Genomic DNA, 144,179 nt, shown 5'->3' with positions numbered 1-144,179 from the left:
CCATTCCTTAATCATTGGTTCAAAAATCAGCATATTTGGATTATTCTTAGATAATCATTATTTAAAACATGGAATTTAAAGAATTAAAACAGTAATATGCCTAATGTCCAGCAGAAATGCTGCCATTATAAGTTGAACCACTCCAGTTAGGAGCCAGCAGACTGGTAACTTTACAGAGCATAAAGTGCTTGGGGGTACTACTCCAAATGGCATCTTTACAAATGGTCCCCACTCCAACTTAAAAGTGGTTTGCTTCTATCTCCTAATGTTTGATCCAGCAAATGTTCACCATTTCACTGGGATACACTCTTCAGGAGAGAATAACCTACTTTTCAGTTTGTACAAAATGTTTTCCTCCAGATAACCACAGCAAATTAAAATTCAATTCACATCCGTTGCACTCAGAACACTATGAGCCTCGATTTGTATGTTACAGTTAAACTGGTAAAGACATGACTAAAATGACCATGTTTCCAGCATATTTCCAGGAAAGTGGTGAACCCCACTTAGTTAAACTGAGAAATGTACTTTTTGCAGCAACTGTATGTAAAACCCCTGGAGTGCTCGCTCTCAAACTTTTTGAATTGGGACTAACCAAAATTAATTTTACACCCTGTCACCTCACTCAGTGATGCATTGGAGATTTCTGAAGGCAGGCAGGCAATGAAAGCACAAGACTATTCTTGGGGAGTGGAGGTCTGACATGTGCCCATTCACTTTATTTGGTGCATTCCTTAGGGTGTTTGGAGTAGACTTATTTTGTGTTCCTGTTCTTGAGCCCTCTCTGATACTTCTCCCTAAGATGGAATGAATAAGTAGCCACCATTCTCACAGCACTGTTGAAGTTTAAACAGAAGCTTGCTTTGGAACCCACACCAGCAGCTCATCTGCCCAAGGGACCTGTTGTAAAAATTAACTGATAGGCAGAATTTTAAATTTGAACTGTTGGAGAACCAGCAGTCCATGTAGGTCAGCGAGTATATAAGTGACGGATGAGTAGATTTGCTAAGGTGAAATTAATGAAGAGTGCAGTATGGGAGGATGGCCAGAAGAGAATTAGACTAGCTGAGTCTGGATTGACAAAGACATTGACGAGGGATTTGGCAGCAGATGGGCTGAGGGAAGGGCAGAGACAGACCATACGATGGAGACAAAATGGATTTGGGGTTGGCAAATTAACTCACGGTCAAATAGATTGCTGAAGATATGAACAGTCTAGTTCCAGCTAACAGGGTGACAATGTTATAGAATTGGGGGTCTCAAGATGGTGGCTTTGGTCTTCTCAATGTTTAACTGGAGAAAACTGCAACTCATCCAGGTCTGGACGTTGGACAAACAGTCTGCCTAAGCAGAGACAGTAGTGGATTTGAGACAGATGGTCGAGGTGGTCTTCGGTGTACATGTGGAACCTGACCTCAGGTCTTCAGATAATGTTTGTGGGTGAGGACGCGGCCAAAGGTCAATCCTTAAGTGAATACAAAAGTAAGGCTAATGGTGCAAAAAAAAAATTGTTCTGGCTATGGTTGGATGGCTAAGAATCTAACCAAGCGAGGGCAGTCCCACTGTGCTGAATAAAGTAGGTGAGGATATGAGAGTGGATTGTGTGTTAGATTGCAAAGGCTGCAGAAAGGTCGAGAAGAAAAAGGTGGGATAGTGCATTGAGGTCACAGCCACAGAGGATATCATTTGTGACTTTAATTAGGGCTGTTTTAATGCTGTGGCAGAGGCAGAAACCTTATTAGAGAGATTCAAACATAAATACTAGTGATTAGGACAGAGAAGAGGAGAAAGATGGGTGGGACATGACTCCCACATGTCAGAATCACAAACTCAGCAGGACAGATGCTGAGATGAAACAGACCCCATTTTTGCTGGAGCAAGGCTTTTATCCTGCAGTGTGGGTATTACGAATCTTTAGAAAATTCATAAATGCTCTTGAAGGGTGGATAAGGTCTGTAGAGTTGTCAAGCAATTTAAATCTTCAGTTCTTTAAAAATAAAAAAAACTGCCTGCCTGTGTCACTGGGAGTTGAAAAATATCTGTTCAAGCAGTTTCAATAGCTATTTGTTGATATAACCCTAAGTACTAGCACTATTAACACTATTTTTCACAACCTATCATTATCACAGTGGGGGTGGGGTTTGTAAGTTCACATTTTGATTAACAGCTCAAAGAGGTCATTAATGACTTTGATGAAGGGACCAAATGTATGACAGCTAAATTTGCCAATGACACCAAGGTAGGTTGAAAAGTAAGTTGTCAAGAGGAGGTAGAGAGTCTGCAAAGAGATAAAGACAGATTAAGTGAGTGGACAAATATTTGGAGTATAATGGGGGTAAATGTGAACTTGTTCACTTTGGCAGGAAGAATAGAAAAGCAGTATACTATTTAAATGGAGAGAGACTGCAGAACTTGATGCTACAGAGGGATCTAGGTGTCCTGGTACATGCATCACAAAGTTATGCAGGTATGGCAAGAAGAATGGTATATAAAAGCAGGGAAGTTTTACAGCAGCTGCACAGGACCCTGATGAGACAACATCTGAAATACTATGTGCAATTTTGGTCTCCTTATTTAAAAAATATATATAATTGCTTTAGGTGCAGTTCAAAGAAGGCTCACTGGACTCATTCCTGGGTTGAAGGGCTTATCTTATGAAGAAAGGTTGTACAGATTGGGTCTATACCCATTGGAGTTTAAAAGAATGAGAGGTGGCCTTATTGAAACATAAGACCTTGAGGGGACCCGATGGGTGGATGCCTGGAGGATGTTTCCTCTTGCAGGGAAGAGTAGAACTAGGGGGCATAGTTTAAAAAGAAGAGGTCTCCCTTTTAAGTGGGAGATGAGGAGAATTTCTTTCTTCCAAAGGCTCATTGGCATAGGGATTATAAATGGTCATGAGAATGGGTGGGGGCATGGTTGGCATGTAGAGGCATTAGGAGTAGGAGGTGGGACGGTGAGGGTCAGAGGGTGTAATGTTTAAGATGTTTAAGAAAACAACTGGGATTAAGTCCCAGAGAATCAAGGCAAGCCTTTTAAAATGCTTGTCTCAGCTCTTGGCAGCCCACGTGGTCATTTCTGATTTACCTCTGGGGCAGTGATCCCAACTCCATCTTACACATACTGCCGCCCAACCACACACCCCCGCCCCCCCACCCCCCCCAACCCCTCCCCGGAACAAAGATCCTGATCCCACCATTCGGGGCACTTCTCTCCCAGCCCACCTCCACCACCACCCCCCAACCCGCCCCCCCCCACCCCGCCCCCACCACCACCCCCCACCCCTCCCCGGAACAAAGATCCTGATCCCACCATTCGGGGCACTTCTCTCCCAGCCCACCTCCACCACCACCCCCCAACCCGCCCCCACCACCACCCCCCACCCCTCCCCGGAACAAAGATCCTGATCCCACCATTCGGGGCACTTCTCTCCCAGCCCACCTCCACCACACCCCCCCGCCACCCCCACCTGCCCCCCCCACACACCCACCACCCCCAGCCCCCACCTGCCCCCCCCACCATTAAAAAGACAATTGGATACAACAATGGGGGAGGAATTGGACAACAGATACTGTCTATATGTTTGTCTTGAATGGATAAGTTGATCTTTATTTACCTGTGATCTAAAAAAATTTCTAAACAGACTGATGAACAACAGTAGATCAACATTGCTAAGGACAAGTCTACTGAAATAATTGCAAAATAAGTTATAAGCATTTAAAATAAACCCTTGAATTTTTTAACAGAGAAAATCAGTTTAGGCTTTTTCCTGTTGCATGTTAAGAAAAAAACATTTATTCTAAACGATTGATCTAATTAAGCCTTCCATTAATCATGTCCAGTTGTGATGTGCAAGCTACACATATTGTACTAAAAGAGAAATTTACTTTTGTACTGTTAATACAAATGATATTAAAAAAAAGTTAAGCTATCTCTGCCAGGAGAGATAATAATTACATTTTTAGTTATTTTATTGTCTTTATCCTGCTGATCAAACAATCCATTTGTGCCCAAGCTATAGAAATAAAACTTGGTTCCCTGACAGCAAATTTATCCAGTGAATAATTGAGCCACAGAGACGTAGAAGTTGAAAATTCCAGTGCCAGTTTACGCAGATATAGTCACCTACAGCTGGACAGCATTAATTGGCCTCAGCATTCTGGACTAAAAATTGGGAAAATCGTTGAGAACCGTGGCTTCTAATCATTGTCCAATGTTCCTGCAGATAGTCATGTGGGAACAAGACGAGACTTGGATTCAGCTGTGATGCTCCCATTTATAGTTGAATAACATGTTGAAAGTTACTCTCAAGGCTGGCATGAGTGACGGCCACTAAGGCAAGTATCCCAGAAAGCAACTGTGCAGTGGCAAAGAACCAATCTTCTCCAGAGATGAAGGGAGGAGATAAAAATTGACAAGAAAACACACTGGATCCTGTAACAGTTTAATTTTACATCTTGTTCCCACCTTCAGAGTAAAAATCAGGAATTTTATTCATTCTATCTTCCTCCCCACAGCAGTGATTTCACTGAGGAGCGCACTCCATCTCCTCTTTATCCAAGATTCCCTTGTATCTCATTAACCATAATTTCTATAAAGTAAGTGGTGTTGGTTCTTGGTTTTTTGGTAGTTCTTGATTTTCTGCTAAGTGTAGTTTTTGTCTGAATTTCTGCTAAGGATCATTTGTTAATAACATCTGGAAAATTTCATACATATAATCAACAGTTAAAAAATCTCTTACATGAGTTCCCCAAATAGCTCAGTAGGTGACTACAGTGCCCACTATAACATTAAGCCATACAGACCAGGAGATCTCCAGCTTGGTTCATGATCTCTGCTGAGTGAGCTGATTTCATGAAGCTAATGGAATTGAAGACTAATTATTAATCTGATTAGCAAATTTGCTGAGTAGAGATAATGGGCAAGTACTTGAATTGGCAGGAATGACTAGTGGTATTCCACAAGGATTTGTGTTGTGATCTCAACTATCCACTATGTTTATTAATTAGATGATTGGAAAAAAAACCTAATATCTAAATTTGCCAATGATACAAAGATGGGCAGCATTTAAGCAGTGTTTATGGAAGCATAAAATTACAAAGAGATAGTCACGGATTAAATGAAATTGGCAAAGCTGTGGAAAATGGATATCAATGTAGGAAATGTGAGGTCATCCACTTTGGACATAAAAAAGTTAGAACAGGGCATTTCCTAAATTGTGAAAAGTCCAAAGACTTAGGGGTCTAGGTACATAGATCATTAACAGATACAGAAACAATCAAAAAGATTAAATATAAAAGCCAACATTCAGTTAAAGAGATTGAATGCAGGAGAGGAGGGAGTGCTCCCTAACAGTGTTTTGGATGTACCTACACCACATGGACTGCAGGGGTTCAAGAAGACAGCTTACCACCACCTTCTCAAGGGCAACTAGGGGTGGGCAGCCGATGACATCCATATCCGTAAAATGACATCCATATCCGTAAAAAACACTGGTTAGACCACATCTGGAATATTGTGAGCAGCTCCAGGCACCACACCTTAGGAAGGATATATTGGCCTTGGAGGGAGTGCAGGGTAGCTTTACCGGAATGATACCTGGACTCCAAGGGTTAAAATTACAAGGTACGATTAAATAAACGAGGATTGTACTATAAGAAATTTATATGGTCAAGTAGCAATTTAAATGAAGTTTTCAAGATATTAAGGGGAACAGATAAGTTGGGAAGTCTAGAATTGGGGCATACTCTGAAAATTAGAGACTGGTCTTTCTGGAGTGAAATTAGGAAACACTTCTACACACAGTGTGACAGAACTTGGAGCTCTCTGCCACAGATAGTATTTGATGCTAGATCAATTGTTAATTTTAAATCTGAGATTGATAGAGTTTTGTTAACCATAGATATTAGGGGATATGGGACAAAGGCCCATGGAGATAGGTTGCAGATCAGCCACAATTTCATTGAATGGCAGAGCAGGCTTGAAGGCTAAGTGGCCTATTCTTGTTCTTATATAAAAATAAAATACTGCAGATCCTGGAAATCTGAAACAAAAACAGAAAATGCTGGGAAAACTCAGCAGGTCTGACAGCATCTGTGGAGAGAGAAACAGAGTTAACATTTCAAGTCCATATGACCTTTCTTCAAAGGTCATATGGACTTGAAATGTTAACTCTGGTTTCTCTCTCCACAGACACTGTCAGACCTGCTGAGTTTTTCCAGCGTTTTCTATCCTTGTTCTTATGTTGGTATTATAATTGATATTAACATTCCTGGATTTAGAAGGCAGAAATGCATTCCTTTAGGATTCCCATTTCTGATCACTACACAGAAATCCCTCTGGAATAGCATGTGTGTGGATATCAGTTGAGCACTGAACTGAGATTTCCTGCAATTTCCTTCATAATCAAATAGTCTCCTGATGCTCAGTGATAGATTGTGAGTGTGTGTGATCCTGTGATAGCCCCTTTCTCATCTCCCAGTTCCATTTGCATTTCCATTTGAAGTCAGCTTTCACCCAGAGAACAAGTGGGAGTCCTGGAACTTGAATGAACAACTGGCTGGTGAACAAGCTATTGCCATTGGTGTTAGGTTCCAGTTGGCTACAGATAAATATTGACAGGAATCATTTGAAAAGGATACATTGAGGTACTAAGTTCCTCCAACTATAAGATAGTCAAAAGTAAAACAAAAATTAATGCAGGTCTTTAGATCTTTAAAAACTGACAGACATTCAAGGCAATCAGTGTTTATATGATATGTGCATGTGTAATATTAATCTTTAATTTCATTGGCTGGTCAAATATATATACATATCTAGAACTTCTTTTAAAGGACTTTTTAAAGCAAACAAAGACACAAACTTTACAGAATTACACAGTGCAGAAGAGGCCCTTCAGCCCATCGAGTCTGCACCGAACATGTGTGCGGACATCAGTTGAGCACTTTTTAAAGCAAGCACGAACTTTAGATGGCTGTCACAGGTCACCTGACATGTCTGGTAAGACAAGGTCAGTTTCTGGAAGTTTTCAATGCGGATTACAATTAGGACACCCAAGGCAACCTCCTATGGAATTTCACATTTGCTGATGTCAAGAATTACTTCAAAGATGTACTGAGACTTGTAACTGGCTCTTACCACTTGCATTTCTATAAAGCTACCTTTCAGACAGAGTGAAAAATATTACCTGAACAATGGCTATATAGAAGACATTGACATGTTCTTCCTAGCTCATCACAGGAAGAATGGCCCACTCAGAAGTGATGGCTGGGGCATTAAAGAAACTAATCACCTAGGCCATAATACAATAGCCAATGTCTGTCCAGACATGAGCTAATAAATTACCTTCTGGGGAATACCCAACTCAGTTTGGGGAGAAAGGTCATATGACCAGCATAACCATTTTGAAATGTCTTTTATTACAACACCCAAGCTGCTACAGGAAGCGGAGAAGAAGTCTGCAAAATGGAGAAGTTAACACCACTCTCTTCCTGTTCTCAAGTTTGCAGCCCAATCTGTTACAGTTGGGAATGCATCACAAGATAGAGAATTTCAATTGAAAGGAACTTCAGGTGCCATAGCATCGACTTTAGGAAAAGATGGATTACAGTTTAAAAGATACCGTCTCCAGAAACTGCCTCAGCCATGAATGGCAGCAAAGGACTCAAACAGTGAACTCTCTTTTACCTTTTTTTATCATTGAAACTTAAATTGGGCCAAAAAGTTGTGTGTGTGTGTGTGTGAGAGAGAGAGAGAGAACACGGATTTACCTTTTTAAATATCTTTATATCCTTACCTGGGTGGGTTTTGGCACATTAAAAACTAACCCCTTTGCGGTTAAACTCACAAAAGCTTGTCAGAATGAGTTCTTAGCAATAAATGTACGGACCCTGAATTAATATGTTCATCCTTAAAAATTACAAAAAACCCTGTTACAGTCGATCAAGGAGTGGGAAAGAAAGGGTGAGTTCAAATATCCATCCTCACCCGCTCGTAACAAAAATCATTACTGGTGACACCCACTTAACAATGGCTTCTTCAGCTAAAATGGATGGCCAAATTCAACCCCACTTCTTTACAACTGTTGTCAATCCACTTTTAAGACTACTTGATGCGAGATGCATTTCTCCAAATTTAATTGGTCCATTCTTCATCAGTTCTTCCACTGATCACTAGGGAATAGGTTCTGGAAAAGCTCAGGGGACTAAAAACCCCTTAAAAGAAGCATTTTTTTTATTATTTGTTTGTGGGATGTGGGCACGGCTAGGCCAGCATTTATTGCCCTTCCCTAACTGCCCTAGTTCAGAGGGAAGCTAAGAGTCAACCGCATTGCTATGGGTCTGGAGTCTCATGTAGGCCAGACCAGGTAATGGCCTTAAAGGACATTAGTGAACCAAATGGGTTTTTACAACAATCAGCAATGGTTTTGTGGTCATCAGACTGTTAATTCCAGATTTTTGTAGAACCCGGGTCCCCAGAGCATTACCCTGGGTCTCTGGAACACTAAGATAAAAGCAAAAAACTGCGGACGCTGGAAATCCAAAACAAAAACAAAAATACCTAGAAAAACTCAGTAGGTCTGACAGCATCTGCGGAGAGGAACACAGTTAACGTTTCAAGTCCGAATGACTCGAACTAATCAGAACTAGGAAAAATAGAAAAGAGGTGAAACATAAGCTGGTTTAAGGGGGGGTGGGACAGGTAGAGCTGGATAGAGGGCCAGTGATAGGTGGAGATAGCCAAAAGATGTCATAGACAAAAGGACAAAGAGGTGTTGAAGGTGGTGGTATTATCTAAGCAATGTGCTAATTAAGGGTAGAAAGCAGGACAAGCAAGGCACAGATAGCCCTAGTGGGGGTGGGGTGGGGGGAAGGGATCGAAATAGGCTAAAAGGTAGAGATAAGACAATGGATGGAAATACATTTAAAAATAATGGAAATAGGTGGGAAAAGAAAAATCTATATAAATTATTGAAAAAAGGGGGATCAGAAAGGGGGTGGGGATGGAGGAGAGAGTTCATGATCTAAAATTGTTGAACTCAATATTCAGTCCGGAAGGCTGTAAAGTGCCTAGTCAGAAGATGAGGTGCTGTTCCTCCAGTTTGCGTTGAGCTTCACTGGAACAATGCAGCAGGCCAAGGACGGACATGTGGACCTGAGAGCAGGGTGGAGTGTTGAAATGGCAAGCGACAGGGAGGTCTGGGTTATGCTTGCGGACAGACCGAAGGTGTTCTGCAAAGCAGTCACCTAGTCTGCGTTTGGTCTCTCCAATGTAGAGGAAACTGCATTGGGAGCAGCGAATGCAGTAGGCTAAATTGAGGGAAGTGCAAGTGAAATGCTGCTTCACTTGAAAGGAGTGTTTGGGCCCTTGGACGGTGAGGAGGGGGGAAGTAAAGGGGCTGATGTTGCACCTTCTGCGGTTGCATGGGAAGGTGCCATGGGAGGGGGTTGAGGAGGAGTGGATCAGGGTGTCCCGGAGGGAACGATCCCTGCGGAATGCCGCCAGGGGTGGCGGGGGTGGGGGGCTGGTAGTGAAGGGAAGATGTGTTTGGTGGTGGCATCATGCTGGAGTTGGCGGAAATGGCGGAGGATGATCCTTTGAATGCGGAGGCTGGTGGGGTGATAAGTGAGGACAAGGGGGACCCTATCATGTTTCTGGGAGGGAGAGGTAGGCACAAGGGCGGATGCGCGAGAGATGGGCCGGACACGGTTGAGGGCCCTGTCAACGACCGTGGGTGAAAACCTCGGTTAAGGAAGAAGGAGGACATGTCAGAGGAACTGTTTTTGAAAGTGGCATCATCAGAGCAGATGCGAAGGAGGCGAAGGAACTGGGAGAATGGGATGGAGTCCTTACAGGAAGCGGGGTGTGAGGAGCTGTAGTCGAGGTAGCTGTGGGAGTCGGTAGGTTTGTAATGGATATTGGTGGACAGTCTATCACCTGAAATTGAGACAGAGAGGTCAGGGAAGGGAAGGGAAGTGTCAGAGATGGACCACATGAAAATGATGGAGGGGTGGAGATTGGAAGCAAAATTAATAAATTTTTCCAGGTCCAGGCGAGAGCATGAAGCAGCACCGAAGCAATCATCGATGTACCGGAGAAAGAGTTGTGGGAAGGGGCCGGAGCAGGACTGGAACAAGGAATGTTCCACATACCCCATAAAGAGACAGGCATAGCTGGGGCCCATGCGGGTACCCATAGCTACACCTTTTATTTGGAGGAAGTGAGAACGGTTTAAGGAGAAATTGTTCAGCGTGAGAACAAGTTCAGCCAGACGGAGGGGAGTAGTGGTGGATGGGGATTGTTCGGGCCTTTGTTCGAGGAAGAAGCTAAGGGCCCTCAGACCATCCCGGTGGGGGATGGAGGTGTAGAGGGATTGGACGTCCATGGTGAAGAGGAGGCGGTTGGGGCCAGGGAACTGGAAATTGTTGATATGATGTAGGGTGTCAGAGGAATCACTGATGTAGGTGGGAAGAGACTGGACAAGGGGAGAGCGAAGGGAGTCAAGATAGTGAGAAATGAGTTCCGTGGGGCAGGAACAGGCTGACACAATCGGTCTACCGGGACAGTTCTGTTTGTGGATTGTCTCTGGAATACTAGTCCAGTGACAATACCACTATGCCACTGCCTCTCCCAATAGGTAGTTAGTGCATTGGTTGTAAACTTCCAAAATTCCCTGGGTTCTGGAAAAGTTCCAGCAGATTGGAAAACTGCAAGTGTAACAACCCTATTCAAGAAAGGAGGGACACAGAAAGCAGGAAACTATAAACAAATTAGCCTAACATCTGTCATAGGGAAAATGTTTGAATCCATTATTAAAGAGGTAATAGCAGGACATTTAGAAATTCATAACATAATCGGTAGATTAGAAAATCATAATAAAACCATGTTGACTGATTGTGTGAAAGGAAAACTGTGTTTGACTAATTTATTTGTGTTTATTGAGGAAATAACAAGCAAGGTGGATAATGGAGGACTAAATAGATGTGGAGTATTTGGAATTCCAAAAGGCATTCAAAAAGGTGCCACATAAAAGATAACCATACAAGATAAGAGCTGGTGGTGTTGCTGGTAAAATATTAACACGGAGAGAGGATTGGTTAGTTAACAGGATGCAGAGGGTTGAGATAAATGGATTATTTATGGTTGGCAAAGGAAGTGTTACAGGAATCTGTGCTGGGGCCTCAACCACTTACGACTTGGATGAAGGGGTCAAGTGTGCTAAATTTGCTGATGACACAGATAGGTACAAAACAAATTGTGAAGAGGACACAACATATCCCTTTGCAGACTCTTAAGTGAGTAGACAAAAATTTGGTAAATATGTGCGAAAATATGAAGATGTCTGCTTTGGCATGAGGAATATAAAAGCAGAATATTATTCAAATGGAGAGAGACTGCAGAAATCTATGATACAGAGGGATCTGGTTGCTCTTGTATATGAATCACAAAATGAATGCAGGTACAGCAAGTGATTTGGAAGGCAAATGGAATGTTGGCCTCTATTGCAAGGAGAATGGAATATAAATGTAGGTAAGTGTTGCTACAGCTGTACAGAGCATTGGTAAGACTACATCTGGAGTAGTGTGTACAATTTTGATCTCCTTAAGGAGGGATATACTTGCACTGGAAGCAGTTCAGAGAAGGTTCACTAGGCTGAATCCTGGGCTTTCACCTTATGATGAAAGGTTAAGTAGGTTGGGCCTATACACATTGGAGTTTAGAAGAATTGAGAGGTGATCTTCTTGAAAGATATAAGATTCTGAGAGGGCTTGACAGGATGATGCTGAGAGGCTGTTTCCCATCGTGAGGGAGTCTGGAACCAGGCAGCACAGTTTAAAAATAATGGGTCACCTATTTAAGATGGAGATCAGGAGGGATCCTTTTCTCTCAGAGGGTCATGTAGACTTTGGAATTAACTTCCATGGACAGTAGTGGAGATTGGGTCATTGAATATATTCAAGACTGAATTATACATATTTTTGATCATCAAGGAAGTCAAATGTTATGAGGTGTGGGCAGGAGAGTGAAATTACGGTCACAATAAGATCAGTCATGACCTTATCGAATGGGGAGCAGCCTCAAGAGGATAAATGGCCTTCGCCTGCTCCTATTTCCTACGATCTTATGACAGCAAAAAAGATCCAAGAATGACAACATAACCTAGAATTGGCAAGATTAAGTTTAACATTAATGGAGGACAATATTCAGCAGAACACCTGGAAAACAGGCATGAGCAACAACTGAAGCAAACAATAAATTGAAATTACAGGGCCATGGAAACAGGGCAAAGTGGTAATGTTACTGGAATAGTGTGTTACTGAACTTCCAAAGCAGCCAGGCAGTGGAGGGAGAGGGGGGAGAGGGGGGGGGGGGGGGGGCCGGCGCTGAAAGGGCAGAGGGGTAGATCCAGAAAGGGGGGAGGGGCTGGCAGAGGAAGGGGGAAGGGAGAAAATTTTTCATCTCTACCCTATCTAGGCCCTTCATAATTTTGTTCTAAGGAAAACACACCCAGCCTATCCAATCTCTCCTCATAGCTGCAATTTTCAAGCCCCAGCAACATTGTTGTAAATCTCCTCGAGGTCTCTCACTTCCTCAACTCCTCTCAATAACTTCCTGGGCAGATTTTCTGCCTGTTGGGTGGGTTGCTTGGGAACAGGTGCAGGGCCAATCGCTGCACAAAGCTGCCTCAGGGAGATTAACTTCCATTTTAAAGAGTGAAAAAAAATGATTAAAATTATTCAGACATGTCCCCTCATGTCCCAGCTTATGTTAGTGAGACACGATCTTCCCCTAACATAATCATGCTGACTATCCCTGATCAACCTGGGCCTTTCTCAGTGACAGTTTATCCTGTCTCTCAGAATTTTATCCAATAATTTGTCCACCACCAAAGTCAGACTGACCGGCCTATAATTTTCTGGCCTATCCCTCACACCCTTTTTAAATATTGGTACAATGCTCGCAGACCTCCAATCCTCTGGGACCTCACCTGTATCTAGTGAGGATTGGAAAATGATCCTCAGAGCATCCACTATCTCCTCCCTGGCTTCCTTCAACAGCCTGAGGTACAGTCCATCCGGCCCTGCTGATTTATCCACCTTCAAGGATGCCAGTTCCTCCATAGAGGAACTACAGAGAGCGCGTGAGGGAAAGGAGGGGGAGGGGGAGGGGAGCACGTGCGAGAAAGGAGGGGGAGGGGGAGCATGCGAGGGCAAGGGCAAGGAGTGGGAGCGCGGGAGGGAAAGGAGGGGGAGGGGGCGCGACGGAAAGGAGGGGGAGGGGGCGCGACGGAAAGGAGGGGGAGGGGGCGCGACGGAAAGGAGGGGGAGGGGGCGCGACGGAAAGGAGGGGGAGGGGGCGCGACGGAAAGGAGGGGGAGGGGGCGCGACGGAAAGGAGGGGGAGGGGGCGCGAGGGAAAGGAGGGGGAGGGGGCGCGACGGAAAGGAGGGGGAGGGGGCACGAGGGAAAGGAGGGGGAGGGGGCGCGAGGGAAAGGAGGGGGAGGGGGCGCGAGGGAAAGGAGGGGGAGGGGGGGCGCGAGGGAAAGGAGGGGGAGGGGGGCGCGAGGGAAAGGAGGGGGAGGGGGCGCGAGGGAAAGGAGGGGGAGGGGGCGCGAGGGAAAGGAGGGGGAGGGGGCGCGAGGGAAAGGAGGGGGAGGGGGCGCGAGGGAAAGGAGGGGGAGGGGGGCGCGAGGGAAAGGAGGGGGAGGGGGGCGCGAGGGAAAGGAGGGGGAGGGGGGCGCGAGGGAAAGGAGGGGGAGGGGGGCGCGAGGGAAAGGAGGGGGAGGGGGCGCGAGGGAAAGGAGGGGGAGGGGGCGCGAGGGAAAGGAGGGGGAGGGGGCGCGAGGGAAAGGAGGGGGAGGGGGCGCGAGGGAAAGGAGGGGGAGGGGGGCGCGAGGGAAAGGAGGGGGAGGGGGGCGCGAGGGAAAGGAGGGGGAGGGGGGCGCGAGGGAAAGGAGGGGGAGGGGGGCGCGAGGGAAAGGAGGGGGAGGGGGGGCGCGAGGGAAAGGAGGGGGAGGGGGGCGCGAGGGAAAGGAGGGGGAGGGGGGCGCGAGGGAAAGGAGGGGGAGGGGGGCGCGAGGGAAAGGAGGGGGAGGGGGGCGCGAGGGAAAGGAGGGGGAGGGGGGCGCGAGGGAAAGGAGGGGGAGGGGGGCGCGAGGGAAAGGAGGGGGAGGGGGTGTGAGGGAAAGGCCTCAGTAGCAAAAATACAGCCCAATGAGTTAAAGCAGCTTCAGTTCCATTCAACAGGGAAGGAAAATGGACAGTGAATATGGACAGTGAATATGGACAGTGAAAATGGACAGTGAAAATGGACAGTGAAAATGGACAGTGAATATGGACAGTGAATATGGACAGTGAAAATGGACAGTGAATATGGACAGTGAATATGGACAGTGAAAATGGACAGTGAATATGGACAGTGAATATGGACAGTGAATATGGACAGTGAATATGGACAGTGAATATGGACAGTGAAAATGGACAGTGAAAATGGACAGTGAAAATGGACAGTGAAAATGGACAGTGAATATGGACAGTGAATATGGACAGTGAATATGGACAGTGAAAATGGACAGTGAATATGGACAGTGAATATGGACAGTGAATATGGACAGTGAATATGGACAGTGAATATGGACAGTGAATATGGACAGTGAAAATGGACAGTGAAAATGGACAGTGAATATGGACAGTGAATATGGACAGTGAATATGGACAGTGAATATGGACAGTGAAAATGGACAGTGAAAATGGACAGTGAATATGGACAGTGAATATGGACAGTGAATATGGACAGTGAATATGGACAGTGAATATGGACAGTGAAAATGGACAGTGAAAATGGACAGTGAATATGGACAGTGAATATGGACAGTGAATATGGACAGTGAAAATGGACAGTGAAAATGGACAGTGAAAATGGACAGTGAAAATGGACAGTGAAAATGGACAGTGAAAATGGACAGTGAATATGGACAGTGAAAATGGACAGTGAAAATGGACAGTGAAAATGGACAGTGAATATGGACAGTGAATATGGACAGTGAATATGGACAGTGAATATGGACAGTGAATATGGACAGTGAATATGGACAGTGAAAATGGACAGTGAAAATGGACAGTGAAAATGGACAGTGAAAATGGACAGTGAAAATGGACAGTGAAAATGGACAGTGAAAATGGACAGTGAAAATGGACAGTGAAAATGGACAGTGAAAATGGACAGTGAAAATGGACAGTGAAAATGGACAGTGAAAATGGACAGTGAAAATGGACAGTGAAAATGGAATGAAAATCTTTTGTCTGTGTTTGAGGTCTGGGATACGTTGTTTGTTCAGTGCCTACAGGAATAGAAAGTGATTAAGGAGCATACGTGGATTATATAACCATGTGGATTATATAACCATGGTAACAAAACCATTGGGCTGGCTCTAATGCAGCTCTGACTAAGTCAGAGGGTGATAGGAGCAGACAGGGAATTTCTGGCTGTTGCCGGGACATCAGTTAGACTCATTGGTGATACTCATTATCCCTGAGCCCACTCTAATTTATTGGTGGCCCATGAATTAAATGGGGGCTGCATGTTTTCCCACCTGTTTGGTTTATCAACTACTTCCCGGGCGTGTGGGGAGAGCAAGCTGTTCCTCACCATCAGACACTCTGTGCCCGATAAGAAACCCAGCATTTGGAAGGGGGAGGCCATTGAAACCCAACCCCCTGTTCCCGCCTCTGCAACCCCCAACCCGAGATCCCCACCCAGCCCATTTGGTCTGGGGTCCCACAAGGATCCTGGGCCACTGGTGGGTACAGTGCAGCCACCTTGTGGACAACAGCTTCTGATTGGCCAACGGCTCTCGGACTGAACTTATGCCACTGGGCACTTCATTCATGAAGAAGGCGACGGTGACCACTCAAGTGCCTGAAGATCCCCCATGGAGTAGGGCTGCCCACAGGTTCTCTGACCGGTTGGCAAGACCCTCGTCAGCCTGACAGAATCCCGGCCATTGAGAGAGAGAGAGAAAGATGAACATGAATGTATCTTCTTGGCTCCATGTTATCCAAAATCTACAGTGTGCATCTTTTAATGTATTCTAGTTTGGTATGAGTGTGCATGGAACGTACAGATCAAAGGTAGAATTGATATAAAAGTTATGAGGCAACCACTCTTTGCTGCAGCCCAGCTAGACTGGAAGCTGGGTACCCGAGTTCTTACAGTGAATTGTGAACTCATTAATAAAGAATCATATAATCCGATGAAATTAGATGATTTGATTGAGTACTCAAGTTGGATTTTTTTTTATTCATTCATGGGATGTGGGCTTCGCTGGCTGGGCCAGCATTTATTGCCCATCCCTAATTGCCCTTGAGAAGGTGGTGGTGAGCTGCCTTCTTGAACCGCTGCAGTCCCTGTGGTGTAGATACACCCACAGTGCTGTTAGGGAGGGAGTTCCAGGATTTTGACCCAGCGACAGTGAAGGAACGGTGATTTTTTTCCAAGTCAGGATGGTGAGCGACTTGGAGGGGAACTTCCAGGTGGTGGAGTTCACGTCTATCTGCTGTTCTTGTCCTTCTAGATGGTAGTGGTCTTGGGTTTGGAAGGTGCTGTTGAAGGAACCTTGGTGAACTCCTGCAGTGCATCTTGTAGATGGTACACACTGCTGCTACTGTGCATTGGTGGTGGAGGGAGTGAATGTTTGTGGATGTGGTGCCAATCAAGCGGGGCTGCTTTGTCCTGGACGTTGTCAAGTTTCTTGAGTGTTTTGGGAGCTGCTCTCATCCAGGCAAGTGGGAAGTATTCCATCACACTCCTGACTTGTGCCTTATAGATGGTGGACAGGCTTTGGGGAGTCAGGAGGTGAGTTACTCGTCGCAGGATTCCCAGCCTCTGACCTGCTCTAGTAGCCACAGTATTTATATGGCTAGTCCAGTTCAGTTTCTGGTCTATGGTAACCCCCAGGATGTTGACAGAGGGGGAATTCAGTGCTGGTAATGCCATTGAAATCAAGGAGCGATGGTTGGATTCTCTCTTGTTGGAGATGGTCATTGCCTGGCACTTGTGTGGTGTGAATGTTACTTCCATTTGTCAGCCCAAGCCTGGATATTGTCCAGGTCTTGCTGCACTTGGACATGGGCTGTTTCACCGATTGTGTGACTTGAGCTGGTTAAGGAGAAGGTTTTGATGCTGTAGTTGTTCCAGCTAATGTCTGTGTTTAAATTAACAAGAGCAAAGAGAAGTAAACAGTCCTAACAATAATGACCAGATAATCTGTTTATGATGTTGATTGAGGGATAAATATTAGTGAGGACACTAGGGTGAACTCCGTTACTCTTCTAAATAGAAAGCAAATTGCAGCTTTGAAAGTGCAGCTTTCCCTCACTACTGCAACACATTGGCAGCTTCCAGTTTTGTGCTCAAGTGTCCTGAACCTCCAACCTTCTGTCTTGGACATGAGAGTCCGGCTGACAGTTAGATATGTGAGTGCTACCATCCCAGTCAGGCTGACAGTTAGATATGTGAGTGTTACCATCCCAGTCAGGCTGACAGTTAGATATGTGAGTGTTACCCTCCCAGTCAGGCTGACAGTTAGATATGTGAGTGTTACCCTCCCAGTCAGGCTGACAGTTAGATATGTGAGTGTTACCCTCCCAGTCGGGCTGACAGTTAGATATGTGAGTGTTACCCTCCCAGTCGGGTTGACAGTTAGATATGTGAGTGTTACCCTCCCAGTCAGGCTGACAGTTAGATATGTGAGTGTTACCCTCCCTGTCAAGTTGACAGTTAGATATGTGAGTGTTACCCTCCCAGTCAAGTTGACAGTTAGATATGTGGGTGTTACCCTCCCAGTCAGGCTGACAGATATGTGAGTGTTACCCTCCCAGTCCAGCTGACAGTTAGATATGTGAGTGTTACCCTCCCAGTCAGGCTGACAGATATGTGAGTGTTACCCTCCCAGTCCGGCTGACAGTTAGATATGTGAGTGTTACCCTCCCAGTCAAGCTGACAGTTAGATATGTGAGTGTTACCATCCCAGTCAAGTTGACAGTTAGATATGTGAATGTTACCCTCCCATTCTGGCTGACAGATATGTGAGTGTTACCATCCCAGTCAGGCTGACAGTTAGATATGTGAGTGTTACCCTCCCATTCTGGCTGACAGATATGTGAGTGTTACCATCCCAGTCCGGCTGACAGTTAGATATGTGAGTGTTACCATCCCAGTCAAGCTGACAGTTAGATATGTGAGTGTTACCATCCCAGTCAAGCTGACAGTTAGATATGTGAGTGTTACCCTCCCATTCTGGCTGACAGATATGTGAGTGTTACCCTCCCAGTCAGGCTGACAGTTGGATATGTGAGTGTTACCATCCCGGTCAAGCTGACAGTTAAATATGTGAGTGTTACCATCCCAGTCAAGCTGACAGTTAGATATGTGAGTGTTACCCTCCCAGTCAAGCTGACAGTTAAATATGTGAGTGTTACCATCCCGGTCAAGCTGACAGTTAAATATGTGAGTGTTACCATCCCAGTCAAGCTGACAGTTAGATATGTGAGTGTTACCCTCCCAGTCAAGCTGACAGTTAGATATGTGAGTGTTACCCTCCCAGTCAGGCTGACAGTTAGATATGTGAGTGTTACCATCCCAGTCAAGCTGACAGTTAGATATGTGAGTGTTACCATCCCAGTCAAGCTGACAGTTAGATATGTGAGTGTTACCCTCCCATTCTGGCTGACAGATATGTGAGTGTTACCATCCCAGTCAGGCTGACAGTTGGATATGTGAGTGTTACCATCCCGGTCAAGCTGACAGTTAAATATGTGAGTGTTACCATCCCAGTCAAGCTGACAGTTAGATATGTGAGTGTTACCCTCCCAGTCAAGCTGACAGTTAAATATGTGAGTGTTACCATCCCAGTCAAGCTGACAGTTAGATATGTGAGTGTTACCATCCCAGTCAAGCTGACAGTTAGATATGTGAGTGTTACCCTCCCAGTCAGGCTGACAGTTAGATATGTGAGTGTTACCATCCCAGTCAAGCTGACAGTTAGATATGTGAGTGTTACCATCCCAGTCAAGCTGACAGTTAGATATGTGAGTGTTACCATCCCAGTCAAGCTGACAGTTAGATATGTGAGTGTTACCATCCCAGTCAAGCTGACAGTTAGATATGTGAGTGTTACCCTCCCAGTCAAGCTGACAGTTAGATATGTGAGTGTTACCCTCCCAGTCAAGCTGACAGTTAGATATGTGAGTGTTACCATCCCAGTCAGGCTGACAGTTGCCATGCACAAGATAGACCAATGACCAGGTTCCACATTAATAATCAAAAAAGGATGGAACTCCATTTCCTTGGAAAAGAAAAGTGTTAAAAACACCATATTGGCCCTGGGTCAGTACTTGAAGGGTTTGGAAAGTTATCGTGTCAGAGTTGAAGTTGTATTGCTCTCATCTGTGGGACCTAAAACTGAATTCATTCCAAATGACGTAATCTCAGACATGTAACTGTTCCCTTAAAATGATGCCTGGATGTTATCATTATGTAAAACACTCCAGACCAAAATAACCTCACATTCGACACCAAAAAAATACTCTAACTTACGTTTGTCAGTAGCTGTTCAAGGTTCCTGTCAGAGGCATTCCTCTTCTTATCTTCAGAAAGCTCCTCCACATGACTGTCGAGGCTGAAATGTAAACGGGCCATTTTCTCCTGCATCTCTCTCACGTGTTCCATCTGTTCAAAGGAACACTCTTTCCCTAAAGAAAATACAGCATTTTCACAATTGAAAAAAAACAATCAAGAAAAGGAAAGTGTAATTCAGTAAACTGTAGCAGCTCACGTTTCGGGCTAAGTTTATTTATAAATTGAGTCCAGTGGACCAAAGCCAACTTTGTTAAACTTAAGTTACAACCTTTAAAAAGTTAAAGTTATTTCAACTTTAAAATGTTGGCATGGCAACATAATGGTTGTGAACTGGAACACAGTTCACAGAGTCAATTGATTCATGCTAACCACAAGATTTATAACACCACTGACAAGTGACATTCATGCCACACCAGGCAATGACCATCTCCAACAAGATAGAATCTAACCATCTCCCCTTGACATTCAATGGCATTACCATCACTGAATTCCCCACTATCAACATCCTGGGGGTTACCATTGACCAGAAACTGAGCTGGACTAGCCATATAAATACTGTGGCTACAAGAGCAGGTCAGAGGCTGGGAATCCTGCAGCGAGTAACTCACCTCTTGACTCCCCAAAGCCTGTCCACCATCTACAAGGCACAGGTCAGGAGTGTGATGGAATACTCCCCACTTGCCTGGATGAGTGCAGCTCCTACAACACTCAAGAAGCTCGACACTGTCCAGGACAAAGCAGCCTCCTTGATTGGCACCACATCCACAAACATTCACTCCCTCCATCACCACTGACACACAGTAGCAGCAGTGTGTACCATCGACAAGATGCATTGCAGGAATTCACCAAGGCTCCTTTGACAACACCTTCCAAACCCACGAGCACTACCATCTAGAAGGACAATGGCAGCAGATAGATGGGAACACCAACACCTGGAAGTTCCCCTCGAAATCACTCACCATCCTGACTTGGAAATATATCGCCGTTCCTTCACAGTTGCTGGGTCAAAATCCTGGAACTCCCTCTCTAACAGCACTGTGGGTGTACCTACAGCACATGGACTGCAGCGGTTCAAGAAGGCAGCTCACCACCACCTTCTAAAGGGTAATTGGGGATGGGCAATAAATGCTGGCCCAGCCAGCGAAGTCCACATCCTGTGAATGAATAAAAAAACCATGGCCTGAATTTTTCCCGTGTCGGGATGGGTCACAGAGCTGCCGGTGATCAACTCCGCACCCCCACTTTACACAGGTGGACCAATTAAGGCCCACACAGTGTAACACACTGAGCCCCGCCTGTGCAGACAGGGGGAGGGGGCAGGTCGGGTCCAGCGCTCTTTCACCCACGCGCACAGGAGAGAGCTTCAACCTCCCTGAGGCCCGGAGCTGAGGCCCAGAGCTGAGGCACGGAGCTGAGGTACTGAGACCCGGAGCTGAGGTACTGAGGCCCGGAGGGAAGGAGCTGAGGGACGGAGGGAAGGAGCTGAGGCACGGAGCTGAGGCCCGGAGCTGAGGTACTGAGGCCCGGAGCTGAGGTACTGAGGCCCGGAGCTGAGGTACTGAGGCCCGGAGCTGAGGTACAGAGGCCCGGAGCTGAGGTACTGAGGCCCGGAAGGAAGGAGCTGAGGGATGGAGGGAAGGAGCTGAGGGATGGAGGGAAGGAGCTGAGGCACCGAGGGAAGGAGGGAAGGAGTTGAGGCACAGAGGGAAGGAGCTGAGGGACGGAGGGACAGAGCTGAGGGACGGAGGGACGGAGCTGAGGGACGGAGGGAAGGAGCTGAGGGACGGAGGGAAGGAGCTGAGGCACGGAGGGAAGGAGCTGAGGCACCGAGGGAAGGAGCTGAGGCACCGAGGGAAGGAGCTGAGGCACCGAGGGAAGGAGCTGAGGCACCGAGGGAAGGAGCTGAGGCACCGAGGGAAGGAGGGAAGGAGTTGAGGCACTGAGGGAAGGAGCTGAGGCACTGAGGGAAGGAGCTGAGGGACGGAGGGAAGGAGCTGAGGGACGGAGGGAAGGAGCTGAGGCATGGAGGGAAGGAGCTGAGGGACGGAGGGAAGGAGCTGAGGGACGGAGGGAAGGAGGGAAGGAGTTGAGGCACTGAGAGAAGGAGCTGAGGCACGGAGGGAAGGAGCTGAGGGACGGAGGGAAGGAGCTGAGGGACGGAGGGAAGGAGCTGAGGGACGGAGGGACAGAGCTGAGGGACGGAGGGACGGAGCTGAGGCACGGAGGGAAGGAGCTGAGGCACGGAGGGAAGGAGCTGAGGCACGGAGGGAAGGAGCTGAGGCACGGAGGGAAGGAGCTGAGGCACGGAGGGAAGGAGCTGAGGCATGGAGGGAAGGAGCTGAGGGACGAAGGGAAGGAGCTGAGGCACTGAGGGAAGGAGGGAAGGAGTTGAGGCACTGAGAGAAGGAGCTGAGGCACTGAGGGAAGGAGCTGAGGGACGGAGGGAAGGAGCTGAGGGACGGAGGGACGGAGCTGAGGGACGGAGGGACGGAGCTGAGGGACGGAGGGACGGAGCTGAGGGACGGAGGGACGGAGCTGAGGCACGGAGGGAAGGAGCTGAGGCACGGAGGGAAGGAGCTGAGGCACGGAGGGAAGGAGCTGAGGCACTGAGGGAAGGAGCTGAGGCACTGAGGGAAGGAGGGAAGGAGTTGAGGCACTGAGAGAAGGAGCTGAGGCACTGAGGGAAGGAGCTGAGGGACGGAGGGAAGGAGCTGAGGGACGGAGGGACAGAGCTGAGGGACGGAGGGACAGAGCTGAGGGACGGAGGGAAGGAGCTGAGGCACCGAGGGAAGGAGCTGAGGCACCGAGGGAAGGAGCTGAGGCACCGAGGGAAGGAGCTGAGGCACCGAGGGAAGGAGCTGAGGCACCGAGGGAAGGAGGGAAGGAGTTGAGGCACTGAGGGAAGGAGCTGAGGCACTGAGGGAAGGAGCTGAGGCACTGAGGGAAGGAGCTGAGGCACGGAGGGAAGGAGCTGAGGGACGGAGGGACGGAGCTGAGGGACGGAGGGAAGGAGCTGAGGCATGGAGGGAAGGAGCTGAGGCATGGAGGGAAGGAGCTGAGGCACTGAGGGAAGGAGGGAAGGAGTTGAGGCACTGAGAGAAGGAGCTGAGGCACTGAGGGAAGGAGCTGAGGGACGGAGGGAAGGAGCTGAGGCATGGAGGGAAGGAGCTGAGGGACGGAGGGAAGGAGCTGAGGCACTGAGGGAAGGAGGGAAGGAGTTGAGGCACTGAGAGAAGGAGCTGAGGCACGGAGGGAAGGAGCTGAGGGACGGAGGGAAGGAGCTGAGGGACGGAGGGAAGGATCTGAGGGACGGAGGGACGGAGCTGAGGGACGGAGGGACGGAGCTGAGGGACCGAGGGAAGGAGCTGAGGCACCGAGGGAAGGAGCTGAGGCACCGAGGGAAGGAGCTGAGGCACCGAGGGAAGGAGGGAAGGAGCTGAGGCACCGAGGGAAGGAGGGAAGGAGTTGAGGCACTGAGGGAAGGAGGGAAGGAGTTGAGGCACTGAGGGAAGGAGCTGAGGCACTGAGGGAAGGAGCTGAGGCACTGAGGGAAGGAGCTGAGGGACGGAGGGACGGAGCTGAGGGACGGAGGGACGGAGCTGAGGGACGGAGGGAAGGAGCTGAGGCATGGAGGGAAGGAGCTGAGGGACGGAGGGAAGGAGCTGAGGCACTGAGGGAAGGAGGGAAGGAGTTGAGGCACTGAGAGAAGGAGCTGAGGCACGGAGGGAAGGAGCTGAGGGACGGAGGGAAGGAGCTGAGGCACGGAGGGAAGGAGCTGAGGGACGGAGAGAAGGAGCTGAGGGACGGAGGGAAGGAGCTGAGGGACGGAGGGACGGAGCTGAGGCACGGAGGGAAGGAGCTGAGGCACGGAGGGAAGGAGCTGAGGCACGGAGGGAAGGAGCTGAGGGACGGAGGGAAGGAGCTGAGGGACGGAGGGAAGGAGCTGAGGGACGGAGGGACAGAGCTGAGGGACGGAGGGACAGAGCTGAGGCACAGAGGGAAGGAGCTGAGGCACGGAGGGAAGGAGCTGAGGCACGGAGGGAAGGAGCTGAGGCACGGAGGGAAGGAGCTGAGGGACGGAGGGAAGGAGCTGAGGGACGGAGAGAAGGAGCTGAGGGACGGAGAGAAGGAGCTGAGGGACGGAGGGAAGGAGCTGAGGGACGGAGGGAAGGAGCTGAGGGACGGAGGGAAGGAGCTGAGGCACAGAGGGAAGGAGCTGAGGCACGGAGGGAAGGAGCTGAGGCACGGAGGGAAGGAGCTGAGGGATGGAGGGAAGGAGCTGAGGGATGGAGGGAAGGAGCTGAGGGATGGAGGGGAGGAGCTGAGGCACGGAGGGAAGGAGCTGAGGCACGGAGGGAAGGAGCTGAGGCATGGAGGGAAGGAGCTGAGGCACGGAGGGAAGGAGCTGAGGCACGGAGGGAAGGAGCTGAGGCACTGAGAGAAGGAGCTGAGGGACAGAGGGAAGGAGCTGAGGCACGGAGGGAAGGAGCTGAGGCACGGAGGGAAGGAGCTGAGGCACGGAGGGAAGGAGCTGAGGCATGGAGGGAAGGAGCTGAGGGACGGAGGGAAGGAGCTGAGGGACGGAGGGAAGGAGCTGAGGGACGGAGGGAAGGAGCTGAGGCACGGAGCTGCCTCAGGGAGATTGTAGCGCTTTTTAAAAATATAAATAAAAGCAATAAAAATGTAACAAAACAAGTCTCTTCAGGTGACTGTGTCATGTGACTGTCAGATGAGGTGACTGTGTCAGGTGACTGTGTCAGGTGAGGTGACTGTGTCATGTGACTGTGTCAGGTGAGGTGACTGTCAGGTGAGGTGACTGTGTCAGGTGAGGTGACTGTCAGGTGAGGTGACTGTGTCATGTGACTGTGTCAGGTGAGGTGACTGTGTCAGGTGAGGTGACTGTCAGGTGAGGTGACTGTGTCATGTGACTGTGTCAGGTGAGGTGACTGTGTCAGGTGAGGTGGGACATGTTTTTTTCAATCAGAAAAAGTTTTCATTGAGTTGGTAAAAGCTTTAGGAAGCCTCATCCTGCTGGTGGCCAAGCTCACTTGGCCTTTTTACCTGCCCACCAATCGTTGGGTACTTACCTGTTTAATGACCTTAACAAGCCTGTCAATTACCAGCGGGCGCGCTGCCAACTCTGGCGCATGCCCTCTGAACAAAACATCACGAGTCTGTGCGATGACATTGGGACACACGCCAACATCACCCACACGTCGTTTTACTGCCCACCTCCACACGCTAGAAATAAAATCCTGGCCCATGTAATTGGCACCAACCAACCAGAAAGGCAAGAGACATTTCTACTGCTACATTCAGACATTGCCAAGGGGGCAAAGCAGATCATAGATGATTTATTTAAATGTATAGATTGCTTTCTTAAAATTGCATTTGTTTTAATAGAAATTTAACATAGAAAAATAAATTCCTCAATGACTCAAAGGGATTATCCATTGATTCACAGAAAACTTCCAGTGCAGAAATAGACCATTCAGCCCATCATGTCTGCATTGGCCAAAAAAATACCACATGACCTGTAATTCTCTTCCACTCTGCGCTGGAAACCCAAACTTCAGAATAAAACTGCTTTTTGCAGCCCAAGACTTTTCTGGCTTGACAAATGACTGATTCAAACCTGCATCTTCTTCCAGCCCAGAGCCACAGCTCCCAACTCAGCTCCTGCTCAACAGCTTAACTCCAGCTCCAACCACCACAGTTCCCTTAAGCTTGCTACGGTAACTTGAAAATATGTTTTCCCCCCTCTTTCATCTCAGGTTCCATTGCTTTCACATCACTTTGAAACTCAAATCCTTCCAAATAAAGGATCTTTCATGTTTCCATCTTGCCTTTGGTTTGGGGTAAATAAACTATAACACCCCCAATTCTATCTACCTATGGAACTCCTGCAAGATGCAAACATGTTTCTTGCTACCTCTGACTTCCCTTTGATATTCAAACAAACTCTCAACTTATGTAAAAATGCAAACGTTAAATCTAATGTCAAACCTTGTATCTCAAACCTAAGACCTCTACCCTTCTCATATTTTAACCCCCCTTCCCCAGACAACCTGTCTCCTATTAATCTCTACCCAACTTAATTCATAAATGCAAATGCACACACCCCCCCAAAAATATTAAAAGAAGATTACATCCATTTCTCACACTATCAACTGCACGGCCAATTCTTGTGTCATCTGGACATTTCCCAATCCTGCTTCTCCCATTTAATTGCAAATTATTAATATATACAACAAAAAGCAAGGGCCCCAACACTGAGCCCTGTGGACCACTGGAAACCACTTTCCATTCACAAAAACATCCACCCACCATTACCCTTTGCTTCCTGTCACTGAGACAATTTGGCTCCAACTTGCCTCCTTCCCTGTATCCCATGGGATGCCATGTGGGACCTCGTCAAATGACTTAGTAAAATCACAGAATCTTAGCGGCACAGAAGGAGGCCATTCAGCCCATGTCTGCACCAGCTCTTCAAATGTGCATTATGACCTAGCGCCATTGCCCTGCCTTTTCCTCATTCCCCTGCACTTTGTTTCTATTCAAATAATCATCTAACGCCCTCTTGAATACCTCGATTGAACCTGCCTCCACCACACTTCCAGGCCGTGCAATCCACACCTAAACCACTTGCTGTGTGGAAAAGGTTTTTCTCACATCACATTTGCTTCTTTTGCAAATCACTTTTAAATGTCCTAATTGTTTCTCATCCCTCTCATTCGTGATCCTTTTACGAGCAGGAACAATTTCTCCCTATCTACTCTGTCCAGCCCTCATGATGTTGAACACCTCTATCAAATCTCCTCTTAGCTGCCTTCTCTCCGGGGAGAACAGTCCCAACCTCTCCAATCTATCCTCACAGCTGAAGTTTCTCATCCCTGGAACCATTATTGTAAACCCCCACCCCCTCCAAAGATTTTATTTCTGACATCAACCCATTTGGCCTCATTTGATGATTCATTTAGTGAATCCTCCGTCCTCACAGCTGTAATTGATTCGTTAGCCAATAATACTACACCCCCATTGTTTTATGCCACCTCTCTATCCTGCTTGAAAAACTCTATATACTGGGATGTTGAGCTGCCATTTCTTCCCCTCCTTAAGCCAAGTTTCCATTATAGCGATGATATCATGCTGCCATGTATCTATCTGTGTCCTCAGCTCATCAGCTTTCTTTGCTATACTCTTTGCATTTACATATACACCTTTTAACACTGCCAAATTCCTGTGCTGTACACTTTTTAACCTGTGCTTCTTCTATCTTTCAGAGTCACTCACTGATTCTCCATCTCCCATTCCCTGCTCTGAATTTGCCCTCAGGTTCCCAGCCCCCTGCCAATCTACTTTAAACCCTACCCCCCACCCGCTCCAACCCACCCACCCCACAACAGTACTAGCAAATCTCCTTGCGAGGATATTCGTTCCAGTCCTGTTCAGGTGTAGACCATCCGGTTTGCACAGATCCCACCTTCCCCAGAACTGGTCCAAATTTTTCATGGAACCTCATCCACATGAGGGCAGGATGAGGTTTCACAAAGGGCTTATAAGTTAAATAGAATTTTTTATTGAAATTCAGAAACATGTTCTGGCTCACGTGACACTGTCACATGAGGGGACACGTGTGAATAGTTTTTAAAAATTCTTTTATTCCATTTTTCATGATGAAATTAATCTAGATTTCTGCACTCTTTAGGTCCAACTCTCCCTCCTCCCCCAACCTGCACAGGTAACGCTTTAACATTGAAAATGTTTCAAGGTACACTAAAAAGAAGAAAACATTAAATAGGCGCCAAACCATGGTGGGAGAAGAGGGAGGAGTGACCAAACACTCATTTAAAAACCGAGTTTTAAAGGTTAAAGAGATGTCGGGATGGAGTGGTTTCAGGGTAGAATCGCAGAAGTCCATCAATCCTGTACAAACAGAAAAGATGCGTACAACAGGCAGGGGTTGGAGGACCAGAGGGAGTGGGAGGGAGAATGCCTTAGAGAAATTTGAAGGTCATAGAAAATAGGAGCAGGAGCTGATTCAGCCAATCAGACCTGCTCCACAAATGAGGAACGAAACAATTTTTAAATTGAATGTGTTGAAGGACAGGCAGCCGGTGTAAGTCTGCAAGGGCACAGATGATTGGTGACCAGAACTTTAGTACAATAGAGGATGTGGGCACTTTGGAGTTTTTTTTTTGAGTTTTCACATTTTATTTTGCAACTACTGTACATGAAGGCACAGTACCACAAGAGACCAATGTACAAGATCTTCTCACAATCAGCATCTGAACTGCCTCTAAATTGTTGGTCTTAGAAAAAGATGAGTAAGCGTCAGAGTCCATTTGCCATGTAAGATTCAACAAAACCTGTTCAGTACTGCACCTTCAGCATTTGTTCACCTGGACCTCTGCCAGTGTCCAGTGGCATACCACAGGGATCTGTGCTGGGTCCCCTATTATTCATCATTTATATAAACGACATAGATAACTATGTGGGGGGTAGGATTAGTAAGATTGCGGATGGCACAAAGATTGGCCGAGTGGTTAACAGTGAGGTTGAGTGTCTTGGGCTACAGGAAGATATAGACAGGATGGTCAAATGGGCAGATAAGTGGCAGATGGAATTTAACCCTGAAAAGTGTGAGGTGATACACTTTGGAAGGAGTAATTTGACAAGGAAGTATTCAATGAACGGCATGACACTAGGAAATTCTGAGGAACAGAGGGACCTTGGTGTGTGTGTCCATAGTTCTCTGAAGGCAGAGGGGCATATTAGTGGGGTGGTGAAAAAGGCATTTGGGATACTTGCCTTTATCAATCAAGGCATAGATTACAAAAGTAGGGAGGTCATGTTGGAGTTGTATAGAACCTTAGTGAGGCCACAGCTGGAGTACTGTGTGCAGTTCTGGTCGCCACATTATAGGAAGGATGTGATTGCACTGGAGGGGGTGCAGAGGAGATTCACCAGGATGTTGCCTGGGATGAAACATTTAAGTTATGAAGAGAGGTTGGATAGACTTGGGTTGTTTTTGTTGGAGCAGAGAAGACTGAGGGGGACCTGATTGAGGTGTACAAGATTATGAGGGGCATGGACAGGGTGGATAGGGAGCAGCTGTTCCCCTTAGTTGAAGGGTCAGTCACGAGGGGACATAAGTTCAAGGTGAGGGGCAGGAGGTTTAGGGGGATGTGAGGAAAAACCTTTTTACCCAGAGGGTGGTGACGGTCTGGAATGCACTGCCTGGGAGGGTGGTGGAGGCGGGTTGCCTCACATCCTTTAAAAAGTACCTGGATGAGCACTTAGCACATCATAACATTCAAGGCTATGGGCCAAGTGCTGGTAAATGGGGTTAGGTAGGTAGGTCAGATGTTTCTCACGTGTTGGTGCAGACTCGATGGGCCGAAGGGCCTCTTCTGCACTGTGTGTTTCTGCATGATCTTTCGTCTTTTATGCTTCAGCCTGCGTCTACGCTTCTTCCGCCACTTAGCTCTTATGTTGACAAGGATGGAGGAGGGCAGGCAGGACATTAGAAAAACTGAGTCCAAAAGTAACAAATGCATGAACCATGGTATTGATAGTGGCAAAGATGAAATAAGGGAAGGAGGCAGGCAATGTTACAGAGGTGATGAACTTGAAGATATCAAGCCTAAAAAAATGATCCAAGAGATCTGGATTATAAGTCACTAAAAGCCAACATGGAGGTGCAGCAAGTAATTAGGAAGGCAAATTGTTTGTCGGCCCTCATTACAAGGAATGTGAGTACAGGAGCAGGGATGTCTTGCTGCAATTGTATAGAGGCCTTGGTGAGACTACACCTGGAGCAGTGCATCCAGCTTTGGTCTCCTTATCTAAGGAAGGATATACTTGCCATAGAGGGAGTGCAACACAGGTTCACCAGACTAATCCCCACGATGGCCTTGTGAGGAGCAATTGAGGAGATGGGGCCTATATTTTCCAGAGTTTCGAAGAATGAGAGGTAATCTCATTGAAACTTACAAAATACTTACAGGACATGACTGGGCAGACGCGGGAAGGATGATTCCTCTGGCTGGTGAGACAAGAACCATGGGACACAGTCTCAGAATAAGAAGCAGACCATTTAAGACTGAGATGAGGAAGGATTTCTTCACTCAGAGGGTGGTGAATCTTTGGAATTTTCTACCCAGAGGGCTGTGGAAGCTCAATCATTGAACATGTTCAAGACAAAAACAAAACGACAGATTTCTGGATACTAATGACATCAAGGGACATGGGGATAGCTCTGGGAAAATGATGTTGAGCTGGATGATTAGCCAGTATTTTACTGAATGGTGCAGCAGGCTCAATGGGCAAATGGCCTTACTCCTGCTCCTATGTTCCTATCACTGGAGTGAAACATTAGCCCAGGTGGCTTTCCATTTTAGTAATATCCAGACAACCTACTGAACAGGTTGGAACTCATGCTCCAGTAATAACATGACAAATGTGTGGAAAAATCTTGTGCAACTTGGGAATCATAGGCTCCAAGTTCATGAAAAGAAGTCCTGCTCACAGACTGGTGCAGCACCTTTCTATAACTAGGTTAAAAATGGCTGTCCGAATTTACATTAGGAAGCCTGGGCAAGATTTGAACTGTCAGGTTTCAAGACATCACACATTCATTTTATCAATGATGTAACCTCATTATTTTCAAAATGCCACATTCTGTTTAGTCAAATAACTCACCAAAAGCCTGCAGCTTCCCAGAGTGGAAATCATTCAATAAATTCAGCAGGCCACATTCCATCTCTCTCACATCAGAAACATCTGTCAGGAACGAATGCTGAATCGGAGCTGACTTTGTCAGCTTTCCAGTTGGTTGTGGGAGCTTCAATTTATCTTTATTTGCCCTGTTCAAATATCCAAAAAATTATAGATTTTTAAAAAATGGGCCAAAATAAAACCATTTTAATCTTAATATCAACTATTTCATGCGAATGAAAGGAAAAAATTGGCAGTTAAAAAATGGTACATAGTCTCCTTATACTTTAAATATTATTTAACTTTGAGAGTAATACTAAAATGCCCATAATGAACAGATTCTCTTCATATAAATCAGTTCCTATGCCAAGTTTCATTGTCTGTATATTAAAGACACATTCATGGTGACAGATCAGCAAGAAAAAGTCAGTACAGATTACACAGTGGGAGTCCCAACGGAAATTTGAGTTTACAGCAGTTAACTTGGTACCAACCTTTTCAACTTTGACCTTAGTTTTGGTGAAGGAGGCTGGGGTAAAGCAGTGGAGAAGGTGGCACTCTTACTGGGTGGCACAGATGATTTCCTGGGGTTGCCCGATGGCACCGGCTGGTTTAAAGTGACCTTTGGGCTTCTTTTCTTTCTCTTCTCTTCCATTCTCAGATGTTCCACAGTTGGAATCAGATCAAAGCTGAAGTGAACTAGGTCATCAAATTCAGCTGTTTAAAGTTTTAGCCACACAATGAGATTATTTTACAAACATTTTCATGCATTCATCAAATACATAATTAGTTTTGTAAAAAGACAGCTATTTAAAGAAATACAAATTGAAATAAAACTGGTTGTGAAAGATTAATACACTGTAACCTTTCCAGTCTGGAAATCTATTGTTCAGAAACATCAATTGTCTGAAAACTTTTTGAGCAGGACCCAAGAATTCCCTCGATGTCACTGGCATTATTTTAGGACAGTTCTTTGGGAACAGAAACATGGAAGATACAGAATTTGGATAAGTAAAACTTTTATTGCTGCTTTATAACATTTTATCACTGTTTTATGTTCCAGGTGTTACATAAAGGTGGGGGCGTTAATTTAAAGTCACTAATTTCTCCTCTCACCACCCGTCAGCAAACAGAAAGGTGTTTTTGATTTGCTCCCCCCTTTATAAGCGGTGGTGTATTTCCCAACCACTTGGTTTTGGTGTGATCCAATGTCTATTAATAACCCCACAGCAAGCTAGAGATAGGATGAACTCAAAGGGTTAGTTTATTTGCACACACACACACACACACACTCAAAACACAGGAGGCGAGTCACAGTTTTGCCTCCTGTCCATTCATACAGTAAAAGGGGATAGAGAAAAGAAAGATTTACAGTGCAGAGACCACAGAGAAAATAAATATTTCACATGGGTTCCAGAGTCCAGAGTCAAAGACCAATGAAACATTCCTTCACAGTCTGAGAGCTGAAAACTGACAGTGGTTAATTCACTTTTCCGCTGGTGTTGACTTCACACGATGAGATATACATGCAGAGATGAATCTGTCATGTAGGTGATGGTACAGAATTTCCAGTAGAAGCAGTGTAGATGGAGCCAAATGTTTGACTTGAGCCAGGGCTCTATGTCTGTGATGCTGCTAGTTAGATGGTGAAAATACAGACAGACTTTGTAGTACAGCAAGGTAGTATTATTGGTTCCACAAACTGGAGGTTTATGTCACATGACTCTTACCACTTCATACTGCCTTTGACAAAGGGTGTGTATCCCTCATCCAGGTCCCCAAGATTGTGGAATGTCTCAACCATTAAGAATTGAAAGGAAGGTTGCGGGGCCCTTAGTCTTAACAGATGAGTCGATTCCTGTTGGCCAGCCTGAGTTATGAAATGCAGATGGCCTTTGTATAGCTCTCTGAATTCGGTCTGTGAAGCCCACAATGTGTTCTTAAGTAGCTCTTCAGAGATAACAAGGTGCAGCTTTCTCCAATGTTGCCAGGTAGCTCCTTTTGTTCGAGGGTCACAGACATACATAGATTCAGCCATTTTAGGTCTTTTCTATCTCTAAAAATTTAAAACTGGACAATGAGCATATCTCTATATATTTCATAAGAAGAATATACACAGGGTGAGGTCTTAGTCCCTCATGCAGGTAATTTTTAAAAATTAATTTACAGGATGTGGGCTTCGCTGGCTGGGCCAGCATTTACTGCCCATCCCTAATTGCCCTTGAGAAGGTGGTGGTGAGCTGCCTTCCTGAACTGCTGCAGTCCATGTGGTGTAGGTACACCCACAGTGCTGTTAGGAAGGGAGCTCCAGGATATTGACCCGGTGACAGTGATATATTTCCAAGTCAGGATGATGAGTGACTTGGAGGGGAACTTCAAATATTTATATCTATGGTGTTTTCTGGTTCACACTCATGTATCTTAACATCATTCTCTGATCCAGAAAACTCCGAAATCCACTAATGACTTGGTCCCAAGCTTTCTGGACTGGAGAGGTTACAGTGTGATCTAATTATAAAAATACTATTGTCACTTGCATCATTAATGAATTCCCTTTCCTTATGAAGTTCATGTGTTTTAAATTAAAACATTTCAGATTTATAACTCAAAATTTTAAAATGCGCTTCCCATCATGTCTTAAATGGCTGAATAAAACACCATAATAAAATTCGAGGTGCCTTGCAGCAACCTGTCACTTCAATCATTACATGATCTACACTAGGATGGAGGAGAGAGAAAAAATGACGAGCACCAGTATAAAGCCAGTTTATATTTGATCTACAAACAGTGTAGAAAGTAAATCTCGTCCCATTTCAAGCAGCTAAAATTTCAAAGGAGGAATCAATGAGTCAAATACAGACAGATATTCAAATCATTTACCTTTGTCTCATGATTAGGATGAAGGTACAAAACTCCTAGATGGTCCAGCGAGTAAAGGCACCAGCCACTAACAGACCTGAAGGTTTCACTCTTAGTCTCTGCTGAGTTGGCTTATCCTAATTTAGCAGTAGCTTGGGCACTACAATTACCCTCAGTACTTGGAGCTGAATGAAAGAAAAGCTCAACCAGGTTCCTGTACCCTGTCAGGTTCCCGTACCCTGTCAGGTTCCCGTACCCTGTCATTTTCAATGGTCTCTGCTGAAAGGAGTGTTTGTGATTACCAAGAAGAAAGGCTTGGCTAGACTATGATCCCCTTCACAGTCTAATAACCTGCCAGCACTCACTGCTGGAACTCATGCCTGCTGGGGTGGATTGGTTCAAGTGAGGGGAGATTTAGGAAGATAAAGGTCAAGGCAATGGTGCAGGATGCTGACATCTAATGATGACCAGAGTTTGACAGGAAGGGATAGGGAGTACAAATGAGGTCACAGTAGGGAAACATAGTCTAAAGACAAAATCAAAGGCTCCTTATTTGAATGCATTAACATTTGTAACAAGTTAGATAAATTGATGGCACAGACAGAAATAAATGGGCATGAACTGATAGCCATTAGAGACATGTTTGCAAGGTGACCAAGGCTAGGAGCTTGACATTTTGGAAGGATAGGCAGAACAACAACTTATATTTATATAGTGTCTTTACTGTTATGAAACATTCCAAGGCACTTCACAGGAACATTATAAAACAAAGTATCACACCCAGCCACATAAGGAGATATTAGATAAGGTGACCGAAAGCTTTGTCAAAGAGATAGGTTTTAAGGAGGAAAGGGAGATAGAGACGAGATATCAGGTTATTTCAGAGGTTGGGGCACAGCCACCAATGTTGGAGCAATTAAAATTGGGGATGAATGAGAGGCCAGAATTAGAGGAGTGCAGATATCTTGGAAGGGCTGGAGGAGATTACAGAGATAAGGAGGGGCAAGGCGATGGGGGGATTTGAAAACAAGGATAAGAATTTTTAAATTGAGACATTGTTTGACTGGGAGCCAATGTAGGTCATCAGGCACAGGGGTGACACGGGTAATAAATCTTTGGAGAGGGTAGAATGTGGGAGACCAGCCAGGAATAGGAGCTGATGTAGCTCTATTAATGAAGGATGAGATCAGTACAGTAGCGAGAAATGGCCTTAGTTATAGAGGTTTACAGCACAGAAAAAGGCCCTTCGGCCCATCGAGTCTGCACCAGGGAAACAAGTACCTAACTATTCTAATCCCATTTTCCAGCACTAGGCCCATAGCCTTGTATGCCTTGGCATCGCAAGTGCACATCTAAATACTTCTTAAATGTTATGAGGGTATCTGCCTCTACACCCTTTCAGGCAGTGAGTTCCAGATTCCCACCACCCTCTGGGTGAAAAAATTCTTCCTCACATCCCCTCTAAACCTCCTGCCCCTTACCTTAAATCTATGCCCCCTGGTTACTGATCCCTCCACCAAGGGGAAAAGTTCCTTCCTGTCTACCCTATCTATGCCCCTCATAATTTTATACACCTCAATCATGTTCCCCCTCAATCTCCTCTGCTCCAGGGAAAATAACCCCAGTCTATCCAATCTCTCCTCATAACTAAAACTCTCCAGTCCAGGCAACATCCTGGTAAATCTCCTCTGCACGTCCTTCCTAGAATGCGGATCCAGAACTGCATGCAATACTCCAGCTGTAGCCTAACCAGCGTTTTATACAGTTCCAGCATAACCTCCCTGCTCTTATATTCTATTCCTCGGCTAATAAAGGCAAGTATCCCATATACCTTCTTAGTACCTTATCTACCAGTCCCGTTACCTTAAGGGACCGATGGACATGCACACAAGGTCCTTCTGATCCTTGGTACTTCCCAGGGTCCTACCATTCATCGTGTATTCCCGTGTCTTGTTTGTCCTGCCCAAGTGCATCACCTCACACTTAACCGGATTAAATTCTATTTGCCACTGATCAGCCCATTTGACCAGCCTGTCTATATCCTCCTGCAATCTAAGGCTATCCTCCTCACTATTTACAACCCCACCAATTTTTGTGTCATCCGCGAACTTACTGATCAACTCTCCTACATTCAAGTCTAAATCATTTATATATACCACAAACAGCAAGGGACCCAACACCGCTCCCTGTGGAACCCCACTGGACACAGGCATCCAGTCACAAAAACACCCCTCGACCATCACCCTCTGCTTCCTGCCACTCAGCCAATTCTGGATCCAATTTGCCAAATTGCCTTGGATCCCATGGGCTCTTACCTTCATTATCAGTCTCCCATGTGGGACCTTATCAAAAGCCTTGCTGAAGTCCAAGTAGACTATGTCAAATACATTGCCCTCATCTACACACCTGGTCACCTCTTCGAAAAATTCAATCAAATTGGTCAGACATGACCTCCCTTTAACAAAACCATGCTGACTCGATTAATCCCTGCCTCTCCAAGTGTAGATTAATTCTGTCCCTCAGAATTGTTTCCGATAGTTTCCCCACCACTGAGGTTAGACTGACTGGCCTGTAGTTCCCTGGTTTATCCCTTCTTGAATAACGGTACCACATTGGCTGTCCTCCAGTCCTCTGGTACCTCTCCTGTGGCCAGAGAGGTATTGAACATTATTGCCAATGCCCCTGCTATCTCCTCCCTTGTCTCAACAGCCTGGGATACATTTCATCCGGGCTGGAGATTTATCTACTTTTAAGCCTGCCAGACAACTTAGAACCTACTCCCTTTCTATGCTCATTTCTTTAATTATAAAACAGTCCATCTGTATGATTTCCATACCCACGTTGTCCCTCTCCCTTGTGAACACTGACACAAAGTATTCATTTAGAACCCTACCTACATCTTCTGGCTCCACACACATATTACCACTATGGTCCTTAATGGGCCCTACTTTTTCCATAGTTATCCTTACTCTTAATGTACTTGTAAAATAACTGGATTTTCCTTTATTTTACCTGCCAATGTTTTTTTCATGCCCCCTTTTTGCTCTCCTAATTTCCTTAAGGTCCCCCCCACCCACCTACACATTCTATACTCCTCTAGGGCTTCTGCTGTTTTGAGCCTTCGGTATCTGCCATAAGCCTCCCTTTTTCTCTTTATCCAATCCTGTATATCCCTTGACATCCAGAGTTTCCTGGATTTGTTGGTCCCACCCTTTATCTTTACTGGAATATGTTGGCCCTGTACTCTCCCTATTTCCTTCTTGAATGAGTCCCACTGTTCTTATGTAGATTTACCTAAAAGTAGCTGCTCCCAGTTCACTGTGGCAAAATCATATCTGATCCTATTAAAATCGGCCTTCCCCCAATTTAGAACTCTGATTTCTGGCCCTTCCTTGTCCTTTTCCATAACAACCTTAAATCTAGCAGAGTTATGATCACTATCTGCAAAATGCTCCCCCACTGATACCTCTACCACTTGCCTGGCTTCATTCCCTAAAATTAAGTCCAGGACCACCCCATCTCTTTGTAGAACCTTCTACGTACTGGCTTAAAAAGCTCTCTTGGATGCATTTTAAGAATTCCGCTCCCTCTAAACCTATCACACTATGACTAATCCAGTTAATATTGGGGAAGTTGAAATCCCCCACTATTACTACCTTAGTATTTTTATACTTCTCTGAAATTTGCCTACATATCTGCTCTCCTATTTCTCTCTGACTGCTTGGGGGCCTATAGTACACTCCCAGCAATGTGATTGCTCCTTTTTTGTTTTTCAGTTCTACCCATATGGCTTCATTTGAGGAGCCTTCTAAGATGTCATCCCTCCTCACTGCTGTAATTGATTCCTTGATCAATATTGCGATACCACCTCCTCTTTTACCTCCTTCCCTATCTTGCCTGAAGACCCTAAATCCTGGAATACTGAACTGCCAATCTTAATCCTCTCTTAGCTATGTCTCTGTGACAGCAATGACATACTTCCATGTGTTAATTTGTGCCCTCAACTCATCTGCTTTATTCGTCAGACACCTTGCATTAAAATAAATACCATCCAACCTTGTCGACCTCCCTTGTGTCTTAACTGGCCTATAATTTCAATGCCTTCCAGACTCACTTGCTCTTTTATCTAATTTTGGCTGTGCATCTCCCCTTGCTGTCTTGGTTCAGAAGATCAAGATGTAGAATCAGGTTGAGTAGAGATAAGAAATAGCAAGGGAAAGAAGTCACTGCTGGGAGCAGTCTATAGGCTCCTGATAGTAGCTACACTGTAGAACAGAATATAAATCAAGAAAATTAAAGGGGAGGCGATGGTGTAGTGGTATTATCACAAGACCAGATAATACTCCGGGGACCTGGGTTTGACTCCCACCAGGGCAGATGGTGCCATTTGAATTCAATAAAATATCTGGAACTAAGAGTCTAATATGACCATGAAATCATTGTCGAATGTCGTAAAAACCCATCTGGTTCACTAATTCCCTGCAGTCCTGCCACATCCAGCCGTGAATGGTGGTGGACAATTAAACAAACTCACTGGAGGAGGAGGCCCAATGAATATCCCCATCCTCAATGATGGAGGAGCCCAGCACATCAGTGCAAAAGATAAGGCTGAAGCATTTGCTACAATCTTCAGCCACAAATGCCAAGTGGATGATCCATCTCGGCCTCCTCCAGAGGTCCCCAGCATCACAGAAGCCAATTCAATTCACTCCACATGATATCAAGAAACAGCTGAAGACACAGGATACTGGATGTGGGCCCTGACAATATTCCAGCAATAGTACTGATGACTTGTGCTCCAGAACTTGCCGTGCCTAGCCAAGCTGTTCCAGTACAGCTACAACACTGGCATCTGTCCGGCTATGTGGAAAATTGCCCGGGTATGTCCTGTACACAAAAAGCAGGACAAATCCAACCCGGCCAATTACCGCCCCATCAGTCTAATCTCTATCATCAGTAAAGTAATGGAAGGGATCATCAATAAGCGTTATCGAGCAGCACTTGCTTAGAAATAACCTGCTCATTGACGCCCAGTTTGGGTTCCGCCAGGGACACTCAGCTCCTGACCTCATTACAGCCTTGGCTCAAACATGGACAAAAGAGCTGAACTCCCAATGTGAGGTGAGAGTGACTGCATCAAGATGCATTTGACCAAGTGTGGCATCAAGGAGCTCTGGCAAAACCGGAGTCAATGGGAATCGGGGGAAACCTCTCTGCTGGTTGGAGTCATATCTAGCACAAAGGAAGATGGTTGTTGGAGGTCAGTCATCTCAGCTCCAGGACATCACTGCAGGAGTTCCTCAGGGTAGTGTCCTAGGCCCAACCATCTTCAGCTGCTTCATCAATGATCTTCCTTCTATCATAGGGTCAGAAGTGGGGATGTTCGCTGATGATTGCACAATGTTCAGCATCATTCACAACCCCTCAGATACTGAAGCAGTCCATGTCCAAATGCAGCAAGACCTGTCAATATCCAGGCTTGGGCTGACAAGTAGAAAATAGCATTCGCGCCACACAAGTGCCAGGAAATGACCATCTCCAACGAGAGAGAATCTAACCATCGCCTCTTGACATTCAATGGCATTACCATCACTGAATCCCCCACTATCAACATCCTGGGGATCACCATTGACCAGAAACTGAACTGGACTAGCCATATAAATACTGTGGCTACAAGAGCAGGTCAGAGGCTAGGAATGCTGTGGTGAGTAACTCACCTCCTGACTCCCCAAAGCCTGTTCACTGTCTACAAGGCACAGGTTCGAGAGTGTGATGGAATAACCTCCACTTGCCTGGACAAGTGCAGCTCCAACAACACTCGAGAAGCTTGACACCATCGAGAACCAGGCAGTCCATTTGATTGGTGCCCCATCCACAAACATTCACTCCCTCCACCACTGATGCACAATGCCAGTAGTATGTGCCATCTACAAGATGCACTGCGGAATTCACCAAGGCTCCTTAGACAGCACCTTCCAAACCCACAACCGCTACCACCTAGAAGGACAAAGGCAGCAGACATATGGGAACACTACCACCTGGAAGTTCCCTTCCAAGTCACTCACCATCCTGACTTGGAAATATATCACCATTCCTTCATTGTCGCTGGGTCAAAATCCTGGAACTCCCTCCATAACAGCAATGTGGGTGTACCTGCAGCAGTTCAAGAAGGCAGCTCATAACCACCTTCTCAAGGGCAATTAGAGATGGGCAGTAAATGTTAGCCCAGCCAGCAATGCCCACATCCTATGGATGAATAAAAATAACGATAGTAGGGCTTGTAAGAATGGTACTGCAAAAATCATATTCTATTTTAATCTTTGTATTGATTAGACAAAGGGCTTGTCATATCTTCCCTAGATACAGGGCAGGTGCCAGAGGATTGGAAAATGGCAAATGACATCCATATTCAAGAAAGGATGTAAGGACAGTCCTAGTAATCACAGGCCCAGTCAGTTTAACATTAGTAATGGGTAAAGTTTTAGAAACAATAATCAGGGGGAAAAGATCAACAGACATTTGGAGAGGTTTGAGTTAATGAAGGAGCGTCAACATGGATTTGTAAAAGACAGAGAAAGTTGATGACAGAAAGCAATGGGTGTTATCTATGTGGATGTTAGAAAAGCCTTTAACAACGTGTCACGTAAAAGGCTGGTTAACCAAACTGAAGCTCATGGAATAGGAGGGTCATTGTCAGATTGGATATAAAAAATTGGCTTCAAGGCTGAAAACAATGAGTTGTGGCAAATTTTTTTTTAGACTGATAGACAGTAGTGTTCTCAAAGGATCAATGTTAGGACCGCTGCCTTTTTTGATTTTTATAAATGACTTGGATATTGGAAAATGAAGTAAAATTTCAAAATTTGCAGACAATTCCAAACTTATCGGTGTGGCTGACAGTGAGGATGATGCCAAGTGACTGCAACAGGAAAGAGACCAGTGGAATAGGCAGACAAGCAACAGATGGAATTTAATACAGAGAAGTCAGAGGCATTCTATACAAAGTGATATTCAACAGAGCAATTCCTGTAGTGTTGTTCATGGTTTGTCTCAGCTCTGGAACAAAATTGAGAGCTTTAGCTGCTAACCTACTCTGTGCCTTTAAGACCACTGTTCTAAATATGTAAATACAAAAAATTGTAGCTACTTGTAAACTGCTGAGATTAAAAATGACAACTTATATTTATTACAATAACAACAGTTGCCAGGGAGAGCGATGGAGTCGGTAGCTCGAAGGTGGAGTTTGTAGCACGGCCCAGACAGTTTTTAAAAAAGGTTAACTGTAAATTTACCTTCCAGGTCAGTGGCTGGTTTTCTTTATTTAAAAAAAAGATTGCCGTGCATCTGAAGTGACATTTGTGTTTGAAAAATTTGTGTTGTGATAAACATAAGATAATATTTATTACATGGATATGAAATTGGCTGAGTGACAGGAAACAAGAGTATCATGGTTAATGAAACAAAAACAGAAAATGCTGGAAAAACTCAGCAGGTCTGGCAGCATCTGTGAAGAGAGAAACAGAGTTAACATTTCGAGTCCGTATAACCCTTCTTCAGAACTCTGCATTCATCTTGTGATTCATTTTGGTAAGAAAGACTTAGGGAGACAATGTAAAATAAAAGGTACAATTCTAAAGGGTGTGCAGGAGCACAGGGTGTATATCTGCATGTCATGTAAGGACATAATGTCAGGACAGGTTGAGAGAGTGATTAAGGGGGTTATTCTATAAGGATAGGTTGAACAGGCTGGGCCTGTACCCATTGAACTTTAGAAGAATGAGAGGTGATCTTACTGTGAAAATGAACATGATCTTTTTGTAATATTTTTGGGAATATGGTGGTATTCTATAAAGAAGGCTGTGTGTGTGTGTGTGTGTGTGTGTGTGTGCGTGCGCGCGCACGCGTCCATGATTAATTAAACTGGGGGAAGGTTAGCAAAGACAACTTGTCTGTGGAAACTGAGAGATGAAAGGCAAAGGAGCTAGATGCATGCAATTGTAATGAGAGGCTATGGTGAGGTTGGAATTACAAATAAATAGGTTGTGTTTTAAAATTTGCATTAGGTGATAGGGAAGGACTTGACTTTTCAGCTGTTGAACCTCAAAGGGGAGTTTAAGGGAATTCTACAACTTACAAAGATTTCAAGTGAACAAGGAAAGGTTATTCAATCTTATTTGACCCAAAAGTGGAGGCAATAGAAAACAGGAAAGATTTTTATATTTTTGAAAAGTTGAATTCAAAAACGTGCTTAAGATAATGGAGCCTAGGATGAAAAAAAAAAGATATTTAAGGAAAGATGTTTAGTTGATTGAGGTGCCTGTGTGGGGGAGATGCACTGAGACCAGCTCTGTACTGAGAAATGTAGTGAATTTGAAGCAGCCATCCAGTTTCAAACCAGAAAAGTCTTTGTTTTCAGTAATCAGTCTGTCTCTGAACTTCCTTCGGATTTCCACAGCAGAGTGAGAGACAGTGAGAAGTCCTGTGGTTTACTTTATTAAAGTAGCAGCAGTTTTTACCTTGGGTAATATTACTGGGGTTTTTTTGGGAATGTTTTGTGAGACTGTTTCAATCGTGTAATTTTATTGTTGTGTGTTTAAGTTTTTGTTTTCTTCTTGTTAATAAATCTTTTAATTTTAAAATCTTAAAAATGTTATTGGGAATCTATGCTTCTGGGTTTTCAAAATACAAAAAAAGTTATGATCAGTAAAACAAGTTTCCCTCTGGGATTTGGCTTGCTCAAGCGAATAACATCAGCTGTGGTTGCACATACAAACAAGGAGCAGGAGTAGGCCAATTGGCCACTCGAGCCTGCTCCACCATTTAATAAGATCATGGTTGATCTGATAGTAACCTCAAATCCGCATCCTGCCTACCTCCCCCAACAACCCCCTTGCTTACCAAGAATATCTGCCTTAAAAATATTCAAAGATTCTGCTTCCATTGCCTTTTCAGGAAGAGAGTTCTGAAGACTCACAACCCTAACACTTATTGAAACATATAAGATCCGAAGGGGAATTGACAGGGTGGATGCTGAGAGGATGTTTCCCTTTGTGGGAGCGACTAGAACTACAGGACACAGTTTAAAAATAAGGGGTCTCCCATTCAAGACAGAGATGAGAAGATTTTTTTCGCTCGAGAGGTTGTGAGTCTGTGGAATTCTCTTCCCCAGAGAGTGCTGGAAGCTAGATCATTGAATACTTTTAAGGCTGAGTTGGATTGACTTTCTTATCAATCAAGAATGCAAAGGTTATGGGGGGCAGACAGGAAAGTGGAGCTGAGGTTACAATCAGATCAGCCACAATCTTCCTGAGTGGTGGAATAGGCTTGAGGGGCCAAAAGACCTACTTCTGCTCCTAATTCATATGTTGTAGTAACCTAGGTCTTATTCTAGGGGCTTAGAGTACAAAACAAAGGAGGTTATATTGAATTTGTATAAGTCACTAGTTCGACCTCAGCTGGAGTATCGTGTCCAGTCCTGGGCACTGCGCTTTAGGAAGGATGGGAAGACATTAGAGATGACTGCAGAAAAGATTAATGAGAATAGTTCCAGGGATGAGGAACTTCCGTTAGGAGAATAGATTGGAGAAGTTGGGACTGTTCTCCTTGGAGAGGAGAAGATTGAGAGGGGATTTGAGGTATTCAAAACCATGAGGGGTCTGAACAGAGTAGGTGGGGAGAAACTCTCCCCATTGGTGGAAGGATTGAGAATGAAAGGGCTCAGATTGAAAGTAATCGCCAAAAGAAGCAATGATGAAATGGGGAAAGACTTTTTCATGCAGTGAGTGGTTAATAGTTGGAAAGCACCGCCAGTGTGGTGGAGGCAGGTTCCATTGAGGCTTTCAAGGAGGAATTGGATTATTATCTGTAAAGAAAAAAATGTGCAGGGCGAGCGGGAAAAGGTGCAGGAACGGTGCTGGGTAAATTGCTCCATTGGACAGCCGCACAGACATGATGGGCCGAACGGCCTCCTCTATTCAGTGATCCGGTGAAGTCTCTGTAAATCCATCTGAACATTTCAAACAGCCAAACATCAGCTGGAAGGTTATTGAAATGTAAAGTTGCTTTTACACAGAGGTCAATGGGGCATCCGAACCGGAGCCGGAGTGAAGCCGGAGCCCGGGTCCCGGGGCCGGAGCCGGAGTGAAGCCGGAGCCCGGGTCCCGGGGCCGGAGCCGGAGTGAAGCCGGAGCCCGGGTCCCGGGGCCGGAGCCGGAGTGAAGCCGGAGCCCGGGTCCCGGGGCCGGAGCCGGAGTGAAGCCGGAGCCCGGGTCCCGGGGCCGGAGCCGGAGTGAAGCCGGAGCCCGGGTCCCGGGGCCGGAGCCGGAGTGAAGCCGGAGCCCGGGTCCCGGGGCCGGAGCCGGAGTGAAGCCGGAGCCCGGGTCCCGGGGCCGGAGCCGGAGTGAAGCCGGAGCCCGGGTCCCGGGGCCGGAGCCGGAGTGAAGCCGGAGCCCGGGTCCCGGGGCCGGAGCCGGAGTGAAGCCGGAGCCCGGGTCCCGGGGCCGGAGCCGGAGTGAAGCCGGAGCCGGAGTGAAGCCGGAGCCCGGGTCCCGGGGCCGGAGCCGGAGTGAAGCCGGAGCCGGAGTGAAGCCGGAGCCCGGGTCCCGGGTCCCGGGGCCGGAGCCGGAGTGAAGCCGGAGCCCGGGTCCCGGGGCCGGAGCCGGAGTGAAGCCGGAGCCCGGGTCCCGGGGCCGGAGCCGGAGTGAAGCCGGAGCCCGGGTCCCGGGTCCCGGGGCCGGAGTGAAGCCGGAGCCCGGGTCCCGGGGCCGGAGCCGGAGCCGGAGTGAAGCCGGAGCCCGGGTCCCGGGGCCGGAGCCGGAGTGAAGCCGGAGCCCGGGTCCCGGGGCCGGAGCCGGAGTGAAGCCGGAGCCCGGGTCCCGGGGCCGGAGCCGGAGCCGGAGCCGGAGTGAAGCCGGTTTGGGGCCGGAAAGTGGGAGCGAGATTCGCTGCTCCTGAAGCGAAGCTTCATTCACCTTCCTCATGGCCCCTGACTTTTATCAAACGCTTTCGACACATTAAAACGATCCCATTAAATTAAATTTCCTGTCGCGGAACCGATTCCGGAGCGCGCGGGTTAAAGAGGAAAATCTCCGCCCACAGCGACAGCGGAAAACTCCGACCCCCCCCCCCCCCCCGCCCGTTTCCCCTCGGGTTAGATCGGCGCAGCTTCCAAAGTCAATGCGGGTTTTAAGTGGATTTATTGTGTTTTACATTAACAATTCCCGGAGTCACAAGCCGCTCCCTTGGGCTCAGTTCACAGCTTCGGCTCTGCCTTACCTGTTCACACAGCCTCTTTAATCCGGAGCCACTCTGCCTGGACCTGTTCACACAGCCTCTTTAATCCGGAGCCACTCTGCCTGGACCTGTTCACACAGCCTCTTTAATCCGGACCCACTCTGCCTGGACCTGTTCACACAGCCTCTTTAATCCGGAGCCACTCTGCCTGGACCTGTTCACACAGCCTCTTTAATCCGGAGCCACTCTGCCTGGACCTGTTCACACAGCCTCTTTAATCCGGAGCCACTCTGCCTGGACCTGTTCACACAGCCTCTTTAATCCGGAGCCACTCTGCCTGGACCTGTTCACACAGCCTCTTTAATCCGGAGCCACTCTGCCTGGACCTGTTCACACAGCCTCTTTAATCCGGACCCACTCTGCCTGGACCTGTTCACACAGCCTCTTTAATCCGGACCCACTCTGCCTGGACCTGTTCACACAGCCTCTTTAATCCGGACCCACTCTGCCTGGACCTGTCCACACAGCCTCTTTAATCCGGACCCACTCTGCCTGGACCTGTCCACACAGCCTCTTTAATCCGGACTGACTGGCTCCAGCCACTTCAACCCTTCAGTTCAAACCTCGGCAGCAACTGAGCCTTCGACACAAAGTAGCTTCCATCTTCCGCCAGTAACAATGTGTCACTTCCTCACAGGAAACCGGAGATAACCACAGGAAACAAATATACAGGCAACATGCAAATTAGGAGCAGCAGCAGGCCATTCGGCCCCTCGAGCCTGCCCTGCCATTCAATAAATTTATGGCTGATCTGATTATAACCTCAACCCCCGCATTCCAGCCCATCCCTGATCATCTTTCACCCCTTTGTTATCAGCCAAGCTGTCCCAGTACAGCTGCAACACTGACATCTACCCGATAATGTGGAAAATTGCCCAGGTATGTCCTCTACACAAAAAGCGGGAAAAACCCAACCCGGCCAATTACCGGTCCATCAGTCTACTCTCCATCATCAGTAAAGTAATTCAAGAGTTCAAAAATTTAAAAGATTATTTAAAAGATTATCAGTAAAGTAATGGAAGGGGTCATCAACATGTTATCAAGCGGCACTTGCTTAGCAATAACCTGCTCACTGACACCCAGTTTGGGTCCCGCCAGGGCCACTCAACTCCTGACCTTATTAAAGCTTTGGTTCAAACATGGACAAGAGAGCTGAACTCCCAAGGTGAGGTGAGAGTGGCTGGCCTTGACATAAAGGCAGCATTTGACTGAGTGTGGCACATCAAGGAGACCTGGCAAAATTGGAGTCATTGGGAATTAATTGGAAAACACTCCATTGGTTAGAGTCATATCAAGCACAAAGGAAGGTGGTTGTGGGTGTTGGAGGTCAGTCATCTCAGCTTCAGGACATCACTGCAGGAGTTCTTCAGGATAGTGTCCGAGGCCCAATCATCTTCAGCTGCTTCATCAACGACCTTCCTTCCATCATAAGGTCAGAAGTGGGGATGTTCGCTGATCATTGCACAATGTTCAGCACCATTCACAACTCCTCAGATACTGAAGCAGTCCATGTCCAAACGCAGCAAGACCTGGACAATATCCAGACTTGGGTTTTTTTAAATTCATTCACAAAATGTGGGCTTTGCTGGCTGGGTCAGCATTTATTGCCCATCCCCAATTACCCTTCAGAAGGTGGTAGCGAGCTCCAGGATTTTGACCCAATGACAGTGAAGGGAAGGAATGGCGATATATTTCCAAGTCAGGATGGTGAGTGGCTTGGAGGGGAACTTCCAGGTGGTGGTATTCCCATCTATCTGCTGCCCTTGTAGTGGTCAGGGGTTTAGAAGGTACTGTCAAAGGAGCCTTGGTGAATTCCTGCAGTGCATCTTGTAGATGGTACACACTGCTGCTACTGTGCATCTTTGGTGGAGGGAGTGAATGTTTGTGGATGTGGCGCCAGTCAAGTGGGCTGCTTTGTCCTGGACGGTGTCCAGCTTCTTGAGTGTTGTTGGAGCTGCACTCATCCAGATAAGTGGGGAGTATTCCATCACACTCCTGACCTGTGCCTTGTAGATGGTGGACAGGCTTTGGGGAATCAGGAGGTGAGTTACTTGCTGCATGATTCCTAGCCTCTGACCTGCTCTTGTAGCCACAGTATTTATATGGCTAGTCCAGTTCAGTTTCTGGTCAATGGTAACCCCCAGGATGTTGATAGTGGGGGATTCAGTGATGGTAATGCCATTGAACATCAAGGGGCGATGGTTGGATTCTCTCTTGTTGGAGATGGTCATTGCCTGGCACTTGTGTGGCGTGAATGTTACTTGCCACTTGTCAGCCCAAGCCTGGATATTGTCCAGGTCTTGCTGTATTTGGACATGGACTGCTTCAGTATCTGAGGAGTCGTGAATGGTGCTGAACATTGTGCAATCATCAGCAAACATCCCCACTTCTGACCTTATGATGGAAGGAAGGTCATGATGAAGCAGCTAAAGATGGTTGGGCCTAGGACAATGTCCTGAGGAACTCCTGCAGTGATGTCCTGGAACTGAGATAACTGACCTCCAACAATCATAACCATCTTACTTTGTGATAGGTATGACTCCAACCAGCAGAGCGTTTTCCCCAATTCCCACTGACTCCAGTTTTTCTGTGGCTCCTTGGTGCTACACTCAGTCAAATGCGGCCTTGATGTCAAGGGCAGTCACTCTCCCCTCACCTCGGGAGTTCAGGTCTTTTGTCCATGTTTGACCCAAGGCTGTAATGAGGTCAGAAGCTGAGTGGCCCTGGTGAAACCCAAACTGGGTGTCAATGAGCAGGTTATTGCTAAGCAAGTGCCGCTTGACAGTACTTTGATGACCCCTTCCATTACTTTACTGATGATGGAGTAGACTGATGTGGTGGTAATTGGCCTGGTTGGATTTGTCCTCCTTTTTGTATACAGGACATACCTGGGCAATTTTCTACATAGCTGGGCAGATGCCAGTGTTGTAGCTGTACTGGAACAGCTTGCAGACAGTTCTGGAGGACAAGTCTTCAGTACTATTGCTGGAATGTTGTTAGGGCCCATAGCTTTTACAGTATCCAGTACCTTCAGCCATTTCTTGATATCATGTGGAATGAATTGAATTGGCTGAAGACTGGCATCTGTGATGCTGGGAACTTACGGAGGAGGCCAAGATGGATCATCCACTCGGCACATCTGGCTGAAGATTAGGGCAAATGCTTCAGCTTTATCTTTTGCACTGATGTGCTGGGCTCCCCCATCATTGAGGATGGGGATATTTATGGAGCCTCCTCCTCCAGTGAGTTGTTTAATTGCCCACCATCATTCACGACTGGATGTGGCAGGACTGCAGAGCTTAGATCTGATCCATTAATTTGGGATCACTTAGCTCTGTCTAGCACTTGCTGCTTATGCTGTTTGGCATGCAAGTAGTCCTGTGTTATAGCTTCACCAGGTTGATACCTCATTTTTAGGTATGCCTGGTGCTGCTCCTGGCATGCCCTCCAGCACTCTTCATTGAACCAGGGTTGATCCCCTGGTTTGATGGTAATTGTACAGTGGGGATATGTCAGGCCATGAGGTTACAGATTTACATCAAGAGGATTTGAGTACAGGTGTAAAAATGTCCTGCTGCAATTGGATACTTGATGAGACCACAGCTGGAGTATTGTGTACAGTTTTGGTCTCCTTACCTTAGGAAAGACATATTTGCCATAGAGGAAGTGCAGTGAAAGTTCACCAGGCTGATTCCTGGGATAAGGAGACTGGGTCTGTGTTCTCTGGAGCTCAGAAGAATGAGGGGCAAACTCATTGAAACTTACAAAATTCTTCCAGGGCTTGAAAGGGTAGATGCAGGAAGGATGTTGCCTCTGGCTGGGGGATCTGGAACCAGAGGGCACAAGCTGAGAAGAGGTAGGCCACTTAGGACAGAGATGAGGAGGAATTTCTTCCCTGAAGGGTGATAAATCTTTGGAATTCTCTACGTCAGAGGTCTATGGAGGCTTAATCATTGAGTATATTCAAAACAGAGATTGCTAGATTTCTAGGTAGTGAAGGTATCAAGGGATATGGGATAGCATGGTAAAATGGCAGAGACAGATCAGCTATGATCTAATTGAATGTTGGAGCAGACTCAAGGGACTGAATGGCCTACTCTTGCACCTATTTTCTATGTTCCTAAATGTAGCTAGCTCTCTCTGAGTAGAGTCTCAATGACCAACCTCACGCAACAGTGATCTGCAAACTGCAAGATATTGTAATTATCTCCAGTTCTGTAATGGAAGTCAGACACAAAAATTCATCATGGTGACACTCATAGCCATAGTTCTCCTATGAGGTTGCAGTTGTGGCTGAACTGGGTGGAATAATTCACTGGTGACAACATTAATGAAGCACAGATGTCTCATGGCGTTCCTCACCGAGGTTTAGAGAGAATTGCTTCTTTAACACCCTGGACAGATAGTGCCTCCTGCTATGAGCTCCTCTGCCCTTCCTCCCATTGCTCCTTCCAGTGTCTCATTCTGTTCTGCATAACCTCAGCTCAATTACCAAGTAATGGTGTAATCAAAGGAATTGATTACGACCAAAACAAAATACAGATGCTGGAAATGAAATAAATACAGAAAATATTGAAAATACTCAACAGGTCAGGCAACATCTGTGGAGAGGAACAGTTAATGTTTTGGGTTGATGATCTTTTGTCAGAACGGGGATTACAAGATAACTTATCGAGGATATTAAAATGTATTATGGTATGGGACAAATTAAGTAGAGGCAGTTTCAGTGATCAATGCATCAAAAATGAGGAACTTAGATACAAGGTTAAATGTAAGAAATTTAGGAAAGCTGGAGATTCTTTTTCCCATGGGGGATTGAGAAGGTGTGGAGTTCACTCCCAAAGTTAGTGAAAGAAACAGAGATCACTTCATCGTTTTGGAGTAAGTTGGATAGGTGGTTCAAGGAAAAGGGGAATAAAAAGATTAAGGGAACAGGGCATGGACATGGGATGAGACCACTGTTCATGTAGAGCATACACACCAATGCAGATTGAGTGGGACAAATGGCCTGATTTTGTATTGTAATTTCTATGCAATATGGAGTATGAGAGGAAAATTCAATTACCAACACAATCATCTTTGTCACCTCCATTGACCTCAACTTTGTGCACTGTTCATGGAGCTATTCTTACCTTTCTTTGTTAACTTTTTGCTTCTCAATGTTGCTTTCATGGTATTCCCACATGAAATTCCCATACCCCTTCTCTCTCTCAGCCTTTGACCCCTCCTCCTATCTTCCCTCAGTATATATACTCATTCTATTGTCAACAACTATCATTTGTGGAAGGTGTTGGCAGCTATCATCACTCCCTGAAAACAGTACCATGATGAGCAACTTGTAGGCAGTAAGTTGCCCATCTGCTAATTAGATGGCCATCAATATGGTTGAGATGCCAGGATTTGCCATTATTTTTGAAGTTGCACCAATTCTCAACACCACTGACGCATTTAACATCTAATGCAGTGTGTTTTAACTTGAGTCAAAGGAAGAGTAAGACCTTAGATTATGGAATACTGTTGCTTTGGATCATATTCTTCCAACTACACACAACTCTTGCATGGGGATACTTTGAGAAGTTGAACCACATTAACTTAAATACCTTCTAAGTTTCTTTAAAAAAAGTGTGCAAGTGGGTTTAGTTAAAAATCATAGAAATTCAATTCAATAGGATATCTAAAGGGCTCTCTATGAACCATTTCACAGCAATTATTAAAGTAGAGCAGAGATAGTAGCTAAACTGCATTTTTGTTATTGCAGCTTAAGATCAATAAGATGCAATGTTAAGGAAAAAGCAAATCTGTACATCCTGCTTTCCATTCCACTCATCAGTAACATTTTAAACTTGCAAAGAGATCAGATTTATTGCCATTATATATTATAGTCTAAAGACCAAATTATTTTAGTGCATCATGAAGTATTTAATGTTTCAACTTTGTAAATACATCAAGCTAAACATTGATACAGCTTCATGTGTTGACTGCCACTACATTGATTTTATTAATGTACACCAAAAGATAATGGAATTTACAAAAGTTGAAATGCCACAATTATTTTTCTGGCTTATACAAAATATTTCAATTAACTAATTCTATCCTTAAGAATACATGCAATTGTTTTGAGAAGACAGGATTATTACAACAGGAATATTGTATAATTATTTGCAGTTACTGTGGAAAGTAGCCCATGAGGGTTGCCAATAAAATTTAATAGAATCATAGAAACTTACAGCATGAATGGAGGCCCAGTGTGTCCACACTGACTGACAAGGAACCGTCCAGCTGAATCCCACATTTTAGCTCTTCCTGTGCATATTGAAGTACTTTTTAAATGTTATGAGGGTTTCTATCTCTACCACCCTTTCAGACAGTTCCAGATCCACTCGGTGAAGAATTTCCCCTTCAATCCCATCTAAACCTCCTACATCTTAACCTAAATCTATGCCCCCTGGCTCTGAACCCCTCAGGAAAAAAAGGGGGGAAATTGGCCTTTCCTATCCACTCTAGACAACCCTCAATTTTATATACCCCTCAGCTTTCCCTGTTTCAAAGAAAACAACTCTAACCTATCCAATCTTCCATCTCAACTAAATTCCCCAGTCCAGGCAACATCCTTGTAAATCTCCTTTGTATCCTCCCTAGTGCAATAACATCTTATAGCGTGGTGATAACTGCATGCACAGCTCCAGCTGTGGTCTAACAAGTGTATTATACAGTTGGAGCATAACATCACAGTTCTTACATTCCAAGCCTCAGCTAATAAAGGCAAGTATCCTGTATGCCATCTTGACCACCTTATCTGTTTAGTCACCTTAACAGATCTGTGGACATGTGCTCCATGGTCCCTCTGTTCCTCTACATTCCAGAGGAACACAAGAATTAGGAGGAATAGGTCATTCAGCCCCTCGAGCCTGCTCTGCCATTCAATAAAATTATGGCTGATCTGATTGTGGCCTTAACTCCACTTTATTGTCTGCCCCATAACCCTGGACTCCCTTGTCGATCAAAAATCTAACTCAGCTTTGAATATATTCAATGAGCCAACCTCCACTGCTCTCTGGGGAAGAGAATTCCATAGACTAATGACTCTCAGGGAGGGTCAATAGCCTATTATTTGTGTATTCCCTTGGCTTTATAGTCTTCCCCAAATGCATTATTTCTCACTTTTTGGATTGAGCTCCATTTGCCACTGTTGCATCCACTTCAGAAACCCACTGATATCTTCCTGCAGTCTAAAGCTTTCTTCTTCATAATCAACCATACAATTTCTTAATCATACCCCCATATTCAAATCCAAATTATTGATATATATCACAACAAAGGGATCCAAGTGCAAAGAGTCAAAATCAGAGCGCTGTTAAAGTATATGTAGTTACATTTCTAAAAGAACAAATTAAATTTGACAAGAATTAATTTGTGGATGTGAAGGGTCATTAAAATCTGGTTTAAAAAACATTACACACATACACTTTATATTTGGTCACCTGATGTCAAAACAAATGCATTTTTTGTGAAAAACACACACTATTTGGTTTTATTTCAGGAATATTGATATTATGGGGGCAGGAAACTACACAGTGTAAAGAATTATCTGCCCTGGGAAGGACATATAAAAGGAATATTTAGAACAGGGCAACATTTACAAATGGAATATTAGAACTCCTAGCTTTTCTAGTCAGTATCTGAAAAAGGAATACACTGTATACAGTTAATGCATTTTCTTTAATAAATTGACACAGCAGCAGTCCAATTTTCAAATTATTGTGTGATTTACTTGGATTCTTCAGCACCAACAAATACATTTTTGCCCTAATTATATCACCAGTAAGTGCCCTTCCAACTCTCATGCTTTAGTGGTTTAAAGGAAACTATATTAATCTGTAGTCAGTTGTGATTAATGCACTTCAGAATCAGATTCCGCTACCTCAATTATGTCACAAAATACTTTACATTGCTTTATTTTTTAGGTTGAACAATCTTGTACAGGGAGTATCTCAAAACTTTGAGCTACCATAAGCAGTTTTATGTAACTTCCTTCCTTTTGTCCCCAAAAGCAAGGCGAGGCCATATCAAATTGGGGCAGTTTTGCTTCAATGTTCTAATGATGTGGGTATGGTTTTGTAATGATTCTGGTACACTGGACTAGCAACTCAGTGATGCACAGGTCAAATCCCACCAAGCAAAGTCATTAAAAGTGAATTCAATAAGTCTGGTCATTTGTAATCAACCAAAGGGAAAAAAAAATGACTGCTTAAAAAAAAATAACCAGTTCACTTAATCTCCCCTCCATTCACTCCTGAATAGCTTGTCACCTTTACTAGGGCTGACCTGAATGTGACTCTAATCCATACGATGTGGTTGATTCCATGCTCTGAATTAGCCAAGCAAGCCCACTCATTGGTTATAATCATCATGTTTAAGGCACATCAGCAGTTCAAAGCAACTAGGGCAGCCAATAAATGAAACCATGTCAACATTGCCCATATGCTGAGAACACAGAATTCAAGTTAAAGTGAATGAAGATGCAAAATTTGAATGTCAGGTCAATAACCCCATTGTTGGAGATGTCTCTCTTCTGCAGCAGAGGAGACAATTCACTTTAAGGTCAAGTTGGTTACATGTTCTGCCCATTTTTTCTATACATTTGTTAAGTGAACAAAAATCTAAGCCAAACTCTGTCACACACCTAGATAGTCAGAAACATTTTCCAAAGATTACTTCAAAAAATCAAAACCATATATTCTACATTACAGTGCACAGGTTTTTTTTTGTTGTCAAGACACTTGTTATTACAACTGAATATCAGGCAACATCTGAACACTGGGGTTTGGTGTCTTGTGAAAAAGCTCATCAATTAGCAAACGTAGCCAATTCAAAGAGATGCAGTATGACATACGATGGAATGCTACTTGGGTATTCTTGATTTCTACTCTTTTTGGAAGGAACTTCTCAGATAATCAGTACTGCATTTAGCTCATGAAAGGATGATGGGTTGATGAGCTAATGGGTCAAAAAAAAAAAAAAACCTTTTTTCCATACTGTTATATACAGTGCAAAGAAACTGGGATGTGCATAATCTAAACACATTATATTCAAGCATCTATTTCACGTTAATCAAAATGCATTAGAAACCCATGCCAACATTAGGGGAAAAGAGCTTCGATTATGCATTTATTAATTTATCATAGTCTGAAGCGAAATGGGAGGAGATTAGCACATATGACCTTAAACTGTTCATCAACAAAAATATTGAAAATAGAGATGTTCAGCATTACTTTTTGGTTCCTGTGTAGAGGAAATATTCCAGTTTTATGGCCTGATTTAATGGCATATATACACTCTGTAGTGATTTCCACTGTGAGATAATGCACAGACATAATGTGCTAATGATAGTGATTGGAATGATAGAAAACATCAGTTTTAATGTCACCACCACATTAGCCAAAGTTAGGGTAATCATAACACTCAAGAAAGTGGATTGTTCAATTGTAATACATGCACAAGGTACAAAACAACTGTGATGTATATATATATAAAAATATATACACACAAAAACAGTACCTTACTAAGGATGTAATAAGCATCATGCATTATTATATTACAATGTTGTGATTGATTCTGATGAAATATAAATTGAATACATGCATAAATATCAGAAAATCTTGGCACTGCAGTGCATTCCATCCACCTCCCGATTTTATAATGTATTACTAAGTCAGTATTTCTTGAATTGCTGTTTCTTACTGAATTTGCTTTTTCATATTATAGCTTCCCATTCAGATTATTTTAATTAATTTCCACCATACTTTGAGATGTTTTGTAACATTTTGAACTAATGTTGATATTTGGTGCAGGTCTACAGGCCAAATAGGTAAATACCAAGTACCTTCTTTTTCTGTCACTGAAATCCATACTGACCATTAAACTGCATCTTAGAAGCAAGATCTTGAAATGTCCTGAAGGAGTTGGTCTGAAGAAGTAGGTCTCTATTTTCCCTAAAGTTTTGGTTTCATTTACCCTTATAAACGGGAACCTAAAAATGGACATGATTTTCAATGCATTTGTTTCAAAAATGCATTTAAGCAACCACGCTGAATCAAGGTGTTAAAAAGTTGTAATAGCACTACTGTGCTCATCACTAATCTCACAACTAATTGTTGGGGATCTGCTTTAGAGTTTTTTTTTTATACATAGCAGTATTGTCACTGTGGTAGCAGCGACACGTTCTGTTACTCAGCAACCTGTGTCAGTTAAACATCTGCATTTTTGCAGATTAAAACATACTGGCAAAGATTTATCCTCCCCTTCCCCAGGAAAATGACAAGAGCACACTGAGAAACACAGGGAAATGGGAAGATTAATTAGTAGCATTTATCATTAAGTGCAAAGTAGTCATTACCCACTGGGAGAAGTTAATTTATATTTGGACAGTAAAGTGAAGGCTCTGGCATCTTCTTTGAGACTCCCTCTAATTTGTGATCTTAAACTGCATCAGTCCACAAAGTGTTAAAGGTTGGGACGATATGAAAGTCTCTCAACTCCAAAAAATTTACTGACAAATGCATACCCTGAAATTCAACAGCAAATAATCCAACAGTGCAGGTGTGGGAAAGAGGACAGCCCAAAGACAATTTCAAAAATAATCTCTAAACATTCATAAATAGAGGCTTCTAAAGTTACAGCATTTCTTCGATATAATGAGACAACTCTCATGTTTTGTGCAGTGTAATAGATCTTGCATCACAAAGCTATACAGGTAAGTTACTAGCACTTTGGATGCCAAGTATTATGAAAGGTTTTCTTTGGTAGCCAATATAGGGAAAACCAACTACCTATACTATAGATGAAGGAGGTCCTCAAAAAAGAAACCGTAAAAATTGAGACTTCAGAACAAAGTGAAAATGGCATGTGACAAAGTGCTTGTGACATTTTTATTCAATGCTCATAGGTTTATGAGCATATGTAGGGCACAAAGGGTATCACCAATCAAGATCTTTCAAAAAAATCAATGTCATAAACACCATATACAATGGTAACACCTCAGTTATAAACTTCGCAGAAAAAAATCTATATTAAAAGATTCAGCGTGAGATTTTACGTGAGCAATATCTTGAGACAGATGGTCGTAATTTATCTTGTTTGGTCCTTCATCTAAGCAGGATGTTGTATGAAGGAAGTGTATGGAAAGAAGCTTATATGAATGTGGGAAAAAGGACAAATAGAAAGTTTGTTTTTAAAAATAAGTTTGATTTGATTATGCAGCCATTTTAATTCAGCATATGAAGTGGGATTAACAGGGAACATTCCCTCAAACAAAAACAGAAAATGCTGGAAAAACTCAGGTCTAACAGCACCTGTGGAGAGAAAAAAAACAATTAATGTTTCGAGCCCTTGTGACTCTTCTTCAGGGCTAGAGAAGTAAAAACGTAATGAAGTTTATACTGTTTAAAGGGGTTGGAGTAAGTGAAGTTAGATAGAAAGCCAGTGATAGGTGGCGACAAAGGAGAGATTGCCAGAGATGTCATGGACAAAAGGGTGTTAATGATAGTAGTACTGACTGAAGGAGGTGCTGATGGTGGCATTAATGTCAGAAAGTAGAATGCGATAATAGCAGGACATTCTGCTTTCTGACTTTAATGCCACCATCAGCACCTCCTTTAGCCAGTACCACTATCATTAACACCCCTTTGTCTTTTTGTCCATGACATCTCTGGCAATCTCTCCTTTGCCGCCACCTATCACTGGCCTTCTATCCGGCTTCACTTACTCCAACCCCTTTAAACAGTATAAATTTCATTACATTTTTACTTCTCCTTAGCCCTGAAGAGTCGTCATACAGACTCGAAACGTTAACTGTTTTTTTCTCTCCACAGATGCTGTTAGACCTGCTGAGTTTTTCCAGCATTTTCTGTTTTTGTTTCAGATTTCCAGCATTCACAGGATTTTACTTTTAACATTCCCTCAAAGGCTTTTTGACAGTGATATACACAAGTTTACCAGCAATCTAACATTTGAATGGCAATGGCCTTTGCATAAAATATCTTTCTACAGACATGCCCTAAATTATTTATTCTTTAACTTTTTTAGCCTCCCCACTCAAAAATAAATTTTGTAACAGTAGAAACTTGATCTGCTGCAACATTGATGAAAAGCTGTTAAAGCACAATGAAGCTTTGGTGAGTGAGTGGAAAGGCAGATTCAATTTGTACTTTTCCTACTCCCCCTCCACTCTGTCAAGTTTCTTATCTCAACCACTTCATTACTGGAAGGGGAAGACAGATTTTGCCCTGCCATTGTGACACACCTTCTAACAACTGACTGAATAGCAACACAGTTGAAGCGCGAGCAAGTTAGCAGTTAGCTCAACTGTAGGTGGTACACAGGTTAATAAAATCAAGGGAACTGAAGAGCAAATGATAAAAAAGTAACAATCAAGTACCTACAGAAGTGGGCAAACAAAATCATAAATATTGGCTTAAAGAATGTATAAATACACTTATGAAACTTTCCCAGAAAAATCAGACACTTAGTCTGAATTGTCCCTTTTAGGTTATTTTCTTTCATATGGGATCGAATATTTTCTGAAAGCTTCCTTACTTAATCACAACAACTTTCTTTGCGTATTGCTGAAAAAAAGCACAATGAGCAGGGTACAGGCTGTAACCAAGCTGCCTGTGCTGGCAAAACTCAAAACAATCTGCAACATTAGATGTGATTCCGTGATTGGATAACATTTGCTAAATTATCCTCAATGTGCTAAAAATTACACTGACGACCAATTTAAGATTGTCAGTTGGGCTCGCAATGAGGTGCATCTGCTTGTACTGGAAGCTACATATATTAATGCACAGGGCCCTGTTCTTTGCAGGCATTAAGAACATGGAGACACATTGTGCCTGTTTCAGCCAAACAAAATAAGTGATAGCCATTTGCTGACTCACTCCTCAGGGCAATGCCTTGACCAATCAGGTCAAAATGCCTGGTTTAAACTTCAAACAATGCTTGGCAGTTAAATGTCAGTCACCATCAGTGGTGCATTCTCCATGGCAATACCACTTGCCAACCAATCAATACTCCCTTCACATACAGTATAAATACCTTATATTGGTATTCTTGCAAGTGTCCTGATGAGTGAAAAAAGTGTCTCTTTTTTCAGCAATACTCAAGTTCTGTACTACCAAACGACAACTTTCTTTGCATGCAAGGAATACAAACACATACTACTCATACTTAGAATCCTCATTTATCTAGTAAAATAGAAATTCTGACAATGTCATCAAGCCTTAGAGGGAACTTATTTATCAATTCACTAATGACTAATACTTTCATCCAAAATTTAGTTATCTTAAGCTTTATGAGCCTTAGTTCTTTCAGTTGGTACGTGGCATTTTGGACTACAGCAACATTCAGGTTAACCCTTCTGTTCACACACTCCCTATTTGTGCAATAAACTACTCCAAGGAGCTGTTTGATGGTAATAATTCAGACTGAATGCTAGAGGCTTCAATGCTAGATTCCACGCGATTGTCTGTAAACATGGGCGACTGTATCTCCTCAGTCACACAGGCACAAACTTCAGTCGAGAGTACAGTCTCTTGGGTAAGGCAATCAGCCTTTGCAGAAACATTGGCAGTGGGATCTTTGCTTTGATTATCTTGTGAAACTTTATTTAAGGATTGTGTATCTTCTTCCTCGCTGTTGCCATATTGTTGGGCTGATTGAACACTCAGGTCGTGAACTTTTTTGTTCAGATCATTCCTTTCAGTCTGAAGAGCACGACACAATTTCTCCAAGCGCTGAATCTTTACCTGAAGATTTTCAAATTCTTTGTCACGGAGGGTTTTCTAGGTTTAATATGAAAAAAGTCAAGTAAATCCACTGTGTTGCTGTGTAAAAAAAGAAAATCAATTTGCACAAGAGGACAGGTTTGCTACTTCTAGCCAGTAAAAGACTTATTCTCACGGAACTCAAATATACTTTAGCCCCCACAAACAGGACAATCTAGAGAAACAACAGCAAACTACTGTATTGTCTACAGGTTAGACTGTCCCACTGTTTTAGGGTCAAGGTCCTACAATGCAACCCAAAACTGAGGTTTTACACCCAGGGCTCCTCATCATGGGGATGGTAGCAGATATAATGATATAGAATCCAGAGGCAGGGACTAATGCTCCAGAAACATGAATTCAAATCCCACCAATGCAGCTGGCAGAATTTACATTCAATAAACCTGGAATGAAAAGTTGGTTACAGTAATGGTGACTATAAAATAACAGATTGTTGTAAAAACTCAACTGGTTCACTAATGCACTTTAAGGAAGGAAATCTGCCACCCTCAAGACCCACAGCAACTGTCCTCTTGAAAATGACTTAACAAGTTACTCAGTTGTATCAAACCATTACAGGAGAATCAAAGATGATGGACTATCCTGCATTGACCTAGACACCGGCTACAACAAAGGCACACCCTGCCCTCTCCTCACTAGTATCTGGGGACTTGTGCAAAAAAAAATGGGAGAGCTGTCACACGGGCTAGTAAAGCAACAGCTTGATATATGCATGCTTATCAAATCATTCATTATAGTCAACATTCCAGACACCTCCATCATCATCCTTGGCTATGTCCTGTCCCATCAACAGGATAGACCAAGCAGAGAGGCTGGCGGTGGATACAACTGGGAGGGTATGGACCCGGGAGTCCTTAACACTGACACTGGACTCCATGAAGTCTTATGGCATAAGGTCAAACATGGGCAAGGAAACCTCTTGCTGATTAACACCTACTGCACCCCACTCAGATGATTAATCAGTACTCCTCCATATTGAACACACTGAAAAAAGTACTAAGGGTAGGAAGGGCACAACATGTACTCTGGTGGGGACTTTACTATCCAAGAGTGTCTCGGTGGCACCACTACAGACCGAGCTGACTGAGTCCTGAAGAACATTTGTGTCAGAATGGACCAGCAGCAGGTGATGAGAGAACCGAGGGAAAAACCAACTAAACCTCATCCTCACCAATCTAACTGCCGCAGATCTATCTGTCCGTGACAGAACTGGTAGAAGTAACAACTGCATAGTCCTGTGAAGATGAAGTCCTGCCTTCACATCAAGCATACATCTATTGTGTTCTGTGGCACTACTATACTGCTAAATGGGACAGATTCAGAAAAGATCTAGCAACTCAAAACTGGGCATCCAAGAGGCACTGTGGGCCGTCAGCAACAACAGATTTGTATTCAACCAGACACTGAACCGGACTAGCCACATAAATACTGTGGCTACAAGGGCAGGTCAAAGGCTGGGAATCGTGAGACGAGTAACTCACCTCCTGACTCCCCAAAGCTTGTCCACGATCTACAAGGCACAAATCAGGAGTGTGATGGAATACTCCCCACTTGCCTGGATGAGTGCAGCTCCCACAACACTCAAGAAGCTTGACACTGTCCAGGACAAAGCAGCCCGCTTGACTGGCACCACATCCACAAACATTCACTCACTCCACCACCGAAACTCAGTAGCAGCAGTGTGTACCATCTACAAGATGCACTGTAGAAATTCCCCAAGGCTCCTTCGACAGCACCTACCAAATCCACGACCACTACCATCTAGAAGGACAAGGTTAGCAGATAGATAGGAATTCCACCACCTGGAGATTCCACTCCAAGTTACTCTTGGAAATAAATCACCATTTTTTCACTGCTGCTGGGTCAAGATCCTGGAACTCCCTAACAGCACTGTGGGTGTACCTACACCACTTGGACTGCAGCGGTTCAAGAAGGCAACTCACCACCACCTTCTCAAGGGCAACTAGGGATGGGCAATATATGCTGGCCCAGCCAACAAAGCCCACATCCTATGAATGAATTTAAAAACCACAATCTGCAACCTCATGGCCTGGCATATCCCTTACTCTACCGTTACTATCTAGCCAGGGGACCAACCTGGGTTCAAAGATGAATGTAGCAGAGCATATTAAGGGCAGCACTTGGTATACCTAAAAATGAGGTGCCAACCTGGTGAAACTACAACACAAGGCTACAATGCTAAACAACAAAAAAAGAATGCTATAGATAGGGCTAAGCGATCACATAACCAAAGGATCAGATAAATGCTCTGCAGTCCTGCCACATCCAGTTGTAAATGGTGGAGTATAATTAAAGAACTAACCGAAGGAGAAGGCTCCACAAATATCCCCATCTGCAATGATGGGGGAGTCCAGCGTATCAGTGCAAGAGACAAATGATGACTCTATTGGTGCCGCTTCATGCTCTTATTACGAAAGCCAACTTACCTTCTGATCAACAGCTGAGGCTGGGAACTCCAAGTCCTAACAGACCACAGAGTTTCCGTGCATTTGTGGAGCAGGAGCAGGTTGTGCTTGCGCAATTCAGCATTTTAGGTTATTTGGGCTGAGGCTGGGCCCAGCGTGATTGTGCAAAAGGGTAAAAACTGTGCCAGAGCCTGGATCATGTGACAGGGAGCAAAGCACCATTACAGAGAGAAGTACCAGGCAGGGGTCAGGGAGAGGTTCCTAAAGAAGAGTTCCAGGGACAGAAAGAGATCCTAGTTAAGTTAAAAAGAGAGTAGAGAAAGAGGCTCCAAGCAGACTTCGATTAGCAGACTGAAGTGAAGTCCTAAAGATACAAGAAGGCAGCAGAAGGTTGGTGACTCCATGCTGTGGGTCGTTGGGGTGAAGGTGCTCCTTTGAAGCAGTAGTATTCTGCTCGGCGCAGCTAAAGAGCTGAAGCCGTGCTTGAGAGTTGGTCCATGAGTGCAGACTCGGGAATCCAGGCAAACTGAATCTTAGGAGACAAGACTGAAACCCCACAAGGTGGAGCGACTTGTGGAGAGAATTCCAAGATGAAGTTGCCAAAGGTGAAGACTGGAATCCCTCATAGGAGAGGCAGAGTTTCAACAAAATTGATTGACTCAGCATTTATTGACATCTCTGGGTGGATTGTTGAGAAATCAGTGGACTGATTTGGTCACACCTGCCATTTATTGTGCAGTGTGGTGTGATTGACCATCGTTTGCATGTTAATTCTCCTGTGCCTCATATTCACCCTGAATATTAGAATATAAGATTGTAATATTGTAAATTGTTTTACCTTTCTGACCTTGTATAGTAAAGTTTATTTTCGTTTGTTTAAAACCTCTGTGACTTTATTATCTTAGTAAGTGTATTCTCAAACGTTGTCTACCTTAAACAAAATATTATTGGTCCTGAACTGGATCTTACCAAAAAGACGGGACTATGGTCTATAACACTCTTGTCTGGAATTGGAAAAAAACCCAATAATTTTGCTTCCAATTTCCACTCCCCTCTCAACTTCACATGGTCCAACTCTGACACTCCCCTTCACTTCTGTGACTACTATGTCTCAATTTCTGGAGATAGTCTATCTACCAATATTCATTACAAGCCCTCTGACTCCCACCAGCTGCCCTGACTACATTTATCCTCACTTTCCACGCCACCAGCCTCGCATTCAAAGGATCATCCTCCGCCATCTGTAGCATGATGCCACCACCAAACACATCATCTTCTCAACAAAAATAAAAATACCTGGAAAAACTCAGGTCTGGCAGCATCTGTGGAGAGGAACCGAGTTAACGTTTCGAGTCCGTATGACTCTTCAACAGAACTAAGTAAAAACAGAAAACAGGTGAAATATAAGCTGGTTTAAGGGGGGGTGGGACAAATAGAGCTGGATAGAGGGCCAGTGATAGGTGGAGATAACCCAAAGATGCCATAGACAAAAGGACAAAGAGGTGTTGAAGGTGGTGATATTATCTAAGCAATGTGCTAATCAAGGGTAGAAAGCAGGACGAGCAAGGTACAGATAGCCCTAGTGGGGGTGGGGTGGGGGGAAGGGATCGAAATAGGCTAAAAGGTAGAGATAAAACAATGGATGGAAATACATTTAAAAATAATTGAAAAAGGTGGGAAAAGAAAAATCTGTATAAATTATTGAAAAAAAGGGGGGGATCGGAAAGGGGTGGGGATGGAGAAGAGTTCATGATCTAAAATTGTTGAACTCAACATTCAGTCCGGAAGGCTGTAAAGTGCCTGGTCGGAAGATGAGGTGCTGTTCCTCCAGTTTGCGTTGAGCTTCACTGGAACATTGCAGCAGGCCAAGGATGGACATGTGGGCTTGAGAGCAGGGTGGAGTGTTGAAATGGCAAGTGACAGGGAGGTCTGGGTCATGCTTGCGGACTGAATATTGAGTTCAACAATTTTAGATCATGAACTCTCTCCTCCAAGCCTTTCCGATCCCCCTTTTTTTCCAATAATTTATATAGATTTTTCTTTTCCCACCTATTTCCATTATTTTTAAATGTATTTCCATCCATTGTTTTATCTCTACTTTTTAGCCTATTTCAATCCCTTCCCTCCACCACACCCACCTCCACTAGGGCTATCTGTTCCTTGCTTGTCCTGCTTTCTACCCTTAATAAACACATTCCTTAGATAATATCACCACCTTCAACACCTCTTTGTCCTTTTGTCTATGACATCTTTGGGTTATCTCCACCTATCACTGGCCCTCTATCCAGCTGTAACTGTCCCACCCCCCATTAAACCAGCTTATATTTCATCTCTTTTCTATTTTTACTTAGTTCTGTTGAAGAGTCATACGGACTCGAAACATTAACTGTGTTCCTCTCCGCAGATGCTGCCAGACCGGCTGAGTTTTTCCAGGTATTTTTATTTTTGTTTTGAATTTCTAGCATCCGCAGTTTTTGCTTTTATTTTTGCTTACACTATCTTTTCCCCTCCCCTGTTAGCATTCTGAAGGGGCTGCTCCCTCCGTGACACCCTGGCCCACTTCTCGATCATCCCTAACACCTCATCCTCTTCCCACAGCACCTACCCATGTAATCGTAGGAGATGCAACTTTACCTTCCTCCTGTCCAAGGCCCCAAACACTCCTTTCAGGTGAAGCAGCAATTTGCTTGTACTTCCTTCAATGTGGTCTACTGTATTCGCTGCTCCCAATGTGGTCTTCTCTACATTGGGGAGACTAAATGCAGACTGGGTGTCTGCTTTGCAAACACCTTCACTCAATCCGCAAACATAACCCTGGACTTTCGGTTGCTTGCCATTTCAATTGGCCATCCTGCTCTCATGCCCACATGTCAGTCCTTGGCCTGCTATAACGTTCCAGTGAGGCCCAACACAAACTGGAGGAACAGCAACTCATTTTCCGATTAGGCACTTTACAGCCTTTCAGACTTAACATTGAATTCAACAACTTCAGGCCATGAACTCTGTCCTCCACTTTGAATTTTTTCCTCTAGTGCCAGCCTGTATCTTGTTCTCATATTCTTGCTTTCAGAGAGTAATCTTTATTCTATTAACACCAACGCTTTGTATCTTCTATACTATTACCACTGTCTTTGCCTTGTATCCCATGACACCTTTGTTATTTAATCCCCCTCTAACCCTTCCCTGACCTTCCCTTTTGCTCAATATGTCCCTCCCCCTTTTTCAACAGCATAAAAACCCAGCACATTCTCACCTCTCTCCAGTTCAGAAGTCATATTGGACTCAAAACGTTAACTCTCAGATGCTGCCAGACCTGCTGAGTTTTTCCACCACCTTTAGTTTTTAGTACAAAAGACCATCTTTAGTCCGAAGTGTCAAGTGGGTAATCCATCTCGGCCTTCTCCTAACATACCCATCATCATTTTTGCCAGTCTTCAGACAATTCAATTTACTCCATGTGATATCAAGAAAGGGCTGCAAGCACTGGAGGGGGGAAAGATGCTCGGGCCTGACAACATCCTGAATGAAGTACTGAAGACTTGTGCTCTGGAACCAGCCATGCCTTTATCCAAGCTGTTCCAGTACAGCTATAATGCTAGTATCTATGGAATGGGGAAAATTATCGAGGTACGCCCTGTCCACAAAAAGCAGGATGAATCCAATCCGGTTAATTACTGCTCCATTAGTATACTTCCACTCATCAGCAAAGTAATGGAAGGTGCTATCAACAATGCTATCAAACGGCACTTTCAAAGCAATAAGCTGTTCACTGATGCCCAGTTTGGGTCTGTCAGCTCCTGACCTCATTGAAGCCTTGATCCAAACATGAACAAAAGAGCTGCACTCCCAAGGTGAGGTGAGAGTGACTGCCCTTGACATCAAGGCAGCATTTAACCGAGTGTGGCATCAAAGAGCCCTACCAAAATTGGAGTCAATGGGAATCAGGGAAAACTCCACAGGTTGGTTTCGTACCTCAGATAAAGGAAGATGATTGTGACTGTTGGAGGTCAAACATCTCAGTCCCGTGTCATCATTGCAGGAGTTCCTCAGGGTAGTGTCCTAGGCCCTATCATCTTCACCTGCTTCATCAATTGCCCTCCCTCTGTCATAAAATCAGAAGTGGGGAGTGTACGTTGTTGGCTGCACAGTGTTCAGTATCATTTGCAATGCTTCAAATCCTGAAGCAGTCAGTGCCCGCATGCAGGAAGACAACATTCAGGCTTGGGCTGATAAACGACAAGTAAAAGTCATGCCATATAAGTGCCAGGCAATGATCACCTTCAACAAAAGAGAATCTGAACATCTCCCCCTGCCATTCAATGGCATTACCATCGCTGAATACCACACCATCAACATTATGGGTGTTACCACTGATCAGAAACTCAACTGGACCAGTCATATAAATGCTGTGGCTACAAGAGCAGGTCAGAGGCTGGGAATTCTGTGGCGAGTAACTCACCTCCTGACACCCCAAAGCCTGTCCATCATCTACAAGGCACAAGTCAGGAGTGTGATGGAATACTCTCCATTTGCCTGGATGAGTGCAGCTCCCACAGCACTCAAGAAGCTTGATACCATCCAGGACAAAGCAGCCTGCTTGATTGGCACCAATATTCACTACTTTAAACATTCACTCCTTCCACCACCAACACAGTGGCATTAGTGTGTACCATCTAAAAGATGCACTGCAGCAACCCAGCGAGGTTTCCTTGACAGCAGCTCCCTAACCCGCAGCCTCCACCACCTATAAGGACAAGGGCAGCAGATACTCGGGAGCACCACCACCTGCAAGTTCCCCTCCAGGTCACACAACGTTCTGACTTGCAACTGTATCACCGTTTCCTCTGGAAATGGAATGTAGCAGTTCAAGAAGCAGTCCATCACCACCTTCTCAAGGACAGTTACGGATGGGCAATGAATACAACTCTTGCCAGAGATGTCCACATCTCGATACTTAATTTTTAAAAAACTCTAAAAAAGTAGTCTTGTCTCAAGACATTTTGTCAATTGTTGTAGAGTATTGGAAGATGTTTTTGTATTGAGAAAACCAACATCACTTATGAAATAAAGCATGACCTAGAACCTAGCAGCAAACAATGTTAAGGATCCAATTCATCAAGGCAAAGAGGAAAAAAAAGTGGTCACGTATTCAGCCAAAGAAATACAACATGAAACAGAAAAACAATGGAAACTAGAAAAGAGATTAAAACAGAAAAATTCTCAACACTAAATCCAGATAATTGCCAGATAATTTTCTTGCAATTAATGTACAGAATTGAACAAGGAGATCCTACAATATGTTAAAATCAATTAAAATAACATACTTCCAATGTGTTTCTAGTCAGCTAGTAGAACTGGTAGAACTCTAAATCGAGTCAGAAGGTTGCAGCTTTAAGTCCCACTCCAGAGAGTTGAGCACAAAACATACAGTGGCACTCCAGTGCAATGCTGAAAGATTGTTGCATGTCAGAGCTGCCATCTTTTAGATGAGATGTTAAAGCGGGGCCCCATCTGTACTCTCAGGTGGGCGTGAAAGATCTCAATACATTATTCCAAATAAATGGGAGTCCTCCTGGTATCCTGGCCAATTTATTTACCCTCAACTAATATAACACAACATCCGTATGGAAACACTTCAGCTGCTGCAATTCTGAAATTAAAAACAGAAAACATTGGAAATACTCAGGTGATCTGGCAACACTTGTGGAGAGATAAACAGAGGGACTCCCAAGATCTACTATGGGACCCCTCGGGAGCCCCAAAGCAAGGGCTCTGCAGGGACTGCCCGGGAAGTTTGATCTTCTGATTGGCAATTCCCCTGCATTCGGAACATTGAAAAAGTCTCCAACTCTGAGTTAGCATCGGAGACTTTGGAGGGTTCTGACTTACTTACCTGGATAGTTACCCAGAAAACATTAGACAGGAAAAAACTATATCTAACTCCTGGGTAAATATACAGCTGAACCTCCCAACTCCTGGGTAACTATACTTAGAAACACAGAATAGGAGGAGTAGGTCATTCGGTCCCTCAAGCTTGCTCCCCATTTAATAGGGTCATGGCTGATCCTCTACCTCAATGCCATACTCCAGCTCTCTCCCCATGTCCTTGACACTTTGAGTGTCCAGAAATCTGTCTATTCTTCAATATATTCAGTGACTTGGCCTCCACAGCATTTTGGAGGTAGAGAATTCCACAGGTTCACCACCCTGAGTGAAGAAGTTTCTCCTCATCTCAGTCCTAAATGGCCTACCACATATCCTGAGACTGTGACCCCTTGTTCTAGACCCCCTGCACCAACCAGAGGAATCATCATCCCTACATCCAGTCTGTCCATCCCTGTCAGAATTTTATATGTTTTAATGAGATCCCCTCTTCATTCTTCTAAACTCCAGTGAACACAGGCCTAGTCAGCCCAATCTCTCCTCACACGACAACCCTGCCATCTCAGGAATCAGTCTGGTGAACCTTCGTTGCACTCCCTCTATGGCAAGTATATCCTTCCTTAGGGAAGAAGACCAAAACTACTCCAAGTGTGGTCTCAACAAGGCCCTGTACAGCTGCAGTAAGACATCCTTGCTCCTGTGCTCAAGTCCTCTCGCAATGAAGGCCAACATTTTGGTATGCTTGCTGCATCTGCATGCTTGCTTTCAGTGATTGGTGTACAAGGACACCCAGGTTGCTTTGTACATCAATATTTCCCAATCTATCACCATTTAAATAATACTCTGCCATTCTGTTTTTCCTACCAAAGTGAATAGCTTCACACTTACCTACATTATACTGCATCTGCCACATATTTGCCCACTCTCTCAACTTGTTTAAATCACTTTGAAGCCTCTTAACTTCCTCCTCACATTCCCACTAAGTTTCTATCATCAGCAAACTTGGAAAACTACAACCGAGCTTCCCAACTCCTGGGTAACTATATACCTAACACCCCTCAACTCCCCACTGACCCCCGCACCCCGTCCCTGACTCCCCACTGACCCTCCCACCCCGACTCCCCACTGACCCTCCCACCCCCCTCCCCGACTCTCCACTGACCCCCCATCCCCCTCCCCGACCCCCCCACCCATCCCCAACTTGATCACCACCCCCCCCCCAACCCGAACTCCCTTGCGATCCACCAACACCACCCTCACCGACCTTCCAACTCCCTCCCGACCTGACCACCCTAGCCATTGTATCCAGCTGGCACCCTGCCACCATGCCCACTTACCTCACTCATTCACTAGCACACTGAAAAGCTATTTAAATGCTCCAAAGCTTTTCACGTGTCAGCGAACAAAGACTTACCAAAATATGGCACCTAAAATGGGTCCTGGCTTGCTTCCAATGACGATCCTGCCCAATGAAAGACGACTCTGAGAACAGGTACGCACGCATTTCTGAAGAGGCCCAGTTTGAAGTCCGGGCCAGAAATGCAGAGCCCCGGTGCAGAGTAAAAAATATGAGTGGAGTGGCAGTCTGGCAGTGACTGCCAGCCTCCAGAAGCTTCAGCCCAACTTTTCAGTTCTGATGAAGGGTTAACAACTTTAAATGTTAACTCTGTTTCTCTATTCATAGATGCAGGTGACCTGCTGAGTATGTCTAAAGTTCTCCGTATTTATGACTACAAGGTTTCTGGTCATCATCATATTGCTGTTTGTGGGACCTTGCTGTATGCCAGCTGGCTACAATATGACAGAGACTACACCTCAAAAGGACCCCACGGATTCTGGAAGGCACTGAGGCTGTGAAAGGTGCAACACAAAATGCACGTTTTTGTCTTTTAGCTCTCAACTGAATGAAATGGCACAAAAAAAAAATTAAGAATCTTGTTGAGAAGTGGGAGGGGCGAAATAGAGGGAAAAGTGAGAGACAAGGACATTTAAAGGGAAAAAATAAAGTAGTATTGTCATTGTGGTGTAAAATTAAGGGCAGTATTGTGCAGTGTAGTGTGCCGATGCCACCAGGCACAGGAATAAGATGACACACATTCATTCAACACCAAGTAACAGATATTTCATCAGTCTTTAATAGATTAAACTGGGTACTAACTATATTGATCAAGAGGGAATAGGTCATGGGAGGGTATTTAAGACCTGTTGCTTGCAATTCCTGCACCATGTGAAAACTTCAGAACACTTCATGCGACTTGTGTGGCCACACATATAGGAAGTATCAGCAGCTGGTCCAGCTCAAGCTCAGGATTTCCCAGCATAAGGGGCAGTTGGAATCACTGCGGAGCATCAGGGTGATGATTGGAAAAAGCAAATAGATTGGAAAATAGCAAATATTCAAAAAGGGAGGGAGACAGAAAGCAGGAAATTATAGGCCAGTTAGCCTAAAATCTGTCATAGGGAAAATCGTAGAAGCTATTATTTGTAAAAGGGAAATCATGTTTAACCAATTTATTGGAGTTCTCTGAAGGAGTCAGATGTGTGGATAAAGGGGAACCAGTGGATGTGCTGTACTTAGATTTCCAGGAGGCATTTGATAAAGTGCCACATCAAAGTTTATTGCAGAAAATAAAAGCTCATGGTGTAGGGGTAACATAGTGGCACGGATAGAAGATTGGCTAGTGAACAGGAAGCAAAGAGTTGGCATAAAAGGGTCTTTTTCTGGTTAGCAGCATGTGATGAGTGGTGTGTTACAGTGCTGGGGCCTCAACTTTTTACACTTTATATAAATGACTTGAATGAAGGGACTGAAGGAATGGTAGCTAAATTTACTAATAACAAAAAGATAGTTAGGAAAGTAAATTGTGAAGCGGACATAAGGTGACATATATAGGTTAAGTGAGTGGGCAAAGATCTGGCAAATGCAGTACAAAGTGGGCAAATGTGAAATCCTTCATTTTGGCAGGAAGAATAAAAAAGCTTATTATCTAAATGATAGATTGATGAGCTCAGATTCAGTGGGATCTGGGTGTCCTAGTAAATCAATCACAAAAGGTTAGTATGCAGGTACAGCAGGTAATTAGGAAAGCTAATAGAATATTATCATTTATTGTGAGGGGAATTGATTATACAAGTAGGCAGATTATGCTTCAGTTGTACAGGGCACTGGTGAGACCACACCTGGAGTATTGTGTACAATATTACTCTCCTTATTTAAAGAAAGATGTAAATGCGTTAGCAGTTCAGAGAAAGTTTACTAGACTAATAGCAGGAATGGGCAGGTTGCCTTATGAGGAAAGGTTAGGCAGGTTAGGCTTGTATCCACTGGAATTTAGAAGAGTAAGAGGCAATTTAATAGAATCTTTTAAGATCATGAGGGGTCTTGACAGGGTGGATGTGGAGAGGACGTTTCCTTTTGTGGGAGAATCTAGAACTTGGGGTCACTATTTAAAAATAAGGGGTTGCTCATTTAAGGCAGAGATGAGGAGAAATTTTTTTCTCTCAGATGGTTGAGGGTCTTTGGTGCATTCTTCCTCAAAAGGCGGTGGAAGCAGTCTTTTTCCAGAAATATTTTTAAGGCAGAGCTAGGTAGTTTCTTGATTAACAAGGGAGTGAAAGGTTATCGGGGTAGGCAGGAATGTGGGGTTGAGGTTATATTTAGATCAGCCATAATCTTAGCGAATGGCAGAGCAGGCTCGAGGGGCTGAGTAGCCTACTCCTGTTCCTGCTCCTAATTCTTATGTACATATGTAGATACGAACGTATGAGAGATTCCTGGATTGTACGTTCCAGGAGGTGGTCATCCTACAGGTAGTAGTGAGTGGTCAGGATCGATGAGTGGCCATCTGGAAGAGTAGAAGGTGCAGGAGTCTGCTGGAGTGTTTTTTTTAATATTCATTCAAGGTGCGTGGGTGTTCCTGGCTGGGCCAGCATTTCCAGCCCGTACCTAATCGGCTTTGAAAAGGTGGTGGTGAGCTGCCTTCTTGAACCGCTGCAGTCCATGTGGTGTAGGTACACCCACAGTGCTGTTAGGGAGGGAGTTCCAGGACTTTGACCCAGCGACATTGAAGGAACGGTGATATATTTTCAAGTCAGGTTGGTGAGTGACTTGGAGGAGAAATTGCAGGCGGTGGTGTTCAATGCGCCTGCTGCTCTTGTCCTTCTAGGTGGTAGTGCTTGTGGGTCAGGGTTTTTTCCCCTTAGGGGTCTAGATAGGGTAGACAGGAAAGGCCTGTTTCCCCTAGCTGAGGGGTCATTTACCAGGGGGTTATAGATTTAAGGTAATTGGTAGAAGGATTAGAGGGGACATGAGGAAAAACCTTTCCACCCAAAGAGTGGTGGGTGTCTGGAATTCACGGCCTAAATTGGTGATTGAGGCTGAAATGCTTAACTCATTTGAAAGGTACCTGGATCTGCATCTGAAGCGCTATAACCTGTAAGGCTATGGACCAAGTGCTGGAAAGTGGGATTAAAATGAGCAGCTAGTTTCTTTTTTCTTTTTATGGCTGGCGCAGATACAATGGGCTGAATGGCCTCTTTCTGCACAGTAACATCTCTATGGTTCTATGGTTTGGAAGGTGCTGTCTGAGGAGTCTTAGTGAGTTCCTGCAGTGCATCTTGGAAATAGTACACACTGCTGCCACTGTGCATCAGTGGTGGAAGGAGTGAATGTTTGTGAATGGGGTGCCAATCAAGCGGGCTGGATGGAGTCGACCTTCTTGAGCAGTTTTGGAGCTGCGCTCATCCAGGAAATTGGGGAGTATTCCATCACACTCCTGAGTTGTGCCTTGTAGATGGTAGACAGGTTTTGGGAGGCGAGGTCAAGTTCCCAGCCTCTGACTTGCTCTTGCAGCTACTGTGTTAATTTTGCAAAACATTGATCAGTTTCTGGTCAATGATAACTCCAGGATGTTGATATGTGTGCCATTCTCAAACAGGTACTCAGTACTGGAGACTGCTGGGATTGAGACTACCCTGAAAGAATGCAGTCCAGTTCATGAAACCGGTGGGTAAGGGACTGCACAGGAGGGAACAAAGTGTAGAAATGCAGTTGCTGTAGGAGATTCCATAGTCAGGGGAACAAACAGGCATTTCTGTAGCCATCATTATCAAACCTGGTATGTTGCCTCCCTGGTGCCAGGGTAAAGGACACCATGGAGATTATTCTGCAAGGGGAAGGAAGTGAGCCAGAAGCTGTGATGCAGGTCAATGCCAACAACACCGAGGGGGAGGGGGTGAGCGAGGGGGAGGGGGAGCAGATATTGAAATCCAACAGTCAGATTTTCAGGAGTTAGGGAGGAAGTTAAAAAGTAAGTCCTCAAGATTAGTAACCTCTAGTTCACTCCTCTGCACAAGTCAGGTTAGAAATAGGTATATAGCAAGGGCCAACGTTTGTCTTCAGGCACGGTGTAAGAGGGAGGGCATTGGAACCAGTTCTTTGACAGGAGGCACCTATTCAAAAGGGACGGGTTGCACCTCAACAGGACTGGGCCCAATGTCCTCGCAGGGAGGTTCACTAGTCTGGCTGAGGAGGCTTTAAACTAAATTGGCGGTGGGGGAGGGGGGCTCCAGCATGTCGGAGTAGAAAAGAGGAATAAAGTGCATTAGAGTGCTGAGCAGTCTTAGAGAAGGGAGTAGTACCATATTAGTTAGCAGCGGACTAAGAAAGTCTATGGGGAATGCAAACACAGCGTTACGACGCGTGTACATAAATGCATGATGTGTGGTGAATAAGGTTGAGAGGGCGCAGAAGAGATTCACCAGAATGGTTCCAGGGATGAGGGATTTTAGCTACAAAGTTAGTTTGGAGAAGCTGGGGCAAAGGAGATTGAGGAGGGATTTGATAGAGGTGTAGAAACCTAGAAACTAGCAGGAGTAGGCCATTCGGCCCTTCGAGCCTGCTCCCCCATTCATTATGATCATGGCTGATCATCCAACTCAATAGCCTGCTCCCGCTTTCTCCCCATATCCCTTGATCCCCTTTGCCCCAAAAGCTATATCTAACTCCTTCTTGAAAACATACAATGTTTTGGCCTCAACTACTTTGTGGTAATGAATTCCACAGGCTCACCACTCTCTGGGTGAAGGAATTTCTCCTCATCTCAGTCCTAAATACTCTACCCCTATCCCCAGACTGTGACCCCTGGTTCTGGACTCCCCCTCCATCTGGAGCATCCTTCCTGCATCTACACTGTCTAGTCCTGTTAGAATTTTATAGGTTTTTATGAGATCCCCAATATTCTTCTGAACTCCAGCGAATATAACTCTAACCGACTCAATCTTTCCTCATATGTTAGTCCCGCCATCCCAGGAATCAATCTGGTAAACTTTCGCTGCACTCTCTCTACAGCAAGAGCATCCTTCCTCAGATAAGGAGACCAAAAATGCACACAATATTCCAAGTGTGGTCTCACCAAAGCCCTGTATAATTGCAGCAAGACATCCCTGCTCCTGTACTTGAATCCTCTCACTATGAAGGCCAACATACCACTTGTCTTCTTTACCGCCTGCTGCACCTGCATGCTTACCTTCAGTGACTGGTGTACTAGGACACCCAGGTCTCATTGCATATTCCCCTCTCTCAATTTATAGCCATTCAGATGATAATCTGCCTGTTTTTGCTACCAAAGTGGATAACCTCACATTTATCCACATTATACTGCATCTGCCATGCATTTACCCACCATCTCAGCTTTTCCAAATCACACTGAAGCATCTCTGATCCTCCTCACAGCTCACCCTCCCACCCAGCTTTGTGTCATCTGCAAACTTGGAGATATTACATTTAGCTCCCTCATCTAAATCATTTATATTGTGAATATCTGGGGTCCTAGCACCGATCCCTGCGGTACCCCATTAGTCACTGCCTGCCATTTGGAAAAAGACCCGTTTATTTCTACTCTTTGTTTCCTGTCTGTCAACCAGTTTTCTATCCATCTCAATACACTACCCCCAATCCCATGTGCTTTAATTTTACACACTAATCCCTTATGTGGGACTTTGTCGAAAGCCTTCTGAATGTCCAAATAAACCACATCCACTGGCTCCCCCTCATCAACTCTACTAGTTACATCCTCAAAAAATTCCAATAATTTGTCAAGCACAATTTCCCTTTTGTAAATCCATGCTGACTCTGTCTGATTCTGCCGCTGTTTCCCAAGTGCTCAGCTATTAAATCTTTTATAATGGACTCTAGAATTTCCCCCACTACCGACGTCAGGCTGACTAGTCTATAATTCCCTGTTTTCTCTCTACCTCCCTTTTTAAATACTGGGGTTACATTAGCTACCCTCCAATCTGTAGGAACTGTTCCAGAGTCTATAGAATCTCGGAAGATGACCACCAATGCATCCACTATTTCTAGCGCCACTTCCTTAAGTACTCTGGGATGTCGATTATCAGGCCCTGGGGATTTATCAGCCTTCAATCCCATCAATTTCCCTAACACCATTTCCCTACTAATACTGATTTCTTTCAGTTCTTCCCTCTCACTAAACCCTGTACAAGAGTACGACAGGTTTGGATAAGGTAGACAAGGAAAAACTGGTTGTGTTAAGATAGTACAAGGACTGGGGGGGTGGGGGGAAAGATTTAAGGCTTTGTGAAAGAAATGCAGGGGGAAATGTGAAGAAGAACTTTTTAATACAGCAAATGGTAATGACCAGGAAACACTCTACCCACGAGGCTGGTAGAAGCAATCAATGATAAAAGAAATTGGATGGGCACTTGAAGGAAATAAACTGCAGGGGTATGGGGATTGGGACTGACTGGATTGCTCCACAGAGGAATGGCATGGACTCAAAGGGCCAAATGACATGGACTCAAAGAGCCAAATGGCATCCTCCTGTGCCATAAATGACTATGACAGTCTGGCTTGTTTCAAGTCTGGTTCCCCCAAATGAAAAGGCAGCATTTATTAGTTTGTCTGTAGAATTTGAGCTAATAAGTGATAGTGAATAGCAAACTTAAAAAAAACACTAAGAGTTTACTCAAAGTCAATTAACCAGGAGAAGATTAGGCATAAATCTCTTTTGAATCAAGCTGGAACTGTCAAGCTCAAACTGGAAATAACAAACGACCTACCTCCTCTGCCATATCCAGCAGAGCTTTATTACTGCTTTCCCATCTGGTACGATACATATTGGTCTCTTTTTCCAGCTTTTTGATCTTTTTTGTCATCTTATCATAGTAAACCAGAAAAAAAAAGTTTTATAAATGAGAATGCCCACAATTTAATATTTGAAATACTGCATATCAAAATATGTAGCATTAAGCCGCAAGTGGTGATTTCATGCAAAGCAGGCTATAACTGCCAAAACATTACAATATCTTGCTCTAACTGGAAGGGGTTATTGTCTTACATGTTTGGTACTACATTGTAGTAATCATAGTAATAAGGGGATAATTTCATCAACAATTATCACCTTGTGTTGCAATTTCTTTTCTTTACGTTAACATGGTGTAAGTAGTTATAAATACAAACTTAAGTGAAAATGTGATGACAAAATTGCTGAAAAGACTGAATGCCGAGTTTTTACATTTTCAAGACCATCTCTGTAGTCCGAAAGCAATATTTTAGTGTGAGCTCCCAAAACAATTGAGTAGGTAAATGTAACAATGGCAGAGTGTGACGAATTGAAAGATTTATACATTCAAATCAAGTCTGTGCCCAGTCAATGGATCTTAGCTGGGGTGTGATTGGAGGTATTACAATTCATCCAAGTGCTCAGGCCAGGAAGAATTGCAAAAACAGTGTTAGTATTTGCATTCTCAAAAAGCAAAGGTCAACAACAACAACTATATAAAGTGCTTTTAACGTAATGAAAAGTCCAAAAGTGCTTCTGGGTAATGTAAATGTTCAGAATTAAGGAGTTTTGAGAAAGCAAATAACAAAACCAAATCCAATAGTTGGTGATCTAGTAACTAGAAGGTAAAATTTGGGCTGTTATATTTTCAGAAAGGACAGAGAAAATAGCACAGGCAAGATAGGTCAAATGGCTCTTTATAACATGAAATGTCTAATATACTACAGGCAACTTCAAGGAAGCAAGTATTACCTTTTCCATCTCTTGTCTGAATGTTGTAAAAACTTCGTTACTTTTTGAAAGCGTAGTTTGGAATTCTTCAAACTTCCCAGTGTATAGTGCCAGCTGATTAAAATACATAGCCATGAAAACAAAATTGTATAAAGTCATTCAAATCAGGTTGCACCATCCTAAGTAGAACTAGTTCTCAGATCCCTCCTCTTTGCATGTGAATATTGAGAATGTCTCAGCATTTCCTCAACAGTAATTTCAATTTATATAAATCTTTCTGAAAACAAACACTCTTAGACATGCACATTTAAAATGCACTGTGCCCAATAACACCTGAAAGAATGGATACAATGGTTTATTCTACCGCAGGTGGTGGGTGGCTGGTTGGAAGAATTGTGGTGCAAAGAAGAAAGGACAGGAAGAAATTTGAAGAAATGCAGCTCATTGGTGCCAGAATAGTTAAAGTTCTTTCTTTTTAAACATTAGCAGGGTGAGGTGGTGATCAGGTGTGTAGATGAGGGTAGTGTAGTTGATGTAGTTTATGTGGATTTCAGAAAGCTTTTGACAAGGTCCCACATGGGAAACTTATAAAGAAGGCAAATGCACATGAGATACAGGGTAATTCGATAAGGTGGATTCAAAATTGACTTAGTTGTAGGAGGCAGAGGGTGATGACAGAAGGATGCTTTAGTGTCTGGAAGCCAGTGTCCAGTGGTGTACCACAGGGATCTGTGCTGGGTCCCCTATTATTTGTCATTTATATAAACGACATAGATGACAATGTAAGGGGTAGGATTAGTAAGTTTGCAGATGACACAAACATTAGCCGGGTGGTTAACAGTGAGGTTGAGTGTCCTGGGCTACAGGAAGATATAGACAGGATAGTGAAAAGGGCAGATAAGTGGCAGATGGAATTTAACCCTGAAAAGTGTGAGGTGATACACTTTGGAAGGAGTAATTTGACAAGGAAGTACTCAACGAACAGCATGACACTAGGAAGTTCTGAGGAACAAAGGGACCTTGGCGTGTCTGTCCATAGGTCTCTGAAGGCGGAGGGGCACGTTAGTGGGGTGGTGAAAAAGGCATATGGGACACTTGCTTTTATCAATCGAGGCATAGATTAAAAAAGTGGGGAGGTCATGTTGGAGTTGTATAGAACCTTGGTGAGGCCACAGCTGGAGTACTGTGTACAGTTCTGGTCGCCACATTATAGGAAGGGATATGATTGCACTGGAGGGGGTGCAGTGGAGATTCATCAGGATGTTGCCTGGGATGAAACATTTAAGTTATGAAGAGAGGTTGGATAGACTTGGGTTGTTTTCATTGGAGCAGAGAAGACTGAGGGACAACCTGATTGAGGTGTACAAGATTATGAGGGGCACGGATAGGGTGGACAGGGAGCAGCTGTTCCCCTTAGTTGAAGGGTCAGTCACGAGGGGACATAAGTTCAAGGTGAGGGGCAGGAGGTTTAGAGGGGATGTGAGGAAAATCTTTTTTACCCAGAGGGTGGTGACAGTCTGGAATGTGCTGCCTGGGAGGGAGGTGGAGGTGGGTTGCCTCACATCCTTTAAAAAGTACCTGGATGAGCACTTGGCACGTCATAACATTCAAGGCAATGGGCCAAGTGTTGGTAAATGGGGTTAGGTAGGTAGGTCAGATGTTTCTCACATGTCAGTGCAGACTCGATGGGCCGAAGGGCCTCTTCTGCACTGTGAGATTCTGTGACTGAGTGTACCTGCTCACAAGCAGAATCCTATGAGTATCACTGTTTTCATTTGAGGGTTGGATCAAGTACCAGTAGGAGAACATTTAAGAAACAATGATCACATTCTCATAAGGCTTATGTTAGATATGGAAAACAACTAGGGGCAATCTAGAGTAAGACTACTTAATTGGAAGAGGGTCATTTTTAGTGTGGTGGAAATGGAATAGGCACAGATAAATTGAAATTAGTGTTTGGCAGGCACAACTGTAAAGGCAGCCCATTGTCCCACTGAAGAGGAGATAGCTTGGGTCCAGTCAAGTTACATACATTCATTCCCATGACGGCAAAGGTAGAACAACCAAAGCCAGAGCTCCCTGGATGAAAAAAAGAGACAGAAAGTAAGATGGAGTAGAAAATGGGGGCGAATGACAGATGTCACAAATGAGAACCAGGCCAAATATAGACAGTTCATAAGGGAAGAAAAAGGAGGCAAAGGGAGAGTGAGACAGTCTGGCAGCTAACATAAGAAAGCATTCAGAAGTCTTCTATAATTATAGCAAAAACGTAGTAAGAGGAGTGGGACTGATTAGGGACCAAAAAGGGGATCTAGCATGGAGGTAAAGAGCATGGCTGAGGGACTAAGTAAGTACCTTGTACCTGTCTTTACCAAGGAAGATGATGTTATCAAAGTCTTAGCAAGAAACAAGATATTTGAGGCACAGGGTAGGCTAAAAGTTAATAAAAAGATGGTATTAAAAAGACTAGTTGTACTTAAAGTTGATAAATCATCAGGGCTGGATGGGATGCATCCAAGGATACTGAGAAAAATAAGGATGAAAATTGTGGCTGCATTGGCCATATTCTTCCAATCTTTCTTAGATACAGGGGTGGTTCCAGAGGGCTGAAGAGCTTCAAATGTTACACATTTATTCAAAAAAGGCGGTTTTGATACACCCAGCAGCCACAGGCACCAGTTAGTTTGGGCTCTGTGATGGGAAAGTTTTTAGAAACAATAATCTGGGGCAAAATTAGTCACTTGGAAAAGGGTGAATTAATTAAGAAAAACCAGCACAGATTTTTTAAAGGCAAATTGTGCTTCACTAATGTGATTTAGTTTTTTAACGAGGTAATAGATGGTTGATGAGGGTAAGGCGTTTGGTGTAGTGTACATGGACTCCCAAAAGGTATTTGGGAAATTGTTACATAATAGGCTTCCACTGTGCTGGCAAGCCTATGAAATAAAAGGGAAACTGGCAGCATCAATTTGAAGTTGGTTGAGGAGCACCTTCTGCAGCAAATGGACAGACTCTATAAAGAATTTGGTTTGATTATCAGCATTAACAATGTGATGCTGGAGGTTTTTAATAGCTTCACATATCTAGGCTCCATCATCACCAGCAATCTGTCACTTGTACTGCAATCAACATGCACATTTCAAAAGCTGCAACTGTGATGTCCAAGCTGAGTGTGAATGCGTGCGACAACAGCAACCCTACTGAGAATAAAGCCATTACTCTCATTCACCCTGAGCATTTCCCCTTCGTCCAGCCCTCATAATCTGCTCCCTTAAGTCCAAGGGATGCAGACTTGAAAAGATATGGTGGACAACTGGTTTAACCATCCACTCCCAAATCTGGTTGTACCACTTGACGCACTATTGGGTTCTGCTCTTGTCTGCTAAAACTGATTATTCCAGGATCATCCTGAAATTCAAAGATAACTCCCAGTTTTTTTCCCTATTGCAATACATTTCTGAAATCACTCTGCCCTCCAAGAAATGGAGTTGGACTTCTTTGTCACTAACATTGAGACAATCCCACCAGCTGCCTCTGTTGCTTGACACACTTCCACTAGCCCACCTAGTCAAACTTCCTTTAATGTTACCCCCTGCCCTAGCCCTGAACATGTATCTTTCTCTGGTTTTTCTCCCATCTCCCTTCTTCTATTATGGTCAAGCCATCTCTGAGCTCATCTTGTCCATGAGATTGACCTCCTGTTCCCTTGATCCTATTCCAACTAAACCTCTGTACACCCGACTTCCCCTCCTGGCTCCCATGTTAGCCAATATTGTAAATGCTTCTCTCTTCAAGGGGATATAGATAGGTTGAGTGAGTAGGTAAAACCTTGGCAGATGGAGTTTAATGTAGAAAGTGTGAGGTCATGCACTTTGGTAGGAAGAATCAAAAGGCAGACTATTATTTAAATGCAGAGACTCTCCAAAAAAGTGCAGCACAGAGGGATCTGGGTGTTCTTGTGCATGAAACACAAAAAGTTAGCATGCAGGTGCAGCAAGTAATTAAGAAGGCAAATGGAATTTTAGCCTGTATTGCTGGTACTGTATTTAAAAATAGGGAAGCCTTGTTACAACTGTACAGGGTGTTGGTGAGGCCACACCTGGAGTACTGTGCGCAGTTTTAGTTCCCATATTTAAGAAAGGATATACTGGCATTGGAGGTAGTTCAAAAAAGATTCACTAGGCTGATTCCTGGGATGAAGGGGTTGACTTATTAAGAATGGCTAAACAGGTTAGGCCTTTATTCATTAGAGTTTAGAAGAATGAGGGGTGATCTTATTGAAATGTACAAGATTCTGAGGGGGCTTGACTGGGTAGATGTTGAGAAGTTGTTTCCAATAGTGGGGGAATCTCAAACTAGGGGACATAGTTACAGAATAAGGGGACACTCATTTAAAACTGAGATGAAAAGGAATTTCTACTCTCAGAGGGTAGTGAATGTCTGGAATTCTCTACCCCTGAGAGTTGTGGAGGCTAGATCACTGAAAGTATTTAAAGAGGAGGTAGATAGATTTTTTGAAATATCGGGGAGTTGAGGGTTATGAGGAGCTGGCACGAAAGAGGAGTTGAGACCTGGGGCAGATCAGCCATGATCTTATTGAATGGGGAGGCAGGCTAGAGAGGCTGAATGGCCTAATCCTGCTCCTATTTCTTTTGTTATGTTCTTCAGGTGTTGTTCCTCTCTCCTTTAAAACTACCATCACCTCTCCTCAAAAAAAACTCTTGACACCACTGTCCTTGCAAACTACCATCCCAACTGCAACCTCCCTTTCATCTTCAAACACCTTGAACGTGCTGTCACCTCCCAAAATTGTTCCCATCTTTCCTGGAACTCCATGTTGAATCCCTCTAATCAGGTTTCCACCCCTACCTCAGTGCCAAAACAGCATTTATCAAAGTCACGAACGGCATCCTATGTGACTGCGGCCTTTTTAATACGGTTGAACACATCATTCTTCTCCAACATCTCTCCACTGTCTTGGAACTGAGTGGGACTGCTCTCACATGGTTCCATTCTTATCTATCTGATCATAGCTAGAGAATCACTTGCAATGACTTCTCTTGCTGCTCCTGCACCGATATCTCTGCATGCCTCAAGGATCACTCCTTGGCCCCCTGCTATTTCTCATCTACTGGCTGCCCTTCAGCAACATCATCCAAAGACACAGCCTTAGCTTTCACATGTAAACTGACCACACCCATCAGAAAGTTACTGCAATATTGTAAAGGCTGAAGCCATTGTTTTCAGTCCCCTCTTCAACCTCTGTTCCCAAGCTACCAATTCCATGCCTTTGCCTGGCAACAGTTTGAGATTAAGCCGGTCTGTTTTCAACTTTGCTGTCACACTTGATCCTGAGATGAGCTTCCAATCTCATATTTGCGCTACCCCTAAGACCTCCAGATTCCACCTCCATAACATCGCTCGACTTCATACTGTCTTAGCTCATTTGCTACTGAAACCCTCATTCAAGCCTTCTTTATCTCTAGACTTGAATAGTCCCATGTACACCCATCTGCACTCTCACATTCTACCCCATGTAAACTTGAAGTCATCCCATACTCTGATGCCTATGTCTTAACCAATAGCAAGTCCTGTTCCCCTATAAGCCCTGTGCTTGTTGACTTGCATTGGTTCTCAGTCAAGCAAAGTCTTGATTTTCAAATTCTCATCCTTGCTTCAAATCCCTCCCAAGCCCTGCTACTCCCGATCTCTGTAATCTTCTCCAATCCAACAACTTTCACGATCTCTGCACTCCACTAATTCTGGATTCTTGTGCATTCCCAATCATAAACTGCTCCAACATTGGTGGCTATTCCTTTCAGTTGCCTAAACCCCAAGCTCTGGCATTCTTTCCCTCCACCTCCCCACCTCGCTTTACTCCTTTAAGACGCTCCTTAAAGCATACCTATTTGACCAAGGTCATCGGATGGAGTTTCTTATGAGGCTCAGTATCATACTTTACCTTATAATGCTTGCGTGAAGTGCCTTGGGATGTTTAGTTACGTTAAAGGCATTATATAAATATAAGATATTGCTGTTGTTGAGAACACCAAACTGCAAGCCTACCAAGCCTGTAGCCTCAGTTCACTCCTCTACAGTAGTGAGACCTGGTCATAGTTATGCTAGACAGGAGAAAAGGCTGAACAGTGCCACCTTTGCTATCTCAAACTTATTCGCGGTGTCTCTTTCCAGGACAAGGTCACCAACTCGGAGGTCCTGGAATGCACCAATTCCATCAACGCACACTCAATACTAAGCTAGCGACACCTCTGCTGGCTCAGCCACATTCATCGGGTGGGTTATGGCAATATACACAAAGGCCTTCAGTATGGCAAACTGGCCACTTGGTCACAACCTTTTGGACACCACACGTCCAGTACAATCCTGTAAGCGAGGTATGAAGATGACAGGCATTAAATCAAACAACTGGGAGATGACTACCGACAGCTGTGACCTCTGAATATTGGATTGCTTGCAGGTGCATTGCAGGTGGTGGGGAGAAATGGAATACTGGCCAAGAGGAGGGCCCAGGGAAAATATAGGCCACCTGCACTTTCTTAGCCAAATGTCTTCATTTGCAGCAAATGTGACAGATGCTGCCAGGCCAAAGTGGGGCTCCTGAGCCACACCTGGCGATGTTTAACACATAGTTGGCTACCAAGGCACAAACCATCATCTCATGAGACAGAAGGCTGCCAAAGAGGTTTGATGGCCTAGATTATGGGGCACAATTTCAAAATTTTCAGATGACACAAAACTTGGAGGTATTGGGAGTTGTGAGGAGGATAGTGATGGATTTCAAAAGAACATAGATAAGCCGTTGAAACGGATGGATACAGAGGATGAAATTTAATGCAATGAAGTACGAAGTGATACATTTTGGTAGGAAAAATGAGGAGGCAAAAGGATACAACCTTGAGGGGAGTGCTGGAACAGAAAGGGGCCTGGGGTATAGGTGCACATTGAAGATGGCAGGGCAAGTTGAGAAGGTGATTTAAGGGACAAATTACAGGATCCTGGACTTTTTAAATAGTGGGATACGGTACGAAGGCATGGAACTATGATGAACCTTTATAAAACACTAGTACAGCCTCAACTGGAGTATTCTGTCCAAGTCTGAGCACTACACTTTAGGAATGTGAAGGCTTTGGAGGGGGTGCAGAAAAGATCTATGAGAATGGTTCCAAGGATGGGAAACTTGGAGATGCTGGGATTGTTCTCCTCAGAGAAGAGAAGGTTGAGAGGAGATCTGATAGAGGTCTTCAAAATCATAAGGGGTCTAAACAGTGTAGATAGGTAGAAACTGCTCCCATTGGTGGAAGGTTCAAGAACCAGAGGACAGATTGAAAGTGAATGGAAAAGAAATAACCACAACAGGTGGAAAAACCTTTACACAGACTGTTTAAGATCTGGAATACACTGCCTGAGCGTGTGGTGGAGGCAGATTCAATCATGGCTTTCAAAAGTGAATAGGATCAGCAGCTAAAGAGAAAAAAATTGCAGACTTACAGGGAAAAGGCAGGGGAATGGAGCTAGCTGGGCTGCTCTTGCATGGAGCTGGTAAGGACATGATGGGCCCAATGGCCTCCTCTTGCGCTGCAACCATCTTATAATTCTATAGTAAAGTGGAGGCCTGCATTTTGTGTTATGCAAGGACAACACTCAATTAGCTCAAAAAATTGAGTCCTTGGCAGTGTAGTCAAAGAGCACCCCACCCATACCTAGTTCTGCATTTTTCTGCATCCCACCCAAGTTCTGAAGACATCAAGTTATTGAACAACTACATTGCATCAGAGAGCTGCTCCCCTTATACAATCAATTAAAGTTTGCAACTTTGCACACCTAATCTTACATCTTTGCTCTCTCACTTGGGACTTATCTTCCTTCTGCTTTTGTCTATCACAGCATCCACAATAATAGAATACAAGGTGACTTCATTCAAACAAATAATTTGTGAGCACATGAAATGTTACATTGCATGTGAGCGGCTACAAAATATTACATTACCCATCTTGCTTTATATTGTCAGATACTTTAATTTATTTGAGCTCCACTGCAGGAGTGATTTTTGAACTGGATCTAGGAATGGGAGGACTTTAAATGTGGTAGGAAGGCACAGAGGAAGGAGAAGTGGGGAAAATGGAAGGATTGGTGAGATGTGGTGTAATGGTGATTAAGAATTATAATTTATAACACCAAGTGTAATTCTGCTCCATAATTAACCTAAAGCTGAATCCAAAATTGCATTTTTTAATTGCCACATTTCAGTTACATGATGTTTAATCTTCACATTGGGACTAGCTTATTTATTACAAAAAGATGACAATTTTTAAAAATTCATTCATGGGATGTGGGCATCGCTGGCATTTTTGCCCATCCCTTGAGAAGGTGGTGGAAACAGGTCACTGCCATCAATCTGAGTAGCAAAAATCTAGTGATGGCTATTCCTTCCTTTCTCAATCTCAAGTCAACCAACCGTGATCTAATATCACGTTAATAATTAAGCTGCACAACGGTTTGAAACACTAACCGTTTCCCTCGCCACAGGTACTGCCTGACCTGAGTATTTCCAGCACTTCTGTTTTATATCAAACTTTCACTTTAAATGTAGTTTTAGAGCCATAGAAAAGTTGCGCTGCAGAAAGGGGCCATTCAGCCCATCATGTCTGCGCCAGCCCATAAAAAGAGAAAAAAGCTAGATGCTCATTTTCAATCCCACTTTCCAGCCTTGCAGGTTTCAGCACTTCAGGTGCAAATCCAGGTATAGAAATGAATTGAGCGTTTCAGCCTCAACCACCAATTTAGGCAGTGAATTCCAGATGCCCACCATCCTCTGAGTGAAAAAGCTTTTCCTCATGTTCTCTCCATTCCTGCTACCAATCACCTTAAATCTATGCCCCTTGGTAACTGACCCCTCAGCTAGGGGAAATGGGTCTTTCCCATCTATCCTATCTAGGCCCTTCAATTTTATACACCTCAATTAGATTACCCCTCTGCCTCCTCTTAAGGAAAACAACCCTATCTTATTCAATCTTTCTTCATAGTTGCAATTTTCAAGTCCTGGCAACATTCTTGTAAATCTCCTGTACTCTCTCTAGAGTAATTATGTCCTTCCTGTAATGTGATGACCAGAACTGTACCTGCTTCTACTTGTATGGGCTAAAGTGTGATGTCACAAGAAAACAGGTAGGTGATTGGTGGGTATCTCTTCCGTGTCTCTTTTGATTGGCCAAGTGGTTTTAAACCAGGAGATGTTATTTACAGCTGAAGAGTACAGTTAAGAAATTCACTTTTAAAATATTTAACATCCCAATTAATTAATTAAATAGAGGTGGCTGGGCAAGCGATATGTTGCGGCTGTAGTGTGGGCAGCTGGTGGATGCCAGTGCGATCCACGGTGACCACATGAGCAAGTATTGGCTGATCGAGGAACTGCGGCTCAAGAGTTTATGAGCTGGAGTCTGAGCTGCGGATACTGCGCCACTTCAGGGAGGGGGAAGAGTTACCTGGACACTGTGTTTCAGGAGGCACACCACTTACGTTAATTACATCAAATTGGGTCCGTGGTCAGGGACAGGAGGGTGTGACTGTGAGTGTGGCAGGTATGGAATTCCAGGATTTAGCTTTGGAGGAGGCTCAGCCAGTGCCCTTGTCCAATGGGTATGAGATTCTTGCTCCCAGTGTGGACGAGGGCATAGACTGCAGGGAGGATGTGCGAACTGACCACAGCACCATGGTGCAGGGCGCCATTCAAGTGGGGAGAGAAAAGAGAAATTTAGCAGTAATAGGAGATAACATAGTTAGGGGAATAGATACTGTTCCCTGCAGCAAAGACAGAAAGTCCCAAAGGTTGCTTTGCCTACCTAGTGCCAAAGTTAAGGACATCTCTTCTGGGTTGGAGAGGAAATTGGAGTGGGAGGGGAAAGATCCAGTTGTCCTGGTCGAAGTAGGTACCAACGACGTAGGTAGGACATGGAAAGACGTTCTGCTGAGATACTACGAGTAGCTTGGGACTAAATTAAAAAGCAGAGCCACAAAGGTAATAATCTCCGGATTACTACTTGAGCCAAGTGCAAATTGGCTTGGATAAATAACATGAGAGGGGTAAATGCATGGCTCAAAGATTGGTGTGGGAGAAATGGGTTCCAATTCATGGGGCACTGGCATCAGGGAAAGAGAGAACTGTTCCATTGGGATTTGAACCATGCTGAGACCAGTATCCTGGTGAAGCGTTAACTAGCATTACAGATAGGGCTTTAAACTAATTAGTTGGGGGGAGGGGTCGATTGAAGGGAAGTTTAGAAAACTAAAAAGAAACAAGCGTGTAGAGGTGCGGGGTAGTGAAGAGGCAAATGATAATCAAAGTGTAACAGGAAGGGGCAGAAAATATAAGCAGAAGAGTGCAGCAGAAATCAGAACCAGAATGAGTAATAATGGTAAAAAGTTGAAGCTTGAGGCTCTTTATCTGAATGCACGCAGCATTTGTAACAAGATAGATGAGTTGACGGCACAAATAGAAACAAATGGATATGACTTGATATCTATTACAGAGACATGGCTGCAAGATGACCAAGACTGGGAACTCAATATTCAAGGGTATTCAACGTTCTGGAAAAATAGGCAAAAAGGAAAAGGAGGTGGGATAGCTTTGTTAATAAAAGAAGGTATCAGTGTGGTGAGTAATGATATAGGTACAATAGATTCTGATGTGGATTCAGTTTGGGTGAAAATAAGGAATAGCAAGGGGAAGAAGTCACAGGTGGGAGTTGCCTATAGGCCTCCAAAGAGTTGCCTCACTGTATAACAAAGTATAATTCGGGAAATTATGGAGATGTGTAACTCTTTCGAGTACAAACCCGTTTCCATCTGTTTCAGATGAAGTTACATTGTTTCATAGTTTTGCCATTGTGAGATTTGAACTCTTGATCTTGGGGTTACAAACCCAGTACCATAACCACTTGGCTATTTAGAGGACGCTGCAATTGGCATGGGTAATTTTAATCTGCATAGTGACTGGACAAATCAAATTGGCAGGGTAACATGGAAGATAAGTTTGTACAGTGCATCTGGGATTTTTTCTTAGAGCAATATGTTGCAAAACCTACCCGGAAACAGGTTATTTTAGATCTAGTAATGTGTAATGAGGTGGGATTAATAAGATCTTGTAAGGATCCTCTAGGGGGACGCGATTACAACATGGTAGAATTTCAAATTCAGTTTGAGGGCGAGAAACTCGGGTCTCAAACCAGTGTCCTTAACTTAAATCAGGGCAATTACAGAGGTATGAAGAAAGAGTTGTCTAAAGTGGGCTGGGAAAATAGACTAAGTGGGAGGTCAGTAGTTGAGCAGTGGCAAAGATTTCAGCAGATATTTCATAACGCTCAGCAAAAATTTATCCCAGTCAAAAAGAAGGATTCGATGAGAAGGATGAACCACATGTGGTTAACAAAGGTGGTCAAGGAGAGTATCCAATCAAAAACTAAGGCACACAGAGTGACGAAAGCTAGCGGTAGACCAGAGGATTGGTAATTTTTGTTTTAAGGAACTAGCAGCGGATGACTAAAAAGCTAATAAAGGAGAAAATTGATTATGAAAGTAAATTGGCAAGAAATATAAAAACAAACAGTAAGAGCTTCTACAGGTATATAAAAAGAGAGAGTGGCTAAAGTGAGCATGTGACCCTTGGAGGATGTGACTGGAGAATTGATAACGGTGAACAGGGAGATGGCAGGTCATTTAAACAATATTTTGCTTCGGTCATCATGATGGAGGATGCTATAAATATTCCAAAGGTATCAGATAAACAAGGAACTAATGGGAGGAATGATCTTGTAACAGTCTCTCACAAAGGACAAAGTATTTGAGAAACTAATGGGACAGGACCTGATGGCCTGCATCCAGGGGTTTTAAAGGAAATGGCTGCAGAGATAGCGGAGGCATTGGTCGAAATATTCCAGAACTCACTGGATTCCAGGAGGGTCCCAGCGGATGGGAAAACTGCTAATGTGACACCCCTGTTGAAGAAGGGAGGGAGACAAAAAGCAGGAAACTATAGGCCAATCAGCCTAACATCTGTCGCTGGGAAAATGCTAGAGTCCATTATTAAGCAAGAAATAGCAGGACATTTAGAGAAGCTTAATGTAATCAAACAGAGTCAACATGGTTTTGTGAAAGGGAAATCATGTTTGACAAATTTGCTAGAGTTCTTTGAGGATATAACAGGCAGAGTGGATCAAGGGGAACTGGTAGATGTAGTGTATTTGGATTTCCAGAAGGCATTCGATAAGGTGCCACATAAAAGGTTATTGCACAAGATCGGAGCTCACGGCTATGGGGGTAATGTATTAGCATGGATTGAGAATTGGTTAACCCACAGAAGACAGAGTCGGGATAAATGGGTCTTTTCAGGTTGGAAAGACCTAACTAGTGGAACGCCACAAGTATCAGTCCTAGGGTCTCAATTATTTACTATCTATATTAATGACTTGGAGGAGGGGCAAAGTGTGACGTATCCAAATTTGCTAATGATACAAAAAGAAATGGGAGAGCATGTTGTGATGAGGACATAAGGAATCTGCAAGGGAATACAGATAGGTTGAGTGAGTGGGCAAAAACTTGGCAGATGGAGTTTAATGTAGGAAAGTGTGAGGTCATGCACTTTGGTAGGAAAAATCAAAAAGCAGACTATCATTTAAATGGAGAGAGACTCCAAAGAAGTGCACCTCAGAGAGACCTAAGTGTTCTTGTGCATGAAACACAAGTTATCATGCAGGTGCAGCAAGTAATTAAGAAGGCAAATGGAATTTTGGCCTATTGCTATGGGGTTGGAGTTTAAAAATAGGGAAGTCTTTTTACAACTGTACAGGGTGTTGGTGGGGCTGCACCTGGAGTACAGTGTACAGCTTTGGTCCCCGTATTTAAGAAAGGATATATTGACATTGGAGGCCGTTCAAAATAGATTCACTAGGCTGACTCCTGGGATGAAGGGGTTGACCTATCAAGAACAGCTGAAAAGATTATGCCTTTATTCTTTAGAGTTTAGAAGAAGGTTGATCTTATTGAAACCTACAAGATTCTGAGGGGTCTTGACAGGATAGATGTTGAGATGATGTTTCCACTATTGGGTGAATCTCAAGCTAGGGGACAGAGTTACAAAATAAGGGGACACTCATTTAAAACTGAGATGCAAAGGAATTTCTTCTCTCAGAGGGTAGTGAGTGCCTGGAGTTCTCTACCTCAGAGTTGTGGAGGCTAGATCATTGAAAGTACTTAAAAAGGAGGTAGATAGATTTTTGAAATATCAGGGAGTTGAGGGTTATGAGGAGCTGGCACAAAAGTTGAGTTGAGGCCTGGGGCAGATCAGCCATGATATTATTGAATGGCGGGGCAGGCTTGAGGGGCCGAATGGCCTCCTCCTGCTCCTATTTCTTATGTACACAAAATTTTAGCTGTGGCCTAACCAACGTCTTATGCTGTTCCAGTATTACATCCCTGCTTTTGTATTCAATACATCGGCTAATAAAGGAAAGCATCCCATATGCTTTCTTTTCCACCTGGTCCACCTATCCTGCCACCTTTAGGGACCTGTGGACATGCACTCCAAGGTCTCTCAGTACCTTAACCCCTCTCAATAACTTCCCATTTATTGAGTATTCCCTTGCTTAGTTTGCCCTCCCCAAATGCATTACCTCACACTTCTCTGGATTGAATTCCATTTGCCACTTTTCTGCCCACTCAACCAAACCATTGATATCATTCCGGAGCAACAGCTATCCTCTTCACTATCAACTACATGGCAATATAAGCCCCCAAAAAACTTGTTCACTTCTCTTTGAACAAAATAAAAAAAAATTTCTTCCATACCAGGTTCCATTCCTTGACCAAAAATATAGGCTGTGCACCTCAGCCCCTCCCAGCACTCCTCTGAATACATGAACACAAGAAATAGCAGGAGTAGACCATGCAGCCCAGCAAGTCTGCTCCACCGTTCAATAAAATCATGGCTGACCTTGGGCTTCAACTCCACTTTCCCGCCCTTTCCCCATACCCCTTGATCCTCTGAGACACCAAAAATATGTCCATCCCACATTTAAATGTATGCAACAATGGAGCATCCACAACTTTCTGGGGTACAGAATTCCAAAGGCTCAGAATCCTTGAGTGAAGTAATTTCTCCTCATCTCAGTCCTAAATGAGTGGCCCCTTATCCTGAGTGTGCCCCCTGGTGTTTTAGATTCCCCAATCAGCGGAAACAATCTCTTAGCATCTATCCTATCAAGTCCCATCAGAATCTTGAATGTTTCAATGAGATTCCCTTTCACTCTTTTAAATTCCAGAGAATATAAGCCCAATTTATTCAGCCCATCATAGGGCAACCCCCTCATCCCAGGGACCAATTTAGTGAACCTTCACTGTACCGCCTCCAATGCAAGTATATCGTTCCTTAAATATGGAGACCAAAACTGCACACGGTACTCCTAAGTCATACGGACTCGAAACGTTAACTGCGTTCCTCTCCACAGATGCTGTCAGACCTGCTGAGTTTTTCCAGGTATTTTTGTATTTGTACAGTATTCCTAATGTGGTTTCACCAAAGCTCTGTAGAATTGCAGTAATTTTTTTTATTCCTGTACTCCAATTGTTTTGTAATAAAAGCCAACATGCCAATTGTCTTCCTAATTGTTTGCTAAACCTGTATGCTAACTTTCTGTGTTCCTTATACGAGCATGCCCAAGTCTCTTTTGAACATCAACATTTGCAAGTTTCACACCTTTTAAGAATAGAAAAGCAGAATATTTCTTATGATAAAAGCGAATAACTTCACACTTCCCCACATTATACTCCCAAATGCCATCTCTACAAGCAAACAGCAGGAGGATAAAACCAATAGTTGTTAAACACAGATTCCAATTTTCCTACTGCTCCTTACCAATTTAACAACTTAGCACAGTATTGTGAAAGCACTAACCTACACTGCATGATTCCATGGTGTACCAAAAGTGTTACATCAACCAAGTTACTCACCTCTACTGTGGTGGAAACCAACCATTTTGGGGTTGAGTTTGGGCATGTGGTCTATTTTTTCCAATCAAGTCATCAATTCAAGACACATTTGTCTTGTGCACAAAATGGTGAAGCAAGTGTCAAAAGTGTGTTTTGAGACTCATGCATCAATTAACAACTAACCAGTATGCGGAATACTGACAAAATGCAGTGGACATATTGTTTTTCATCAGTGCTATAATGGTTGGATGACCAGTTCAGCAGTCCTGTGTGTGGTGCATGGAGTTCTTAACGCTTCATAATCATCAGCTGATGGTTCAGAATATATGTTTGGAACTGTGCACATGATCATACTCCTACAACTGTTAATTCTTATCTTTTACACCAGACTTTTACTCATTTGATACAATGGGAGAATTTAATATTTTCTCTGCAGTTTCCCTATTTTCTAAGTGTGAAAAAACCATATTTAGTCACATTAAGAAAAATTCACAAGGACCAGACCTGCTGTTTCAGATGAACTTCCTGCTGTTTCATGAGCTCACACATCCTCTGGCTTTCCACTGTCTCCTTTAACAACTGAAATCCAGACAAGAGAATAAATCAAAATTAATATCCACATGAACCTTTGATGTTCCCCAGTAAAACCCTTATCATATTCTGGTTTTTGCATTTGACATAGTTCCCACTTTTGCTCCCTCTTGTCCAAGGTATGTAGGCTTGAGTGTACACAACATATTCATCACCAAATCTGGTTGGGGCACAAACACTATTGTCCTCCCTTTCTTTTACCCAAACGGGCTAATACTCCAGGATCTTCAGTGGTAAAAATAACCCGATCTCCTTTAACCCCACTTTCTCACAATACAATGCTTGAATCTCTCCAGTCAAGTTTCACTGCACTGAAACAGTCTGGGGCAAAATCTTAAATGACATCTTCTTTGACTGAGTGTAGTGCATTTTCCCGCTCTATCCTCCTTGCAGCCTTGCTATCAACCATACCAACCTTCTTCAATGCAGCTCTGCTTTTGTCCAGTACAGGACTGCTCTCACTTGGTTCCATTCTTATCTTCTTTTTCCATGTTACTTCTGGAGTCCCTCAAATATCTAACCTTGGCCCCCCTTCCTCATCTAGATGTTGCCCCCACCATGCCACAAACTCCCCATTTCTCTGATGCTGGTCTTGTTTGCAAATCACCCTCCCTTCACTGCAAGAAGTGGTGTCTGAAACAGTTTCTGCCCCTCGCTCTAGAATTCTCTAAACCTTTCCCGTTCTAAAGATTCTCCTTTCAATCCTTTTGACCAATCTTTCAGCCACCCTTTGAAATGTTTTGTTCTGTAGTTTGGTGAATGGTTTTGTCTGATCATGCCTTGGAATGTTTCCCTACTTTAGAGGTGCTGGATAATTGCACAATGTTGCTGAATTAGCATATTTAACCAGAGAGTGGAGAATTACAGACTGTGTTAGGGGAGGAGGAAGGCAGGATAAAGATGATCAAACAATTTAAGAACTCACATATTCTTTTTCTTTCTGGTGCCTCTCCTCTGCATCTTTCAGCAACTCCTGTGCTTGCTGGAGTTTGGCATCAATGAGTTGTTGCTGCAGGTCTTTGTGTTTAAATACCTTGTCAATATGCTGTGAACAGGTTATTTTTTTTCATTAAACATTGAAACCGTAGAGATATTAAATCAACTGACAAATTTGCAAATATTGCTGAAAAAAAGCGTAATGCTATGAAAGCTTTTCGTCTTGCACTCATCAGGATAGCTTACAAAAAAATTCCAACAGGAATGGGGAACAACAATTTATACTGTATGAAAAGAGTGCTGATTGGTTGAGAAGTGGACTCTGTTTGGTAGAGGCGTTGCCATGGAGAATGCAGCATTGAATAGTTAACTGCCCAGCTTTGACCAAATTCAAACCAGATAGACAGACTCTGGTCAAGGCATTGCCCCAGGGAATGAACCAGGGGATGACCTTCCCCAAGCTTTTTTTAGTTGAAAATGGTGCAACATGTGGACATTTTCCTTCTGTCAGCAAAGTACAGGGCCCTGTGTGTCCCAGAATTACATTAAAAAACAATTCAAGATAGTCAGTCAAGCCCGCAGTGTGGCTCACTTCTGCATGCTAGGAGCCACAGGTATTCTCACACAGGGCCCTGTCCTTTGCAAACAGAAGGAACATGTCTACACATTGCGCCTTTTTCAACTGAACAAAAGCTTAAGAACATTCCCAAAGCAATGCCTTGACCAGAATTCACCTGCTCGGTTTGAATTTGAACAAAGCTGGTCAGTTAACTGTTGCATGCTGCATTCTCCATGGCAACGCCTCCACCAGAGTCCGCTTGCCAATCACTCACTCAGCAGGATAAATTGTTGCTCCCCCATGGAAATTTCTTGCGAGCTATTCTGATGAGTGCAAGGTGAAAAGCTTTAACAGCATGAATCTTTCTTCAGCAATACTCGAGTTCTGTAATACCAAACGATTAATTCTCAAATATGTTTTTGAAATCTGAATTTGAATTCAATAAAAATCTGGAATTAAACATCTACTGATGGCCATGCAAACCATTGTCAATTGTTGTAAAAACCCATCTGCTTCACTAACATCCTTTACCTGGTCTGGCCAACACGTGACTCCAGACTCTCAGCAATGTGGTTGACTCTTAAATGCCCTCCGAAATGGCCTAGCAAGCCACTTGTAACAAACCGCTACAAAGTTACAAAAAAGGAATGAAACCGGACGGACCACCCGGCATCGACCTTGGCACCAGAAGCAACAACAGCAATCGCAGTCCTGTTGACCCTGCAAAGTCCTTACTAACATCTGGGGCCTAGTGCCAAAATTGGGAGAGCTGTCTCACAGACTAGTCAAGCAACAGCCTGACATAGTCAGTCTCATGGAATCATACCTCACAGATAATGTCCCAGACACCACCATCACCATCCCTGGGTAAGTCCTGTCCCCACCAGGAGGGAAAGTCCAGCAGAGGTGGCTGCACAGTGGTAAACAGTCAGGAGGGAGTTGCCTTGGGAGTCCTCAACATCAACTCTGAACCCCATTAAGTCTCATGGCATCAGGTCAAACATGGGCAAAGAAACCCCCAGCTGATTACCATGTACACTCTCCCTCAACTGATGATTCAGTGCTCCTCCATGTTGAACACCACTTGGAGGAAGCACTGAGCGTGGGAAGAGCACAGGGTGTACTCTGGGCAGGGGACTTCAATGTCCATCACCAAGAGTGGCTGGGTAGCATACTGCTGACTGAGCCCTAAATGACATAGTTGCTAGACTGAGTCTGCAGCAGTTGATGAGAGAAACAACAAGAGGGAAAAACATACTTGACCTCATCCTCACCAACCTGCCAGCCACAGATGCTTCTGTCCATGACAGTATTGGCAGGACTGACCACTACACAGTCATTGTGGAGACAAAGTCTCACCTTCACATTGAGGATACCCTCCATCATGTTGTGTGGCACTACCACCTTGCAAAATGGGTTAGATTTCGAACAGATCTACCAACTCAATTCTGGGCATCCATGAGGTGCTGTGGGCCATCAGCAGCAGCAGAATTGCACTCAAACACTTTTTTTAACTCAGATGATGATTGACAGTCCTTTCTTCTCGATCTGCGAATAACCTTTCTCGGCCACTGAGAGGGTTCTTGATACATAACCTAATGGTCTCTCAGAGCCGTTGTCCATTTCATGGGACCATACAGCACCAATGCCACATGAAGAGGCGTCGCAGGTCAATATCAATTCTTTGGATGGGTCGAAGGGCACCAACAAGGTTGAGGAGTGAAGTAGTTGTTTTAATCTGTTGAAGGCTGCCTCCTGTGGAGCCTTCCAGGACCAATGATATTTCTTCAGTAGTATGTGCAAGGGGACCAGTAGAGTCCATAAGCTGGATAAAAATCACCCATAGTAGTTGACCATCCCTAAAAATTATTTGAGTTTGGTGATAGTTGTGGGGGAAGGTGCCTCCTTTATCACCTTAACCTCGTCTTCTACAGGGTGTAATCCTTGTGCGTCTACACGATGCCCCAGATAGGTAACCTTGGTGGCTTGGAAAGTGCATTTCTCATTTTTTTAGGCAGACTCCAGTTTCCAGAAATCTTTTTAATACCTCCTCTAAATTTGCCAATCAAGGTATACTACAACCCATGGTAACCCCTGTAGCAAACTCTCCATTGTCCTTTGAAATATTGTATGTGCCAAGGATACACCAAAAGGTAGGCATCTATACTGGAATTGGCCTGTGTGTGTTCATTGTGACATACCCCTGGGATGTGTTATCTAACTTGACTTGCTGGTACACGTGGCTCATATCTAACTTAGTGTAGGATTGACCTCTTGCCAGCTTTGCGTACAAGTCTTCAATTCTTGGATTTTATCCAACTTGTTGGCCCAATTAACTGTTAGCTTATAACCGTCGCAAATGTGGACAGGCTTATCCGGTTTCAGTACGGGGACGATAGGTGCTGCCCATTCTGAAAACTGAACCGGCTGTATGATGCCTAGTTCCTCCAACCTGTTTAACTCAGCTTCCACTTTTTCTCTTAAGGCATACGATACCGGTCTTGCCTTAAAAAAATTGGGGAGTTGCCTCTGGATCAACATAAATCTTGGGCCTGCAAGCCTTTGATTTTTCCTAGAACAAAAACAAAAAAATACCTGGAAAAACTCAGCAGGTCTGACAGAATCTGCAGAGAGGGATACAGTTGACGTTTCGAGTCCGTATGACCCTTCATCAGAACAATTCATCAGAATAATTTTTCCTAATTTGCTGTGAAAGATGTGGTCATATTGTTTTTTTAAAAACCATTCTAGCAGTCCTCCTGCCCGCACTTGAAAAATCTCGCACCAATTTAACTTAATTTCTTTTAGATAACCACAGCCCAGAAGGCTTGGTCCTTCCCTAGTCACTATTATTACTGGGATCTGGGCTGACTGCTGCCCATAGCTCGCAGTGCCTCTTCCTTCTATGGCTTCTCCGTATAAATCTTCAACTGGGTAGAAGTTCTCTCCAGGCTTAAGGGTGGGGCACTTTCTCTCAGGTACTGAAATGTGCGCTCACCCATCACTGTGGCTGATGTCCCTGTACCCACCTGCATAACTAAAGGCTTCCCGTTTACGTGAAGTGTGACAGTGATAGGGTCTGCCTTGACTGCTTTAAGATTATAAAGAGAGTGAATGTCAGAATCAGTTATTTCAGGCTCTTTCACATAATGTACTAATATCTGTGCTGGCTGGTTACTTGGTTGTCTGGACTTAGCTCTGCACGGATTTATCAAGTGTCCTCTTTTATGACAATATAGCACTTGGCCTCCTTAAATCTACATGTTTCAGGTGTGTGGTTATCCCCATATTGGTAACATTTCAACTTCAGGGTCGCTGTCCGATCATCTCTGGCATATTTTTTGATTTCTGGGTGATTGGGGATAATTCCTGCTTCGCGGTTGCTTCTGCGGTTTTGGTGCCATACCTGGCTGCAGGTTCCCGCTCTAGCTGGTAAATGGCACCATTTTGCAAGCTCTGTAGCTCCTGCAAATCTTATTCAGAACTTTCCATGGCCAGCGCTATCTCCATTGCTCGTTTAAAATTTATATTGACTTCTGTCAGCAACTGATGATGAATTGCGTTGTTGCGCATGCCACAAACTAACCGATCCCATATCATGTCATTCAAGGTCACTCTGAAATCACAACACTGACAACTGCTTCGACTTAGCAATATAAGTCACGATCGAGTCGCCTGGGGCTTTCACCCTCGTATTAAATTTGAATCTTTGCATAATGACTAATGGCTGAAAATGGCCCTTCACTAAATCCACGAGCTCACTGAACGATTTGGAGTCAGGTTCGCTTGGAGTTGTGAGACTGTGAATAAGTTGTACGCTTGACTCCAACAGATGCTCAAGAAAATTGCTTTGCCTCCTCCCCTATTTCACTGGCCTAGAAATAAAACCTGAGGTGCTCAATGCAATGAGCCCAGTCCTCCGTGTACAAGTCAAATGGGTCAACCCTCCCAAGAGGCGCATCCTGGTGGGTATACAGATGTTTCCTTCTTTAAGTTGTAGGGTGACAGGCAGCGCCCGCACCATTTATCCTCATCACCAGGTGTGGAGATGTATTACCGAGAGGCTTCTATAGTTGAACAATAAATTTTATTTACAGAGCTGCTGGATTAGCTGCAGGCCTCTAGCAAGGCTACAATACACACTCTAGACTAGGAAAACTGCGTCCCTTATAAGTTTCCCTGGGCTCGGTGAGGATTGGCTGTTTGTGACCCATAATCAGTAAGGCTAGCCTTAAAGCAACAATCACCACATCAGGAACATAGGATTGGACTATCTAGATCTGCAAACAATGAAGAACGAACAATTGTTTTTTGGCATTCAATGCTTCAACTCCCAGGTAAGGAATGGCACCAATAATGGCTTAGCAACATATCGCAGTTAATTCCTTTAACTTCAATTATTAAGATGTAATCACATCTGAACAATTAAAGTTACATGCTAATGCTCATTTTATACTTTACTTTCCAGCAGTTGAGGCTTTTATGGTAAGATTGATAGTTCCAGTATTGTTCACTTTCCTTACCTCCTCTCTCAGTTCATACTGCTCTATCAATTTCTTCAGTTTCTCTGCCAGTTCCATGTTCTCCTGGCGCAGTTTGGAATTCCGTTCATTATGTTGTTCCATTTGTGCCTGGATATCATTTAGAGTTACCTGGAAGTGAGAGGTGATCTCTTTACGCTTCTCTTCTTCATCTCTTCCTCGTTGAACACCTTCTTCCTGTGGAAAGATTTCCCAGCAGTGATTAGAATTCTAATATTTCACTTTTCCAGTTAGTGATATAACATGTATGTAATAGTATGGTCGGTTTTACTCAATGCACATTTCATGTTCTATGACATACAGACAACAAAGTCCAGTCAATGGCCCAAGGGCTAAAAGAATTGTTTCTAATATGGAGAAATTCCAATCTCATCTGCACTATCAGAAACAAACTTCATGCAGAGAAATTTTTCATAGACCTCAGGTAAATATAAGAGCAATTCACCAAAAACATCACTGCTACACAATTAAGTTTGCAGAAAACCACTAATTTAGATAGCAGAATGGCTCCTGAATCTTTCCCTTGTGGAACTTAAATGACAAAGAGGGGCAGGGGAGCCCAGTTTTGAAGGGGGAATAGGGTAGGGGTAGAGATAGTAAACATAATTAGGATTATCATTGCTGCCACACTTTCCCTGTCATCACTCTCCCATGCCAAGGGAGGTAAATTAATAGAAATTTTGTTTTTTTTTAAAAAAGGTGATAAAGGTGTTGTTGACCGAAACACAACTTCATTTTGGCTAAGGGTAAAGGAATTGAAATCATAAACTTGAATACAATCACTGCCCAAACAACTCCATAATTTTTTGAAGGAAAACAGTAATGTTGCATCTGTCCAAGAATGAACCGATCACTAACAGGTTTGAAATTTAAGCCATCAGGACCTGAAATCAATACTGGTTAAACTCTGAAGGGAACATTTTGCCACTGAAGTAGATAACCTACTGCAGTAACCATGAGATACGCTGTAACAATATCAGTCTTTCCTAAAACAATCTCTAAAACATTTATTGCACTTACCTTTTATACATTAAATACAAAAGACCTCAAGACAGCATTTGTTTTACTTTTAACTGTGGTACTCCACCTCACAATGTCATGGGGCAAATGTCAGAATACATCAGCTTCAACCTATCATAAAACTATGTCCACTGAAAATGTGAAAGGCATATAAATCCATTATGTACATGTAACCAACCCTTATCTTAGAGCTAAACTTTCTCTTCTACTCTGCAAAATTTCCATCATTTTTTATTTTTGTTTTTCAAGATACTGTTTACCATTTATTTGGCTAATTCTGTTTTGTTATTCTCATTTAATTTTACCAATCTGACTGGCATGTGGACAGAGGAAAAGAAAGAGAAAACTGATATATTTGTAAATTTTACAAATGATAGTTGAAATACTATGCAAGGAAACAGAGATGCTAGCTAAATATAGGTGCTCAACCTAGATTTTAGCATCAATATTGGATTTCCAAGTGGAGGAAATGGTTGAGTAACAACAACCATAATATTATAAGATGCAACTTGATCAGTCATATCAATGCTGCTGAAAATTTAATACCAATGTGATTCCAGTGCTAAATTTGCAAAGATTGGAAGGTTACTGGGGTGGGGTGTGGTGGGAGGGTTCCTGCTAAGCAGGAATAATAGCAACATCGACAAAAAACATGGAATCCTTTTAAAATCATTCTTACATGGAAAGAAGCCGTTTCTTCCAAGGGGTTAAAAGGTAAAAGCACTATTAATGAATCTGGAATCAAAAGCTAGTCTCAATAATAGCAACCATGAAAGTATCGGTAGCTGTAAAAGCTTACTAAATCCTACCTTTAGGTAAGAAAATCTGCCATCCTTACCTGGTCTGGTCTACATGTGACTTCAGGCCCACAGCTATGTCGTTGGCTCTTAACTGCCCTCTGAAATGGCCTAGCAAGCTACTCAGTTGTGCCAAACCACTCCAGAAAAGTCAAAAAGGAATAAGTGCAGATGGACCATCAGGTACCAGCCTATGCACCTGAAACAACAGAACACCCAGCCCTGTCTATCTTGCAAAGTCCTCCTTACTAACAACTGGGGGCTTGGGCTAAAATTGGGACAGGTAGAATCATACTCAAATTAAATCTCTCAGCCAATACCCCACATACTGCCATCATCCCTGGTTATGTCCTGGCCCACAGGCAGGACAGATCCACAAGAAGTGGTGGCACAGTGACAGACACTCACGTGGTAGTTGCCCTGGGAGTCTTCAACATTGACTCCGGATCCCATGAAGTCTCAAGGCACCAGGTCAAACATGGGCAAGGAAACCTCCTGCTGGTTACCAAGAAGAATGACCTCCGCTGACGAGTCAGTGCTCCTCCATGTTGAATACCACTTGGAAGAACTGAGCATGGCAAGGGCGCAGAATGTACTGAGTGGGGGGCTTCAATGTCCATCACCAAGATGGGCTTGGTAGCTCGAGTACTGACTGAGCTGGCCAACTCCAAAAGGGGACAACTGCTAGGCTGGGTCTGCGGCAGATGGTGAGGGAACCAAAAAAGGAAAAACCTACTTCAGCTCTGCATAGTCCTTGCAAAGATGAAGTCCTATCTTCACTGAGGATACATTCCATCATGTTGTGTGGCACTACCACTGTGCTAAATGGGACAGATTCAGGACAGATCTAGGAACACAAGGCTAGGCATCCATGAGACGCTGTGGGCCATCAGCAGCAGCAGAATTGTACTCAACCACAATCTGTAACCTTATGGCCCAGCATATCCCCCACTCTACCATTATCATCAAACCAGAGAATCAAACCTTGTTCAATGAAGAGTGCAGGAGGGCATGCCAGGAGAAGTGCTAGGCATACCTAAAAATGAGGCAACGTGGTGAAGCCACAACACAGGACTACTTGCGTGACGAACAGCAGAAGCAGCATGCGATAGATGGAGCTAAGCAAGCTCACAACCAATGGATTAGATCTTAGCACTGCACTCACAACTGGATGTGGCATGACTGATGGTGGATGATTAAACTAATTCAAAGGAGGCGGCTCCACAAATAAGTCCCACCTTGATGATGGGGGAGCCCAACACGTCAGCGCAAAAGATAAGTCAAAAGCATTTGCAACCATCTTCAGCCAGAATATGATCCATCTCAACCTCCTCCAGAAATTCCCAGCATCACAAATGCCAATGATTCACTCCACGCGATATCAAGAAATGACTGAAGGGATTGGATACTGCAAAAGCTATGGACCCTGACAACTTTCTAGTAATAGTACTGAAGACTTGTGCTTCAGAACCAGCTGCGCTCCTAGCCAAACTGTTTCAGGCTGGCATGCACCTGACAATGTGGAAAATTGCCCAGATATGTCTGGACAACAAAAAGCAGGAGACAAATGCAACCCAGCCAATTACTGCCCTATCAATCTATTCTCAGTCATCAGCAAAATGTTGGAAGGTGTTGTCCATAGTGCTACTAAGCAGCACTTACACAGCAATAACCTGCTCACTGATGCTCAGTTTTGGTTTTGCCAGCACTACTTGGCTCCTGGCCTCATGCAGCCTTGGTCCAAACATGGACAAAAGAGCTGAACTCAAGGGGCGAGGGAAGAGTGAATGCCATTGAAATCAAGGCAGCATTTAACTGAGTGTGGCATCAATGAGCCCCAGCAAAATTAATGCCAATGGAGATAAGGAGATAAATTCTCCACTGTTTGGAGTTGTACCTAACACAGAGGAAGATGATTGTGGTTGGAAGTCAATCATCTCAGTTCTAGGACATCATTGCAAGAGTTCCTCGGGGTAGTGTCCTAGGCCCAACTATCTTCAGCTGTTTCATTAATGACCTTCCCTCCATCAAAAGGTCAAAAGTGCGGTGTTCGCTAACGATTGCACAATATTCAGCATCACACACCACTCAGATACTGAAGCAGTCCATGTCCAAATGCAGCAAGACCTGGACAATATCCAGGTTTGGGCTGACAAGTGGCAAGTAACATTCGTGCCACACAAGTGCCAGGCAATGACCATCTCCACCAAGAGAGAATCTAACCATCGTTCCATGACTTTCAATGGCATTATCAACGCTGAATCCTCCTCTATCAACATTCTGGGGCTTACCATTTACCAGAAGCTGAACTGGACTAGTCATATAATACTGTGGCTACAAGAGCAGGTCAGAGGCTGGGAATCCTGCAGCAAGTAACCCACCTCCTGACTCCCCAGAGCTTATCCACCATCTACAAGGCACAAGTCAGGAGTGTGATCGAATACTCCCCACTTGCCTGGATGAGTGCAGCTCCCACAACACTCAAGAAGCTTGATACACAAAGCAGTCCGCTTGATTAGCACACCATCCACAAACATTCATTCCCTCCAGCACCAACACACAATGGCAGCAATATGCACCATCTACAAGATGCACTGCAGCAACTTGCCAAGCCACCTTCAATAGCACCTTCCAGACCACTAACCATGTAGAAGGACAAGGGCAGCAGATGCATACACCACCGCCTGCAAGTTCCCCTCCAAGCCACATAACATCCTGACTTGGAAATTTATTGGCGTTCGTTCGCTGTTGCTAGATCAAATTCCTGGAGCTCCCTTCCTAACAGCGGTGTGTGTGTACATACCAGCACCAGATGGACTGCAGTGGTTCAAGAAGGCGGCACACCATCACCTTCTCAAGAGCAATTCGGCATAGGCAACAAACTGTGACCCTGCTAGCGACACCCAAATCCCATGAAAGAATAAATAAAACAAAATGGCTAACTAACCATGTTCTTAGACAAATCTAATTAAACTTTAATATTTAATAGTGGAGTCCAGAGTAATCAAGGAGTGTTGCGCATCAACATAAAATGGTGACAGAGCAAGAGGCTGCCATCCAGCCCATTGTGTATGGGCTGCTCCCCTGAAGGAGCAATTCACCTAGTGTCAATCCACTGTCCTTCCCCCATAGGCCAGCAAATTTTTGCATAATAATGACCTTCAGGCAGTGCTTTCATTGTGAAGAGTTTCTCCCTAACTACTCTGTCCAGGCCCCTCATGGTTTTGAATGCCTCTATCACATCTCCTTTGTACCTTCTCCTCCAAAGAGAACAATCCCAAATTCTCCAATTTACCTTCATAACTGAATTTCCTCATCCTTATGACTGTTCTTGTAAATCATTTCCATTTATGCCCTAGATTAAGACATTGGAGGAACCATCACCAAATTTAGTTTTAACGCATATTTGAGAACCTTTTGATGAAAGGATGAAGACCCATCAAATTGCAAATGGAAAATGAAGCCATGTTTATCAGATAATTTTTTTATTTAGACAAATTAGAAGAGGCACCTGGGGCTGACAATTTCAGACATGGATTGCAAAGCAGCTGAGCAATAAAATCTGGGGGTTATAGTGAGTGGAGTCATTGAAGATCCATGACCAGTGCTGTGAGGCTTTTGTGGGAGGGAGGAGAAGGTGTGAGGGCAGATGCGCGGGAGGTGGGCTGGACACGGTTGAGGGCCCCGTCAACGACAAGGCTCTCAACCGTGTCCAGCCTATCTCCCGCGCATCCGCCCTCAAGCCTTCTTCGCCCTCCCACAAACATGATAGGGTCCCCCTTGTCCTCACTTATCACCCTACCACCCACCAGCCTCCGCATTCAAAGGATCACCTTCTGCCATTTCCACCAACTCCAGCATGATGCCACCACCAAACACATCTTCCCTTCACCCTCCCTGGTGGCATTCTGTAGGGATCGTTCCCTCTGGGACACCCTGGTCCACTCCTCCATCACCCCCTACTCCTCAACCCCCACCTACGGCTCCTCCCCATGCAAACGCAAAAGATGCAACACCTGCCCCTTCACTTCCTCTCTCCTCACCGTCCAAGGGCCCAAACACTCCTTTCAAGTAAAGCAGCATTTCACTTGCATTTCCCCCATCTTAGTCTACTGCATTCGTTGCTCCCAATGTGGTCTCCTCTACATTGGAGAGACCAAACATAAACTGGGCGACCGCTTTGCAGAACACCTGCGGTCTGTCTGCAAGAAAGACCCAAACCTCCCTGTCGCTTGCCATTTTAACACACCACCCTGCTCTCTTGCCCACATGTCTGTCCTTGGCTTGCTGCATTGTTCCAGTGAAGCCCAACGCAAAATGGAGGAACAACACCTCATCTTCCGACTAGGCACTTTACAGCCTTCCGGACTGAATATTGAATTCAACAACTTTAGATCTTGAACTCCCCCCTCCAACCCCACCCCCTTCCTTTTGTTTTTTCCAATAATTTATATAGATTTTTCTTTTCCCACCTATTTCCATTATTTTTAAATCTATACCTTTTATGCCCTGTTAGTCTTTCCACCCCACTAGAGCTGTACCTAGTGTGTCCTGTCATCCATTCTTAATTAGCACAGTTGTTTAGATAATATCACCATCTTCAACACTTCTTCGTTCTTTTGTCTGTGACATCTTTTGATTATCTGCTCCTATCACTGCTTGCTTGTCCCTACAACCATACCCACCCCCCCACTTCTCTCCCCCCACCTTAAACCAGCTTATATTTCACCCCTCTCCTAATATTACTCAGTTCTGTTGAAGGGTCATGAGGACTTGAAATGTCAACTCTTTTCTTCTCTGCTGATGCTGCCAGACCTGCTGAGTTTTTCCAGGTAATCCTGTTTTTGTTTTGGATTTCAAGCATCTGCAGTTTTTTGTTTTTAAACAAGTACCTAACTATTCTAATCCCATTTTCCAGCACTAGGCCCATAGCCTTGTATGTCATGGCATCGCAAGTGCACATCCAAATACTTCTTAAATGTTATGAGGGTATCTGCCTCCACCACCCTTTCAGGCAGTGAGTTCCAGATTCCCACCACCCTCTGGGTGAAAAAATTCTTCCTCACATCCCCTCTAAACCTCCTGCCCCTTACTTTAAATCTATGCCCCCTGGTTATTGATCCCTCCACCAAGGGGAAAAGTTCCTTCCTGTCTACCCTATCTATGCCCCTCATAATTTTATACACTTTAGTCATGTCCCCCTTCAATCTCCTCTGCTCCAAGGAAAATAACCCCAGTCTATCCAATCTCCCCTCATAATTAAAACTCTCCAGCCCAGGCAACATCCTGGTAAATCTCCACTGCACTCTCTCTCGTGCAATCACATCCTTCCTATAATGCGGATTCCAGAACTGCACGCTATACTCTGGCTGTGGCCTAACTAGCGTCTTACACAGTTCCAGTATAACCTCCCTGCTCTTATATTCTATGCCTTAGCTAATAAAGGCAAGTATCCCATATGCCTTCTTAACCACCTTGTCTACCTGCCCCGCTACCTTAAGGGACCGGTGGACATGCACTCAAGGTCCCTCTGATCCTCAGTACTTCCCAGGGTCCTACCATTCATCGTGTATTCCCGTGCCTTGTTTGTCTTGCCCAAGTGCTACACCTCACACTTATCCGGATTAAATTCCATTTGCCACTGACCAGCCCATCTGACCAGCCTGTCTATATCCTCTTGTAATCTAAGGCTATCCTCCTCACTATTTACTACCCCACCAATTTTTGTGTCATCCGCGAACTTACTGATCAGCCCTCCTACGTTCAAGTCTAAATCGTTTATGTATATCACAAACAGCAAGGGACCCAACACCGATCCCTGTGAAGCCCCATTGAAGATAGGCATCCAGTCACAAAAACACCCCTCACCACCACCCTCTGCTTCCTGCCACTCAGCCAATTCTGGATCCAATTTGCCAAATTGCCTTGGATCCCATGGGCTCTTACCTTCGTTATCTGTCTCCCATGCGGGACCTTATCAAAAGCCTTGCTGAAGTCCAGGTAGACCACGTCAAATGCATGGCCCTCATCTACACACATCTAGAATACAAAGCCTAGGTTTGGTTCTTTTATGTGGTGGGAAGATCCAAGGGCCCGAGAAAGGTTCAGAGGAGAGTAATTTGAACAATATGTAGTTTAAAGACCCTCAGCTATCAGGGAAAGCAAAGAGAGTTTAAGATTTTTTTTAGAATGGCACAGACTTTAAAGCTGCTTGAATGAGGTCTTCAAGGCAATGGAGGGGGCTAGACTCAGTCTGCATAATTAGGTTATAAGCCACAGGGTTCAAAATATATGGGGTGGCAGGCCAATTTTCCCACAAAAGCCCAGGAAAATTCAATCATGGGGACGACCAATGAGATAAAAGTGGAAGTGACAGAATCTGTGAGGAGCTGCTCCACCAGTCACAGGCTGTTTCTCTCCCGCACTCACTGCTGATAGAAACAATTGCATCTCACTAGTGAGCCTATCAGCAGTGAGTGCGGGAGAGAAACAGCCTGTGATTGGCAGAGCAGCAGGAAAGTGAGTGGCAGCAATTAAGCCTAAGCACCAGAGAGGCAATGGTGCAAGGGTCAGAGGGGCCACGAGGGTGTGAGAACAGTTTTAAACATGTCAACAAAGGAATATTCAGCTAACTGGGAGCCAAGAAAACTTTAAGTCACTAAGGTAACAAATTCCTTGCGAATGAAAGTCCCTAGTTTAAGGCTACATAAGTTCAGGGACTACAGTATGAGGCAAAAAACAGAAATATAAAATCATAGAAAATAGGAGCAGGAGTAGGTCATCCGACCCCTCGAGCCTGCTCTGTCATTCAAGATAATCATGGCTGATCCACTATCTCAATGCCATACTCCTGTGCTCTCCCCATACACCTTACCATCTTTAGAGTCTAGAAATTAATTTCCTTCTTAAATTTGTTCAGTGACTTGGCCTCCACAGCCTTCCGCGGTAGAGAATTCCACAGGTTTACCACCTGGAGTGAAGAAGTTTCTCCTCATCTCAGTCCTAAATAGCCTACCACACATCCTGAGACTGTGACCCCTTGTTCTAGATCCCCAGCCAGAGGAAACATCATCCCTGCATCCAGTCTGTCCAGCCCTGTCAGGATTTTATACATTTCAATGGAGATCCCCTCATTCTTCTAAACTCCAGTGAATACAGGCCTAGTTGACCCAACCTCTCCTCATATGATAATCCTGCCACCCCAGCAATCAGTCTGGTGAACCTTCACTGCACTCCCTCTATGGCAAGTATATCTTTTATTTAGGTAAGGAGAGCAAAACTGCACACACTACTCCAGATGTGGTCTCACCAAGGCCCTGTGCAGCTGCAGTAAGACATCCTTGCTCCTGTACTCAAGTCCTCTCGCAATGAAGGCCAACATATCATTTGCCTTCTTAACTGCTTGCTGCACCTGCATGCTTTCTTTCAGTGACTGGTGAACAAGGACACCCAGGTCGCTTTGCACATCAACATTTCCCAATCTATCACCATTTAAATAATACTCTGCCATTCTGTTTTTCCTACCGAAGTGGATAACTTCACACTTATCTACATTATACTGTATCTGCCATGTATATGCACACTCATTCAACCTGTCTAAATCACCTTGAAGCCTCTTAACATCCTCCTCACCATTCACATTCCCACTTAGTTTTGTGTCATCAGCAAACTTGGAAATATTACATTTTGTTCCCTCATCCAAATCATTAATATATATTGTGAATAGCTGGGGCCCAAGCACCGATCCCTGTGGTATCCCACTAGTCACTGCCTGCCACTCGGAAAAAGACCTATTTATTCCTCCGTTTCCATGCCAATACCTTACCCCAATTCCATGTGCTTTAACTTTACACACTAACCTCTTTTGTGGGACTTCATCAAAAGTTTTCTGAAAATCCAAATACACCACATTCACTGGTTCTCCCTTATCTATTCTGCTACATCCTCAAAATACGCCAGTAAGTTTGTCAACCATGATTTACCTTTCATAAATGTAGTAGGTTCTATTGCAACGATCACTTTTAACTGGATAATTTAATTCTGAAGTTTTATTTCATAAAAGAGAGTCATATGTGTCATCACGTGCTGTGAATTACTTGAAGTGCAGAGACTGTGTTAAGAGACTAACATGCAACTATTCTGCAAAAACCAAGATCACAAACAGTAACAAATGACTTGCATGCTTTAGTGCTTTTTGTGACCTTAAGACATCATAAAGTGCTTTATGTCAATTAAATACTTTAAAGTGTAGTCACTCTGTTGTAATAAAGGAAATCTATTTAGGTAAATAATCAATTAATTTAGGGGAGCCTAGGACTAGGGAACATAATCCAAAAATAAGAACCAGATCTTGCAGGATTGAAATTTGTAACGCTTCAATGTACAAAGGGAAGAAGTAGTTTGGAACTCTCTTCCCCAAAACTAATTGATACTAGATCAATTATTAAATTAAATTGGAGATTGAGCTTGGAGATGCACCAAAAATAAATGCCTGATTAAAATCTTCCAGCTTTGCGCACATGCGATGAAAACACATTAGCTGTGATCCACCCAGTCTGCAGAAGGTGTGTTTAGGGTGATCGCTTTCTGTATGTACAAGTCTGTGCCAGTTCGTTTGAAAAAACACTTCTGTTGCTAACTTAAGCCTGTTGTTTTCTTGTGCCAATTTAAATATTGTTGTGTCTAGGAAACTAATGCTTTCCCTGTGTGTTACGGTTTGAGGCTTAATCAAAGGGTGCTGATTATTGAGGATATTGATTAATTCTTCTAATTCTGCTTCTGTGCGAGTCCAATTAGCCCATATAGCAACACAAATACAGAAGTTAATGTGACTGCAACACCTAATAAAGGTCATAGTGAAAACCAAAACGTAGTCCCTGAAAATCAAGCAGTCCCTCAAGAAAATCTCAAGAGCGCTCGAAAAAAAATATTTTGACCCCTACTAAGTTATAAAAACAGGGGAAACAAGGTGGGGTATCAGGTCAAATTATAAAAGCAGCCAGCTTGATTGGCACCCCATCCACAAAGATTAATTTCCTCCACCACTGAAGCACAGTAGCAGCAGTGCGTACATCTACAAGATGCACTGCAGGAACTCAGGAAGCCGCCTCAGACAGCACCTTCCAAACCCACGACCTCTACCATCTAGAAGGACAAGGGCAGCAGGCACATCGGAACACCACCATCTGGAAGTCCCCCTCCAAGTCACTGACCATGACTTGGAAATATATCGTTGTTCTTTCACTGTAATTGGGTCAAAACCCTGGAACTCCCTCCCTAACAGCACTGTGGATACACCTACACCACACGGACTGCAGCGGTTCAAGGTGCTAGCTCACCTCCACCTTCTCAAGGGCAATTAGGGATGGGCAATAAATGCTGGCCCTGCCAGCAATGCCCACATCCCATGAATGTATTTAGAAAAAAAAGTGTTAAGACAGATGCAAGGCAGTACTTCTTTTCACAGTGATCAAACCTTGGAGCAAGATGACAGTAATATGTTGAAGGTGCAGTAATAAGTTGAAGGTGAATTCAATACAAGCATTCAAAAGGGAACTGGTTAAGTTCCAGTGAGCAAAAGGAATCTCAAGCTATGGAAATAGACTGGTTAATACAGAACGGTGGTACTAGTCACTGTGTTCTTCTGGAACTTGCTTAATTTTTGCATGGATCAGAGCGGAATTTCAGAGAAATTTTCCCCCTAAATTGGTTGAAGATTATCTCCTCTTGTTTTTTTGCTCTTCCTATGAGATTATATGCAGGAAGATGGGATTGATTGGGTTTACTTTAAAAATTGTTCTTTCATTGGATGTGGCTGTTTCTATCTAGTAAGGCTGGCATTTGTTGCCCATCCCTAATTGCCTCTGAATTGAGTAACTTGCCAGGCCATTTCAGGGGGCAATAAAGAGTCAAGCATATTGCTGTGGGCCTGGAATCATGTGTAGGCCAGACTGGGTAAGGATGGCAGATTTCCTTCCCTAAAGGACATCAGTGAAACATTTGAGTTTTTATGACAGTCGGTGATAGGTTCATGGTTACCATTATTTAGACTATATTTATATTCCAGACTTATTAACTGAGTTCATATTCCACCAGCTGTCATGGTAGGATTTGAATCCATATCCCCAGGGCGTTAGCCTGGGTCTCTGACTAGTGCAGTGGCATTACCACTATTCCACTGTCTCCACCAAATGGCACGATAAAGGTGTACAATGGCAGGCAAGGACAAACTTGATAGTAGATGGTCTTTTGTCCTTCTTCATATGTCCTAATCAACTATGCCACACAGTTCCATCCCCACACACTTCGAATTTGTACAGTTACAGATTTGTCTAGTTTTGCATCTGTAAGTTAAGCAAAAAATCAACCACAAGGCTTTACCACAGGACCTATATGTGAAGTATCTGTGATGACAGCTAACTGATATCATCTGTACACTAATCTATAGTTACCAGTGATCACTTTACCTTGAGCGTTCGATTGTGGCGTTGCAGCTCACGGCACAAACTTTCTAATTTGCTGCGTGCCAGAATGGCTTTGCTGTGCTCATTGCGGAGGTGATCCTTTTCTTGTATGATTTGAGTTTGTTTCTTCTGTAGCAGTCTCATTTGCTTTTGAGTATTTCTATGCTCTTCGAGCTGCAGAAAGATCAGTTATGTCATTCAGGTAGGTCAAAGCTTTTGATCACCTCAATGGATAGTGACTAATTTTGCACAGCTTAATTTCTGTCAAAATAAGAACCATTTTGCTGAGCATGTGGAATTTCAGCTTTACACACCATAACCCAACATGATCAGGACCAGTGCGGCAATGTTTTACTAAACCAAAGATCATGTAATGCAGTACAGCTGTTATAAATGCGAGGTTTTGTAAGAGGGTCATGATTTAAACTCTCCCTTTAATTTAAGATAAAAGGGGGTAATGAAGAGTCACGTGATCTGCTACGAACTCATCCTGACAACAAACCTCTGTGGCTTGGTTACTATTGAAACTTTTTGTGAGGGGGGATCAAGCTGTGTGCTGTTGAAATGCACACTGCGAGGTTTAAAACCTCAAAAGTAGATGCTCTTGTTATTGCAGACTTTCTGACTCAGAGGCTCTGAACAGAAACACAGAGGAGGAATCCAGGAGAGAAAGGCAAAGGCAACAACAGCTGTGGGCAAAACAAAAACAGAATTACCTGGAAAAACTCAGCAGGTCTGGCAGCATTGGCAGAGAAGAAAAGAGTTGACATTTCGAGTCCTCATGACCCTTCAACAGAACATTTCTGTTGAAGAGTCATGAGGACTCCAAATGTCAACTCTTTTCTTCTCTGCCGATGCTGCCAGACCTGCTGAGTTTTTCCAGGTAATTCTGTTTTTGTTTTGGATTTCCAGCATCCGCAATTTTTTGCTTTTATTACAGCTGTGGGCAGTAGGGAAAAGGCTGCTCTGTGATAGCTATCCAGCAGAATGCTGATGGCAGCTGGTCCACGAGTCGAGGAGAGGGAACCACCAGGACTTTAATAACTCCTGGCATGGCCAGGTGGAAGGAATCATCTGGGTGAGCCGTGCTGTTGGAGGGTAGTTTAGGATTTCTTGGGAGACTGAAGGAAACATTTTACGCTAGATGCTGAACACTTCAACTTAGCAGAATGGGAAGTAAGCCTGCTGGAAGCTGGGAGTGACTTTGTATTGTTTCCTGAAAAGACAGTTAGATTCTCTTTTGTTGGAGATGCTCATTGGCTGTCACTTGTGTGGCATGAATGGTACATGCTACTTATCAGCCTGAGCCTGAATGATGTCCAGGTCTTGCTGCATTTGGATATGGACTGCTTCAGTATCTGAGGGGTCACGAATGGTGAACATTGTGTAATCATCCATGAAGATTCGCATTTCTAGCCTCAGGATGGAGGGAAGGTCATTGATGATGCAGCTGAAAGTGGTAGGGCCTAGAACATTACCCAGAGGAACTCCTGTGATGTCCCGGGGCTGAGATGATTGATCTCCAACGACCACAACCGTTGTCCTTTGTGCTAGATATCACTCCAACCAGTGGAAAGTTTCAACCCCTCCCATTCCCACTGGCTCCAGTTTTTCCTCGGGCTCCTTGATGCCACACTCGGTCAAATGCTGCTTTGATGTCAAGAGCAGTCACTCTTACCTCACCTCTGGAGTTCAGCTCTTTTGTCCATGTCTGGAGCAAGGCTGTAACGAGGTCAGGAGCTGAGTAGCCCTGGCGGAACCCAAAGCAATATGTTGAAGAACCAACTAGGGATCCGGCTATTTTAGATTTAGTATTATGTAACGAGAAAGGGCTAATTAATAACCTTGCTGTAAAGAAGCTTTTAGGAAACAGTGACCATAATATAACAGAATTTTATATTACATTTGAAAGTGATATAGTTCATTCTGAAATGAAGGTTTTAAATCTGAACAAAAGAAACCATGAAGGTATGAGGGGCAAGTTGGCTATGGTGGATGAGGAAAATATACTAAATATTTTATTGGCAGACAGGCAATGGCTGGTATTTAAACTAGTCGACAACAAATATACAACCAACTAAGGCACAAAAACCCAATAGGAAAGGTGAATCAACCATGGCTAACAAGAGAAGATTGCATTAGATCAAAGGAAGTAGCTTATTAGGTTGCCAGAAAACGCGGTAAGCCTGTGGATTGGAAGCAATTTAGAATCCAGCATAGGAGGACCAAGAAACTGATAAAGAAAGGGGAGAGAGAAAATGAATGCAAGCTAGTGAAAAACAAAGGCAGACTATAAAAGCTTCTCCAGTTATGTGAAAAGGGAAAGGTTAGTAAGGGCAAATGTGGATCCATTACAGGCAGGGACAAGAGAATTTACAATGGAAAATAGGGAAATGGCAGAGAAACTGAACAATGACTTTGTTTCTGTCTTCACAGATGAAGATACAGAAAATCTCCCAGAAATACTAGGGAACCAAGGGGCTTGTGAAAATGAGGAGCTCAAAGAAATGAGAATTAATAAAGAGGTAGCACTCAAAATAATCAATTGGATTGAAGATTGATAAATCCCCTGGACCTGATGAGCTACATCCCAGAGTATTGGAGGTAGCTATGGAGATAGTGGATGTATTGGTGGTTATTTTTCAAAATTCTAGAAATTCTGGAAAGGTTCCTGGAAATTGGAAAGTAGCAAATGTAACACCACTATTTAAGAAGGGAGGGAGAGAGAACTGAGATCTACTGACCTGTTAGTTTGACATCAGTATAGGGAAAACGTTAGAAATTATTATAAAAGGATGTGATAACTATACACTTGGAAAATGATATGACTGGGCAGAGTCAACATGCATTTATGAAAGGGGAGTCATGTTGGACAAACCTGTTGAGTTTTTTTTGAGGATGTTACTTTTAGCATAGATAAAGGAGAGCTGGTGGAGATGGTGTATTTGGATTTTCAGACGGCTTTTGATAAGGTCACATACAGGAGGTTAGTAAACAAAATTAGAGCACATAGGATTGGGGATAATATATTGGATTGAGAATTGGGTAACAGAGAGTAGGAATAAATGGGTCATTTTCAGGATGGCAGGCTATGACTAGTGGAGTACTATAAGGATCAGTGCTGAGGCCACAGCTGTTTACTATCTATATCAATGATTCGGGCATGGGGAAAAATGTAATCTTTCCAAATTTACTGATGACACAAAACTAGGTGGGAATGTAAGTTGTGAGGAGGATGCAAGGAGGGTTCAAGGGGAATTGGACAGGCCAAGTGAATGGGCAAGAACACGGGAGATGGAATATGTGAATAAGTGTGAAGTTATCCATTTTGGTAGCTAAAATACACTAAGGCAGAGGACTTCTTAAATGGTGAGAAATTGGGAAGTGTTGATGTCCAAAAGGGACCTGGATGTCCTTGTTCATGAGTCACTAAAAGTTAGTATGCAGGTGCAGCAAGCAATTAGGAAGGCAAATGGTATGTTAGCCTTCATCACAAGGGGATTTGAGTACAGGAGTAAAGATGTCTTGCTGCAATTGTATACAGCCTTTATGAGATCGCATCTGAGTATTGTGCACAGTTATGGCCTCCTTATCCAAGGAAGGATATACTTGTCATAGAGGGTGTGCACCGGAGGTTCACCAGACTAATCCCTGGGATGGCAGGGCTGCCCTTTGGGGAATGATTGTGGAGACTGGGCCTGCATTCGCTAGAATTTCAAAAGAATGAGAGGTGATCTCATTGAAACTTACAAAATTCTTCCAGTGCTCGACAGGGAAGATGTAGGTAGGAATTTTTCCCCTGGCTGATGAGTCTAGAACCAGGGGACAAAGTCTCAGAATAAGGGACAAGCCATTTAAGACAGAGATGAGGAGGAATTTCTTCACTCAGAGGGTGGTGAATCTTTGGAATTCTCTACCCCAGAGGGCTGTAGAAACTCAATCATTGAACATGTTCAAGACAGAAAGCGATGGATTTCTGGATGACACCAAGGGGTATGGAGATAGCGCAGGAAAGTGGCATTGAGGTTGAGGAGCCAAGGCCAGATTGAATGTTGGAGCATGCTTGACAGGCCAAATGGCCTATTCATGCTCCCATGTTCCGAAACTGAGTGTCTGTGAGCAGGTTATTGCTGTGTAAGTGTCGTCTGACAGCACTGACGACAACTCCTTCCACTACTTTGCTGATGATAGAGAGTAAACTGATGGGGTGGTAATTAGCCAGGCTTGATTTGACCTGCTTTTTTTGGACAAGACATATCTGGACAATTTTCCATATTGCCGGGTAGATGCCAGATAAGATGAGTTTCTATGAGGCAATAACTTCACGATTGAGGGAAGATCAACAGAGCAAAGGTGCACTTTTCTCAAGTAATGAATATTGGGGGCTAGAAATTTAATGTACACAAAATATTCATTAGTATTATCAGAATTCAAATGTTTGTTAACCGCCTTTAAAGGTATGCTTTTGAAATTTTGAAATGCAGAACAGAATTTAAGTTTCAGATTAGATAGAAACCTTGCATAAAGCTCATAACTTTTAATCCTTTTTAACTGACCATGTCTGCATACTTCTTGCAAAGTGCAGCAAGCTTCTCCTCTGGGGTGCTCAAAGTATTCAGTGTCTGCATCAACAATGTGATTTCCTTTCCTGCAAAAAAACAGAGACTAGAAGTGTAACACATTTTTCAGGAGCAAATCAATGCATGACCATACTTTCAAATGTCATCTTTTTCCCTCCCTCATTGTGGTCTCCGTAATATATTGGTTATCAATAAACTCTTCAGCAGGCTGTTAATGCTACCCATAAGCTGTATGGCCATACACTCTATTCATATTTTATCCTTTTGATTGCTACATAAAATGTCTGCACACCAGATAAAATACAAACTACATTTTCTTTAGTAATTAAAACATAACTGACCAATTGAGAGCAATTTTTCAATATATCTGCACAAAACGCTAAACAGCAAGAACTAGGACACACTGCTTAACGTATAATAAAATGCTCATTTTAGAGATAAAAGAAAAATTGAAAATGAGAAACCTGAAATAAAAGAAAAGGCTGTAAACAGTCTGCAGAGATACTGAAAGATTATTTGCACATCAATCTGACTTACTGCAAGAATTCATGTTTTCCCTCAGAAATATATTAAAAAATGCTTGTATTTAGATCAAAGACATCCTTCCAGAGCCACTTAAAACTGTCCACAAACTTCTCGAAAAACAGGAGTCGAATTTATTATTCCAGTGTATTAATCAATATTTGATACAGTGAAGCAAAGCAGCACAGAGAGTTTACAGAAATATATCAAAATATTAAAAGTTACTACAAAATTTCACAAATTTAGTTTCATTTCATGCATAACAGAATGTGCAAACTAATCAGAATTTGAAACAGTTTTGTTCTGATTCAGTAATAGGCAATTTAACATTTCATTTCAGTAATGATTATAAAAAAAAGGTCAAAGTCTGAAGCAACATTGCAGGAAAACTTTTTCAAAATAAAGTTTGTTATTAAAATAAACTAATCTGTTTACTAACTTGCGCTAGCTGAACAATAGAGATTAGTATGTTTGAGCTTTACTCCTATGACTGTTAAATATTTATAAATCAAACTGAACTGGTATTTTTCTTTTCAATGAGTATCCCACACAAAATTTAATGCCATAGAGATGAGAAAAGGAAGAAATAATATTTTTCTTAAGCCACTGCATTTGCTGTAACTTTCCTATTCTTCACTGCATGATGTGATATTTTCATATGTCCAACCAATCAAATTGATGTCTTTAAAGGTGGGCTATATAAGTAATGCAAAACTGTGTCTACCTTTGTGCATTGATTTGTGCCTTGTAGTAGATCATTCCACTAAACAACCAAACTCATTCCCTTCTTTGTCCCTTATCCATATTCAAACCCAAAAAATATAAGAAACAGGAGCAAGGAGGCCATTCAGCCCCTTAAGTCTGCTCCACTATTCGAGATTATGGCTTACTTTTAAGTCCACACGCCCCACGTTCAAAAAACGATCAATTTGAGCCTTGAATATACTCAACAACTAAGAGAAAGCTTTACAATTGTAACAGTCAACTGTTATTGTGCTACGTGTTAACTGTAACTTGACTGTGATTTGGTTCCACCTGCTTCCTGCTCAGTTTCATTTTAATAGATGATATGTAAAAACCCATGTTCAAAAATTACAAGACTTGGGAGAATTTAAGAACTATCGCGAGTCCGCAATCACAAAAGGAGCGAGTAAAAATAAAATGTTTTTAAATCAAAAGATCTATCTGCTTAATGAAACAGAAAATCTAACACCTTCCTTGAAGCTTTGTAAATACCAAAATATTTCCCGATTGAATAGGATAGCACACCTCAAATGTTGAATTAATCCACTTAGGAGTTCTGTCAAGGTCATGCACAATATTATCACAATTGGCCCTAGAAACCTTCAGGCAGTAAGGGAGGTGGAACATTCAGCTTCAAGACTCACCACTGCCATATCAAGATGGGTGGGAGCTGGCAAAGAAAAAAAGAGGCACTGCGTACATGTGTTTGACGAAGTGCTAATGCGTGCGACAGAGTGTAACCTTTGCAAAATGATTCGTTTAAAAGGAAGCTTTGTTTCTCTTCACCCCCCCCTCTGTGCAGTCACTAAACTGACAACTGCTGCAAAGGGAGTCAGAAATGGATTTCGATATGGGTGGAGGACAAAGTGTAATCACAAGGAGAAAATAATCAGTGAAATTGTGCAGGAATCAGCGCTTCAGTCCTTTGTTATCATTTGCTTTAATGGCCTTATGCAAACCAATACTAAGTGTTAAGTTTGGAGAGGATGCTAAAATAAGAAATGCAGTTGAGTTTAAGTTTCAGGAAAAGATTTAGGTTTGATATACAATCCAGCAGACAAATAACAAATCAATTACCAAGAAAGGAAATAATTTGTCAACTCCAGGTCTGACTATACCAATTGTCTCCTGGCTGACTTCCCATCCACCCTCTCCAACTTCATTCAAAACTCTGCTGCCTGAATCCTGGCCCACTTAAACCCACTGATTCATTAGTCCTGCACTTGCTAAATGCCACAAGCTGAAAACTCTCAACCCCAAGTTTCAATGTCTTCAGGGCCTTATCCCTCCCAACTCTGTAACGTTCTCCAGCTCTACAGCCTTTAGAGAATGCTGCATTCTGCTGACTCTAGCTTCCTGTGCACCCCACCATTGGCAGCCGTGTCTTTGAACAACTGGATGCTAACCTCAGGACTTCACAGATACTGAAGCAGTCCACATCCATATGCAGCAAGACCCGAACAGCATTCAGGCTGTAAAGTCCACCGCTTTCACCAAAATTTTTTGCCATCCTTTTTAATATCACATTGATTGCTTAGTATCCAACTTCGTCCAACTCTGAAGCATTTTGAGACATTATTCTGGTTAAAGGTACTTTATATAATGTATTTTGCTTTTCTGTGATTGCATATTGGGAAACGAATGAGCAACACAATACACGAGGAAGGGAACAGGGAGACTCAAAGTGCAAAGTCTGATCTCTTATCACATAAATGTGAAGAATCAATTAAAACATTATTAGGGGCATGTTGGAGAGGGTGAGTACAAGAGGGAGGAGAGAGAGGAGCAGGGGGAAGATGAGAAAGGAGGAACTTGCATTTATATGGGGTACTTCACAATCTCCGTTTCCCAAAAGTGCTTTATAGCCAAAGAAATGTTGAAATGGAGGAAACGTGGCTGCCAATTTGCACACAGCAAGCTCCCAATGTGATAATGACCAGACAATCTGCTTGTGATGTTGATTGAGGGGAAAGTATTGGCCCAGGATGTTGGGGCTAACTCCCTGCTCTTCTTCAGAATAGTACCATGGATCTTTTCCATGCACCTGAGAGAGCAGACAGGGCAGTTTAACATCTCATGCAAAAGAGAGCACCTTTGACTGTGCAGCTCTGTCTCATTACAGCTCTGGGGTGTCAGCCTGGATTTGTGTTCAATTCTCTGCAGTGGGACTTGATCCCACAACATTCTAACTCAGACAAGAGTTCTACCTACTGAACCACGGCTGACAATCAATGAGAGGCCAAATGGTCTTACCTCAGCCTCACTACTTTCTCATCCATGTCTCAGGAAAATGGTGCAGAGTTGTGAAATGTGAAATGTTAATTTCACAAAAGGTACTAATACAACTGCAAGTATGAGGTATCGTTTGCAGGCCATTTGACTTTAAGCTAAAATGTAGATTTGCCTTGGTGAAGTAGTTGAAAAAATAATTATCTGAAGACCTTTCTAAAGATTTAATCAATGGCTTTCCTAGTGAAAAAAGTGCTTGAAGTAATACAGGCCAAAAAGTCCAAGGATTAATTCTTCATTTGTGTCAGTTTTGTGACAGTAATTTTAATTTGTGTCAGTTTTGTGACAGTAATTTTAATTTGTGTCAAGTCAAGAGTCTTTGGAACTCTCTTCCTCAAAAGGTGAAGGAAGCAGAGTCTTAGAATATTTTAAAGGCAGAGGTGAATAGATTCTTAATAAGCAAGGGGTGAGAGGTTATAGGGGGTAGGCAGGACTGTGGAGTTGAGGTTACAATCAGATCAGCTGTGATCTTATTGAATGGTGGAGCAGGCTCGAGGGGCTGAGTGGCCTACTCCTGCTCCTTGTTCATATGTTCGTATTTTGCAGAATTTGGTACTAGTACCTTTAAAGGGAGCTAGATTTTGTGACTATCTATTGCCCCAGAAAAGTATCTCAAAAATGTTCCACTTAGTGAGAATACTTGTAAACTTTGTAATTATGTAACCTGGTATGTTTATTCAACAATGAAGTACTAGAATTTGCCCATAATCAACTTTGTTGTAGTAGCAACAGATTGAGCTACACCCTGGCATGTGCTGTATATTTAGAGTTGCAATCTACTGAGTTTAGATGGAATTTGTAATATGAGCTTTGTTTGCTCTTTAGCCATAGAGCACAGCAGCAAATGTCTGTTATGGTGGATTTTTAAGAAATTGAACAAATTATACATTAGTCCTTGAAGTATTAACTTACAGATTATCAGTTTATATTTCCATTTATATAGAAATTATTTACTAGTTATATTAGCTATAATTTAAATTTAATAGTTACTGTTGATTAATTAAATATCAAAATAAGACAGATAGAACACGTAAACACCAAGTTAGATTTACATGTCTGAACATATTCAAAGCAACAAGTTGATTTTGGAATGATCCTCATTTTGCTTCCCCTGAATATTAATATTTCAGCTCCTTACTGAATTCCCAAGCCAATCTAGCAATTACAGTTTAAGCAGGAAGCACATGTATCTAATGAGAGGCAGTGCTTCAGAATGGCTCGGAACCAATTCAACACCAAGTGGTCACTGAAAACCACAGTCATCAAAGAGCGCCAAGGCAGTCGTGATCTTCCCTCCAGCCCCCATAATTTCCCTAGCATTACCCTTTCATTTGTGTATTTGTTTGGTCATGGAACCAGAAATTATAGCATAGATGGAAATCTATTGGTCTTCTAGCTAGTCTCAGTGCAAGCTCTTCAATGGGGCCCACCTACTCTAATCTTATTTCCCGGTCCTTTAATTGTATCACTCAACATTTTCAGCATTATTTAAGAACAGCTTTAACTGCATCACTAAGAAAGCTATAAAATGTGTTAAAAAAAATTCCAGAAAAAAAATGTTAAAACAAAATCACAATGTGAGCTAAAAGACTAAGGTGTTTAGTGTGAAAGAAGTTTAGCTTACCTAAAGCTTTGGCTTTCTTCTTTTCTGGTGCTTTTTTCTGATCCTTGTTGTTTGGAACATCTCCATTTTCTTTCACATCTTCTACACGAGCCTCTGCCTTCACAACCTTTTCTATCTCTTCATTCATTCCCCCACATTCAATCTCTCGCACACCATTTCTCAAAGGCTCACTGTTAACACATTTCTCTGTTTCTTCCATTTCAGGAGATTCCTCAGGTTGCACAACAGAACTATGCTCAGCCAGGTTGCAGCAATACGTGTTCAATATGTCTTCAAGCTGTCTGCTGAGCTCATCCGAGACATCAGCTGTTGAAGATTCAGGCTGGAGGGTATCCAAGCCATCTACGGAAGAAGTCTCTTGAACAGCTAATGATTCCTCACTGCTATCTCCTGCAGTTGGTCCATTCAGTGTGTCTTCACTGATACTTATATTATCATGGTTTTGAGCAAACCCATTCTGGTCATCAGATTTTTTGCAGATTTGATAATTGGTTTCAGGTCCAGAAGACTGAGCAACACCCAGACATTCCTCTCTCCCAGCAGGGTCTGCCCTCTCTGCTGCTACACCACCAACCACAGGAGTCTCATGACCATCAGCAGGTGGATTGAACTTACTTTCAGAATCTTGATTCTTCATGGCTTATGTTTTACTTAATAAAAGCCTGCACAGAAACAAAAGGAAAGGTTGTAGAGTTGTCGAATTCAAATACTTAAAAAAATTACAAATGAATCCAAATATTCCAGTCAGCCATTTATGGTAACAGTTGTGAAGTAACTTTGTTTGGAGAAATAAATAGTTTGGATAAGAATATTCATTCCAGAGTTACCCTGTGTTAAGTAATAATTCTGTACTTGCAAAATTTGATGGAACTTGCTGCCTATGAGGGTGATGGAAGTGAAGATGATCAATGATTTCAAAAGGAAACTGGCTGGGCACTTCAGGGGAAGAATCCTGCAGGGCCATGGGGTTCGAGCAGGAGAATAAGTGATCTGAGGAAACTTGCCATCATCTTTTCAAAGCCTACACTAATAGATGTGACGTACATGGACTTTCCCAAAACCTTTGAGAAGTTACAATACAGAAATCATTACAAAATAGCATAAGATGTGGAACTAGGGGGGGAAGGTAGCAAAATGGATTAAAAATTGATTGATAGGACTTAAGGGCAATTTTTCAGAGGGATGGAAGTCCCATGGGGTCTATTTATTCTGCACAAATACATGAATATAGGGCTAGAGAAAATGTTGGCCAGATTTTCAGACAAAACTAAAATGAAAGATATAGCAAGAAACCCCAAGTACCGAAGAAAGTTGCCAAGGGAATCAGCATCAGAGGCAAAAGAAAGCATTCTGAGATTTTAAAACAATATTTTAAACAAATCATTCCCATAAGTCGACATCAGCAGCCTCCAAGGGGAAAGAAGCTCCAATTCCGAACAATATGCTGCATTGCCACACAATGACATCACATCCAGCTCAGTGCCGCAAATCAGAAGTGAGACCCCGGAGGAACCAGGTTCCTGTAGAGATTCCACGTGGGGGTAAATGGTGAGCTCCTCCATATGTGGAGGAGCTATCCTGGAGACATGAGGATCTCCTGGAGCACACAGTCACTAAGTGAGATCAGATCAGCAGTCTGGAGCAGTTGACACCCCGCCCACCCAACCTGCCCCAAAGTCCACAAATCCATCTTCAGCCCAAAGTCAGTAGGTGACTCGTCTCGCTTTTTCAGGCAAAAGGCTAGGTAAGTGCATGTAATAGGGGCCTTCCCATCCCAGAGGGTACATTGCTCCAAGTGACCCAAGAAGTCTGGCAGAGGACAAGCCTCCGTGCTGACCTTGGACCTGCACTAGGGTGCTCAGAGAGGGCTGAGGATTGCTGCTGATAAATTGGCACAGAGGGGGACAAATCCACCAGCCCATCCCAGGAGGACACCACTTGCTCTTGCATTTGGGAAAAATAAAACAGGCAGAGCAAGCATCTATTTTTTTACCTTTTCCATATACATTAAAAAGATTAAAAATACCAAAGAAGATAATGGTTCATTGTTTGCATTAGACTTTAAATTCACTGTTAAATAATTTCTCCTGCATATTGCCCTAAGGTGTCACACAGACAACCTGACGCGCCATGCCGGTGGCTTTCTGTGGTGCCCTGTCAGCCAACGTCTCCTGGAATATGTACAGCCAGAGTTGCCAAAGTACAGTACAGATTCACCGGTATGCTGCCTGGAATCAGCTAATACAAATATAGAACATTACAGGATAACTCCATTGAGCTGTGTAAAGTTATGAAACAATTGGACACAGTAGGTTGAAAAAACTTTTTGAAAGACATCAGATTTTTCCATATCCCACTTAACTCAAATGTTAAAAATGACAAACTGAATCTTAAATGACAATCATTCTAAATCTGTGGACTGAGCCATGATTATTTTTTATTCATTCACGGGATGTGGGATTCGCTAGCTGGGCCAGCATTTACTGCCCATCCCTTGAGAAGGTGGTGGTGAGCTGCCTTCTTGAACTGCTGCAGTCCACGTGGTGTCGGTACACCCACGGTGCTGTTAGGGAGGGAGTTCCAGGATTTTGACCCAGCAACAGTGAAGAAACGGCGATATATTTCCAAGTCAGGATGGTGAGTGACTTGGGAGGGGAATTTCCAGGCGGTGGTGTTCCCATCTATCTACTGCCTTTCTCCTTCTAGGTGGCAGTGGTCGTGGGTTTGGAAGGTGCTGTCTAAGGAGCAGTGCATCTTGTAGATGGTACACGCTGCTGCTATTGTGCGTCAGTGGTGGAGAGAGTGAATGTTTGTGGATGTGGTGCCAATCAAGCGGGCTGCTTTGTCCTGGACAGTGTCCAGTTTCTTCAGTGTTGTGAGAGCAGCACTCATCCAAGCAATTGGGGAGTATGCCATCACATTCCTAACTTGCGCCTTGTAGATAATGGACAGGCTTTTGGGAGTACGGAGGTGGGTTACTCGATGCACAATTCCTGGTCTCTGACCTACTCTTGTAGCCACAGTATTTATATGGCTAAACCAGTTCCATTTCTGGTCAATAGTAACCCCCAGGATGTTGGTAGTGCGGGATTCAGTAATGGTAATGCCACTGAACGTCAAGGCATGATGGTTGGGTTCGCTCTTGTTGGAGATGGCCAATGCCTGACAGTTGTGTGGCGTAAATGTTACTTGCCACCTGTCAGCCCAAGCCTGGATATTGTCCTGGTCTGGCTACATTTGGGCATGGACTGCTTCAGTATCTGAGGAGTCACGAATGGTGCTGAACATTGTGCAATCATCAGCGAACATCCCCACTTCTGACCTTATGATGGAAGGAAGTCATTGATGAAGCAGCTGAAGACGGTTGGGCCAAGGACACTACCCCAAGGAACTCCTGCAGTGATGTCCTGCAGCTGAGATGACTGACCTCCAACAGCCACAGCCGTCTTCCTTTGTGCTAAGTGTGACTCTAATCAGCAGAGAGTTTTCCCCCTGATGCCCATTGACTCCAGTTTTGCTCGGGCTCCTTGATACCACACTCAGTCAAACACTGCCTTGATGTCAAGGGCAGTCACTCTCCCCTCACCTTGGGAGTTCAGGTCTTTTGTCCATGTTTGAACCAAGGCTGTAATGAGGTCAGGAGCCGAGTGCCCCTGGCAGAACCAAACTGGGCATCAGTGAGCAGGTTACTGCTAAACAAGTGCTGCTTGATAGTACTGTTGATGACCCCTTCCATTACTTTATCCATGATGGAGAGTAGACTGATGGGGCGGTAATTGGCTGGATTGAGTTTGCCCTGCTTTTTGTGTACAGCACATACCTGGGCAATTTTTCACATAGCCGGGTAGATGCTAGTGTTGCAGCTGTACTGGAACAGCTTGGCTAGTGGTGTGACAAGTTCTGGAGCACAAGTCTTCAGCACTATTGCCGGGATATTGTCAGGGCCCGTAGTCTTCGCAGTATCCAGTGTTCAGCTGTTTCTTGAGATCATGTGGAATGAATTGAATTGGCTGAAGACCGGCATCTGTGATGCTGGGGACCTCTGGAGGAGGCCGAGATGGATTATCCACTCGGCACTTCTGGCTGAAGATCGTAGCAAATGCTGCAGACTTATCTATTGCACTGATGTGCTGGGCTCCCCCATCATTGAGGATCGGGATACTTGTGGAGCCTCCTGCTCCAGTGAGTTGTTTAATTGTCCACCACCATTCATGACTGGATGTGGCAGGACTGCAGAGCTTGGAACTGATCCGTTGGTTGTGGGATCACTTAGCTCTGTCTATCACTTGCTGCTTATGCTGTTTGTCACACAATTAGTCCTGTGTTATAGCTTCACCAAGTTGACACCTCATTTTTAGGTATGCTGCTCCTGGCATGCCCTCCTGCACTCTTCATTGAACCAGGGTTGAACCCCTGGCTTGATGGTAATGGTAGAGTGGGGGATATGCTGGGCCATGAGGTTACAGATTGTGTTCGAGAACAATTCTGCTGCTGCTGATGGTCCACAGCGCCTCATGGATGCCCAGTCGAGTTGCTAGATCTGTTCGAAATGTATCCCATTTAGTACGGTAGTAGTGCCACACATGATGGAGGCGTGAAGGCGAGACTTTGTCTCCACAACGACCGTGCAGTGGTTACTCTTACTGATACCGTCATGGACAGATGCATCTGCAGGGGACAGGTTGGTGAGGATGAGGTCAAATATGTTTTTCCCTCTTGTTGGTTCCCTCACCACCTGCCACAGACCCAGTCTAGCAGCTATGTCATTTAGGACTCAGCCAGTCCACTCTTGGGGATGATGGACATTGAAGTCCTCCACCTAGAGTACATTCTGTGTCCTTGCCACCCTCAGTACTTCCTCCGAGTGGTGTTCAACATGGAGGAGCACTGATTCATCAGTTGTGGTAATCAGTTTCCTTGCCCATGTTTGACCTGATACCATGAGACCTCATGGGGTCTGAAGTCGATGTTGAGGACTCCCAGGGCAACTCCCTCCTGACCATATACACTGTTTACTGCTGGTGGGACAGGACATACCCAGGGATGGTTATGGTGGTGTCAGGGGCATTCCAGGCTGTTGCTTGACTAGTCTGTGACACAGCTCTCCCAACTAGCCCATCTCCCAGATGTTAGTAAGGAGAACTTTACAGGGTTGAGTTTGCCGTTGTCGTTTCCGGTGCCTAGGTCCGTCTGGTTTCATTCCTTTTTTGTGCCTTTAGTGGTTTGTTACAACTGAGTGTCTTGCTCCATTTAAGAGTCTACCACATTGCTGCAGCAATTAGTGAACCAGATGGGTTTTTACATGGTCATCATTAAACTTGTAATTCCAGACTTTTACTGAATTCAAATTCCATCATCTGCCATGGGATTCGAACCCAAGTCCCTGGAGGATTACTCTGTGTCTCTGGATTACTAGTCCAGCAACAATACCACTACGTCATCGCCTCCCCCTAATATTTCAATCCAGAAGTAACTTACTGTATATACTCATGTAAAAGTTGACTTTTTGAGCCTAAACTTTTTGGCAAAAAACAGGGAGACAACTTATACATGAGTAATTATGTTGAGAAGTTGAAATCCAGGCATGTTCTTGGATATGATGACGCACTTTGGGGTTTTCACTTTACTGATGTTTTGTGCCTGGGCCAACAGAGCGTGTGGCCCAATTGATACCGGCTGATCCGGGGGGGGTGGGGGCTGGAGAGAGGCGGCAGCGGCCACTGGGGCCAGAGGCGGCAAGAGAGAGTTAGCCTGCAGGAGAGGAAGTGACCAGGAGAGTCAATAGGAGGAAGAGAATCAGCCTGCAGCGGAGACGCCAAGGTGCTGGTAAGCAGGAAGAGTTAGGGTTTTTTGGGCTAAAAGTCAGGAATTGACTTATACACAAGATTGACTAATACTTGAATATATATGATAAATATTCATAAGCAATGTAACCCCAATCTTAACCAAAATTAGTGTATTTTTGCGGCAATAAAGCAAGCATACTGCTCTTAGAATTGTATGCCAGCATAAGCCATCTCCTTCAGAAGACAGATTAAGAGATAAATAAACTAATCATTTAAAAATTTTCAAGATTTGCTTTTGCAGTTCAGGACACTTTCAGAACCTCTTTTCCTTCCCTTTAAGTTATCACTCCCAGCAATCTAGTAATCCATATACTTGTACACCTGTGCAAACACTGAGGAGACAGAAACATAGGAAAAGAAAACCTCAAAGAAAAGACATTCTGAAAATCCTACAGGGATCTATAAACTCCAAAACCTGAACTGAATATTAATGGAAATCCCAATCAGTATTAAGTTTTGAAACAATATTGTATTAAACACCTTGATGTAATAGGCAATGGAACTTAGCAAAATTAATTTAACCAAATTGGCAATCAATGATTATTATTGGAATAAAGATTGAAATTATTCAGCTACTCATCATATGTAATGATACCTATAGACAGACTGGATGCAGGGATGATGTTTCCTCTGGCTGGGGGGGGGGGGGGGGGGGGGGGGGGGGTGGTCTAGAACAAAGGGTCACAGTCTCAGGATACGGAGTAGGCCATTTAGGATTGAGATGAGGAGAAACTTCTTCACTCAGAGGGTGGTGAACCTGTGGAATTCTCTACCACAGAGGCTTTGGAGGCCAAATCACTGAATATATTTAAGGAGGAAATAGATTTCCAGACTCTAAAAGCATCAGTGACTATGGAGCTGAGATATAGAATGAGCCATGGTCATATTGAATGGCGTGGCAGGCCCGAATGACCTACTCCCCTGCTTCTATTTTCTACGTCTGATGTTCCTAAAGGAGACAGTGACAAACTAAAAGCAAAATAGTGTGAATGCTGGTGATCTGAAAAAAAAAGAAAGAGCTGGAAAAATTCAGCAGGTCTGGCAGCATCTGTGGAGAGAGAATCAGAGTTAACGTTTCAAGTCCAATATGGAAAAGTTACAAACAACCTGCTGGAAAACAACACATTAATCACATATGACATGACATGTTTTGGAGTAATCCAGGAAATCTTCATTTTGCTGCTGGCCGAAGGGGGTAACAGAGAAAAAAAGCTTATGGAGATACACTGGTAGATTGCAAATTGCAAAGATTTTAACCTTAAACCTCAGCAACATTTACCAGCTAATAAAGAACTCAGGGTCAGGCTGATCTGTACAAACAAAACCCGAGCTCTGGGGATATTAATCAGCGAAGTTTCGCTGGGGGGGGGGGAAACTGTCACATTCTGACGACGCCATTGCAGAACAAACATGAAATTGAGTTTGATCAGCAACCGGCCCAAAACCGGCGTAAATTAGAGCCCGACCCAAAACCCGGGCCGAGCCCGGTTCAAAACCGGCGCAAATTAGAGCCCGACCCAAAACCGGCGCAAATTAGAGCCCGACCCAAAACCCGGGCCGAGCCCGGTTCAAAACCGGCGCAAATTAGAGCCCGGCCCAAAACTCGGGCCAAACCCGGCACAAATCCGGCCCGGGCCCGCGATCCAGGCCCAATAACCCGAGCCGAGCCGGACAGCCAAACTGCCGAGGCCGCCGGGCACTCACCCGGGCAGCAGCCACACGGAACACCGCCAATTGCTGTTGTTTCTACCCAGGCTCCAGCGACGTGGCCACTCGGTCCCTCTGCTCCTTCCTCGCCCAAAATTCCAACTCCTCTCCCACATTAACCGGAAATGCCTTTACGTCACCCTGTCAGCAGCCTGACGGTCACAATCCTTACAAACTGAACAACCAATCAGCATTGAAGAGAAAGGAGGGCTTCCGCTTTGGGGGGGGGGGCGGATGTTTGCCGCGATTAATTGTGGGTATTGTAGTTCCGCTGAGCGCTCTCCCAGAATGCTCAGCGAAGAAGAGTGGGCGGGCTCATTTGCTCACTGGTGACCTGATGGTTCTGTTTCATCGCAACGTTTCAGGGAAACAGAAAGTGCTGGAAAAACTCAGCAGGTTTGGCAGCATCTGTGGCGAGAGAAACAGAGTTTAGTGTTTCGAGTCCGTATGACTCTTTTCCGGAACAAATGTTGGCCAATTCGGCCCATCAAGCCTGTGCTATCTCTCCCCATAATGGCGCATTGCCCTAGTTACACTTACCTACTTTTTCCTCATAGCCCTGAAATGTCCTTAGTCCCACTGGTCTGCCCCCACCCCCCACCCCCACCCCCCCTAACTAATCCTGCATTTTTTTTTGTTCGTGGGATATGAGCGTCGCTGGCTAGGCCACCATTTATTGCCCATCCCTAACTGCCCTCAAGAAAGTGGTGGTGAGGCACCCTCTGAGGTGCTGCTTGGGATCAAAGCAGCATTTAGCAGAGTGTGGCACCAAGGAACTCTGGCAAAATTGAAATCAAGGGGAATCAGAGGAAAGTCAAACCTAACACAAAAGACAGCAGGTCATGGAATAAAAGGGATAGTAGCAACGTGGATACAAAATTGGCTGAGGGATAGGAAACAGAGGGTAATGGTGAATGGATATTTTTCAGGCTGGAGAAAGTCTGTGGTGGAGTTCCCCAGGGGTCGGTATAGGGACCCTTGCTTTTCCTGATATATGTTAATGATCTAGATATTGGTGTGCAGAGGACAATTTCAAAGTTTGTGGATGATAGGAAACTTGGAAGTATTGTAAACTGTGAGGAGGCAGTACAGAACTTCAAAAGGACATAGACAAGTTGGTGGAGTGGGCAGAGAGGTGGCAGATGAAGTTCAATGCAAAGTGTGAGGTGATGCATTTTGGTAGGAAGAACATGGAGAGGCAATATAAAATAAAGGGTACAATTCTTAAAGATGTGCAGGAGCGGAGAAACATGGGTGGTTATCTGCATAGATCATTGAAGGTGGCAGTACAGGCAGAGAGTGCAGTTACTAAAGCATACAGAATCCTGGGCTTTATTAATAGGGATGTATAGTACAAGAGCAGGGAGGTTATGATGAGCTTATATGGATGGAGTGTTGTATACAGTTTTGGGTGCCACACTATAGGAAGGATGTGAACACATTGGAGAGAGTGCAGAATAGGTTTACAAGAATGTTTCCAGGGATAAGAAATTTGAGTTACGAAGATAGATTGGAGGTTGGACTATTCTCATTGGAGAGAAGACAGCTAAAAGGAGATTTGATAGATGTGGTCAAAATCATGAGAGGGCTGGATTGAGTAGATAGGGAGAAACTGTTCCCACTCGTAAAAGGATCAGAAACTAGAGTGCACAGATTTAAGGTGATTTGGAAAGGAAGCAAATGTGATGTGAGAAAAAACTTTTTCAAACAGTGAGTAGTTAGGATCTGGAATGCACTGCCTGGAAGTGTGGTGGAGACAGGTTCAATTGAAGCATTCAAGAGAGCATTAGATGATTATTTAAATAGAAACAATGTACAGGGTTACAGGGAAAAGGCAAGAGAATGGCACTGAGTCATAAAGCTCATTTGGAGATCCGGTGCAGACATGATGGGCCAAATGTCGTCCTCCTGCATCGTAACAATTGTGTGATTTTGTGGTTGCTGGAGGCCAATCATCTCAGTCTCAGGACATCACTGCAGGAGTTCCTCAGGGTAGTGTCCTAGGCACAACCATCTTCACCTGCTTCACCAATGACCTTCCCTCCACCATAAAGTCAGAAGTGGGGATTTTCACCGGTGATTGCACAGTGTTCAGCACCGTTGACAACTTCTCAGATACTGAAGCAGTCCATGTCAATATGCAACAAGACTTGGACGACATCCAGGCTTGAGCGGATAAGTGGCAAGTAACATTCACACCAAATAAGTGCCACGCAATGACCATCTCCAACAAGAGAAAATCTAACCATCTCCGCTTGACATTCAATGGCATCACTGAAACCCCCACTGTCAACATCCTGAAGGTTACCATTGACCAGATACTGAACTAGACCAGCAATATAAATACTGTGGCAACTAGTAGAGGCTGGGAACTCTGAAAAAAAATAACTCACCACCTGACACCGCAATGCCTGTTCACCATCTACAAGGCACCAGTCAGGAGTGTGTTGGAATACTCCCCTCTTGCCTGGATGAGTGCAGCTCCAACAACACTCAAGAAGCTTGACACCATCCAGGACAATGCATCCTGCTTGATTCACTCCTCATCCACAACCTTAAGCATTCATTCTCTCCACCAACAATGCACAGTGGCAGCAGTGTGAACAATATACAAGATGTACTGCAGCAACTCACCTAGTTTCCCTCAACACCTTCCAAATCCACGACTTCTACCATCTAGAAGGACATGAACAGCAGGCGCTTCAGAAGACCACCATCTACAAGTTCCCCTCCAAGCCACACCATCCTGACTTGGAACTGTGACCTTCACTGTCGTTGGGTCAAAATCCTGGAACTCTCCCTCCTCAACAGCACTGTGGGCATACTTACACATGGACTGCAGTGGTTCAAGAAGACAGCTCACCACCACCTTCTCAAGGGTAATTAGGGACAGGTAACAAATGCTAGCCTAGCCAGTGATGCCCACATCCCATGAAAGAATAAAAAAAAATTCCATGTGGTGTAGTTACACTGATAAATTTCATTAATCCCACCACCCTGCTCTTTCCCCGTAACCCTGCAAATTTCTTTAGTTCCAGTCCTGCAAATCTCAGTTGGTAGCACTCTCGTCTGAGTCACATGTGTCTGAGTCTCATTCCAGGGCTTGAGCATGAAAATCGAGGCTGACACTCTGGTGCAGTCCTGAGAGAGTGCTGCACTTTTTAAGGTACCATTTTCCAGATGAGACATTAAACCAAGGCTCCATCTGCCTGCTTGGGTGAATGTAAAACATCCTTTGGCATTATTTCAAAGAAGAGAAGGAGAGTTTCCCTGTTCTGGCCAATATTTCTCCCTCATCCAACATGGCTAAAACAGATTACTTGGGTTTATTATCACACTGCTCTTTATGGGAGTTTGTTGTGTGCCAACTGGGTGCCACATTTCCTATATTTCAACAGTTACCATGCCTCAAAAAGTACTTCATTGGCTGTAAAATGTTTTGAGACATCTGGTGATTGTGAAAAACGTTATATAAATGCAAGTTTTTCTTTTTTACCCCAAATTTCCCTCGTTCCAATGTCCTGCTCTCTTCCCATAACCCTGCAAATAATTCTCCTTATGCTATTTCATTTTATTCTGTATAAAATCTTACTAACCTGTGAGCTCCTGTCCTCCTGACCAACACAACGTTTCTTCTGAATCTTGGGTTTCAGTTTCCTTTAACTGTTGTGACATCAGCTGCCAATTGCTGAATTTTCTGTTTAAGCCACAGGGGGAACTAGGGAGTTATCAAAAAGGTCAAATCACTGCCCCGATTATGTTTGCGTTTTTGTATTTCAGGATCAATAATTACAACCTTTTAATTTTACATTTGGCAATGGGAAAGTGTATGTGCTAGCTAATTTCCACAAAGATTTAAAAGTTAATGTGGAGCATAAGAACAGTTGATTCTGGAGAATGTGTTATATTGGTTAAAACAGTCGTCAAATTCGAACTTACCTTTCCATCTGCCAATTTAATTTGAAGCCTCTCGACAAATGAAGCTCCCAACATGTCCAGCATCAAAGCTCTGGAGCAGAGGCGGAACCCTGAAGGAGTTGATTGTTCCCCTGCCCTTCCATCCACCCTCTCCTTGTATATCTATCTAAAAATTCAGATAATTGTGAAGAACACATCCTCAAAGTACAACTGGGATCCTTGCTGCATTGTAACTTGCACATCCAATCCCTCACCTAATAAGAGTATAATGAGCAAACATAAATGCACTTGCAGATCTACGACAAATTTATTAAATTGTTTATATGTCGTTTCGTTCATAATACAGAATCCATGGTTGTGCACCTTATACATATTAATTGAGCTACATTACTCATAGTTCTGTTCCAAAGAAGCCTACATGACAGTTTGCCATAAAGGCTAGTATCTGCATTCTACTTAATAATTATCCCGCAGCCCTTGCACTCTTTCAGGACGAATGGGAGATAGGTATTAATATATTAAGTTTCAGCGAGGTGTACCACGAAGGGATGGGGTGAGGGCAGGAGTGAGGCTTGATTTTTGATATAACAGAGCTAGCCAATTGTTATCAAAAATTTGAGCAAATGCAACAGCACAATTTTGCAACTTAGAACATTAAACCACTTATTCATTGGACAAATAGGAACAGGAGGTGGCCATTTAACACCTCAGTCTGTACCACCATCGAGATCATGGCTGATAAACAACCCAACTCCACATGGCTGCCTTTGTCCCATATCACTTAAATTTTATTAAAGCTATTAGAAGTCACAGATTTAAATTTAATAATTGATCTACAGATACAACAAGTGACTAGGAAGGCAAAAGGAATATTGACATTTATTGCAAAGGGAATGGAATATAAAAGTAGGGAAATTTTCCTGCAGCTGTACAGGATATTGGTGACACTCATATCTGAAATACTGTTCAATTTTGGTCTCCTTATTTGAAAAAAAGATACAATTGCCTTAACAGTAGAGAACGTTCACTTGACTCATTCCTGGGATAAAGGGCTTATCCAATGAAGAAAAGTTGAACAGGTTGAACTGTACCCATTGGAGTTCAGAAGAATGAAGTGATCTTATTGAAACATATAAGATCCTGAATGGACTTGATAAGAGTACATACTAGGAGGATGTTTCCACCAGTGGGAGAGACCAGAACTTTGGGACACAGTTTAATAAGAGGCCTCCATTTGAAGACAGGTGAGGAGAATTTCCTTTCTCTGAGGGTGATTAGTATGTGGAATTCTCTTCCCCAGAGAGCCAAGAAGGTAGTGTCATTGAATTTATTCAAGGCAAAGTTAGATAGATTTTTGATAGACAAGGGAGTTGAGGATTACGTGGGGCAGACGGCAAAGTGGAGTTAAGACCACAACCAGATCAGCCATGATCTTACTGAATGGCAGAATAGGCTTGAAGGGCCCAATGGTTCCTGCTTCATGTTCCTATCTAGCATCAATTGTCATTTGTGGAAGAGATTTTCAAACCTAAACTATTCACTATTTGTTAATGACTTAGACGGAACAGGAGTCACATTCCCAAGTTCACTGATGACACCAAGAATAGCAGTGTAAGCAATATAGATGGAAGCATAAAACTAAAAAGAGACATTAGTGGGTTAAGCAAGTGGGCAAATGGATTTCAAGTGGGAGGTCATCCAGTTTGGACCTAAAAAAGGATGGAATAGAATGCTTTATAAATGGTGAAAAGCTAGAAACTGGGGAAGTTCAGAGAGACTCTGGTCCAGTTACATAGACATTTAAAATGTCATGAACAGATACAGAAAATAATCCAAAATGACTAATGGCCCTTATACCTAGAGGACTATAATACAGGAGGGTAGAAGTCATGCTACAGCTATACAAAGCCCTGGTTAGATGACACCTGGGGTACTTCAAGCAGTTTTGGGTACCAAACTTTAGGAAGGATATATTAACCTTGCAGGGAGTGGTGTGTAGATTTAGCAAAATGATACCCTAACCCAGTGTGTGTAGAAACATTTCATATTTTCACTCTTGAAAGAGCTAGCTTTATTTCTTAGACTATGCCCTTAGTTCTGGACCTGCCAAACATTAGAAATAGTTTCGTTCTATCCCATCTGTTCCTCTTAATATCTTGAAAACCTTTTATCTTCCTAAATTCCAGCAAATACAACCCTAGCTTGCACAATCTGACTTTGTAATTTAACTATTGGAATCCAGGTATCATTCTTTTTTGATTATTTTCTGTGCCTGTTCATGACATTTTAATTACATAGCTGGACCAGAGTCTCTCTGAACTTCCCCAGTTTCTAGCTTTTCACCATTTATAAAGTATTCTATTCCATCCTTTTTTAGGTCCAAACTGGATGACCTCCCATTTGCTTACATTGAAATCCATCTTGCCCACTCGCTTAACCTATTCATGTCTCTTTTTAGTTTTATGCTACCATCTATATTGCTTACTTTGCTGTCTACTCTTGGTGTCATCAGTGAACTTGAGAATGTGACTTTTGTGCCATCTAAGTCATTAATAAATACAGTGAATAGTTGAGGCCCCAACAGATACTTGCCAGACAGCACCAGTCACATCTTGCCAATTAAAGTACCTAAGATAAAAACAAAAAACTGCAGATGCTGGAAATCCAAAATAAAAACAGAAACAGAAATACCTGGAAAAACTCAGCAGGTCTGGCAGTATCAGTGGAGAAGAGTACAGTTGACGTTTTGACTCCTCATGACCCTTCAACAGAAGTAAGTAAAAATAGGAGAGGGGTAAAATATAAGCTGGTTTAAGGAGGGGTAGAAGTGGGGGTGGGGGGGGGGTGGTTGTTGGGATAAGCAGCCAGTAATAGGTGGAGATAACCAAAATATGTCACAGACAAAAGAACAAAGAGGTGTTGAAGGTGGTGATATTATCTAAAAGAATGTGCTAATTAAGAATGGAGAGCAGGACAAGCAAGGTACAGATAGCTTTAGTGGGGGTGGGGTGAAATAAGACAAAAAGGGCACAAAAGGTATAGATAAATGATGGATGGAATACGTTTAAAAACAGTGGAAATAGGTAGGAAAAGAAAAGTCGATATAATTATTGGAAAAAACAAAAAGGAGGGGGACGAAACGGAAAGGGGGTGGGGATCTAAAGTTGTTGAACTCAATATTCAGTCTGGAAGGCTGTAAAGTGCCTTGTTGGAAGATGAGGTGCTGTTCCTCCAGTTTGCGTTGAGCTTCACTGGAACAATGCAGCAGGCCAAGGATAGACGTGGGCAAGAGAGCAGGGTGGAGTGTTAAAATGGCAAGTGACAGGGAGGTCTGGGTGATGCTTGCGGACAGACCGAAGGTGTTCTACAAAGCGGTCACCCCAATCTGTGTTTGGTCTCTCCAATGTAGAGGAAACTGCATTGGGAGCAACGAATGCAGTAGACTAAATTGAGGGAAGTGCAGGTGAAATGCTGCTTCACTTGAAAGGGATGTTTGGACTCTTGGACGGTGAGGAGAGAGGAAGTGAAGGGGCAGGTGTTGCATATCTTGCGTTCGCATGGGGAGGAGCCGTAGAAAGGGTTTGAGGTGTAGGGGGTGATGGAGGAGTGGACCAGGGTGTCACGGAGGGAACGATCCCTACGGAATGCCACCGGGGAGGTGAAGGGAAGATGTGTTTGGTGATGGCATCATGCTGGAGTTGGCGGAAATGGCGGAGGATGATCCTTTGAATTCGGAGGCTGGTGGGGTGATAAGTGAGGACAAGGGGGATTTTCCTTTTCCCACCTATTTCCATTATTTTAAATGTATTCCACCCATCATTTATCTATGCCTTTTATGCCCTTTTAGTCTTATTTCACCCCACCCCCACTAGAGCTATCTGTACCTTGCTTGTCTTGCTATCCACTCTTAATTAGCACATTCTTTTAGATAATATCACCACATTCAACACTTCTTTGTTCTTTTCTCTGTGACATCTTTTGGTTATCTCCACCTATTACTGGCTGCTTGTCCCAACAACCACTTCCCCCACCCCGCCCCAAACCAGCTTATATTTCACCCCTCTCTTATTTTTACTTAGTTCTGTTGAAGGGTCATGAGGACTCGAAACGTTAACTGTACTCTTCTCCACCGATGCTGCCAGACCTGCTGAGTTTTTCCAGATATCTCTGTTTCTGTTTTTGTTTTGGATTTCCAGCATCCACAGTTTTTTGTTTTTATCTGCATTTAATTGACTACCACTTCTCTTGAAGAAATGCCTACCTTGAAGAAGTTTTGTGCTACTCTCCGTCAGGATTTTCGAATCTCTTTTTTGCCTTGTTCACCTTCATTGCTTTCCATTTCTCTCCTGGTGTTTGACAAGGTGTTTACTAAAACTCGTTTTCACAGCCATATCTCCTTTCTCAGTGACTGTCTCCGTCTCCGACTTACCCCACATGGATTTCAATGGAAATTCCACCCCTCATGTTTCGAACCCACCCAAGATTACAGGTATCTCCAGGACATACAACATTCCTCGGATTGCTGTTCCCGTCGCATCCTGAGATCCACACTCAGTGCCATGCGCCGCCATATGAACACACTTGACCTCTCCCTCCAGCAGCATCGCCGCACCCTTTTTCAAAGCTGCGCGTGCCCCCAGCTTCATTTTATTCTTCGTCTCATCCGACGCCTCAACAAGAAACTTTTTCTCTCAAGTGCTAAGAAACGCAAGCTCCAACAACTTATTGACACCGACACCCATCCAGGACCCTCCACCCCTGCCTGTCCCTCTGTCCCCACCCCATCTTCCAATCCCAGCCCCGGCTGGGTATTAACTATAACCCCTGACCTTCCCATCTCCGACGCTGAATGCTCAGTTCTCAGCAAAGGACTTAGTTTCATACCCTTGCGCCCTCATCTCAATGAATTTCGGGCTCGGCACGATGCTGAACTCTTCTTCCGCCGTCTTCGTCTCCGGGCTCACTTTTTTGGGCAGGAGTCCTCTCCCTGTTCAATGGATCCTTTTACCCACCTCCAATATTCTCCCTCCACCTGGACCCCTCCCTCTGGATTCTTACCTTCTCTTGATCTTTTCATTGAGAACTGTTGGCATGACGTTAGTCGTCTCAATTTCTCTGCTCCTCTCACCCATTCTAACCTGTCTCTCTCTGAACTTACTGCACTCCGTTCTCTCAGGTCCAACCCTAACATTGTCATCAAATCCGCTGACAAGAGTGGTGCTGTTGTCTGGCGCACTGACCTCTACCTCGCGGAGGCTGAGCGTCAACTCGCAGACACTTCCTCCTGCCTCTCCCTGGACCATGACCCCACCACTGAACATCAAGCCATTGTTTCCAGGACTGTCACAGACCTCATCTCCTCTGGAGATCTTCCTCCCACAGCTTCCAACCTGATAGTCGCCCAACCTTAGATGGCCCGCTTCTACCTCCTACCCAAAATCCACAAACAGAACTGTCCCGGCAGACCGATCATGTCAGCCTGTTCCTGCCCCATGGAACTCATTTCTTGCTATCTTGACTCCCTTCGCTCTCCCCTTGTCCAGTCCCTTCCCACCTACATCTGTGATTCCTCTGACACCCTACATCATATCAACAATTTCCAGTTCCCTGGCCCCAACCGCCTCCTCTTCACCATGGACGTCCAATCCCTCTACACCTCCATCCCCCACCGGGATGGTCTGAGTGCTCTCTGCTTCTTCCTCGAACAGAGGCCCAAACAATCCCCATCCACCACTACTCTCCTCCGTCTGAACCTCTGGCTGAACCTGTTCTCACACTGAACAATTTCTCCTTAAACTCCTCTCACTTCCTCCAAATAAAAAGTGTGGCTATGGGTACCCGCATGGGCCCCAGCTATGCCTGTCTCTTTATGGGGTATGTGGAACATTCCTTGTTCCAGTCCTGCTCCGGCCCCCTCCCACAACTCTTTCTCCGGTACATCGATGATTACTTCGGTGCTGCTTCATGCTCTTGTCGGGACTTGGAAAAATTTATTAATTTTTCTTCCAATCTCCACCCCGCCATCATTTTCACATGGTACATCTGACACTTCCCTTCCTTGACCTCTCTGTCTCAATTTCTGGTGATAGACGGTCCACCAATAGCCATTACAAGCCTACCGACTCCCACAGCTACCTCGACTACAGCTCCTCACACCCTGCTTCCTGTAAGGACTCCATCCCATTCTCTCAGTTCCTTCGCCTCCGTCGCATCTGTTCTGATGATGCTACCTTCAAAAATAGTTCCTCTGACATGTCCTCCTTCTTCCTTAACCGGTTTTCCACCCACAGTGGTTGACAGGGCCCTGAATTGTGTCCGGCCCATCTCCCACGCATCCGCCCTCACGCCTTCTCCTCCCTCCCAGAAACATGATAGGGTCCCCCTTGTCCTCACTTATCACCCCACCAGCCTCCAAATTCAAAGGATTATCCTCCACCATTTCTGCCAACTCCAGCATGATGCCATCACCAAACACATCTTCCCTTCACCTCCCCGGTGGCATTCCGTAGGGATCATTCCCTCGTGACACCCTGGTCCATTCCTCCATCACCCCCTACTCCTCAAACCCCTCCTACGGCACCTCCCCATGCGAACGCAAGATATGCAACACCTGCCCCCTTCACTTCCTCTCTCCTCACTGTCCAAGGGCCCAAACACTCCTTTCAAGTGAAGCAGCATTTCACCTGCACTTCCCTCAACTTAGTCTACTGCATTCGTTGCTCCCAATGCGGTTTCCTCTACATTGGAGAGACCAAATGCAGACTGGGAGACCGCTTTGCAGAACACCTTTAGTCTGTCCGCAAGCATCACCCAGACCTCCCTGTCACATGCCGTTTTAACTCTCCACCCTGCTCTCTTGCCCACTTCTGTAATTGGCTTGCTGCATTGTTCCAGTGAAGCTCAATGCAAACTGGAGGAACAGTACCTCATCTTCCGACTAGGCACTTTACAGCCTTCCGGACTGAATATTGAGTTCAACAATTTTAGATCTTGAACTCCCTCCTCCATCCCTACCCCCTTTCCATTTCTTCCCCCTCCTTTTTGTTTTTTCCAATAAATTATATAGATTTTTCTTTTCCCACCTATTTCCACTATTTTAAATGTATTCCATCCATCATTTATCTATACCTTTTATGCCCTTTTAGTCTTATTTCACCCCACCCCCCACTAGAGCTATCTGTACCTTGTTTGTCCTGCTATCCACTCTTAATTAGCACATTCCTTTAGATAATATCATCAGCTTCAACACTTCTTTGTTCTTTGTCTGTGACATCTTTTGGTTATCTCCACCTATCACTGGCTGCTTGTCCCAACAATCACCCCTCCTCTCCCCCCCACCCCCCCGCCTTAAACCGGCTTATATTTCACCCCTCTCCTATTTTTACTTAGTTCTGTTGAAGGGTCATGAGGACTCGAAACGTCAACTGTACTCTTCTCCGCTGATGCTGCCAGACCTACTGAGTTTTTCCAGGTATTTCTGTTTCTGTTTCAATTAAAGTACCTGTTCATTATTCCTACTATCTCCTAACCACAACAATTTGTCTTCAATTTCAGGAACTTCAACTTTACCTAAGTCGCATAAGAGGGACTTTATCAAATGCTTCTGGAAGTCCATATGTCATAGACATTTCCCTGTCTGATATTTCAGTCAAAAATTTCAATTGCCATTGTCAGGCATGACCTACCCTTCATAAATCCACTGGTTCTCTCTGATCAGCTGAAAATTTAAGGTATTCCGTAACCCATGTAACCTCTCAGGTGGATGTAAAAGATCCCATTTGAATTATTTCAAACAACAGGGGAGTTATCCAATGATGTGCAGGCCATTGTTAATCCTTCAATGAACATCACTAAAAACATTATGTCGTCATGATCACATTCCTGTTTGTGGGGACTTACTGTGCAAATATGTTGCCATGTTTCCAACAGTGACTACACTTCAAACAACACTTCATTGGTACTAAAGCACCTTGCGACATCCAATGGTCATGAAAGCCACCATATAAATGCAAGTCTTAATTATTGCCAGCAATTGTTTACATACTGTAGCTCATTACTGTTCACCTTTCTTTTGGAAGTACTGCTAAGCTCTTCCCCAAAAACCTCATCCTTGGACAATCAAAATACCATCCCAATTCTCTTGCTCCCTGATGACTACCTTGTGGCTGAACCAAACTGTTCTTAACCTTGGTGTCATATTTGAGGTGAGTTTCTGACCACATCACTAAGACTGCCTATTTCCACCTTAGTAGCACTGCCTGCCTCAGCTCATCTGCTGCTGAAACCTTCATTTGTCTTTGCTATTTCCAGGCTTGATTATTCCAATACACCTCTGGTGAGCCTCCCACAATACCCCCTTGTAAACTTGTGGTAATCCAAAACTCCGCTGCCAGTGTTCTAACTTGCACCAAGTCTCATTCACCCATCCCTCCACTGCTTGCTGAGCTCAATTGGCTACCAGTTAAGCAAAGCCTGTAATTTAAATTTGTCTCTTTGGATCCCTCCATACCCTTACCCCTCCCCATCTCTAATCACCTCTAGCCTTATAAAACCCTCCTTCAAACTTTTGTGATTTTCCATCATTGCTGCCATACCTTCTGTTGACAAGACCTTAAGCTCAGGGCCAGGATTTTACACCCCCCTGGTGGATGCAGCAAGCCATTTAAATCTCCATTCAATTCAGTGGGATCATAATATTCCAACAGGCAGGAGGGGGCCGTAATTCCTTCCCTAAATGTCTCTGGCTCTTTCCTCCTTTGAGATGTTTCTTAAAAACCAACCTCATCTGCCCTAATATTCCACTGTGTAGCTCTGTCAAATTTTGATTGATAACACTCCTTTAAGGCACCTTGGAACTGTTTTTATGTTTATAGGTGCTGTACAAACATAAGCCTTTGTTTTTCATTAAAATCCATGAATGTGTCATCACAGTTTGCTAACCTCAAATTATATTAATTAGAGGAAAAACAGTTTACATTTAAAAAAACTTAGTTCATTTTAATGGAACTCAAACTTTTCCCTCAAATAAGCTACCTGTCTATAAAGTTCTGTCGAAGGGTCATGAGGACTCGAAACGTCAACTCTTTTCTTCTCCGCCGATGCTGCCAGACCTGCTGAGTTTTTCCAGGTAATTCTGTTTTTGTTTTGGATTTCCAGCATCTGCAGTTTTTCTGTTTTTATGTCTATAAATTTCTTAGCCACACTTCAAAGCACATCATTCCCTCTCCTTAAAATCTGATCCTCACTCCATTATCCTCAAATATGATTCATTTTGATACCCTCAACTTTAAGTATTGGAGCAATTTAAAACCACCTAACTTTGTTCTCACACTTTCAAGTGCCTTCAGTGCATTTTCATCTTGCCCACAAAGCCATAACTGTCGTGACAAATCAACATCCAGGGAAATGAGAAGAGGTGGGTGAGTGTGATTGGAGAACCACACAATGGAACTAGTAAGAATATATTGTTTTGATGTAAAACAATTGTTATCCCTTTAGAGACCTTTTGGCTGCCTTACTGATCATAGGCATGGCTCAGATCAATTGAATCTATCCATACTCGAGTCAGATTTTTTCAGGTAAAATGGTACCGCTTTATGCAATTCATAATGAACAGCCCACAAATGGCTCTCCAAGTTTACTAGCAATCTTTGCAGCATTGGATTACAACTCCCTATAGAAAAGTAAAGCTAGATTTCGCTTTAATTTTATTAACACATTGTCATTATAGGCAAAGTAAATTTAAATGACGCACTTACTTTGGTGAGATGTGATTTGAATCATTTTGTTTACAAAACTGTGCTTTGCGTATAACATTCTGTAAAGCTAAATATCATCAGTAGGTAACACACAAAATGTAGATTTGCAACAAGATTTATTTCATACTTGTACATTTACAGTGTTTTAAACAAAGGAACAGAGTTTGTAATTGCTTTTGTTATGTTTGTGTGTCATGTTCTGTTTGTGCTGTCTGCATCCGTCATCTTACACATTCATACAGTTATCTGTCAAGTCCGTCGGCTGTCAAAAGCATTATGGGTGGTGACAGGACCCCCCAAAATTAAAGAAAGAGGAAAAAAATGATTTTATTGATGTTTTGAGGAACAGCAATTTGGACACAGACTTTAAATCTGCAAACATCTGTAGAAGAGCAAGTAAAAAAAATCTGTCGTATAATATAGCACGTATGAAAATAAATAAAATGCATTTTTGGTTATGCATTTTCTTTTAACTATATGTTCAAGAAAAAAAATCTTGTAAAATTTTAATCCTCCTACATTTGTTTGCAAAAGAACAAATGAAAAACTGTGGCCATGGGCGTACACAGTCGGATTTTCTAGTCAGTGGTCAATTCTATATTCCAACCCCACCACCCACACCCCAACCCCTCACCTGCATCACCCTCCCACCCCACCACCTAATCAACGAATTAGATTAGTGCATATAATACTAATGATTGCCACTGTTAACATCACTTAAATGATGTGGTTGTGGCAGTTAAGGAGGAAAAAAAAAGCAGCATCTTTGCACGTAGCCACAAAAAATGTGCACATTCAAGTAAAATAAAATTGTTAAAGACTGAGAAGATAAACACAAATCTTCATGGACTCATGGTTGGGCTGGCACTTGTGTGAATAAAGAACAGGAGTGCATTGTAATTTTGCTTTCTTGTTTTGTAAAAAGTCTGATGCTGTGACTTTGCAAAGGAAGGCTACAAGTGGAGTAAAGTAAGCAAAAACTTTATCCAAATTACAAGTTTAAAATACAGAAGTTAGGTCTCAAAAGGTGTAGCAGCTTTAGTACTTTTTGCTTGTAAATGGAATGTTGCTGGCATGTATTTGCTATACAGCAGGGTTAATCCAGCAACAGTATTTTAAATTATAACAGCTCCAATTAATACAAATTGAAACTCTCTCCCGGCCAAATTGCACATATTTTTCAGTATTATACATCAAAATATCAGTAGAAAACTGTACAAAAATTCCCTGGACAAAAAAGATGCTTTATAGACATTTAGAAATATTTAAGGATGGGGACCTTGATCAGAAGGCCTCAAGCTTAAAAGTTTGCATAGTTGGCAAATGGAAGTGCTCGAAATTTTAATGGCAACATAGCAAAAGCATGAAATTATATTAGTACCAATTTATTGGTTTGTGTGTGTGCGGAAAGTATGTACCATATCCTGGAGGAAAATTATTTGCTGTAATGTCCACTCTAAAATATCTAATGGTTAACAGCTGCCACAAACGTTGGTTAGTGAAGGGCACAGAACCAAACTCCCTGAAAGGTTTTCTCGTCATGCTGCTTATTGGAAGCAAAAGGCTATAGGATATTTCAAAATACATATGAAATATACTCTAGGCCCTCTTCAATTTCACTAGTGCAAATATATACAGCATTGACATCAGATATGTTAGTAAATAATTTGTCAGAAAAAGGTAAGTTCAGCATTACAAAAACTAATTTTCTCCCAATTCTGGTTCAATAGCTTACTACTGAAATTGAAGCCTAAAGTGCATTGCATAGGTAAAAGCCATTTATTCCCTTCAACAGATTTTATTAAAGATCCAAACATAGCACAATGTTTTAAATGTTAGGACAACCTATTCTTCGATAATGAAGCTTGGGAAAACTGTTCAGATGAATCTTCAATATCCATTACAAACTTTCTTCCTAAGACAAATTTTAAGTAGTTACGATAACATTTTGGGTAAGGAAATTAATACCAAATTATCTTCAAGCTCGTCTGATCTTATATTTAAGTTTATGCCACTTAAAAGATTAGAAATAGTAACTACTGGTCTAGCTATTCTTACAAAAGAAAATTGAGACTTATTGGGAAAACAATTCTCCCCACCCCACAAAAGATCCATCTAGCCTTTTCAAAAACTATTCCATTAATTTCCCTAAAATTCAGTCTTGTTTTCAGCAGTATCCTACTATAATGAAAGGAACGTTATACAATATTTTCTCAGTTTATGTGGACCAAAATCTTTTAAATATTAGCAGTAGTGAAAGGCATTTCTGCTGCTAAGATTATAGCTTATCACTTCACAGAACCTCACAAATGTTTTGTGAAATTCCAATGATGACGTAGATCAGGATGAGTTCGTTAATTTAGGTTCCTTAACATTTACAGATTCATGTAGAAGTGCTGCAATAGAACACAAGGAATTGACTTTTTTCTTCTTTTCCCAAGTTTCTTTGCTCTGCCACAATTTCCACCAGAGAGTAAATCAACAAAACATTTCATTCTAGCTGAAGATGCAAAATGCAGTTTTAATAATTCTAACCAAGAGAAAACCACTCAGCTGGCCTGGATGCAAAGAGACCTCCAATTTAAAAAAATATGCAAAGCATGCAGGAACCAGAAAACTAAGTAAACATATACCTATTTAGCAAATATGTTTAAAGATGCAAAATGAGGACTGCTAATTAAAAAAACAATATGCAAACCATATAACGTTGGGCACCAAAAATCTCCTTTGTTGTCATACTAATTATGCTACAAAAATCTTACAGTATGAGGGAGAGTAAGACTTTTGAAAGTCTGGTTCTGAGCCCATTCCTACTATTTAGAATAAGCATACACTAGAAAGATAGAAACTAAGTCTTCGTTGAAGCAACGGAAAAGTGTACAATTTAAACTCTCCATCACATCTTCAGTCAGTCAGTGTCGTACTGGTCTGTTAGGGACATGCAAAAGTAAAACCAAGCTGAACTGGAGCTGGCCAGATTAAAAGTTGTGGCTATATTGTATGTTCAATTTAAAACTGAAAGCCATCACTTTTTGGAACTTATAAACATCATCATCCAACTTGACTTATCGATACCCAACTGCTCTCTCATAAGATTCCATTCATGTCCTTGAAGCTAGGAGCTCCTTGCTTGTACAGCTATCTCCTCCTTGTACAGTAAATTATGTTAAAATATTACCTCTCATTTACATGAATTGGCAAGAGTATTTCAGCACATTTACTTTTATAACGTGAATGCCAAAATGGTTTCAACTAGAGTGGAGCAAAGTTGGGCCACACGGATCTCCAAGTTCAGAGTGAGGAGAAAAAACGATTACTGAGAATAGCCTAGCTCAGTTCATAGTGGTTCTACTTCACAGATCTCTAATGTTTGTCGTGTGATCCGTCTGTAGACAGCCGCCTCCTCCCGACCCTCAGCAAAGCTAATCTCAGTGGCAGAGGTAGAGAAAAAGGTCTTCTTTTTCAACATTAAATAATTAAGATTCACAGTTTGTCTAATGAATGCAGTCTCCTTGTTCAAAATATAACCCCACTCTTCAAAAGAATTGTATGCCAGAATTCATTGTGGAAGCCATTTCCTCTAAA

The 144,179-nt window shown here is 43.8% G+C and overlaps 3 protein-coding genes across 10 annotated transcripts in view; all 3 read right to left on the bottom strand.

The window, feature by feature from the left end:
* Positions 1–3,578: 3,578 nt before the first annotated feature.
* ccdc28b (coiled-coil domain containing 28B) lies at positions 3,579–45,133 on the bottom strand. Of its 6 annotated transcripts, none has more exons than XM_041212063.1 (6): positions 44,491–45,133; positions 30,852–31,074; positions 30,343–30,506; positions 19,597–19,751; positions 6,642–6,664; positions 3,579–4,661 (listed from the first exon to the last, which is right to left on the bottom strand). In XM_041212063.1, the coding sequence occupies exons 2-6, from the start codon at positions 31,010–31,012 to the stop codon at positions 4,592–4,594; spliced, it is 573 nt and encodes a 190-aa protein (XP_041067997.1). In that variant the 5' UTR covers positions 31,013–31,074; positions 44,491–45,133; the 3' UTR covers positions 3,579–4,591. The 6 variants fall into 6 exon arrangements, with proteins under 6 accessions (XP_041067997.1, XP_041067998.1, XP_041067999.1 ...); XM_041212064.1 differs by having other exon boundaries at positions 30,852–31,056; XM_041212065.1 differs by having other exon boundaries at positions 44,921–45,133.
* Positions 45,134–57,571: 12,438 nt separating this feature from the next.
* LOC121291990 (alpha-taxilin-like) lies at positions 57,572–130,570 on the bottom strand. 2 transcript variants are annotated; one of them, XM_041213706.1, is made up of 10 exons: positions 130,515–130,570; positions 119,366–120,027; positions 114,163–114,254; positions 109,610–109,780; positions 97,309–97,503; positions 92,216–92,335; positions 91,204–91,278; positions 75,718–75,810; positions 74,744–74,839; positions 57,572–58,349 (listed from the first exon to the last, which is right to left on the bottom strand). In XM_041213706.1, exons 2-10 carry the CDS (start codon positions 120,000–120,002, stop codon positions 57,957–57,959), a joined length of 1,872 nt encoding a protein of 623 aa, XP_041069640.1. In that variant the 5' UTR covers positions 120,003–120,027; positions 130,515–130,570; the 3' UTR covers positions 57,572–57,956. The 2 variants fall into 2 exon arrangements, with proteins under 2 accessions (XP_041069640.1, XP_041069639.1); XM_041213705.1 differs by lacking the exon at positions 130,515–130,570 and adding an exon at positions 126,916–127,054.
* Positions 130,571–140,693: 10,123 nt separating this feature from the next.
* Positions 140,694–144,179, bottom strand: part of LOC121291470 (importin subunit alpha-7) — a 154,844-nt gene continuing 151,358 nt past the window's right edge. For both annotated transcript variants that reach the window (XM_041212696.1, XM_041212697.1), the window contains one exon: positions 140,694–144,179. This exon is cut by the window's right edge and continues 2,302 nt beyond it. The gene's annotated coding sequence lies outside the window, so the exon portion shown is untranslated.

This window comes from Carcharodon carcharias, chromosome 19 (assembly GCF_017639515.1).
Source record: "Carcharodon carcharias isolate sCarCar2 chromosome 19, sCarCar2.pri, whole genome shotgun sequence".
Classification (NCBI taxonomy): Eukaryota; Metazoa; Chordata; class Chondrichthyes; order Lamniformes; family Lamnidae; genus Carcharodon; species Carcharodon carcharias.
Note: the sequence above shows the minus strand (reverse complement) of the source record. Positions and strands in the feature narration are given on the sequence as shown.

Coding starts and splice junctions, on each gene's coding strand:
- ccdc28b (XM_041212063.1), bottom strand. CDS start 31,012: ATGGAAGAGAAGAGAAAGAAAAGAAGCCCAAAGGTCACTTTAAACCAG. Junction 30,507..30,851: donor CTAAGGTCAAAGTTGAAAAG/GTTGGTACCAAG, acceptor ATATTTGAACAG/GGCAAATAAAGATAAATTGA. Junction 6,665..19,596: donor TTGAACAGCTACTGACAAAC/GTAAGTTAGAGT, acceptor ACTATCTTATAG/TTGGAGGAACTTAGTACCTC.
- LOC121291990 (XM_041213706.1), bottom strand. CDS start 120,002: ATGAAGAATCAAGATTCTGAAAGTAAGTTCAATCCACCTGCTGATGGT. Junction 114,255..119,365: donor GAAGAAAGCCAAAGCTTTAG/GTAAGCTAAACT, acceptor GTTTTTTTGCAG/GAAAGGAAATCACATTGTTG. Junction 75,811..91,203: donor AAGTTCATCTGAAACAGCAG/GTCTGGTCCTTG, acceptor TATTTTAATCAG/CTGGCACTATACACTGGGAA.